This window comes from Phyllobates terribilis, unplaced genomic scaffold (genome assembly GCF_046119375.1).
Source record: "Phyllobates terribilis strain yellow unplaced genomic scaffold, ASM4611937v1 Scaffold_11__3_contigs__length_659146591, whole genome shotgun sequence".
Classification (NCBI taxonomy): domain Eukaryota; kingdom Metazoa; phylum Chordata; class Amphibia; order Anura; family Dendrobatidae; genus Phyllobates; species Phyllobates terribilis.
In genome coordinates, this window is record NW_027362771.1 from 596701437 (window position 1) to 596845615 (window position 144179).

General features: G+C 39.2%; 2 protein-coding genes across 4 annotated transcripts; both read right to left on the bottom strand.

The window, feature by feature from the left end:
- Nucleotides 1-46819: 46819 nt before the first annotated feature.
- LOC141167083 (uncharacterized) lies at nucleotides 46820-97724 on the bottom strand. Of its 2 annotated transcripts, none has more exons than XM_073654425.1 (4): nucleotides 97541-97724; nucleotides 96745-97086; nucleotides 50982-51093; nucleotides 46820-47740 (listed from the first exon to the last, which is right to left on the bottom strand). In XM_073654425.1, exons 1-4 carry the CDS (start codon nucleotides 97590-97592, stop codon nucleotides 47062-47064), a joined length of 1185 nt encoding a protein of 394 aa, XP_073510526.1. In that variant the 5' UTR covers nucleotides 97593-97724; the 3' UTR covers nucleotides 46820-47061. The 2 variants fall into 2 exon arrangements, with proteins under 2 accessions (XP_073510526.1, XP_073510525.1); XM_073654424.1 differs by having other exon boundaries at nucleotides 46820-47743.
- A 24-nt stretch (nucleotides 97725-97748) lies between these two features.
- On the bottom strand, nucleotides 97749-114686 carry LOC141167082 (calpain-5-like). 2 transcript variants are annotated; one of them, XM_073654422.1, is made up of 13 exons: nucleotides 114501-114686; nucleotides 112831-113216; nucleotides 112354-112488; nucleotides 101779-101993; nucleotides 101497-101686; nucleotides 100538-100731; nucleotides 100374-100451; nucleotides 99565-99760; nucleotides 99305-99427; nucleotides 99022-99218; nucleotides 98790-98911; nucleotides 98585-98718; nucleotides 97749-97919 (listed from the first exon to the last, which is right to left on the bottom strand). In XM_073654422.1, the coding sequence occupies exons 2-13, from the start codon at nucleotides 112984-112986 to the stop codon at nucleotides 97749-97751; spliced, it is 1911 nt and encodes a 636-aa protein (XP_073510523.1). In that variant the 5' UTR covers nucleotides 112987-113216; nucleotides 114501-114686. The 2 variants fall into 2 exon arrangements, with proteins under 2 accessions (XP_073510523.1, XP_073510524.1); XM_073654423.1 differs by lacking the exon at nucleotides 114501-114686 and adding an exon at nucleotides 114223-114304.
- Nucleotides 114687-144179: the final 29493 nt, after the last annotated feature.

Consider the following 144179-nt stretch of genomic DNA (forward strand, 5'->3'; position numbering starts at 1 on the left):
CATTGACATTTGAATTAAATGAAATGCTATGGTAGAAGACCCAGGAGGACCACACTGTTGACACAGAGACATAAAAAAGCTAGACTGCAGTTTGCCAAAATGTATGTGAGTAAGCCAAAACCCCCTGTGATAAAGCGTCTTGTGCACAGATGAGACCAAGATAGAGCTTTCCGGTAAAGCACATCATTCTATTGTTTACTGAAAACAGAATGAGGACTACAAAGATAAGAACACAGTACCTACAGTCAAACATGGTGGAGGTCAAAGATGTTTTGGGGTTGTTTTTCTGCCTCTGGCACTAGGTGTCTTGACTGTGTGCAAGGCATCATGATATCTGAAGATTACCAAAGGATTTTGGGTCGCAATTTATTGCCCAGTGTCAGAAAGCTGGGTTTGTGTCCTAGGTTATGAGTCTTCCAGCAGGACAATGACCCCAAACATGCGTACTAAAGAAGCCCCCAGAAATGGATGGAAACAAAGCACTGGAAAGTTCTGAAGTGTCAGCAATGAGTCTGGATCTAAATCCCATTGATCCCCTGCGGAGTATTTATTCTAAAAGGTGTGCAACCAAATATTAAGTTGAGGGGAGCAACAATTTTGTCCGGCACATTTTTGGGGGTTTTGTGTGGAATTATGTCCGATTTGCCTTTTTTTCTCAGTTTTTTTTGTGTTGTTCCAATACACACAGAGGAAATAATCATGTCACGTGGATAACAAAACATGTGTAACTGCAATAATTGGGAGAAATGCTTCATTTTCTGGAACAATTTCAGGGGTGCCAACACTTTCGGCCATGAATATATATATATATATATATATATATATATATATATATATATATACACACCATATCGGCAGTGTTTTGCAGACCCGTTCGGTGCAGGCAGCGCACTGCGTGCACAGCGGGGTCGGCGAGCGATGTGCGGTGCTTTCTGGGTCAGGTGTTTTGTTGAGCTGCGGTTCGTGGTGCGATCGAACATCGTCATCATTCGCAGGATGCAGCGTCTGCACAGGATGTCTGAGGCCACCGCTCCTACAGGATGACTGCTATGCACACATGCACCACTAGGTGGCAGACAATCCTCTTAAAGTTTCCATTAACCCTTAGTTGTGTAGATTTGTTTTACCAGGGATCTTGTGGCGCAAACATAAAATGAAGGTCGTCTGACGGGGCGGGGGAGGGGGTGAATTTTAGCAACTATTTATTTTCTTAAAAGGTGAAATGTCTCATGCAGCGGAATAACATCAGGAATAACAATGCAGTGTTACATGTCTATGGCGGTACATTACTCCTACCCTTGTATTGCAGTATAGTTAGAGCACTGTATGGCGGTATAGTTAGAGCGCTGTATGGCGGTACAGTTAAAGCACCACTGTATGGCGGTATAGTTAGAGCGCTGTATGGCGGTACAGTTAGAGCACTGTATGGCGGTATAGTTAGACCTCTGTATGGCGGTACAGTTAGAGCACCACTGTATGGCGGTATAGTTAGAGCGCTGTATGGCAGTATAGTTAGAACGCTGTATGGCGGTACAGTTAGAGCGCTGTATGTCAGTACACTTACAACGTTGTATGGCGGTATAGTTAGAGAGCTGCATGGCGGTACAGTTAGCGCACTGTATGATGGTACAGTTACAGCGCTGTATGGTGGTACAGTTAGAGCGTTGTATGGCGCTACAGTTAGAGCGCTGTATGGCGCTACAGTTAGAGAGTTGTATGGCGGTACAGTTAGAGAGTTGTATGGTGGTACAGTTGGAGCACTGTATGGCGGTACAGTTAGAGCTCTGTATGGCGGTATAGTTAGAGCGCTGTATGGCGGTACAGTTAGAGCACTGTATGGCGGTATAGTTAGACCTCTGTATGGCGGTACAGTTAGAGCACCACTGTATGGCGGTATAGTTAGAGCGCTGTATGGCGGTACAGTTAGAGCGCTGTATGGCGGTACAGTTAAAGCACCACTGTATGGCGGTATAGTTAGAGCGCTGTATGGCGCTACAGTTAGAGCGCTGTATGGCGCTACAGTTAGAGAGTTGTATGGCGGTACAGTTAGAGAGTTGTATGGCGGTATAGTTAGAGCGCTGTATGGTGGTACAGTTAGAACGTTGTATGGCGGTATAGTTAGAGCGCTGTATGGCGGTACAGTTAGAGCACTGTATGGCGGTATAGTTAGACCTCTGTATGGCGGTACAGTTAGAGCACCACTGTATGGCGGTATAGTTAGAGCGCTGTATGGCGGTACAGTTAGAGCGCTGTATGGCGGTACAGTTAAAGCACCACTGTATGGCGGTATAGTTAGAGCGCTGTATGGCGCTACAGTTAGAGAGTTGTATGGCGCTACAGTTAGAGAGTTGTATGGCGGTACAGTTAGAGAGTTGTATGGCGGTATAGTTAGAGCACCACTGTATGGCGGTATAGTTAGAGCGCTGTATGGTGGTATAGTTAGAGAGCTGCATGGCGGTACAGTTAGCGCACTGTATGATGGTACAGTTACAGCGCTGTATGGTGGTACAGTTAGAGCGTTGTATGGCGCTACAGTTAGAGCGCTGTATGGCGCTACAGTTAGAGAGTTGTATGGCGGTACAGTTAGAGAGTTGTATGGCGGTATAGTTAGAGCGCTGTATGGTGGTACAGTTAGAACGTTGTATGGCGGTATAGTTAGAGCGCTGTATGGCGGTACAGTTAGAGCACTGTATGGCGGTATAGTTAGACCTCAGTATGGCGGTACAGTTAGAGCACCACTGTATGGCGGTATAGTTAGAGCGCTGTATGGCGGTACAGTTAGAGCGCTGTATGGCGGTACAGTTAAAGCACCACTGTATGGCGGTATAGTTAGAGCGCTGTATGGCGCTACAGTTAGAGCGCTGTATGGCGCTACAGTTAGAGAGTTGTATGGCGGTACAGTTAGAGAGTTGTATGGCGGTATAGTTAGAGCGCTGTATGGTGGTACAGTTAGAACGTTGTATGGCGGTATAGTTAGAGCGCTGTATGGCGGTACAGTTAGAGCACTGTATGGCGGTATAGTTAGACCTCTGTATGGCGGTACAGTTAGAGCACCACTGTATGGCGGTATAGTTAGAGCGCTGTATGGCGGTACAGTTAGAGCGCTGTATGGCGGTACAGTTAAAGCACCACTGTATGGCGGTATAGTTAGAGCGCTGTATGGCGCTACAGTTAGAGAGTTGTATGGCGGTACAGTTAGAGAGTTGTATGGCGGTATAGTTAGAGCGCTGTATGGTGGTACAGTTAGAACGTTGTATGGCGGTATAGTTAGAGCGCTGTATGGCCGTAAAGTTAGAGCGCTGTATGGCGGTACAGTTAGACATCTGTATGGCGGTACAGTTAGAGCACCACTGTATGGCGGTATAGTTAGAGCGCTGTATGGCGGTACAGTTAGAGCGCTGTATGGCGGTATAGTTACAACGCTGTATGTCGGTACAGTTAGAGCACAGAATGGTATTACAATGAGAGCGCTGTATGGCGGTACAGTTAGAGCGCTGTATGGTGGTACAGTTAGAGCGCTGTATGTCGGTACAGTTAGAGCGTTGTATGGCGCTACAATTAGAGAGTTGTATGGCGGTATAGTTAGAGCGCTGTACGGCGGTACAGTTAGAGCGCTGTATGGCGGTACAGTTAGAGCGCTGTATGGTGGTACAGTTAGAGCGCTGTATGGCGGTACAGTTAGAGCGCTCTATGGCGGTACAGTTAGAGAGTTGTATGGCGGTACAGTTAGAGAGTTGTAGGGCGGTACAGTTAGAGCGCTGTATGGTGGTACAGTTAGAGCGCTGTATGGTGGTACAGTTAGAGCGCTGTATGGCGGTACAGTTAGAGCACTGTATGGCGGTACAGTTAGCGCACTGTATGATGGTACAGTTACAGCGCTGTAGGGCGGTACAGTTAGAGCGCTGTATGGCGGTACAGTTAGAGCGCTGTATGGTGGTACAGTTAGAACGTTGTATGGCGGTATAGTTAGATCGCTGTATGGCGGTACAATTAGAGCGCTGTATGGCGGTACAGTTAGAGCGCTGTATGTTGGTACAGTTAGAGCGCTGTATGGCCGCACAGTTAGAGCACTGTATGGCGGTACAGTTAGAGTGCTGTATGGCGGTACAGTTAGAGCGCTGTAGGGTGGTACAGTTAGAGCGCTGTATGGTGGTACAGTTAGAGCGCTGTATTGCGGTACAGTTAGAGCTGTGTATGACGGTACAGTTAGAGCGTTGTATGGCGGTACAGTTAGAGCGTTGTATGGCGGTACAGTTAGAGCGCTGTATGGCGGTGCACTTACTGCTCTCTAACTATACTGCCATACAGCGCTCTAACTGGACCACCATACAGCGCTCTAACTGGACCACCATACAGCGCTCTAACTGTACCACCATACAGCGCTCTAACTGTACTGCCATACAGTGGTCTAACTGTACCGCCATACAGAGCTCTAACTGTACCGCCATACAGCGCTCTAAGTGTACCGCCATACAACGCTGTAAGTGTACCGCCGTACAGCTCTCTAACTGTACCACCATACAACGCTCTAACTGTACCACCATACAACGCTCTAACTATACCGCCATACAATGCTGTATGGCGGTACAGTTAGAGCACAGAATGGCGTTTTAATTAGAGCGCTGTATGGCGGTACAGTTAGCGTACTGTATGGCGGTACACTTAGAGCGCTGTATGGCGGTACAGTTAGAGCGCTGTATGGCGGTACACTTACAGCGTTGTATGGCGGTATAGTTAGAGCGCTGTATGGCGGTACACTTAGAGCGCTGTATGGCGGTACAGTTAGAGCGTTGTATGGTGGTACACTTAGAGCGCTGTATGGCGGTACAGTTAGAGCACTGTATGGCGGTACAGTTAGAGCGTTGTATGGCGGTACAGTTAGAGCGTTGTATGGCGGTATAGTTAGAGCGCTGTATGGCGGTACACTTAGAGCGCTGTATGGCGGTACAGTTAGAGCGTTGTATGGCGGTACAGTTAGAGCACTGTATGGCGGTACAGTTAGAGCGTTGTATGGTGGTACAGTTAGAGCGCTGTGTGGCGGTACGGTTAGAGATCTCTAAGACGGTACAGTTAGAGCGCTGTAGGTCGGTACAGTTAGAGCGCTGTATGGCGGTACAGTTAGAGAGTTGTATGGCGGTATAGTTAGAGAGTTGTACGGCGGTACAGTTGGAGCACTGTATGGCGGTACAGTTAGAGTGCTGAATGGCAGTACAGTTAGAGCGCTATATGGTGGTATAGTTAGAGCGCTGTATGGCAGTACAGTTAGAGCACTGTATGGCGGTATAGTTAGAGCGCTGTATGGTGGTACAGTTAGAGCGCTGTATGGTGGTACAATTAGAGCGCTGTATGGTGGTACAGTTAGAGCGCTGTATGGTGGTACAGTTAAGAGCGTTGTATGGCGGTACAATTAGAGCGCTGTATGGTGGTACAGTTAGAGTGCTGAATGGCAGTACAGTTAGAGCGCTGTATGGCGGGACAGTTAGAGTGCTGAATGGCAGTACAGTTAGAGCGCTATATGGTGGTATAGTTAGAGCGCTGTATGGCAGTACAGTTAGAGCACTGTATGGCGGTATAGTTAGAGCGCTGTATGGCGGTACAGTTAGAGCACTGTATGGTGGTACAGTTAGAGCACTGTATGGTGGTACAGTTAGAGCGCTGTATGGCGGTACAGTTAGAGCGCTCTATGGCGGTACAGTTAGAGAGTTGTATGGCGGTACAGTTAGAGAGTTGTATGGCGGTATAGTTAGAGAGTTGTACGGCGGTACAGTTAGAGCGCTGTATGGTGGTACAGTTAGAGCGCTGTATGGCGGTACAGTTAGAGCACTGTATGGCGGTACAGTTAGCGCACTGTATGATGGTACAGTTACAGCGCTGTAGGGCGGTACAGTTAGAGCGCTGTATGGCGGTACAGTTAGAACGTTGTATGGCGGTATAGTTAGATCGCTGTATGGCGGTACAATTAGAGCGCTGTATGGCGGTACAGTTAGAGCGCTGTATGTTGGTACAGTTAGAGCGCTGTAGGGTGGTACAGTTAGAGCGCTGTATGGTGGTACAGTTAGAGCGCTGTATTGCGGTACAGTTAGAGCGTTGTATGGCGGTACAGTTAGAGCGTTGTATGGCGGTGCAGTTAGAGCGCTGTATGGCGGTGCACTTACTGCTCTCTAACTATACTGCCATACAGCGCTCTAACTGGACCACCATACAGCGCTCTAACTGTACCACCATACAGCGCTCTAACTGTACTGCCATACAGCGTTCTAAGTGTACCACCATACAGAGTTGTAACTGTACCGCCAAACAGAGCAATAACTGTACCACCATACAGCGCTCTAACTGTACCGCCATACAGTGGTCTAACTGTACCGCCATACAGAGCTCTAACTGTACCGCCATACAGCGCTCTAAGTGTACCGCCATACAACGCTGTAAGTGTACCGCCGTACAGCTCTCTAACTGTACCACCATACAACGCTCTAACTGTACCACCATACAACGCTCTAACTATACCGCCATACAATGCTGTATGGCGGTACAGTTAGAGCACAGAATGGCGTTTTAATTAGAGCGCTGTATGGCGGTACAGTTAGCGCACTGTATGGCGGTACACTTAGAGCGCTGTATGGCGGTACAGTTAGAGCGCTGTATGGCGGTACAGTTAGAGCGTTGTATGGCGGTACAGTTAGAGCACTGTATGGCGGTACAGTTAGAACGTTGTATGGTGGTACAGTTAAGGCACTGTATGGCGGTACAGTTAGAGCACTGTATGGCGGTATAGTTAGAGCGCTGTATGGCGGTACAGTTAGAGTGCTGTATGGTGGTACAGTTAGAGCGCTGTATGGTGGTACAGTTAGAGCGCTGTATGGTGGTACAGTTAGAGCGCTGTATTGCGGTACAGTTAGAGCTGTGTATGATGGTACAGTTAGAGCGTTGTATGGCGGTGCACTTACTGCTCTCTAACTATACTGCCATACAGCGCTCTAACTGGACCACCATACAGCGCTCTAACTGTACCACCATACAGCGCTCTAACTGTACCACCATACAGCGCTCTAACTGTACCACCATACAGCACTCTAACTATACTGCCATGCAGCGCTCTAACTGTACCGCCAAACAGAGCACTAACTGTACCGCCATACAGTGCTCTAACTATACCGCCATACAGTGCTCTAACTGTACCGCCATACAGAGCTCTAACTGTACCGCCATACAGCGCTCTAACTATACCGCCATACAACACTGTAAGTGTACCGCCGTACAGCTCTCTAACTGTACCACCATACAACGCTCTAACTGTACCACCATGCAACGCTCTAACTATACCACCATACAATGCTGTATGGCGGTACAGTTAGAGCACAGAATGGCGTTTTAATTAGAGCGCTGTATGGCGGTACAGTTAGCGCACTGTATGGCGGTACACTTACAGCGTTGTATGGCGGTATAGTTAGAGCACTGTATGGCGGTACACTTACAGCGTTGTATGGCGGTATAGTTAGAGCGCTGTATGTCGGTACACTTAGAGCGCTGTATGGCGGTACAGTTAGAGCATTGTATGGTGGTACACTTAGAGCGCTGTATGGCGGTACAGTTAGAGCACTGTATGGCGGTACAGTTAGAGCGTTGTATGGTGGTACAGTTAGAGCACTGTATTGCGGTATAGTTAGAGCGCTGTATGGCGGTACACTTAGAGCGCTGTATGGCGGTACAGTTAGAGCGTTGTATGGCGGTACAGTTAGAGCACTGTATGGCGGTACAGTTAGAACGTTGTATGGTGGTACAGTTAGAGCGCTGTATGGCGGTACGGTTGGAGATCTCTAAGGCGGTACAGTTAGAGCGCTGTAGGTCGGTACAGTTAGAGCGCTGTATGGCGGTACAGTTAGAGAGTTGTACGGCGGTACAGTTGGAGCACTGTATGGCGGTACAGTTAGAGTGCTGAATGGCGGTACAGTTAGAGCGCTGTATAACTGTACAGCCAGAGCGTTGTATGGTGGTATAGTTAGAGCGTTGTATGGCAGTACAGTTAGAGCACTGTATGGCGGTATAGTTAGAGCGCTGTATGGTGGTACAGTTAGAGCGCTGTATGGTGGTACAGTTAGAGCGCTGTATGTTGGTACAGTTAGAGCACTGTATGGTGGTACAGTTAGAGCACTGTATGTTGGTACAGTTAGAGCGCTGTATGGTGGTACAGTTAAGAGCGTTGTATGGCGGTACAATTAGAGCGCTGTATGGTGGTACAGTTAGAGCGCTGTATGGTGGTACAGTTAGAGCGCGGTATGGTGGTACAGTTAGAGCACTGTATGGTGGTACAGTTAGAGCACTGTGTGGTGGTACAATTAGAGCGCTGTATGGTGGTACAATTAGAGCGCTGTATGGCGGTACAATTAGAGCGCTGTATGGCGGTATAGTTAGAGCGCTGTATGGCGGTACAGTTAGAGCGCTGTATGGCGGTATAGTTAGATCGCTGTATGGCGGTACAATTAGAGCGCTGTATGGCGGTACAGTTAGAGCGCTGTATGTTGGTACAGTTAGAGCGCTGTATGGCCGCACAGTTAGAGCGCTGTATGGCCGTACAGTTAGAGCGCTGTATGGCGGTACAGTTAGAGCGCTGTATGGCGGAATAGTTAGAGCGCTGTATGGCGGTACAGTTAGAGCGCTGTATGGTGGTATAGTTAGAGCGCTGTATGGCAGTACAGTTAGAGCACTGTATGGCGGTACAGTTAGAGCACTGTATGGCGGTATAGTTAGAGCGCTGTATGGCGGTACAGTTAGAGCGCTGTATGGTGGTACAGTTAGAGCGCTGTAGGGTGGTACAGTTAGAGCGCTGTATGGTGGTACAGTTAGAGCGCTGTATTGCGGTACAGTTAGAGCTGTGTATGACGGTACAGTTAGAGCGTTGTATGGCGGTACAGTTAGAGCGCTGTATGGCGGTGCACTTACTGCTCTCTAACTATACTGCCATACAGCGCTCTAACTGGACCACCATACAGCGCTCTAACTGGACCACCATACAGCGCTCTAACTGTACCACCATACAGCGCTCTAACTGTACCACCATACAGCGCTCTAACTGTACTGCCATACAGCGTTCTAAGTGTACCGCCATACAGAGTTGTAACTGTACCGCCAAACAGAGCACTAACTGTACCGCCATACAGCGCTCTAACTGTACCGCCATACAGTGCTCTAACTATACCGCCATACAGCGGTCTAACTGTACCGCCATACAGCGCTCTAACTGTACCGCCATACAGCGCTCTAACTGTACCGCCATACAGCGCTCTAAGTGTACCACCATACAGCGCTCTAACTATACCACCATACAACGCTGTAAGTGTACCGCCATACAGCGCTCTAACTATACCGCCATACAACGCTGTAAGTGTACCGCCGTACAGCTCTTTAACTGTACCACCATACAACGCTCTAACTGTACCACCATACAACGCTCTAACTATACCGCCATACAATGCTGTATGGCGGTACAGTTAAAGCACAGAATGGCGTTTTAATTAGAGCGCTGTATGGCGGTACAGTTAGCGCACTGTATGGCGGTACACTTAGAGCGCTGTGTGTCGGTAAAGTTAGAGCGCTGTATGGCGGTACACTTACAGCGTTGTATGGCGGTATAGTTAGAGCGCTGTATGGTGGTACACTTAGAGCGCTGTATGGCGGTACAGTTAGAGCGCTGTATGGCGGTACAGTTAGAGCGTTGTATGGTGGTACAGTTAGAGCTCTGTATGGCGGTACAGTTAGACCACTGTATGGCGGTAGAGTTAGAGCGTTGTATGGCGGTACAGTTAGAGCGCTGTATGGCGGTACAGTTACAGCTCTGTATGGCGGTACAGTTAGACCACTGTATGGCGGTATAGTTAGAGCACTGTATGGTGGTACAGTTAGAGCACTGTATGGCGGTATATTTAGAGCGCTGTATGGCGGTACACTTAGAGCGCTGTATGGCGGTACAGTTAGAGCGTTGTATGGCGGTACAGTTAGAACACTGTATGGCGGTACAGTTAGAGCATTGTATGGTGGTACAGTTAGAGCGCTGTATGGCGGTACGGTTGGAGATCTCTAAGGCGGTACAGTTAGAGCGCTGTAGGTCGGTACAGTTAGAGCGCTGTATGGCGGTACAGTTAGAGAGTTGTATGGCGGTATAGTTAGAGAGTTGTACGGCGGTACAGTTGGAGCACTGTATGGTGGTACAGTTAGAGCGCTGTATAACTGTACAGCCAGAGCGTTGTATGGTGGTATAGTTAGAGCACTGTATGGCGGTATAGTTAGAGCGCTGTATGGTGGTACAGTTAGAACGCTGTATGGTGGTACAGTTAGAGCGCTGTATGGTGGTACAATTAGAGCGCTGTATGGTGGTACAGTTAGAGCGCTGTATGTTGGTACAGTTAGAGCGCTGTATGGTGGTACAGTTAAGAGCGTTGTATGGCGGTACAATTAGAGTTCTGTATGGTGGTACAGTTAGAGCGCTGTATGGTGGTACAGTTAGAGCACTGTATGGTGGTACAGTTAGAGCGCTGTATGTTGGTACAGTTAAGAGCGTTGTATGGCGATACAATTAGAGCACTGTATGGCGGTACAGTTAGAGCACTGTATGGCGGTACAGTTAGAGCGCTGTATGGCGGTACAGTTAGAGCACTGTATGGCGGTACAGTTAGAGCGCTGTATGGCGGTACAGTTAGAGCACTGTATGGCGGTACAGTTAGAGCGCTGTATGGCGGTACAGTTAGAGCGCTGTATGGTGGTACACTTACTGCTCTCTAACTATACCGCCATACAGCACTCTAACTGTACTGCCCTACAGCGCTCTAACTGTACCGCCCTACAGCGCTCTAACTGTACCGACTTAGAGATCTCCAACCGTACCGCCATACAGCGCTCTAACTGTACCGCCACACAACGCTCTAACTGTACCGCCATACAGTGCTCTAACTATACCGCCATACAGTGCTCTAACTATACCGCCATACAGTGCTCTAACTGTACCGCCATACAGCGCTCTAACTGTACCGCCATACAGTGCTCTAACTGTACCGCCATACAGCGCTCTAACTGTACCGCCATACAGTGCTCTAACTGTACCGCCATACAGTGCTCTAATTGTATCGCCATACAACGCTCTTAACTGTACCAACATACAGCGCTCTAACTGTACCACCATACAATGCTGTATGGCGGTACAGTTAGAGCACAGAATGGCGTTTTAATTAGAGCGCTGTATGGCGGTACAGTTATAGCTCTGTATGGCGGTACAGTTAGAGCACTGTATGGCGGTATAGTTACAACTCTGTATGGCAGTACAGTTAGAGCGTTGTATGGTGGTACAGTTAGAGCACTGTATGGTGGTATAGTTACAACTCTGTATGGCAGTACAGTTAGAGCGCTGTATGGTGGTACAGTTAAGAGCGTTGTATGGCGGTACAATTAGAGCGCTGTATGGTGGTACAGTTAGAGCGCTGTATGGTGGTACAGTTAGAGCTCTGTATGGTGGTACAGTTAGAGCGCTGTATGGTGGTACAGTTAGAGCGCTGTATGGTGGTACAGTTAGAGCGCTGTATGTTGGTACAGTTAGAGCGCTGTATGGTGGTACACTTAAGAGCGTTGTATGGCGGTACAATTAGAGCGCTGTATGGTGGTACAGTTAGAGCGCTGTATGGTGGTACAGTTAGAGCACTGTATGGTGGTACAGTTAGAGCGCTGTATGGTGGTACAGTTAGAGCACTGTATGGCGGTACAGTTAGAGCGCTGTATGGCGGTACAGTTAGAGCGCTGTATGGCGGTACAGTTAGAGCACTGTATGGCGGTACAGTTAGAGCACTGTATGGCGGTATAGTTAGAGCGCTGTATGGCGGTACAGTTAGAGCGCTGTATGGCAGTACAGTTAGAGCGCTGTATGGTGGTACAGTTAGAACGCTGTATGGCGGTACAGTTAGAGCGCTGTATGGCGGTACAGTTAGAGCGCTGTATGGCGGTACAGTTAGAGCGCTGTATGGTGGTACACTTACTGCTCTCTAACTATACCGCCATACAGCACTCTAACTGTACTGCCCTACAGCGCTCTAACTGTACTGCCCTACAGCGCTCTAACTGTACCGCCCTACAGCGCTCTAACTGTACCGCCTTAGAGATCTCCAACCGTACCGCCATACAGCGCTCTAACTGTACCGCCATACAACGCTCTAACTGTACCGCCATACAGTGCTTTAACTATACCGCCATACAGTGCTCTAACTATACCGCCATACAGTGCTCTAACTATACCGCCATACAGCGCTAAGTGTACCGCCATACAGCGCTCTAACTGTACCACCATTCAGCGCTCTAACTGTACCGTCATACAGAGCTCTAATTGTACCACCATACAACGCTCTAACTGAACCACCATACAATGCTCTAACTATACCGCCATACAATGCTGTATGGCGGTACAGTTAGAGCACAGAATGGCGTTTTAATTAGAGCGCTGTATGGCGGTACAGTTAGCGCACTGTATGGCGGTACAGTTATAGCTCTGTATGGCGGTACACTTAGAGCGCTGTATGGCGGTACAGTTAGAGCACTGTATGGCGGTATAGTTACAATTCTGTATGGCAGTACAGTTAGAGCGTTGTATGGTGGTACAGTTAGAGCACTGTATGGCAGTACAGTTAGAGCGTTGTATGGTGGTACAGTTAGAGCGTTGTATGGTGGTACAGTTAGAGCGCTGTATGGTGGTACAGTTAGAGCACTGTATGGTGGTACAGTTAGAGCACTGTATGGCGGTACAGTTAGAGCACTGTATGGCGGTACAGTTAGAGCACTGTATGGCGGTACAGTTAGAGCGCTGTATGGTGGTACAGTTAGAGCGCTGTATGGCGGTACAATTAGAACGCTGTATGGCAGTACAGTTAGAGCGCTGTATGGTGGTACAGTTAGAGCGCTGTATGGTGGTACAGTTAGAGCGCTGTATGGTGGTACAGTTAGAGCGCTGTATGATGGTACAGTTAGAGCACTGTATGGTGGTACAGTTAGAGCGCTTTATGGCGGTACAATTAGAACGCTGTATGGCGGTACAGTTAGAGCACTGTATGGCGGTACAGTTAGAGCGCTGTATGGCGGTACAGTTAGAGCGTTGTATGGTGGTACAGTTAGAACGTTGTATGGTGGTACAGTTAGAGCACTGTATGGCGGTACAATTAGAGCGCTGTATGGCGGTACAGTTGGAGCGCTGTATGGCGGTACAGTTGGAGCGCTGTATGGCGGTACAGTTGGAGCGCTGTATGGCGGTACAGTTAGAGCGCTGTATAACTGTACAGCCAGAGCGTTGTATGGCGGTATAGTTAGAGCGCTGTATGGCAGTACAGTTAGAGCGCTGTATGGCGGTACAGTTAGAGCACTATATGTTGGTACAGTTAGAGCGCTGTACGGTGGTACAGTTAGAGCACTGTATCTCGGTACAATTAGAGCGCTGTATGGTGGTACAGTTAGAGCGCTGTATGGTGGTACAGTTAGAGCACTGTATGGCGGTACAATTAGAGCGCTGTATGGTGGTACAGTTAGAGCGCTGTATGGTGGTACAATTAGAGCGCTGTATGTCGGTACAGTTAGAACGCTGCATGGTGGTACAGTTAGAGCACTGTATGGTGGTACAGTTAGAGCACTGTATGGCGGTACAATTAGAGCGCTGTATGGTGGTACAGTTAGAGCACTGTATGGCGGTACAATTAGAGCGCTGTATGGTGGTACAGTTAGAGCGCTGTATGGTGGTACAGTTAGAGCACAGAATGGCGTTTTAATTAGAGCGCTGTATGGCGGTACAGTTAGCGCACTGTATGGCGGTACACTTAGAGCGCTGTATGTCGGTACAGTTAGAGCGCTGTATGTTGGTACAGTTAGAGCGCTGTATGGCGGTATAGTTAGAGCGCTGTATGGCGGTACAGTTAGAGCGCTGTATGGCGGTACAGTTAGAGCGCTGTATGGCGGTACACTTACTCCTCTCTAACTATACCGCCATACAGCACTCTAACTGTACTGCCCTACAGCGCTCCAACTGTACCGCCTTAGAGATCTCCAACCGTACCGCCATACAGCGCTCTAACTGTACCGCCATACAACGCTCTAACTGTACCGCCATACAGTGCTCTAACTATACCGCCATACAATGCTCTAACTATACCGCCATACAATGCTCTAACTATACCGGCATACAGCGCTCTAACTGTACCGTCATACAACGCTCTAACTGTACCACCATACAACGCTCTAACTATACCGCCATACAATGCTGTATGGCGGTACAGTTAGAGCACAGAATGGCGTTTTAATTAGAGCGCTGTATGGCGGTATAGTTAGAGCGCTGTATGGCGGTACAGTTAGAGCGCTGTATGGCGGTACAGTTAGAGCACTGTATGGCGTTTTAATTAGAGCGCTGTATGGCGGTACAGTTAGCGCACTGTATGGCGGTACAGTTAGAGCGCTGTATGGCGGTACAGTTAGAGCGCTGTATGGCGGTACAATTAGAGCACTGTATGGCGGTACAGTTAGCGCACTGTATGGCGGTACAGTTAGAGCTCTGTATGGCGGTACAGTTAGAGCTCTGTATGGCGGTACAGTTAGAGCGCTGTATGGCGGTACAGTTAGAGCGCTGTATGGCGGTACAGTTAGAGCGTTGTATGGCGTTTTAATTAGAGCGCTGTATGGCGGTACAGTTAGCGCACTGTATGGCGGTACAGTTAGAGCTCTGTATGGCGGTACAGTTAGAGCGCTGTATGGCGGTATAGTTACAACTCTGTATGGCAGTACAGTTAGAGCGTTGTATGGCGGTACACTTACAGCGTTGTATGGCGGTATAGTTAGAGCGCTGTATGGCGGTACAGTTAGAGCGCTGTATGGCGGTACAGTTAGAGCGCTGTATGGTGGTACACTTACTGCTCTCTAACTATACCGCCATACAGCACTCTAACTGTACCGCCCTACAGCGCTCTAACTGTACCGCCTTAGAGATCTCCAACCGTACCGCCATACAGCGCTCTAACTGTACCGCCATACAACGCTCTAACTGTACCGCCATACAGTGCTCTAACTATACCACCATACAGTGCTCTAACTATACCGCCATACAGCGCTAAGTGTACCGCCATACAGCGCTCTAACTGTACCGCCATTCAGCGCTCTAACTATACCGTCATACAGAGCTCTAACTGTACCACCATACAACGCTCTAACTGTAGCACCATACAACGCTCTAACTGTACCAACATACAATGCTCTAACTATACCGCCATACAATGCTGTATGGCGGTACAGTTAGAGCACAGAATGGCGTTTTAATTAGAGCGCTGTATGGCGGTACAGTTAGCGCACTGTATGGCGGTACAGTTATAGCTCTGTATGGCGGTACACTTAGAGCGCTGTATGGCGGTACAGTTAGAGCGCTGTATGGCGGTACAGTTAGAGCGCTGTATGGTGGTACACTTACTGCTCTCTAACTATACCGCCATACTGCACTCTAACTGTACTGCCCTACAGCGCTCTAACTGTACTGCCCTACAGCGCTCTAACTGTACCGCCCTACAGCGCTCTAACTGTACCGCCTTAGAGATCTCCAACCGTACCGCCATACAGCGCTCTAACTGTACCGCCATACAACGCTCTAACTGTACCGCCATACAGTGCTTTAACTATACCGCCATACAGTGCTCTAACTATACCGCCATACAGTGCTCTAACTATACCGCCATACAGCGCTAAGTGTACCGCCATACAGCGCTCTAACTGTACCACCATTCAGCGCTCTAACTGTACCGTCATACAGAGCTCTAATTGTACCACCATACAACGCTCTAACTGAACCACCATACAATGCTCTAACTATACCGCCATACAATGCTGTATGGCGGTACAGTTAGAGCACAGAATGGCGTTTTAATTAGAGCGCTGTATGGCGGTACAGTTAGCGCACTGTATGGCGGTACAGTTATAGCTCTGTATTGCGGTACACTTAGAGCGCTGTATGGCGGTACAGTTAGAGCACTGTATGGCGGTATAGTTACAATTCTCTATGGCAGTACAGTTAGAGCGTTGTATGGTGGTACAGTTAGAGCACTGTATGGCAGTACAGTTAGAGCGTTGTATGGTGGTACAGTTAGAGCGTTGTATGGTGGTACAGTTAGAGCACTGTATGGTGGTACAGTTAGAGCACTGTATGGCGGTACAGTTAGAGCACTGTATGGCGGTACAGTTATAGCGCTGTATGGTGGTACAGTTAGAGCGCTGTATGGCGGTACAATTAGAACGCTGTATGGCAGTACAGTTAGAGCGCTGTATGGTGGTACAGTTAGAGCGCTGTATGGTGGTACAGTTAGAGCGCTGTATGGTGGTACAGTTAGAGCGCTGTATGATGGTACAGTTAGAGCACTGTATGGTGGTACAGTTAGAGCGCTGTATGGCGGTACAATTAGAACGCTGTATGGCGGTACAGTTAGAGCACTGTATGGCGGTATAGTTAGAGCGCTGTATGGCGGTACAGTTAGAGCGCTGTATGGCGGTACAGTTAGAGCGTTGTATGGTGGTACAGTTAGAACGTTGTATGGTGGTACAGTTAGAGCACTGTATGGCGGTACAATTAGAGCGCTGTATGGCGGTACAGTTGGAGCGCTGTATGGCGGTACAGTTGGAGCGCTGTATGGCGGTACAGTTGGAGCGCTGTATGGCGGTACAGTTAGAGCGCTGTATAACTGTACAGCCAGATCGTTGTATGGCGGTATAGTTAGAGCGCTGTATGGCAGTACAGTTAGAGCGCTGTATGGCGGTACAGTTAGAGCACTATATGTTGGTACAGTTAGAGCGCTGTACGGTGGTACAGTTAGAGCGCTGTATGGTGGTACAGTTAGAGCGCTGTATGGTGGTACAGTTAGAGCACTGTATGGCGGTACAATTAGAGCGCTGTATGGTGGTACAGTTAGAGCGCTGTATGGTGGTACAATTAGAGCGCTGTATGTCGGTACAGTTAGAACGCTGCATGGTGGTACAGTTAGAGCACTGTATGGTGGTACAGTTAGAGCACTGTATGGCGGTACAATTAGAGCGCTGTATGGTGGTACAGTTAGAGCACTGTATGGCGGTACAATTAGAGCGCTGTATGGTGGTACAGTTAGAGCGCTGTATGGTGGTACAGTTAGAGCACAGAATGGCGTTTTAATTAGAGCGCTGTATGGCGGTACAGTTAGCGCACTGTATGGCGGTACACTTAGAGCGCTGTATGTCGGTACAGTTAGAGCGCTGTATGTTGGTACAGTTAGAGCGCTGTATGGCGGTATAGTTAGAGCGCTGTATGGCGGTACAGTTAGAGCGCTGTATGGCGGTACAGTTAGAGCGCTGTATGGCGGTACACTTACTCCTCTCTAACTATACCGCCATACAGCACTCTAACTGTACTGCCCTACAGCGCTCCAACTGTACCGCCTTAGAGATCTCCAACCGTACCGCCATACAGCGCTCTAACTGTACCGCCATACAACGCTCTAACTGTACCGCCATACAGTGCTCTAACTATACCGCCATACAATGCTCTAACTATACCGCCATACAATGCTCTAACTATACCGGCATACAGCGCTCTAACTGTACCGTCATACAACGCTCTAACTGTACCACCATACAACGCTCTAACTATACCGCCATACAATGCTGTATGGCGGTACAGTTAGAGCACAGAATGGCGTTTTAATTAGAGCGCTGTATGGCGGTATAGTTAGAGCGCTGTATGGCGGTACAGTTAGAGCGCTGTATGGCGGTACAGTTAGAGCACTGTATGGCGTTTTAATTAGAGCGCTGTATGGCGGTACAGTTAGCGCACTGTATGGCGGTACAGTTAGAGCGCTGTATGGCGGTACAGTTAGAGCGCTGTATGGCGGTACAATTAGAGCACTGTATGGCGGTACAGTTAGCGCACTGTATGGCGGTACAGTTAGAGCTCTGTATGGCGGTACAGTCAGAGCGCTGTATGGCGGTACAGTTAGAGCGCTGTATGGCGGTACAGTTAGAGCGTTGTATGGCGTTTTAATTAGAGCGCTGTATGGCGGTACAGTTAGCGCACTGTATGGCGGTACAGTTAGAGCTCTGTATGGCGGTACAGTTAGAGCGCTGTATGGCGGTATAGTTACAACTCTGTATGGCAGTACAGTTAGAGCGTTGTATGGCGGTACACTTACAGCGTTGTATGGCGGTATAGTTAGAGCGCTGTATGGCGGTACAGTTAGAGCGCTGTATGGCGGTACAGTTAGAGCGCTGTATGGTGGTACACTTACTGCTCTCTAACTATACCGCCATACAGCACTCTAACTGTACCGCCCTACAGCGCTCTAACTGTACCGCCTTAGAGATCTCCAACCGTACCGCCATACAGCGCTCTAACTGTACCGCCATACAACGCTCTAACTGTACCGCCATACAGTGCTCTAACTATACCGCCATACAGTGCTCTAACTATACCGCCATACAGCGCTAAGTGTACCGCCATACAGCGCTCTAACTGTACCGCCATTCAGCGCTCTAACTATACCGTCATACAGAGCTCTAACTGTACCACCATACAACGCTCTAACTGTAGCACCATACAACGCTCTAACTGTACCAACATACAATGCTCTAACTATACCGCCATACAATGCTGTATGGCGGTACAGTTAGAGCACAGAATGGCGTTTTAATTAGAGCGCTGTATGGCGGTACAGTTAGCGCACTGTATGGCGGTACAGTTATAGCTCTGTATGGCGGTACACTTAGAGCGCTGTATGGCGGTACAGTTAGAGCACTGTATGGCAGTATAGTTACAACTCTGTATGGCAGTACAGTTAGAGCGCTGTATGGTGGTACAGTTAAGAGCGTTGTATGGCGGTACAATTAGAGCGCTGTATGGTGGTACAGTTAGAGCGCTGTATGGTGGTACAGTTAGAGCTCTGTATGGCGGTACAGTTAGAGCTCTGTATGGTGGTACAGTTAGAGCTCTGTATGGTGGTACAGTTAAGAGCGTTGTATGGCGGTACAATTAGAGCGCTGTATGGTGGTACACTTAGAGCGCTGTATGGTGGTACAGTTAAGAGCGTTGTATGGCGGTACAATTAGAGCGCTGTATGGTGGTACACTTAGAGCGCTGTATGGCGGTACAGTTAGAGCACTGTATGGTGGTATAGTTACAACTCTGTTTGGCAGTACAGTTAGAGCGTTGTATGGTGGTACAGTTAGAGCACTGTATGGCGGTATAGTTACAACTCTGTATGGCAGTACAGTTAGAGCGCTGTATGGTGGTACAGTTAAGAGCGTTGTATGGCGGTACAATTAGAGCGCTGTATGGTGGTACAGTTAGAGCACTGTATGGTGGTACAGTTAGAGCTCTGTATGGTGGTACAGTTAGAGCGCTGTATGTTGGTACAGTTAGAGCGCTGTATGGTGGTACAGTTAAGAGCGTTGTATGGCGGTACAATTAGAGCGCTGTATGGTGGTACACTTAGAGCGCTGTATGGTGGTACAGTTAGAGCACTGTATGGTGGTACAGTTAGAGCGCTGTATGGTGGTACAGTTAGAGCACTGTATGGCGGTACAGTTAGAGCACTGTATGGTGGTACAGTTAGAGCGCTGTATGGTGGTACAGTTAGAGCACTGTATGGCGGTACAATTAGAGCGCTGTATGGCGGTACAGTTAGAGCGCTGTATGGTGGTACAGTTAGAGCGCTGTATGGCGGTACAGTTAGAGCGTTGTATGGCGGTACAGTTAGAGCACTGTATGGTGGTACAGTTAGAGCGCTGTATGGTGGTACAGTTAGAGCACTGTATGGTGGTACAGTTAGAGCGCTGTATGGTGGTACAGTTAGAGCACTGTATGGTGGTACAGTTAGAGCGCTGTATGGTGGTACAGTTAGAGCACTGTATGGTGGTACAGTTAGAGCACTGTATGGTGGTACAGTTAGAGCGCTGTATGGTGGTACAGTTAGAGCGCTGTATGGTGGTATAGTTAGAACGTTGTATGGCGGTACAGTTGGTGGTACACTTACTGCTCTCTAACTATACCGCCATACAGCACTCTAACTGTACTGCCCTACAGCGCTCTAACTGTACCGCTTTAGAGATCTCCAACCGTACCGCCATACAGTGCTCTAACTGTACCGCCATACAGTGCTCTAACTATACCGCCATACAGTGCTCTAACTATACCGCCATACAGTGCTCTAACTATACCGCCATACAGTGCTCTAACTATAACGCCATACAGCGCTAAGTGTACCGCCATACAGTGCTCTAACTGTACCAACATACAGTGCTCTAACTGTACCGCCATTCAGCGCTCTAACTGTACCGTCATACAGAGCTCTAACTGTACCACCATACAACGCTCTAACTGTACCACCATACAATGCTCTAACTATACCGCCATACAATGCTGTATGGCGGTACAGTTAGAGCACAGAATGGCGTTTTAATTAGAGCGCTGTATGGCGGTACAGTTAGCGCACTGTATGGCGGTACAGTTATAGCTCTGTATGGCGGTACAGTTAGCGCACTGTATGGCGGTACAGTTATAGCTCTGTATGGTGGTACAGTTAGAGCACTGTATGGCGGTATAGTTACAACTCTGTATGGCAGTACAGTTAGAGCGTTGTATGGTGGTACAGTTAGAGCACTGTATGGTGGTACAGTTAGAGCACTGTATGGCAGTATAGTTAGAGCACTGTATGGCGGTACAGTTAGAGCACTGTATGGCGGTACAGTTAGAGCGCTGTATGGTGGTACAGTTAGAGCGCTGTATGGCGGTACAATTAGAACGCTGTATGGCAGTACAGTTAGAGCACTGTATGGCAGTACAGTTAGAGCACTGTATGGTGGTACAGTTAGAGCACTGTATGGCAGTACAGTTAGAGCACTGTATGGCAGTACAGTTAGAGCGCTGTATGGTGGTACAGTTAGAGCACTGTATGGTGGTACAGTTAGAGCGCTGTATGGCGGTACAATTAGAACGCTGTATGGCGGTACAGTTAGAGCACTGTATGGCGGTATAGTTAGAACGTTGTATGGCGGTACAGTTGGAGCGCTGTATGGCGGTACAGTTGGAGCGCTGTATGGCGGTACAGTTAGAGCGCTGTATGGCGGTACAGTTAGAGCGCTTTATAACTGTACAGCCAGAGCGTTGTATGGCGGTATAGTTAGAGCGCTGTATGGCAGTACAGTTAGAACGCTGTATGGCGGTACAGTTAGAGCACTGTATGTTGGTACAGTTAGAGCGTTGTATGGTGGTACAGTTAGAACGTTGTATGGCGGTACAATTAGAGCGCTGTATGGCGGAACAGTTGGAGCGCTGTATGGCGGTACAGTTGGAGCGCTGTATGGCGGTACAGTTAGAGCGCTGTATGGCGGTACAGTTAGAGCGTTGTATAACTGTACAGCCAGAGCGTTGTATGGCGGTATAGTTAGAGCGCTGTATGGCAGTACAGTTAGAGCGCTGTATGGCGGTACAGTTAGAGCACTGTATGTTGGTACAGTTAGAGCGCTGTATGGTGGTACAGTTAGAGCACTGTATGGCGGTACAGTTAGAGCGCTGTATGGTGGTACAGTTAGAGCACTGTATGTCGGTACAATTAGAGCGCTGTATGGTGGTACAGTTAGAGCGCTGTATGGTGGTACAATTAGAGCGCTGTATGTCGGTACAGTTAGAACGCTGCATGGTGGTACAGTTAGAGCACTGTATGGCGGTACAATTAGAACGCTGTATGGTGGTACAGTTAGAGCACTGTATGGCGGTACAATTAGAGCACTGTATGGTGGTACAGTTAGAGCGCTGTATGTTGGTACAGTTAGCGCACTGTATGGCGGTACACTTAGAGCGCTGTATGTCGGTACAGTTAGAGCGCTGTATGTTGGTACAGTTAGAGCGCTGTATGGCGGTATAGTTAGAGCGCTGTATGGCGGTACAGTTAGAGCGCTGTATGGCGGTACAGTTAGAGCGCTGTATGGCGGTACACTTACTGCTCTCTAACTATACCGCCATACAGCACTCTAACTGTACCGCCATACAGCGCTCTAACTGTACCGCCATACAGCGCTCTAACTGTACCGCCATACAACGCTCTAACTGTACCGCCATACATTGCTCTAACTATACCGCCATACAATGCTCTAACTATACCGCCATACAATGCTCTAACTATACCGCCATACAGCGCTCTAACTGTACCTCCATTCAGCGCTCTAACTGTACCGTCATACAACGCTCTAACTGTACCACCATACAACGCTCTAACTATACCGCCATACAATGCTGTATGGCGGTACAGTTAGAGCACAGAATGGCGTTTTAATTAGAGCGCTGTATGGCGGTATAGTTAGAGAGCTGTATGGCGGTACAGTTAGAGCGCTGTATGGCGGTACAGTTAGAGCGCTGTATGGCGGTACAGTTAGAGCACTGTATGGCGTTTTAATTAGATCGCTGTATGGCGGTACAGTTAGCGCACTGTATGGCGGTACAGTTAGAGCGCTGTATGGCGGTACAGTTAGAGCACTGTATGGCGTTTTAATTAGAGCGCTGTATGGCGGTACAGTTAGCGCACTGTATGGCGGTACAGTTAGAGCTCTGTATGGCGGTACAGTTAGAGCGCTGTATGGCGGTATAGTTACAACTCTGCATGGCAGTACAGTTAGAACGTTGTATGGCGGTACACTTACAGCGTTGTATGGCGGTATAGTTAGAGCGCTGTATGGCGGTACAGTTAGAGAGCTGTATGGCGGTACAGTTAGAGCGCTGTATGGTGGTACAGTTAGAACGCTGTATGGCGGTACAGTTAGAACGCTGTATGGCGGTACAGTTAGAACGCTGTATGGCGGTACAATTAGAGCGCTGTATGGTGGTACAGTTAGAGCGCTGTATGGCGGTATAGTTAGAGCGCTGTATGGTGGTACAGTTAGAGCGCTGTAGGGCGGTATAGTTAGAGCGCTGTATGGCGGTACAGTTAGAGCGCTGTATGACGGTACACTTACCGCTCTCTAACTATATCGCCATACAGCACTCTAACTGTACCGCCCTACAGCGCTCTAACTGTACCGCCCTACAGCGTTCTAACTGTACCGCCCTACAGCGTTCTAACTGTACCGCCATACAGCGTTCTAACTGTACCGCCCTACAGCGCTCTAACTGTACCGCCCTACAGCGTTCTAACTGTACCGCCCTACAGCGCTCTAACTGTACCGCCATACAGCGTTCTAACTGTACCGCCCTACAGCGCTCTAACTGTACCGCCCTACAGCGTTCTAACTGTACCGCCCTACAGCGTTCTAACTGTATCGCCCTACAGCGCTCTAACTGTACCGCCATACAACGCTCTAACTGTACCGCCATACAACGCTCTAACTGTACCGCCATACAATGCTCTAACTATACCGCCATACAGCGCTCTAACTATACCGCCATACAGCGCTCTAACTGTACCGCCATACAACGCTCTAACTGTACGCCATACAACGCTCTAACTGTACCGCCATACAACGCTCTAACTGTACCGCCATACAATGCTCTAACTATACCGCCATACAGCGCTCTAACTATACCGCCATACAACGCTGTAAGTGTACCGCCATACAGCTCTCTAACTGTACCGCCATACAGCTCTCTAACTGTACCGCCATTCAGCGCTCTAACTGTACCGTCATACAACGTTCTAACTGTACCACCATACAACGCTCTAACTATACCGCCATACAATGCTGTATGGCGGTACAGTTAGAGCACAGAATGGCGTTTTAATTAGAGCGCTGTATGGCGGTATAGTTAGAGCGCTGTATGGCGGTACAGTTAGAGCGCTGTATGGCGGTACAGTTAGAGCGTTGTATGGCGTTTTAATTAGAGCGCTGTATGGCGGTACAGTTAGCGCACTGTATGGCGGTACAGTTAGAGCGCTGTATGGCGGTACAGTTAGAGCACTGTATGGCGGTATAGTTACAACTCTATGGCAGTACAGTTAGAGCGTTGTATGGCAGTACAGTTAGAGCGCTGTATGGCGGTACACTTACAGCGTTGTATGGCAGTATAGTTAGAGCGCTGTATGGCGGTACACTTAGAGCACTGTATGGCGGTACAGTTAGAGCGCTGTATGGCGGTACAGTTAGAGCACTGTATGGCGGTACAGTTAGAGCGCTGTATGGCGGTACAGTTGGAGATCTCTAAGGCGGTACAGTTAGAGCGCTGTAGGTCGGTACAGTTAGAGCGCTGTAGGGCGGTACAGTTAGAGCGCTGTAGGGCAGTACAGTTAGAGCGCTGTATGGCGGTACAGTTAGAGAGTTGTATGGCGGTATAGTTAGAGAGTTGTACATCGGTACAGTTAGAGCGTTGTATGGTGGTACAGTTAGAACGTTGTATGGCGGTACAATTAGAGCGCTGTATGGCGGTACAATTAGAGCGCTGTATGGTGGTACAGTTGGAGCACTGTATGGCGGTATAGTTAGAGCACTGTATGGCGGTACAGATAGAGCACTGTATGGCGGTACAGTTAGAGCGCTGTATGGTGGTACAGTTAGAGCGCTGTATGGCGGTACAATTAGAACGCTGTATGGCAGTACAGTTAGAGCACTGTATGACAGTACAGTTAGAGTACTGTATGGCGGTACAGTTAGAGCGCTGTATGGTGGTACAGTTAGAGCACTGTATGGTGGTACAGTTAGAGCGCTGTATGGCGGTACAATTAGAACGCTGTATGGCGGTACAGTTAGAGCACTGTATGGCGGTATAGTTAGAGCGCTGTATGGCGGTACAGTTAGAGCGCTGTATGGTGGTACAGTTAGAACGTTGTATGGCGGTATAGTTAGAGCGCTGTATGGCAGTACAGTTAGAGCACTGTATGTTGGTACAGTTAGAGCGTTGTATGGTGGTACAGTTAGAACGTTGTATGGCGGTACAATTAGAGCGCTGTATGGCGGTACAGTTGGAGCGCTGTATGGCGGTACAGTTGGAGCGCTGTATGGCGGTACAGTTAGAGCGCTGTATGGCGGTGCAGTTAGAGCGCTGTATAACTGTACAGCCAGAGCGTTGTATGGCGGTATAGTTAGAGCGCTGTATGGCAGTACAGTTAGAGCGCTGTATGGCGGTACAGTTAGAGCACTGTATGTTGGTACAGTTAGAGCGCTGTATGGTGGTACAGTTAGAGCACTGTATGGCGGTACAGTTAGAGCGCTGTATGGTGGTACAGTTAGAGCACTGTATGGCGGTACAATTAGAGCGCTGTATGGTGGTACAGTTAGAGCGCTGTATGGTGGTACAATTAGAGCGCTGTATGTCGGTACAGTTAGAACTCTGCATGGTGGTACAGTTAGAGCACTGTATGGTGGTACAGTTAGAGCACTGTATGGCGGTACAATTAGAGCGCTGTATGGTGGTACAGTTAGAGCACTGTATGGCAGTACAATTAGAGCGCTGTATGGTGGTACAGTTAGAGCACAGAATGGCGTTTTAATTAGAGCGCTGTATGGAGGTACAGTTAGCGCTCTGTATGGCGGTACACTTAGAGCGCTGTATGTCGGTACAGTTAGAGCGCTGTATGTTGGTACAGTTAGAGCGCTGTATGGCGGTATAGTTAGAGCGCTGTATGGCGGTACAGTTAGAGCGCTGTATGGCGGTACACTTACTGCTCTCTAACTATACCGCCATACAGCACTCTAACTGTACCGCCATACAGCGCTCTAACTGTACCGCCATACAGCGCTCTAACTGTACCGCCATACAACGCTCTAACTGTACCGCCATACAGTGCTCTAACTATACCGCCATACAATGCTCTAACTATACCGCCATACAATGCTCTAACTATACCGCCATACAGCGCTCTAACTGTACCTCCATTCAGCGCTCTAACTGTACCGTCATACAACGCTCTAACTGTACCACCATACAACGCTCTAACTATACCGCCATACAATGCTGTATGGCGGTACAGTTAGAGCACAGAATGGCGTTTTAATTAGAGCGCTGTATGGCGGTACAGTTAGAGCGCTGTATCGCGGTACAGTTAGAGCGCTGTATGGCGGTACAGTTAGAGCACTGTATGGCGTTTTAATTAGAGCGCTGTATGGCGGTACAGTTAGCGCACTGTATGGCGGTACAGTTAGAGCGCTGTATGGCGGTACAGTTAGAGCACTGTATGGCGTTTTAATTAGAGCGCTGTATGGCGGTACAGTTAGCGCACTGTATGGCGGTACAGTTAGAGCGCTGTATGGCGGTACAGTTAGAGCACTGTATGGCGGTATAGTTACAACTCTGCATGGCAGTACAGTTAGAGCGTTGTATGGCGGTACACTTACAGCGTTGTATGGCGGTATAGTTAGAGCGCTGTATGGCGGTACACTTACAGCGTTGTATGGCGGTATAGTTAGAGCACTGTATGGTGGTACAGTTAGAGCGCTGTATGGCGGTACAGTTAGAGCGCTGTATGTTGGTACAGTTAGAGCGCTGTATGGCGGTATAGTTAGAGCGCTGTATGGCGGTACAGTTAGAGCGCTGTATGGCGGTACACTTACTGCTCTCTAACTATACCGCCATACAGCACTCTAACTGTACCGCCATACAGCGCTCTAACTGAACCGCCATACAGCGCTCTAACTGTACCGCCATACAACGCTCTAACTGTACCGCCATACAGTGCTCTAACTATACCGCCATACAATGCTCTAACTATACCGCCATACAATGCTCTAACTATACCGCCATACAGCGCTCTAACTGTACCTCCATTCAGCGCTCTAACTGTACCGTCATACAACGCTCTAACTGTACCACCATACAACGCTCTAACTATACCGCCATACAATGCTGTATGGCGGTACAGTTAGAGCACAGAATGGCGTTTTAATTAGAGCGCTGTATGGCGGTACAGTTAGAGCGCTGTATCGCGGTACAGTTAGAGCGCTGTATGGCGGTACAGTTAGAGCACTGTATGGCGTTTTAATTAGAGCGCTGTATGGCGGTACAGTTAGCGCACTGTATGGCGGTACAGTTAGAGCGCTGTATGGCGGTACAGTTAGAGCACTGTATGGCGTTTTAATTAGAGCGCTGTATGGCGGTACAGTTAGCGCACTGTATGGCGGTACAGTTAGAGCGCTGTATGGCGGTACAGTTAGAGCACTGTATGGCGTTTTAATTAGAGCGCTGTATGGCGGTACAGTTAGCGCACTGTATGGCGGTATAGTTACAACTCTGCATGGCAGTACAGTTAGAGCGTTGTATGGCGGTACACTTACAGCGTTGTATGGCGGTATAGTTAGAGCGCTGTATGGCGGTACACTTACAGCGTTGTATGGCGGTATAGTTAGAGCACTGTATGGTGGTACAGTTAGAGCGCTGTATGGCGGTACAGTTAGAGAGCTGTATGGCGGTACAGTTAGAGAGCTGTATGGCGGTACAGTTAGAGCGCTGTATGGTGGTACAGTTAGAACGCTGTATGGCGGTACAGTTAGAACGCTGTATGGCGGTATAGTTAGAACGCTGTATGACGGTACAATTAGAGCGCTGTATGGTGGTACAGTTAGAGCGCTGTATGGTGGTACAGTTAGAGCGCTGTATGGTGGTACAGTTAGAGCGCTGTATGGCGGTATAGTTAGAGCGCTGTATGGTGGTACAGTTAGAGCGCTGTAGGGCGGTACAGTTAGAGCGCTGTAGGGCGGTACAGTTAGAGCGCTGTATGGCGGTACAGTTAGAGCGCTGTATGACGGTACACTTACTGCTCTCTAACTATACCGCCATACAGCACTCTAACTGTACTGCCCTACAGCGCTCTAACTGTACCGCCCTACAGCGCTCTAACTGTACCGCCCTACAGCGTTCTAACTGTACCGCCATACAGCGCTCTAACTGTACCGCCATACAACGCTCTAACTGTACCGCCATACAATGCTCTAACTATACCGCCATACAGCGCTCTAACTATACCGCCATACAACGCTGTAAGTGTACCGCCATACAGCTCTCTAACTGTACCGCCATTCAGCGCTCTAACTGTACCGTCATACAACGTTCTAACTGTACCACCATACAGTGCTCTAACTATACCGCCATACAATGCTGTATGGCGGTACAGTTAGAGCACAGAATGGCGTTTTAATTAGAGCGCTGTATGGCGGTATAGTTAGAGCGCTGTATGGCGGTACAGTTAGAGCGCTGTATGGCGGTACAGTTAGAGCGTTGTATGGCGTTTTAATTAGAGCGCTGTATGGCGGTACAGTTAGCGCACTGTATGGCGGTACAGTTAGAGCGCTGTATGGCGGTACAGTTAGAGCACTGTATGGCGGTATAGTTACAACTCTATGGCAGTACAGTTAGAGCGTTGTATGGCAGTACAGTTAGAGCGCTGTATGGCGGTACACTTACAGCGTTGTATGGCGGTACAGTTAGAGCGCTGTATGGCAGTACAGTTAGAGCGTTGTATGGCAGTACAGTTAGAGCGCTGTATGGCGGTACACTTAGAGCACTGTATGGCGGTACAGTTAGAGCGCTGTATGGCGGTACAGTTAGAGCGCTGTATGGCGGTACAGTTAGAGCGCTGTATGGCGGTACAGTTGGAGATCTCTAAGGCGGTACAGTTAGAGCGCTGTAGGTCGGTACAGTTAGAGCGCTGTAGGGCGGTACAGTTAGAGCGCTGTAGGGCAGTACAGTTAGAGCGCTGTATGGCGGTACAGTTAGAGAGTTGTATGGCGGTATAGTTAGAGAGTTGTACATCGGTACAGTTAGAGCGTTGTATGGTGGTACAGTTAGAACGTTGTATGGCGGTACAATTAGAGCGCTGTATGGCGGTACAATTAGAGCGCTGTATGGTGGTACAGTTGGAGCACTGTATGGCGGTACAGTTAGAGCGCTGTATGGCGGTACAGTTAGAGCGCTGTATAACTGTACAGCCAGAGCGTTGAATGGCGGTATAGTTAGAGCGCTGTATGGCAGTACAGTTAGAGCGCTGTATGGCGGTACAGTTAGAGCGCTGTATGGCGGTACAGTTAGAGCACTGTATGTTGGTACAGTTAGAGCGCTGTATGGTGGTACAGTTAGAGCACTGTATGGCAGTACAATTAGAGCGCTGTATGGTGGTACAGTTAGAGCGCTGTATGGTGGTACAGTTAGAGCACTGTATGGCAGTACAATTAGAGCGCTGTATGGTGGTACAGTTAGAGCGCTGTATGGTGATACAATTAGAGCGCTGTATGTCGGTACAGTTAGAACGCTGTATGTCGGTACAGTTAGAGCACTGTATGGTGGTACAGTTAGAGCACTGTATGGCGGTACAATTAGAGCGCTGTATTGCGGTACAGTTAGAGCGCTGTATGGCGGTACAGTTAGAGCGCTGTATGGCGGTACAGTTAGAGCGCTGTATGGCGGTACAGTTAGAGCGCTGTATGGTGGTACAGTTAGAGCGCTGTATGGTGGTACAGTTAGAGCACTGCATGGCGGTACAATTAGAGCGCTGTATGGTGGTACCGTTAGAGCGCTGTATGGTGGTACAGTTAGAGCACAGAATGGCGTTTTAATTAGAGCGCTGTATGGCGGTACAGTTAGCGCACTGTATGGCGGTACACTTAGAGCGCTGTATGTCTGTACAGTTAGAGCGCTGTATGGTGGTACAGTTAGAGCACTGTATGGCGGTACAATTAGAGCGCTGTATGGTGGTACAGTTAGAGCGCTGTATGGTGATACAATTAGAGCGCTGTATGTCGGTACAGTTAGAACGCTGTATGTCGGTACAGTTAGAGCACTGTATGGCGGTATAGTTAGAGCGCTGTATGGCGGTACACTTAGAGCGCTGTATGGTGGTACACTTAGAGCTCTGTATGGCGGTACAGTTAGAGCGCTGTATGGCGGTATAGTTAGAGAGTTGTATGGCGGTATAGTTAGAGCGCTGTATGGCGGTACAGTTAGAGCGCTGTACGGCGGTACAGTTAGAGCGTTGTACGGTGGTACAGTTAGAGCGCTGTATGGCGGTACAGTTAGAGCGCTGTATGGCGGTACAATTAGAGCGCTGTATGGCGGTACAGTTAGAGCGCTGTAGGGTGGTACAGTTAGAGCGCTGTATGGCGGTACAGTTAGAGCGCTGTATGGCGGTACAGTTAGAGCGCTGTACGGAGGTACAGTTAGAGCACTGTATGGCGGTATAGTTAGAGCGCTGTATGGCGGTACAGTTAGAGCGCTGTATGGTGGTACAGTTAGAGCACTGTATGGCGGTAGAGTTAGAGCGCTGTAGGTCGGTACAGTTAGAGCGCTGTAGGGCGATACAGTTAGAGCGCTGTATTGCGGTACAATTAGAGCGCTGTATTGCGGTACAGTTAGAACGCTGTATGTCGGTACAGTTAGAGCGCTGTATGGCGGTACAGTTAGAGCGCTGTATGGCGGTACAGTTAGAGCGCTGTATGGTGGTACAGTTAGAGCGCTGTATGTTGGTACAGTTAGAGCGCTGTATGTTGGTACAGTTAGAGCGCTGTATGGTGGTACAGTTAGAGCACTGTATGGCGGTACCGTTAGAGCGCTGTATGGTGGTACCGTTAGAGCGCTGTATGGTGGTACAGTTAGAGCACAGAATGGCGTTTTAATTAGAGCGCTGTATGGCGGTACAGTTAGCGCACTGTATGGCGGTACAATTAGAGCTCTGTATGGCGGTACACTTACTGCTCTCTAACTATACCGCCATACAGCACTTTAACTGTACTGCCCTACAGCGCTCCAACTGTACCGCCTTAGAGATCTCCAACCGTACCGCCATACAGCGCTCTAACTGTACCGCCATACAACGCTCTAACTGTACCGCCATACAGTGCTCTAACTATACCGCCATACAATGCTCTAACTATACCGCCATACAATGCTCTAACTATACCGCCATACAATGCTCTAACTATACCGCCATACAGCGCTCTAACTATACCGCCATACAATGCTCTAACTATACCGCCATACAGCTCTCTAACTGTACCTCCATTCAGCGCTCTAACTGTACCGTCATACAACGCTCTAACTGTACCACCATACAACGCTCTAACTATACCGCCATACAATGCTGTATGGCGGTACAGTTAGAGCACAGAATGGCGTTTTAATTAGAGCGCTGTATGGCGGTACAGTTAGAGCACTGTATGGCGTTTTAATTAGAGCGCTGTATGGCGGTACAGTTAGCGCACTGTATGGCGGTACAGTTAGAGCGCTGTATGGCGGTACAGTTAGAGCACTGTATGGCGTTTTAATTAGAGCGCTGTATGGCGGTACAGTTAGCGCACTGTATGGCGGTATAGTTACAACTCTGTATGGCAGTACAGTTAGAGCGTTGTATGGCGGTATAGTTAGAGCGCTGTATGGCGGTACACTTAGAGCCCTGTATGGCGGTACAGTTAGAGCGCTGTATGGCGGTACAGTTAGAGCGCTGTATGGTGGTACAGTTAGAGCGCTGTATGGCGGTACAGTTAGAACTCTGTATGGCGGTACAGTTAGAACGCTGTATGGCGGTACAATTAGAGCGCTGTATGGTGATACAGTTAGAGCGCTGTATGGTGGTACAGTTAGAGCGCTGTATGGTGGTACAGTTAGAGCGCTGTATGGTGGTACAGTTAGAGCGCTGTATGTTGGTACAGTTAGAGCACTGTATGGCGGTATAGTTAGAGCGCTGTATGGCGGTACAGTTAGAGCGCTGTATGGCGGTACAGTTAAAGCGCTGTATGGCGGTACACTTACTGCTCTCTAACTATACCGCCATACAGCACTCTAACTGTACTGCCCTACAGCGCTCCAACTGTACCGCCCTACAGCGCTCTAACTGTACCGCCCTACAGCGCTCTAACTGTACCGCCCTACAGCGCTCTAACTGTACCGCCCTACAGCGCTCTAACTGTACCGCCCTACAGCGCTCTAACTGTACCGCCATACAGCGCTCTAACTGTACCGCCATACAACGCTCTAACTGTACCGCCATACAGTGCTCTAACTGTACCGCCATACAGTGCTCTAACTATACCGCCATACAGCGCTCTAACTATACCGCCATACAGCACTGTAAGTGTACCGCCATACAGCTCTCTAACTGTGCCGCCATTCAGCGCTCTAACTGTACCATCATACAACGCTCTAACTGTACCACCATACAACGCTCTAACTATACCGCCATACAATGCTGTATGGCGGTACAGTTAGAGCACAGAATGGCGTTTTAATTAGAGCGCTGTATGGCGGTATAGTTAGAGCGCTGTATGGCGGTACAGTTAGAGCGCTGTATGGCGGTACAGTTAGAGCGTTGTATGGCGTTTTAATTAGAGCGCTGTATGGCGGTACAGTTAGCGCACTGTATGGCGGTATAGTTACAACTCTGTATGGCAGTACAGTTAGAGCGCTGTATGGCAGTACAGTTAGAGCGCTGTATGGCGGTACAGTTGGAGATCTCTAAGGCGGTACAGTTAGAGCGCTGTAGGTCGGTACAGTTAGAGCGCTGTAGGTCGGTACAGTTAGAGCGCTGTAGGGCGGTACAGTTAGAGCGCTGTAGGGCAGTACAGTTAGAGCGCTGTATGGCGGTACAGTTAGAACGCTGTATGGCGGTACAATTAGAGCGCTGTATGGTGATACAGTTAGAGCTCTGTATGGCGGTACAGTTAGAGCGCTGTATGGCGGTACAGTTAGAGCGCTGTATGGCGGTACACTTACTGCTCTCTAACTATACCGCCATACAGCACTCTAACTGTACCGCCCTACAGCGCTCTAACTGTACAGCCCTACAGCGCTCTAACTGTACCGCCCTACAGCGCTCTAACTGTACCGCCCTACAGCGCTCTAACTGTACCGCCATACAACGCTCTAACTGTACCGCCATACAGCACTCTAACTGTACCGCCCTACAGCGCTCTAACTGTACCGCCCTACAGCGCTCTAACTGTACCGCCCTACAGCGCTCTAACTGTACCGTCATACAACGCTCTAACTGTACCACCATACAACGCTCTAACTATACCGCCATACAATGCTGTATGGCGGTACAGTTAGAGCACAGAATGGCGTTTTAATTAGAGCGCTGTATGGCGGTATAGTTACAGCGCTGTATGGCTGTACAGTTAGAGCGCTGTATGGCGGTACAGTTAGAGCTTTGTATGGCGTTTTAATTAGAGCGCTGTATGGCGGTACAGTTAGAGCGCTGTATGGCGGTACAGTTAGAGCACTGTATGGCAGTACAGTTAGAGCGCTGTATAGCGGTAAACTTACAGCGTTGTATGGCGGTATAGTTAGAGCGCTGTATGGCGGTACAGTTAGAGCGCTGTATGGCGGTACAGTTAGAGCGCTGTATGGCAGTACAGTTAGAGCGCTGTATGGCAGTACAGTTAGAGCGCTGTATGGCGGTAAACTTACAGCGTTGTATGGCGGTATAGTTAGAGCGCTGTATGGCGGTACAGTTAGAGCGCTGTATGGCGGTACAGTTAGAGCGCTGTATGGCGGTACAGTTGGAGATCTCTAAGGCGGTACAGTTGGAGATCTCTAAGGCGGTACAGTTAGAGCGCTGTAGGGCGGTACAGTTAGAGCGCTGTAGGGCGGTACAGTTAGAGCGCTGTAGGGCAGTACAGTTAGAGCGCTGTATGGCGGTACAGTTAGAGAGTTGTATGGCGGTATAGTTAGAGAGTTGTACATCGGTACAGTTAGAGCGTTGTATGGCGGTACAATTAGAGCGCTGTATGGCGGTACAATTAGAGCGCTGTATGGTGGTACAGTTGGAGCGCTGTATGGCGGTACAGTTAGAGCGCTGTATAACTGTACAGCCAGAGCGCTGTATGGCAGTACACTTAGAGCGCTGTATGGTGGTACAGTTAGAGCGCTGTATGGTGGTACAGTTAGAGCACTGTATGTTGGTACAGTTAGAGCGCTGTATGGTGGTACAGTTAGAGCACTGTATGGCAGTACAATTAGAGCGCTGTATGGTGGTACAGTTAGAGCGCTGTATGGTGGTACAGTTAGAGCGCTGTATGGCGGTACAGTTAGAGCGTTGTACGGTGGTACAGTTAGAGCGCTGTATGGCGGTACAGTTAGAGCGCTGTATGGCGGTACAATTAGAGCGCTGTATGTCGGTACAGTTAGAACGCTGCATGATGGTACAGTTAGAGCACTGTATGGTGGTACAGTTAGAGCACTGTATGGCGGTACAATTAGAGCGCTGTATGGCGGTACAGTTAGAGCGCTGTATGGCGGTACAGTTAGAGCGCTGTATGGCGGTACAGTTAGAGCGCTGTATGGTTGTACAGTTAGAGCGCTGTATGGCGGTACAATTAGAGCGCTGTATGGTGGTACAGTTAGAGCACTGTATGGCAGTATAGTTAGAGCGCTGTATGGCGGTACAGTTAGAGCGCTGTATGGCGGTACAGTTAGAGCGCTGTATGGTGGTACAGTTAGAGCACTGTATGGCGGTAGAGTTAGAGCGCTGTAGGTCGGTACAGTTAGAACGCTGTAGGGCGATACAGTTAGAGCGCTGTAGGGCAGTACAGTTAGAGCGCTGTATGGCGGTACAGTTAGAGAGTTGTACGGCGGTATAGTTAGAGAGTTGTACGGCGGTATAGTTAGAGCGCTGTATGGCGGTACAGTTAGAGCACTGTATGGCGGTATAGTTAGAGCGCTGTATGGCGGTACACTTAGAGCGCTGTATGGTGGTACACTTAGAGCTCTGTATGGCGGTACAGTTAGAGCGCTGTATGGCGGTATAGTTAGAGAGTTGTATGGCGGTATAGTTAGAGCGCTGTATGGCGGTACAGTTAGAGCGCTGTACGGCGGTACAGTTAGAGCGTTGTACGGTGGTACAGTTAGAGCGCTGTATGGCGGTACAGTTAGAGCGCTGTATGGCGGTACAATTAGAGCGCTGTATGGCGGTACAGTTAGAGCGCTGTAGGGTGGTACAGTTAGAGCGCTGTATGGCGGTACAGTTAGAGCGCTGTATGGCGGTACAGTTAGAGCGCTGTACGGAGGTACAGTTAGAGCACTGTATGGCGGTATAGTTAGAGCGCTGTATGGCGGTACAGTTAGAGCGCTGTATGGTGGTACAGTTAGAGCACTGTATGGCGGTAGAGTTAGAGCGCTGTAGGTCGGTACAGTTAGAGCGCTGTAGGGCGATACAGTTAGAGCGCTGTAGGGCAGTACAGTTAGAGCGCTGTATGGCGGTACAGTTAGAGAGTTGTACGGCGGTATAGTTAGAGAGTTGTACGGCGGTATAGTTAGAGCGCTGTATGGCGGTACAGTTAGAGCACTGTATGGCGGTATAGTTAGAGCGCTGTATGGCGGTACACTTAGAGCGCTGTATGGTGGTACACTTAGAGCTCTGTATGGCGGTACAGTTAGAGCGCTGTATGGCGGTATAGTTAGAGAGTTGTATGGCGGTATAGTTAGAGCGCTGTATGGCGGTACAGTTAGAGCGCTGTACGGCGGTACAGTTAGAGCGTTGTACGGTGGTACAGTTAGAGCGCTGTATGGCGGTACAGTTAGAGCGCTGTATGGCGGTACAGTTAGAGCGCTGTAGGGTGGTACAGTTAGAGCGCTGTATGGCGGTACAGTTAGAGCGCTGTATGGCGGTACAGTTAGAGAGTTGTACGGCGGTATAGTTAGAGCGCTGTACGGTGGTACAGTTAGAGCGCTGTATGGCGGTACAGTTAGAGCGTTGTATGGCGGTACAGTTAGAGCGCTGTATGGCGGTACAGTTAGAGCGCTGTATGGCGGTACAGTTAGAGCGCTGTATAACTGTACAGCCAGAGCGTTGTATGGCGGTACAGTTAGAGCGCTGTATGGCAGTACAGTTAGAGCGCTGTATGGCGGTATAGTTAGAGCGCTGTATGGCGGTACAGTTAGAGCGCTGTATAACTGTACAGCCAGAGCGTTGTATGGCGGTATAGTTAGAGCGCTGTATGGCAGTACAGTTAGAGCGCTGTATGGCGGTATAGTTAGAGCGCTGTATGGCGGTACAGTTAGAGCGCTGTATGGTGGTACAGTTAGACCGCTGTATGGTGGTACAGTTAGAGCGTTGTATGGTGGTACAGTTAGAGCGCTGTATGGCGGTACAATTAGAGCGCTGTATGGCGGTACAGTTAGAGCGCTGTATGGTGGTACAGTTAGAGCGCTGTATGGCGGTACAGTTAGAGCGCTGTATGGCGGTACAGTTAGAGCGCTGTATGGCGGTAAAGTTAGAGCACTGTATGGCGTTACAGTTAGAGCACTGTATGGTGGTACAGTTAGAGCGCTGTATGTTGGTACAGTTAGAGCGCTGTATGGCGGTACAGTTAGAGCGCTGTATGTTGGTACAGTTAGAGCGCTGTATGGCGGTACAGTTAGAGCGCTGTATGGCGGTACAGTTAGAGCACTGTATGGCGTTACAGTTAGAGCACTGTATGGTGGTACAGTTAGAGCGCTGTATGTTGGTACAGTTAGAGCGCTGTATGGCGGTACAGTTAGAGCGCTGTATGGTGGTACAGTTAGAGCACTGTATGGTGGTACAGTTAGAGCGCTGTATGTTGGTACAGTTAGAGCGCTGTATGGCGGTACAGTTAGAGCGCTGTATGGCGGTACAATTAGAGCGCTGTATGGCGGTACATTTAGAGCACTCTATGGTGGTATAGTTAGAGCGCTGTATGGCGGTACACTTACTGCTCTCTAACAATACCGCCATACAGCACTCTAACTGTACTGCCCTACAGTGCTCTAACTGTACCACCATACAGTGCTCTAACTATACCGCCATACAGTGCTCTAACTATACCGCCATACAGCGCTCTAAATGTACCGCCATACAGCTCTCTAACTGTACCACCATACAACGCTCTAATTATACCGCCATACAATGCTGTATGGCGGTACAGTTAGAGCCCAGAATGGCGTTTTAATTAGAGCGCTGTATGGCGGTACAGTTAGCGCACTGTATGGCGGTACACTTAGAGCGCTGTATGGCGGTACACTTAGAGCGCTGTATGGCGGTACACTTAGAGCGCTGTATGGCGGTACAGTTAGAGCACTGTATGGCGGTATAGTTACAACTCTGTATGGCAGTACAGTTAGAGCGTTGTATGGCGGTACAGTTAGAGCGCTGTATGGCGGTACACTTACAGCGTTGTATGGCGGTATAGTTAGAGCGCTGTATGGCGGTACAGTTAGAGCACTGTATGGCGGTATAGTTACAACTCTGTATGGCAGTACAGTTAGAGCGTTGTATGGCGGTACAGTTAGAGCGCTGTATGGCGGTACACTTACAGCGCTGTATGGCGGTACAGTTAGAGCACTGTATGGCGGTATACTTAGAGCGCTGTATGGCGGTACATTTAGAGCGCTGTATGGTGGTACAGTTAGAGCGCCGTATGGCAGTACAGTTAGAGGGCTGTTTGGTGGTATAGTTAGAGCGCTGTATGGCGGTACGGTTGGAGATCTCTAAGGCGGTACAGTTAGAGCGCCGTATGGCAGTACAGTTAGAGGGCTGTATGGCGGTATAGTTAGAGCGCTGTATGGCGGTACAGTTAGAGCGCCGTATGGCGGTATAGTTAGAGCGCCGTATGGCAGTACAGTTAGAGCGCTGTATGGTGGTACAGTTAGAGCGCCGTATGGCAGTACAGTTAGAGCGCTGTATGGCGGTATAGTTAGAGCGCTGTAGGACGGTACAGTTAGAGCGTTGTAGGGCAGTACAGTTAGAGCGCTGTATGGCGTTACAGTTAGAGAGTTGTATGGCGGTACAATTAGAGCGCTGTATGGCGGTACAGTTAGAGCACTGTATGGTGGTACAGTTAGAACGTTGTATGGCGGTACAGTTGGAGCACTGTATGGTGGTACAGTTAGAGCGCTGTATGGTGGTACAGTTAGAGCGCTATATGGTGGTACAGTTAGAGCAGTGTATGGCGGTACAATTAGAGCGCTGTATGGTGGTACAGTTAGAACGTTGTATGGCGGTACAATTAGAGCGCTGTATGGCGGTACAGTTAGAGCACTGTATGCTGGTACAGTTAGAGCGCTGTATGGTGGTACAGTTAGAGCAGTGTATGGCGGTACAATTAGAGCGCTGTATGGTGGTACAGTTAGAGCGCTGTATGGTGGTACAGTTAGAGCGCTATATGGTGGTACAGTTAGAGCGCTGTATGGCGGTACAATTAGAGCGCTGTATTGCGGTACAGTTAGAGCGCTGTATCGCGGTACAGTTAGAGCGCTGTATGGCGGTACAATTAGAGCGCTGTATGGTGGTACAGTTAGAGCGCTGTATGGTGGTACAATTAGAGCGCTGTATGGTGGTACAGTTAGAGCGCTGTATGGTGGTACAGTTAGAGCGCTGTATGGTGGTACAGTTAGAGCGCTGTATGGCGGTACAATTAGAGCGCTGTATTGCGGTACAGTTAGAGCGCTGTATCGCGGTACAGTTAGAGCACTGTATGGCGGTACAGTTAGAGCGCTGTATGGTGGTACAGTTAGAGCGCTGTATGGTGGTACAATTAGAGCGCTGTATGGTGGTACAGTTAGAGCGCTGTATGGTGGTACAGTTAGAGCACTGTATGGTGGTACAGTTAGAGCGCTGTATGGCGGTACAATTAGAGCGCTGTATGGCGGTACAATTAGAGCGCTGTATTGCGGTACAGTTAGAGCGCTGTATTGCGGTACAGTTAGAGCGCTGTATGGCGGTACAATTAGAGCGCTGTATGGCGGTACAATTAGAGCGCTGTATGGTGGTACAGTTAGAGCGCTGTATGGTGGTACAATTAGAGCGCTGTATGGTGGTACAGTTAGAGCGCTGTATGGTGGTACAGTTAGAGCGCTGTATGGCGGTACAATTAGAGCGCTGTATGGTGGTAAAATTAGAGCGCTGTATGGTGGTACAGTTAGAGCACTGTATGGCGGTACAATTAGAGCGCTGTATGGTGGTACAGTTAGAGCGCTATATGGTGGTACAGTTAGAGCGCTGCATGGTGGTACAGTTAGAGCACTGTATGGCGGTACAATTAGAGCGCTGTATTGCGGTACAATTAGAGCGCTGTATTGCGGTATAGTTAGAGCGCTGTATGGTGGTACAGTTAGAGCGTTGTATGGCGGTACAGTTAGAGCGCTGTATGGCGGTACACTTACTGCTCTCTAACTATACCGCTATACAGCGCTCTAACCGTACCGCCATACAGCGCTCTAACTGTACCGCCCCACAGCGCTCTAACTATACCACCATACAGCGCTCTAACTGTACCGCCATACAGTGCTCTAACTATACCGCCATACAGCGCTCTAAGTGTGCCGCCATACAGCGCTCTAACTATACCGCCATACAGTGCTCTAACTATACCGCCATACAGCTCTATAAGTGTACCGCCATACAGCGCTCTAACTATACCGCCATACAGCTCTCTAAATGTACTGCCATACAGCGCTCTAACTGTACCGTCATACAGAGCTCTAACTGTACCACCATACAACGCTCTAACTATACCGCCATACAATGCTGTATGACGGTACAGTTAGAGCACAGAATGGCATTTTAATTAGAGCGCTGTATGGCGGTACAGTTAGAGCGCTGTATGGCGGTACAGTTTGCGCACTGTATGGCGGTACAGTTAGAGCTCTGTATGGCGGAATAGTTTGAGCGCTGTATGTCGGTACAGTTAGAGCGCTGTATGGCGGTACAGTTAGAACGCTGTATGTTGTTACAGTTACAGCGCTGTAGGGCGGTACAATTAGAGCGCTGTATGGCGGTACAGTTAGAGCGCTGTATGGTGGTACAGTTAGAGCGCTGTATGGTGGTACAGTTAGAGCTCGGTATGGCGGTACAGTTAGAGCGCTGCATGGTGGTACAGTTAGAGCGCTGCATGGTGGTACAGTTAGAGCGCTGCATGGCGGTACAGTTAGAGCGCTGCATGGCGGTACAGTTAGAGCGCTGTAGGGCGGTACAGCTAGAGCGCTGTAGGGCGGTACAGTTAGAGCGCTGTAGGGCGGTACAGTTAGAGCGCTGTATGGTGGTACAGTTAGAGCGCTGTATGGCGGTACAGTTAGAGCGCTGTATGGCGGTACAGTTAGAGCGCTGTATGGCGGTACACTTAGAGCGCTGTATGGCGGTATAGTTAGAGCGCTGTATGGCGGTACACTTACTGCTCTCTAACTATACCGCCATACAGCGCTCTAACTGTACCGCCCTACAGCGCTCTGACTGTACCGCCTTAGAGATCTCCAACCGTACTGCCATACAACGCTCTAACTATACCGCCATACAGTGCTCTAACTATACCGCCATACAGCGCTCTAAGTGTACCGCCATACAGCGCTCTAACTATACCGCCATACAACGCTGTATGTGTACCGCCATACAGCTCTCTAACTGTACTGCCATACAGCGCTCTAACTGTACCGTCATACAGAGCTCTAACTGTACCACCATACAACGTTCTAACTATACCGCCATACAATGCTGTATGGCGGTACAGTTAGAGCACAGAATGGCGTTTTAATTAGAGCGCTGTATGGCGGTACAGTTAGCGTACTGTATGGCGGTACAGTTAGAGCTCTGTATGGCGGTACAGTTAGAGCGCTGTATGTCGGTACAGTTAGTGCTCTGTATGGCAGTACAGTTACAACTCTGTATGGCGGTACAGTTAGAGCGCTGTATGGCGGAATAGTTTGAGCGCTGTATGGCGGTACGGTTGGAGATCTCTAAGGCGGTACAGTTAGAGCACAGAATGGCGTTACAATTAGAGCGCAGTATGGCGGTACAGTTAGCGCACTGTATGATGGTACAGTTAGAGAGTTGTACAGCGGTACAGTTAGAGCGTTGTATGGCGGTATAGTTAGAGCGCTGTATGGTGGAACAGTTAGAGAGTTGTATGGCGGTATAGTTAGAGAGTTGTATGGCGGTATAGTTAGAGAGTTGTATGGCGGTATAGGTAGAGCGCTGTACGGCGGTACAGTTAGAGCTCTGTACGACGGTACAGTTAGAGCGCTGTATGGCAGTACAGTTAGAGAGCTGTATGGCGGTACACTTACAGCGTTGTATGGCGGTATAGTTAGAGCGCTGTATGGCGGTACAATTAGAGAGCTGTATGGCAGAATAGTCAGAGGGCTGTATGGCGGTACAGTTAGAGCTCTGTATGGCGATACAGTTAGAGCGCTGTATGGAAGAATAGTTAGAGCGCTGTATGGCCGTATAGTTAGAGCGCTGTATGGCCGTATAGTTAGAGCGCTGTATGGCGGTACAGTTAGAGCGCTGTATGGCGGTACAGTTAGAGCTCTATAAGGCGGTACAGTTACAACGTTGTATGGCGGTACAGTTACAACGCTGTATGTTGGTACAGTTAGAGCGCTGTATGGTGGTACAGTTAGAGCTCTGTACGGCGGTACAGTTAGAGCTCTGTATGGCAGTACTGTTAGAGCGCTGTATGGCGGTACAGTTAAAGCGTTGTATGATGGTACAGTTAGAGCGCTGTATGGCGGTAGTGTTAAAGCGCTGTATAGTTAGAGCGCTGTATGGTGGTACAGTTAGAGCTCTGTATGGCGGTACAGTTAGAGCTCTGTATGGCGGTACAGTTAGAGCACTGTATGGCGGTACAGTTAGAGCTCTGTATGGCGGTACAGTTAGAGCTCTGTGTGGCGGTATAGTTAGAGCGCTGTATGGCGGTACAGTTAAAGCGTTGTATGGTGGTACAGTTAGAGCGCTGTATGGCGGTAGTGTTAAAGCGCTGTATAGTTAGAGCGCTGTATGGTGGTACAGTTAGAGCTCTGTATGGCGGTACAGTTAGAGCTCTGTATGGCGGTACAGTTAGAGCACTGTATGGCGGTACAGTTAGAGCTCTGTATGGCGGTACAGTTAGAGCTCTGTGTGGCGGTATAGTTAGAGCGCTGTATGGCAGTACTGTTAGAGCGCTGTATGGCGGTACAGTTAAAGCGTTGTATGGTGGTACAGTTAGAGCGCTGTATGGCGGTAGTGTTAAAGCGCTGTATAGTTAGAGCGCTGTATGGTGGTACAGTTAGAGCTCTGTGTGGCGGTACACTTAAAGCGCTGTATGGTGGTATAGTTAGAGCGCTGTATGGCGGTACAGTTAGAGTGTTGTATGGCCGTACAGTTAGAGCGTTGTATGGCGGTATAGTTAGAGCGCTGTATGGTGGTACAGTTACAACGCTGTATGGCGGTAGAGTTAGAGCGTTGTATGGCCGTATAGTTAGAGAGCTGTATGGCGTTACAGTTAGCACGCTATATGTTGGTATAGTTAGAGCTCTGTGTGGCGGTACACTTAAAGCGCTGTATGGTGGTACAGTTAGAGCGCTGTATGACGGTATATTTAGAGCTCTGTATGGCGGTACAGTTAGAGCGCTGTATGGTGGTATAGTTAGAGCGCTGTATGGTGGTATAGTTAAAGCTCTGTATAGCGGAATAGTTAGTGCGCTGTATGGCGGTGTTTACGTAGCATTGTATGGCAGTTCTTCTTCGTAGTATATTATGTGTCTGGTGATGGCAGGAATGTAGAGGCCGCGGTGTTAAAGTACTGCCAGGCACCTTATAATTTGGCACAGTATGGTTATTTGTGCTCGATATGGCGCTATTACAGAAGTGCAGCACAGGGCACCATCCACTACAGTGACATTACAGACTAGTACTGCAGTAGGACAAATGCACAGTGTCAGGTGACGAGACGTCATTACTGCTTGTACCTAGTATTGTGTCGACACTATCATGTGTGCACCGTATGGTCCTGCTAGAATCACCTCACTGAGGATCTGGGGCCGTGCACTTGGTCGGGTTCTCCGAATCTACAGGAGGCTCCACTTCAAACTGTATGGTCATCAACAGGACCCCGATACAGTTGGATCCTATGGACCACAAGCTGCTCTCCGTCCTGTGGGGTGCAGGCCGCTCTCCGTCCTGTAGGGTGCAGGCCGCTCTCCGTCCTGTAGGGTGCAGGCCGCTCTCCGTCCTGTAGTCCGGGGGCCGCCTTCCGTCCTGTAGTCCGCGGGCCGCCCTCCGTTCTGTAGTGCGCGGGCCGCCCTCCGTCCTGTAGTGCGCGGGCCGCTCTCCGTCCTGTAGTGCGCGGGCCGCTCTCCGTCCTGTAGTCCGCAGGCCCCTCTCCGTCCTGTAGTCCGCGGGCCGCTCTCCATCCTGTAGTCCGTGGGCCGCTCTCCGTCCTGTAGGGTGCAGGCCGCTCTCCGTCCTGTAGGGTGCAGGCCGCTCTCCGTCCTGTAGTCCGCGGGCCGCCCTCCGTCCTGTAGTCCGCGGGCCGCCCTCCGTCCTGTAGTCCGCAGGCCGCCCTCCGTCCTGTAGTCCGCAGGCCACTCTCCGTCCTGTAGTCCGCAGGCCACTCTCCGTCCTGTAGTCCGCAGGCCACTCTCCGTCCTGTAGTCCGCAGGCCGCTCTCCGTCCTGTAGTCCGCAGGCCGCTCTCCGTCCTGTAGTCCGCAGGCCGCTCTCCGTCCTGTAGTCCGCAGGCCACTCTCCGTCCTGTAGTCCGCAGGCCACTCTCCGTCCTGTAGTCCGCGGGCCGCCCTCCGTCCTGTAGTCCGCAGGCCGCCCTCCGTCCTGTAGTCCGCAGGCCACTCTCCGTCCTGTAGTCCGCAGGCCACTCTCCGTCCTGTAGTCCGCAGGCCACTCTCCGTCCTGTAGTCCGCAGGCCACTCTCCGTCCTGTAGTCCGCAGGCCACTCTCCGTCCTGTAGTCCGCAGGCCGCTCTCCGTCCTGTAGTCCGCAGGCCACTCTCCGTCCTGTAGTCCACAGGCCACTCTCCGTCCTGTAGTCCGCAGGCTGCTTTCTGTTCGGTGGGTGGCAGACTTCTGTAGGTCTACGGACTACAAGACATCAGCATTACGGCCAAAGTGGCACAATTATGTCGCTTACTTGCACTGTGCTGGGCCACTTTTTGTGCAGGCGAGTAGAGAACGTGATTGCTCAGGTGACGCGAGTATTAATCTTTTAGCAGGGGGTGACACAAAGTGGCCCTCAGTTGGTCTCAATAGGTTTTAAATGGGCACTAAGTGAGCATAAAATGTTTTAAAAGGGGCACTTATTGGTCATTATTTAACTTATGGTGACAAACAGGAGAGCATTATTTCTTTGTTAGAGAGCACAATACTTGCCTTGCACCGAGCGCTGGCAACCTACACAGTGCCACTGGTACTACGGTATAGGCGTGACGATGGTACGGTTATGGGATCCCTCTTGCAATGTAAAGACATCGATCTATTATGATTCAACCTTTCCCACTTTCTCCACGTTTTTCCCCCAATATAAGACCTGTCCCTTTCCAAGCTTTAACATCCACGTATTCTGGTAGAGACCCCCAAAATATTTCAGATTTTGGTTACATTTTTCTTATGATTTTATTAGAAGAATGAGAATAGAAGTGAAGGTAATGAGGGTCTGTAAATTTATATATGCAAGTGGTGCCACAATCCGCCATGATCAGACCTGAGCTGAGAAAACCAAAAAGCTCTCAGTTGGTCGAACCCACATATCCTCGACCCCTGCACCATCCATAACACTTATTGAATACTTCATGTTCAATCATTAGGTGGCATCTCATCTCCCTGGTATCAGGGCCAAAGGGTGACGATAGTGGTCTGCATCGATACTGGTCACCAGTCCTTCCATTAAATGGTAATGATGCTACTGGATCTACACTGGCACATGGAGTTCTACTGGTGTCACCCATCCAACATGCCATATGTCACACACCACAATGGAATTGCTTTCAATTGAGGATCTTCTCTTTGTTGAGCACTCTCAGTTGATGATCTTCTCTTAGGTGAGCACTCTCAATTGAGGTTCTTCTCCTAGTTGAGCAGTCTCAGTTGATGATCTTCTCTTGGTTGAGCACTCTCAGTGGAGGATCTTCTCTTGGTTGAGCACCCTCAGTGGAGGATCTTCTCTTGGTTGAGCACCCTCAGTGGAGGATCTTCTCTTGGTTGAGCACCCTCAGTGGAGGATCTTCTCTTGGTTGAGCACCCTCAGTAGAGGATCTTCTCTTGGTTGAGCACCCTCAGTAGAGGATCTTCTCTTGGTTGAGCACCCTCAGTAGAGGATCTTCTCTTGGTTGAGCACCCTCAGTAGAGGATCTTCTCTTGGTTGAGCACCCTCAGTGCTGGATCTTCTATTGGTTGAGAACTCTCAATGGAGGATCTTTTATTAGTTGAACACTCTCAGTTGAGGATCTTCTCTTGGTTAAGCACTCTCAGTGCAGGATCTTCTATTGGTTGAGAACTCTCAATGGAGGATCTTTTATTAGTTGAACACTCTCAGTTGAGGATCTTCTCTTGGTTAAGCACTCTCAGTGCAGGATCTTCTATTGGTTGAGAACTCTCAATGGAGGATCTTTTATTAGTTGAACACTCTCAGTTGAGAATCTTTTCTTGGTTGAGCACTCTCAGTGGAGGATCTTCTCTTTGTTGAGCACACTCAGCTGAGGAATTTCTCTTGATTGAGCAGTCTTGAGGATCTTCTCTGTGTTGAGCGCTTTCAGTTGAGACTCTTTTCTTGGTTGAGCACTCTCAGTGGAGGATCTTCTTTTGGTTGAACATTCTCAGTGGAAGATATGCTTTTGGTTGAGTCCTCTCGATGCTAGATCTTCTCTTAGTTGAGCACTATCAATGCAGGATGTTCTCTTAGTTGAGCATGCTCATTGTGAAGACCTGGGGTCTTCCGTTGGGGTAACGCTACTCAGACAACACAGGGTGAGGGTGAAAAAGCGTGGCAATACTTTATTGAACCACAAAGCGGACAATAAACACACAGAACAGTCCCAGCAAATGCCCAAGATGGTACAACATTACACAGTCTCACCCTTCCGCTGGCCCGCCTGGGATAGAACAGCTGCAACTTTGGAGACTTCCAGGGCCGACTACCTCAACCAGAGGCCCCCCGCTTCTGGCGGGCCCCCACAGAGAGAAGGTAGCGGCAAGCTTAGGAAGCTAGCAATCCATCAAGGTACAGGGCCAGGAGACCTGAGGGTCCAAATCTGGCCTCTCCGAGTTTCCATGGGGCCAGACGACCAGTGGGTCCCTCCTGACAACTCCAAATGTCTCCAAGGGTTTTAGGCAACCTATAGGTTCCTCCTAGCAACCCCAAAATAACATATACATGAGGCCAGGTGATTTCTTCACCCTCTCCTGGACTCCCCAAAATGTATCACTGTTTCTCTAATAGTTAATGGAGCAGATCTGAATCTTTGCAGTCAGGGCCGGTACCCTTAGGCTAGAATAATATAGAATTCAAATCTGTGTCTTTTTGGTACTGCCATGCAATCCATCTGCTGTCCAGGAGGATTTGTGTCATTCTCCTTCCAAAGTCTGTCTGATTCTCTGTCCCAAGACTGAATCTGTCTCAAAAGCACATCTCCTTTCTGCTTCTCTGGGCTCAAGTCTGACTCTTACAAAAAAAAAAAACATGTTCCTTCTGCTTCTCTGGGCTCAGCCCCCTGAATGGCAGAACTGCTCTCACCCTCCTCCCCCCAAAGCTAAGTGTGCATATCACATGTCAGAGGTAAAGGTGCAGGGCTCACCTATCATTGTTTGAGATAATCTATTTACATAGTTGCTATCACAGGGGCTCTTGTAAATACACATCATTGTTTCAGAATCAAAGAGCAGATAACATTCAGGGTTATAAAAATAGTAGTCTGTGTTAATCAACTAAAGAAGAACAGAGATTAAAAAGTCAACATAAAACTAAAGGAATGCTGCTCTTGCCATCAGAAAGTATGTCTGGTATAATTAAGATTTTACTCTGTATCATCACACTCATTAATGACATTGACCAAAATCTGTCCCTGACCAGTGCATGAGTCCTTAAAAGTAGTCCAATGCTCAGGTGTGCAGAGTAACAGTAGCATAGAGGTAAGGTGATCATTTCCAAACAGTACTCGATAAGGTTTGCACATACAAGTCCCTCGTTGTTGGTCAAAATGAATTATAAGACCCAGAAGGTCCTAATTCATATGGGGTGAGTCATAAATAGAATATAATTGTTCCCAAATGGTATCTATCATTGAGGCTTTAACCTTGGTCCTTTGGCACCAGATGACCTTTCAAAGTCAATGTCATGGGGTATGTACAAAATTCCTATAAAATGATCGTTTTTCAAAAGTTTATGGAAGCTTCATACTTTGGAGGGGGATTATTGGGATGTGAAGCCCAACCCGCTCCACTATGGTACATGGGATTGATGGTCGAGAAGGGAGATTCCGGTGTCCTTGGATTGTTTAGTCTGGAAGGATGTAGAGTAGTATCTTCCGTGGAAAAAGATGTACCCTTGAATAACCAGGGGCATGATTTTGCATGGTAATGCGGTATGGATGATGGAGGGTCTGTACCTTCATACGAGAACACCTCAGGGTGATGTTGGTTTATGGTTGGTTCAATCTGCAAGCTTTTGACATGGCGTACTTTCGGGTATTGCTTGTTGCGAAGGTGAATATTACTATAGATTTGGTGTGGGTTGGGTAAGGCTTCATGTATGGCATGGTTCCTCAGAGGTGTAACATTACGAAATGAAGGATTTATTGGAGAAAGGTCTTCAGAAGCCCAATGACTGTTCAGAGTAGGATTTCGCGGTGGCAGATCCTCAGGTTGTAGCACGATTGGTTGATGTGAATGCTGGAGACGAGCCCTGGTGCGTGGTGGAGTGTCATCATGTAGATCGGTATCGTGAGGAGGCTCATGTGCGAGATTTATGGAGGGTGACGTTCTTCTGTAGGGCACTCGGGATCTCCGACTTCTAGCCAACATTTGATGTCTTGTAGTTCGTAAATTGAAGTTTCTACTATGGAAATATAGCATAGGTTAACCAAAGTACCCACATAGTAACAGTATAGAGGCATTATACAAAGCCAGGAACTTCCACATGTAGTAGACCCTAACTCTATACCGTTAGTTACTCTAACCATTAGAATAAGGTGATAAATGAAGTCAGCATTGAATCATGTGGCCTGCACAAGATGCAATATTATCTTCATTAACTCATTTTATCTTTTTACATTTTTCTAATCATAGCTAGCGTTAGGGGCAAGTGCTAGCGTTAGGGGCAAGTGCTAGCGTTAGGGGCAAGTGCTAGCGTTAGGGGCAAGTGCTAGCGTTAGGGGCAAGTGCTAGCGTTAGGGCAAGTGCTAGCGTTAGGGCAAGTGCTAGCGTTAGGGCAAGTGATAGCGTTAGGGCAAGTGATAGCGTTAGGGCAAGAGATAGCGTTAGGGCAAGAGATAGCGTTAGGGCAAGAGATAGCGTTAGGGCAAGAGATAGCGTTAGGGCAAGAGATAGCGTTAGGGCAAGAGATAGCGTTAGGGCAAGAGATAGCGTTAGAGCAAGAGATAGAGTTAGAGCAAGAGATAGAGTTAGAGCAAGAGATAGAGTTAGAGCAAGTGCTTGGGTGAGGGTGAGTTCTAAAGTTAGGGCAAGTGCTAGAGTTATAACAAGTGCTAGGAGTGCTATGGTTAGGGCGAATGCTGAGGTTAGGAAAAATGCTAAGGTTATGTCAAGTGCTGGGAGTAGGGCAAGTTCAAGAGTTAGGGTAAGTGCAAGGATTAGTGCACGTACTAATGTTAAGGCAAGTGCTAGGGTTAGGGCGAGTGCTAGGGTTAGGGCAAGTGTTATTGATAGAGCAAGAGATAGGGTTAGGGCAAGTGCTAGTGTTAGGGAAAGTGTTATTGATACAGCAAGAGATAGGGTTAAGGCAAGAGATAGGGTTAGAGCAAGTGCTAGGGTGAGTTCTAAGGTTAGCGCAGGTACAAGTGTTAAGGCAAGTGCTAGTGTTAGGGCAAGTCCTCGGGTTAGGGCGAGTCTTAGGGCAAGTGCTAGGGTTAAGGCGAGTGCTAGGGTTAGGGCAATTGCTAGGGTTAGGGAAAGTGGTGTTAAGGATAGAAGAAGAGATAGGGTTAGGGCAAATCCTCTGGTTAGGGCGAGTGCTAGGGTTTGGGCAAGTGCTAGGGTTAGGGTTCGGGCGAGTTCTAAGGTTATGGCAAGTGCTAGGTATAGGACAAGTGTAAGCGATAAAACAAGAGATAGGGTTAGAGCAAGTGCTAGGGATAGAGCAAGAGATAGGGTTAGGGCAAGTGCTAGGGTAAGTGTGAGTTCTAAGGTTAAAGCTAGTATAGTAAAATGTTTAAAGAAAATAATAAGTAAAACATATCACAATGTATAAAATTTTTGTTTCAGATTTTTTGCAAAGAGCAAAAAATAACCAGATTCAAGAGCAAAATACATCAGCACTGTCTAGGCATTAAGATACCTGCAAACATTAAATGTGTGAAATATAAACTGCATTACTGCCATATAAATATAATTCTCAACATTGCAATTACCACACCAAGTAGAAAAAGTAATGGAAATCACAGGAGGGAGACGTTACTGATCGCCAAAAATAAAGAAACTACATTTTCTGAGCCTCTGGATTTCTTCAGTCTGGAGTCTGAGCCACGTGCGGAAATCCCGGCACCTCCAGCCTCGGCTGCTATCACTGAGGTTATTAATGGTCGTCTGAGGAAGGTTCTGCCGCTGAATGCACTTGGGAAAATCATCAAGATCCACTGCTGGCAGCTCCTGTGTAATCACTGGCCAAATGTATTCGATGAGAGACAAGTCTGGAGACGCTGCAGCCATGGGAGAAGGTTTAGTCTACGCAGGCGGCTCTCAGTACCACCAGCAACTTGTGGCCTGAGGTTGTCGTGTTAAAATACAGCTCCTGGGACACCGGAGACTGGTTCCATGACTGATAAGTTCTGTACTACAAGTGAAATTGGATGTCAAATACGAAGTCTAAGGCGTCAAAAGGCAGAAGGTGTTTGCACAACATTGCTTTACCAACTGGACGTTAGGCCACAGGTGTCCATTGACTTCACGCCACTGATCTCACAGGCCATCATGGTGGAGAACAAAAGGGTGATGGAGGCTAAAGTGGAGGTCCGTCCTCTTCAGTGATGAGTCCTGCTTTTGTCTTAGATGCAATGGTCTGAAGACCATGTGGACAAGACGAGGCCTCCACAAGGGAACATCACGGGTTCTACCCCCGGGAATTGTTGCTTGGGGTGGTATAATGTTCAGTAGCCGGACCTCTAAAACTAACAGCTCGGCATAATATTGAGTTAATCATAGAATCATAGAATGGTAGAGTTGGAAGGGACCTCCTGGGTCATCTGGTCCAACCCCCTGCTCAAAGCAGGATTCACTAGATCATCTCAGACAGATGTCTGTCCAGCCTCTGTTTGAAGACGTCCATTGAAGGGGAACTCACCACCTCTCGTGGCAGCCTGTTCCACTCATTGATCACCCTAACTGTCAAAAAGTTTTTTCTAATATCTAATGTGTATCTTCTCCCAATGGTGGATTCAGTGGTGCGGACATTTCTCCACAGTGTCCCAGGAGCCATTTTTCAACATGACAACCCCAGGCATCATGCTCCTCTTATGACTGTGAGCAGCCTGTGTGGCCTACACCTGCTCCATTGGCTGCAGGGTCTCCAGACTTGTCTCCCATCGAGCACATCGGGGAGGAAGGTTATGGATCGGCAAATCGAGATGTTCTGAAAACGTTGTTTCCATTTTTCCATCATTTTTAAGTCAGCAACGTCCCCATCTTGTGATTTCCACGACTTTTCCTTCTTGGTGTTGTAATTTCAATGTATATACATAAGGTCCATCCCCCAACCCACAAGTTGCTAAAATTCTATTCAGCTATTTCCTGATAAAAACTATAAAATACACATATATCTTCGCTCACAGCCTTACACAAAAAAATATTCTTATATCTAGAAAAAGAACAAAAATGCAAAAAAAAAAAATTCTCCCGTTTTTTTACGTCAAGGAGCATAAACAGAGAAAGACCACCAGATATTGCCCCTGGGTATATTGATGGGGCGATGGCTCAAAAATGCTTTCTCCTAGTTGTAGGTTATGATTGAGGTCAGATAATATACAAGTATGTCTAGATTTACTGCAAGCTCAAAACACTTCAATGATAAAAAATAATAATAAAAGTCATAATAATCCGTGAGAAGCATCACAAGAACTTACCGGGAAAGCTTCCTTATCCAGCAGATATGACATACGAGGACGACAGAGCCGAGGGCAAAGAATCCTCCGACCAGTAACGTCCCCAGTACGGCAGACCGGAACTTATACACAACTAGGGAAGGGTAAAAAATAACTTAGATCAATAATACAATATTTCAATAGTTAAATATTTATATCTTGAAAGTTATTTGTACATAGGGGCAGTATTATAGTAGTTATATTCTTGTACATAGGAGCAGTATTATAGTAGTTATATTCTTGTACATAGGGGGCAGTATTATAGTAGTTATATTCTTGTACATAGGGGGCAGTATTATAGTAGTTATATTCTTGTACATAGGGGCAGTATTATAGTAGTTATATTCTTGTACATAGGGGACAGTATTATAGTAGTTATATTCCTGTACATAGAGGGCAGTATTATAGTAGTTATATTCTTGTACATAGGGGGCAGTATTATAGTAGTTATATTCTTGTACATAGGGGCAGTATTATAGTAGTTATATTCTTGTACATAGGGGACAGTATTATAGTAGTTATATTCCTGTACATAGAGGGCAGTATTATAGTAGTTATATTCTTGTACATAGGGGCAGTATTATAGTAGTTATATTCTTGTACATAGGGGCAGTATTATAGTAGTTATATTCTTGTACATAGGGGGCAGTATTATAGTAGTTATATTCTTGTACATTGGAGCAGTATTATAGTAGTTATATTCTTGTACATAGGGGGCAGTATTATAGTAGTTATATTCTTGTACATTGGAGCAGTATTATAGTAGTTATATTCTTGTACATAGGGGCAGTATTATAGTAGTTATATTCTTGTACATAGGGGACAGTATTATAGTAGTTATATTCCTGTACATAGAGGGCAGTATTATAGTAGTTATATTCTTGTACATAGGGGCAGTATTATAGTAGTTATATTCTTGTACATAGGGGCAGTATTATAGTAGTTATATTCTTGTACATAGGGGGCAGTATTATAGTAGTTATATTCTTGTACATAGGGGCAGTATTATAGTAGTTATATTCTTGTACATAGGGGGCAGTATTATAGCAGTTATATTCTTGTACATAGGGGGCAGTATTATAGTAGTTATATTCTTGTACATAGGGGCAGTATTATAGTAGTTATATTCTTGTACATAGGGGACAGTATTATAGTAGTTATATTCCTGTACATAGAGGGCAGTATTATAGTAGTTATATTCTTGTACATAGGGGCAGTATTATAGTAGTTATATTCCTGTACATAGAGGGCAGTATTATAGTAGTTATATTCTTGTACATAGGGGGCAGTATTATAGTAGTTATATTCTTGTACATAGGGGCAGTATTATAGTAGTTATATTCTTGTACATAGGGGGCAGTATTATAGCAGTTATATTCTTGTACATAGGGGGCAGTATTATAGTAGTTATATTCTTGTACATAGGGGGCAGTATTATAGTAGTTATATTCTTGTACATTGGAGCAGTATTATAGTAGTTATATTCTTGTACATAGGGGCAGTATTATAGTAGTTATATTCTTGTACATAGGGGACAGTATTATAGTAGTTATATTCCTGTACATAGAGGGCAGTATTATAGTAGTTATATTCTTGTACATAGGGGCAGTATTATAGTAGTTATATTCTTGTACATAGGGGGCAGTATTATAGTAGTTATATTACTGTACATAGGAGCAGTATTATAGTAGTTATATTCTTGTACATAGGGGCAGTATTATAGTAGTTATATTCTTGTACATAGGGGGCAGTATTATAGTAGTTATATTCTTGTACATAGGGGCAGTATTATAGTAGTTATATTCTTGTACATAGGGGGCAGTATTATAGTAGTTATATTCCTGTACATAGGAGCAGTATTATAGTAGTTATATTCTTGTACATAGGGGCAGTATTATAGTAGTTATATTCTTGTACATAGGGGACAGTATTATAGTAGTTATATTCTTGTACATAGGGGCAGTATTATAGTAGTTATATTCCTGTACATAGGAGCAGTATTATAGTAGTTATATTCCTGTACATAGGAGCAGTATTATAGTAGTTATATTCTTGTACATAGGGGCAGTATTATAGTAGTTATATTCTTGTACATAGGGGACAGTATTATAGTAGTTATATTCTAGTACATAGGAGCAGTATTATAGTAGATATATTCTTGTACATAGGTGGCAGTATTATAGTAGTTATATTCTTGTACATAGGAGCAGTATTATAGTAGTTATATTTTTGTACATAGAAGCTGTATTATAGTAGTTATATTCTTGTACATAGGGACAGTATTATAGTAGTTATATTCTTGTACATAGGGGCAGTATTATAGTAGTTATATTCTTGTACATAGGGGCAGTATTATAGCAGTTATATTCTTGTACATAGGGGCAGTATTATAGCAGTTATATTCTTGTACATAGGGGCAGTATTATAGTAGTTATATTCTTGTACATAGGGGGCAGTATTATAGCAGTTATATTCTTGTACATAGGGGGCAGTATTATAGTAGTTATATTCTTGTACATAGGGGCAGTATTATAGTAGTTATATTCTTGTACATAGGGGCAGTATTATAGTAGTTATATTCTTGTACATAGGGGGCAGTATTATAGCAGTTATATTCTTGTACATAGGGGGCAGTATTATAGTAGTTATATTCTTGTACATAGGGACAGTATTATAGTAGTTATATTCTTGTACATAGGGGCAGTATTATAGTAGTTATATTCTTGTACATAGGGGCAGTATTATAGCAGTTATATTCTTGTACATAGGGGCAGTATTATAGTAGTTATATTCTTGTACATAGGGGGCAGTATTATAGCAGTTATATTCTTGTACATAGGGGGCAGTATTATAGTAGTTATATTCTTGTACATAGGGGCAGTATTATAGCAGTTATATTCTTGTACATAGGGGCAGTATTATAGTAGTTATATTCTTGTACATAGGGGGCAGTATTATAGCAGTTATATTCTTGTACATAGGGGGCAGTATTATAGTAGTTATATTCTTGTACATAGGGGCAGTATTATAGTAGTTATATAATTGTACATAGGGGCAGTATTATAGTAGTTATATTCTTGTACATAGGGGGCAGTATTATAGTAGTTATATTATTGTACATAGGGGCAGTATTATAGTAGTTATATTATTGTACATAGTAGCAGTATTATAGTAGTTATATTCTTGTACATAGGGAGCAGTATTATAGTAGTTATATTCTTGTGCATAGGAGCAGTATTATAGTAGTTATATTCTTGTACATAGGGGCAGTATTATAGTAGTTATATTCTTGTACATAGGGGCAGTATTATAGTAGTTATATTCTTGTACATAGGGGGCAGTATTATAGCAGTTATATTCTTGTACATAGGGGGCAGTATTATAGTAGTTATATTCTTGTACATAGGGACAGTATTATAGTAGTTATATTCTTGTACATAGGGGCAGTATTATAGTAGTTATATTCTTGTACATAGGGGCAGTATTATAGCAGTTATATTCTTGTACATAGGGGCAGTATTATAGTAGTTATATTCTTGTACATAGGGGGCAGTATTATAGCAGTTATATTCTTGTACATAGGGGGCAGTATTATAGTAGTTATATTCTTGTACATAGGGGCAGTATTATAGCAGTTATATTCTTGTACATAGGGGCAGTATTATAGTAGTTATATTCTTGTACATAGGGGGCAGTATTATAGCAGTTATATTCTTGTACATAGGGGGCAGTATTATAGTAGTTATATTCTTGTACATAGGGGCAGTATTATAGTAGTTATATACTTGTACATAGGGGCAGTATTATAGTAGTTATATTCTTGTACATAGGGGGCAGTATTATAGTAGTTATATTATTGTACATAGGGGCAGTATTATAGTAGTTATATTATTGTACATAGTAGCAGTATTATAGTAGTTATATTCTTGTACATAGGGAGCAGTATTATAGTAGTTATATTCTTGTGCATAGGAGCAGTATTATAGTAGTTATATTCTTGTACATAGGAGCAGTATTATAGTGAATATATTCTTGTACATAGGTGGCAGTATTATAGTAGTTATATTCCTGTACATAGGAGCAGTATTATAGTAGTTATATTCTTGTACATAGGGGCAGTATTATAGTAGTTATATTCTTGTACATAGGGGACAGTATTATAGTAGTTATATTCTAGTACATAGGAGCAGTATTATAGTAGATATATTCTTGTACATAGGTGGCAGTATTATAGTAGTTATATTCTTGTACATAGGAGCAGTATTATAGTAGTTATATTTTTGTACATAGAAGCTGTATTATAGTAGTTATATTCTTGTACATAGGGGGCAGTATTATAGTAGTTATAGTCTTGTACATAGGGGCAGTATTATAGTAGTTATATTCTTGTACATAGTAGCAGTATTATAGTAGTTATATTCTTGTACATAGGGAGCAGTATTATAGTAGTTATATTCTGGTACATAGGAGCAGTATTATAGTAGATATATTCTTGTACATAGGTGGCAGTATTATAGTAGTTATATTCTTGTACATAGGAGCAGTATTATAGTAGTTATATTCTTGTACATAGGAGGCAGTATTATAGTAGTTATATTCTGGTACATAGGGGGCTGTATTATAGTAGTTATATTCTTGTACATAAGGGGCAGTATTATAGTAGTTATATTCTTGTACATAGGGGCAGTATTATAGTAGTTATATTCTTGTACATAGGGGGCAGTATTATAGTAATTATATTCCTGTACATAGGAGCAGTATTATAGTAGTTATATTCTTGTACATAGGGGCAGTATTATAGTAGTTATATTCTTGTACATAGGGGCAGTATTATAGTAGCTGTATTCTTGTACATAGGGGCAGTATTATAGTAGTTATATTCTTGTACATAGGGGGCAGTATTATAGTAGTTATATTCTTGTACATAGAAGCTGTATTATAGTAGTTATATTCTTGTACATAGGGGGCAGTATTATAGTAGTTATATTCTTGTACATAGGGGCAGTATTATAGTAGATATATTCTTGTACATAGGAGCAGTATTATAGTAGTTATATTCTTGTACATAGAAGCTGTATTATAGTAGTTATATTCTTGTACATAGGGGGCAGTATTATAGTAGTTATATTCTTATACATTGGAGCAGTATTATAGTAGTTATATTCTTGTACATAGGGGGCAGTATTATAGTAGATATATTCTTGTACATAGGTGGCAGTATTATAGTAGTTATATTCTTGTACATAGAAGCTGTATAATAGTAGTTATATTCTTGTACATAGGGGGCAGTATTATAGTAGTTATATTCTTGTACATAGGGGCAGTATTATAGTAGTTATATTCTTGTACATAGGGGCAGTATTATAGTAGTTATATTCTTGTACATAGGGAGCAGTATTATAGTAGTTATATTCTTGTACATAGGGGCAGTATTATAGTAGTTATATTCTTGTACACAGGAGCAGTATTATAGTAGATATATTCTTGTACATAGGTGGCAGTATTATAGTAGTTATATTCTTGTACATAGGAGCAGTATTATAGTAGTTATATTCTTGTACATAGAAGCTGTATTATAGTAGTTATATTCTTGTACATAGGGGGCAGTATTATAGTAGTTATATTCTTGTACATAGGGGCAGTATTATAGTAGATATATTCTTGTACATAGGAGCAGTATTATAGTAGTTATATTCTTGTACATAGGGAGCAGTATTATAGTAGTTATATTCTTGTACATAGGGAGCAGTATTATAGTAGTTATATTCTTGTACATAGGAGCAGTATTATAGTAGATATATTCTTGTACATACGTGGCAGTATTATAGTAGTTATATTCTTGTACATAGGAGCAGTATTATAGTAGTTATATTCTTGTACATAGAAGCTGTATTATAGTAGTTATATTCTTGTACATAGGGGGCAGTATTATAGTAGTTATATTCTTGTACATAGGGGCAGTATTATAGTAGATATATTCTTGTACATAGGAGCAGTATTATAGTAGTTATATTCTTGTACATAGAAGCTGTATTATAGTAGTTATATTCTTGTACATAGGGGGCAGTATTATAGTAGTTATATTCTTATACATTGGAGCAGTATTATAGTAGTTATATTCTTGTACATAGGGGGCAGTATTATAGTAGTTATATTCTTATACATTGGAGCAGTATTATAGTAGTTATATTCTTGTACATAGTAGCAGTATTATAGTAGTTATATTCTTGTACATAGGAGCAGTATTATAGTAGATATATTCTTGTACATAGGAGCAGTATTATAGTAGTTATATTCTTGTACATAGGAGCAGTATTATAGTAGATATATTCTTGTACATAGGTGGCAGTTTTATAGTAGTTATATTCTAGTACATAGGAGCAGTATTATAGTAGATATATTCTTGTACATAGGTGGCAGTATTATAGTAGTTATATTCTTGTACATAGGAGCAGTATTATAGTAGATATATTCTTGTACATAGGTGGCAGTATTATAGTAGTTATATTCTTGTACATAGGAGCAGTATTATAGTAGTTATATTCTTGTACATAGAAGCTGTATTATAGTAGTTATATTCTTGTACATAGGGGGCAGTATTATAGTAGTTATATTCTTGTACATAGGGGCAGTATTATAGTAGTTATATCCTTGTACATAGGGAGCAGTATTATAGTAGTTATATTCTTGTACATAGTAGCAGTATTATAGTAGTTATATTGTTGTACATAAGGAGCAGTATTATAGTAGTTATATTCTTGTACATAGGAGCAGTATTATAGTAGATATATTCTTGTACATAGGTGGCAGTATTATAGTAGTTATATTCTTGTACATAGGAGCAGTATTATAGAAGTTATATTCTTGTACATAGAAGCTGTATTATAGTAGTTATATTCTTGTACATAGGGGGCAGTATTATAGTAGTTATAGTCTTGTACATAGGGGCAGTATTATAGTAGTTATATTCTTGTACATAGTAGCAGTATTATAGTAGTTATATTCTTGTACATAGGGAGCAGTATTATAGTAGTTATATTCTGGTACATAGGAGCAGTATTATAGTAGATATATTCTTGTACATAGGTGGCAGTATTATAGTAGTTATATTCTTGTACATAGGAGCAGTATTATAGTAGTTATATTCTTGTACATAGAAGCTGTATTATAGTAGTTATATTCTTGTACATAGGGGGCAGTATTATAGTAGTTATATTCTTGTACATAGGGGCAGTATTATAGTAGATATATTCTTCTACATAGGAGCAGTATTATAGTAGTTATATTCTTGTACATAGAAGCTGTATTATAGTAGTTATATTCTTGTACATAGGGGGCAGTATTATAGTAGTTATATTCTTATACATTGGAGCAGTATTATAGTAGTTATATTCTTGTACATAGGGGGCAGTATTATAGTAGTTATATTCTTATACATTGGAGCAGTATTATAGTAGTTATATTCTTATACATAGGGGGCAGTATTATAGTAGTTATATTCTTGTACACAGGAGCAGTATTATAGTAGTTATATTCTTGTACATAAGAGCAGTATTATAGTAGTTATATTCTTGTACATAGGAGCAGTATTATAGTAGATATATTATTCTACATAGCAGCAGTATTATAGTAGTTATATTCTTGTACAAAGGAGCAGTATTATAGTAGTTATATTATTCTACATAGCAGCAGTATTATAGTAGTTATATTCTTGTACATAGGAGCAGCATTATAGTAGTTATATTCTTGTACATAGGAGCAGTATTATAGTAGTTATATTCTTGTACATAGGGGGCAGTATTATAGTAGTTATATGCTTGTACATAGGAGCAGTGTTATAGTAGTTATATTCTTGTACATAGGAGCAGTATTATAGTAGTTATATTCTTGTACATAGGAGCAGTATTATAGTAGATATATTATTCTACATAGCAGCAGTATTATAATAGTTATATTCTTGTACATAGGGGGTAGTATTATAGCAGTTATATTCTTGTACATAGGAGCAGTATTATAGTAGTTATATTATTTTACATAGCAGCAGTATTATAGTAGTTATATTCTTGTACATAGGGGGTAGTATTATAGTAGTTATATTCTTGTACATAGGGAGCAGTATTATAGTAGTTATATTCCTGTACATAGGAGCAGTATTATAGTAGTAATATTCTTGTACATAGGGGGCAGTATTATAGTAGTTATATTCTTGTACATAGGGGCAGTATTATAGTAGTTATATTCTTGTACATAGGGGCAGTATTATAGTAGTTATATTCTTGTACATAGGGGGCAGTATTATAGTAGTTATATTCTTGTACATAGGAGCAGTATTATAGTAGTTATATTCTTGTACATAGGAGCAGTATTATAGTAGTTATATTCTTGTACACAGGAGTAGTATTATAGTAGTTATATTCTTGTACATAGGGGCAGTATTACAGTAGTTATATTCTTGTATATAGCTGCAGTATTATAGTAGTTATATTCTTGTACATAGGGTCAGTATTATAGTAGTTTTATTATTCTACATAGGGCGCAGTATTATAGTAGTTATATTCTTGTACATAGGAGCAGTATTATAGTAGTTATATTATTGTACATAGGAGCAGTATTATAGTAGTTATATTATTCTACATAGGGCGCAGTATTATAGTAGTTATATTCTTATACATAGGAGCAATATTATAGTAGTTATATTCTTGTACATAGGAGGCAGTATTATAGTAGTTATATTCTTGTACATAGGAGCAATATTATAGTAGTTATATTCTTATACATAGGAGCATTATTATAGTAGTTATATTCTTGTACATAGGAGCAGTATTATAGTAGTTATATTCTTGTACACAGGAGTAGTATTATAGTAGTTATATTCTTGTATATAGCTGCAGTATTATAGTAGTTATATTCTTGTACATAGGGGCAGTATTATAGTAGTTATATTCTTGTACATAGGAGCAGTATTATAGTAGTTATATTCTTATACATAGGAGCAGTATTATAGTAGTTATATTCTTGTACATAGGAGGCAGTATTATAGTAGTTATATTCTTGTACATAGGAGTAGTATTATAGTAGTTATATTCTTGAACATAGGAGCAGTATTATAGTAGTTATATTCTTGTACATAGGAGCAATATTATAGTAGTTATATTTTTATACATAGGAGCAGTATTATAGTAGATATATTATTCTACATAGCAGCAGTATTATAGTAGTTATATTCTTGTACATAGGGGCAGTATTATAGTAGTTATATTCTTGTACATAGGAGCAGTATTATAGTAGTTATATTCTTGTACACAGGAGTAGTATTATAGTAGTTATATTCTTGTACATAGGGGGCAGTATTATAGTAGTTATATGCTTGTACATAGGAGCAGTATTATAGTAGTTATATTCTTGTACATAGGAGCAGTATTATAGTAGTTATATTCTTGTACATAGGAGCAGTATTATAGTAGATATATTATTCTACATAGCAGCAGTATTATAGTAGTTATATTCTTGTACATAGGAGCAGTATTATAGTAGATATATTATTCTACATAGCAGTATTATAGTAGTTATATTCTTGTACATAGGGGGTAGTATTATAGTAGTTATATTCTTGTACATAGGGAGCAGTATTATAGTAGTTATATTCCTGTACATAGGAGCATTATTATAGTAGTAATATTCTTGTACATAGGGGGCAGTATTATAGTAGTTATATTCTTGTACATAGGGGCAGTATTATAGTAGTTATATTCTTGTACATAGGGGGTAGTATTATAGTAGTTATATTCTTGTACATAGGAGCAGTATTATAGTAGTTATATTATTCTACATAGCAGCAGTATTATAGTAGTTATATTCTTGTACAAAGGGGGTAGTATTATAGTAGTTATATTCTTGTACATAGGAGCAGTATTATAGTAGTTATATTATTTTACATAGCAGCAGTATTATAGTAGTTATATTCTTGTACATAGGGGGTAGTATTATAGTAGTTATATTCTTGTACATAGGGAGCAGTATTATAGTAGTTATATTCCTGTACATAGGAGCAGTATTATAGTAGTAATATTCTTGTACATAGGGGGCAGTATTATAGTAGTTATATTCTTGTACATAGGGGCAGTATTATAGTAGTTATATTCTTGTACATAGGGGGCAGTATTATAGTAGTTATATTCTTGTACATAGGAGCAGTATTATAGGAGTTATATTCTTGTACATAGGAGCAGTATTATAGTAGTTATATTCTTGTATATAGCTGCAGTATTATAGTAGTTATATTCTTGTACATAGGGTCAGTATTATAGTAGTTTTATTATTCTACATAGGGCGCAGTATTATAGTAGTTATATTCTTGTACATAGGAGCAGTATTATAGTAGTTATATTCTTGTACATAGGAGCAGTATTATAGTAGTTATATTATTGGACATAGGAGCAGTATTATAGTAGTTATATTATTCTACATAGGGCGCAGTATTATAGTAGTTATATTCTTGTACATAGGAGCAATATTATAGTAGTTATATTCTTGTACATAGGAGGCAGTATTATAGTAGTTATAATCTTGTACATAGGAGCAATATTATAGTAGTTATATTCTTATACATAGGAGCAGTATTATAGTAGTTATATTCTTGTACATAGGAGCAGTATTATAGTAGTTATATTCTTGTACATAGGAGCAGTATTATAGTAGTTATATTCTTGTACATAGGAGCAGTATTATAGTAGTTATATTCTTGTACACAGGAGTAGTATTATAGTAGTTATATTCTTGTATATAGCTGCAGTATTATAGTAGTTATATTCTTGTACATAGGAGCAGTATTATAGTAGTTATATTCTTATACATAGGAGCAGTATTATAGTAGTTATATTCTTGTACATAGGAGGCAATATTATAGTAGTTATATTCTTATACATAGGAGCAGTATTATAGTAGATATATTATTCTACATAGCAGCAGTATTATAGTAGTTATATTCTTGTACATAGGAGCAGTATTATAGTAGTTATATTCTTGTACACAGGAGTAGTATTATAGTAGTTATATTCTTGTACATAGGGGCAGTATTACAGTAGTTATATTCTTGTATATAGCTGCAGTATTATAGTAGTTATATTCTTGTACATAGGGGCAGTATTACAGTAGTTATATTCTTGTATATAGCTGCAGTATTATAGTAGTTATATTCTTGTACATAGGGGCAGTATTATAGTAGTTATATTATTCTACATAGGGCGCAGTATTATAGTAGTTATATTCTTGTACATAGGAGCAGTATTATAGTAGATATATTATTGTACATAGGAGCAGTATTATAGTAGTTATATTATTCTACATAGGGCGCAGTATTATAGTAGTTATATTCTTATACATAGGAGCAATATTATAGTAGTTATATTCTTGTACATAGGAGGCAGTATTATAGTAGTTATATTCTTGTACATAGGAGCAATATTATAGTAGTTATATTCTTATACATAGGAGCAGTATTATAGTAGTTATATTCTTGTACATAGGAGCAGTATTATAGTAGTTATATTCTTGTACACAGGAGTAGTACTATAGTAGTTATATTCTTGTATATAGCTGCAGTATTATAGTAGTTATATTCTTGTACATAGGGGCAGTATTATAGTAGTTATATTCTTGTACACAGGAATAGTATTATAGTAGTTATATTCTTGTACATAGGGGCAGTATTACAGTAGTTATATTCTTGCATATAGCTGCAGTATTATAGTAGTTATATTCTTGTACATAGGGGCAGTATTATAGTAGTTATATTATTCTACATAGGGCGCAGTATTATAGTAGTTATATTCTTGTACATAGGAGCAGTATTATAGTAGTTATATTCTTGTACATAGGAGCAGTATTATAGTAGTTATATTATTGTACATAGGAGCAGTATTAGAGTAGTTATATTCTTGTACATAGGAGCAGTATTATAGTAGATATATTATTCTACATAGCAGCAGTATTATAGTAGTTATATTCTTGTACATAGGGGGTAGTATTATAGTAGTTATATTCTTGTACATAGGGAGCAGTATTATAGTAGTTATATTCTTGTACATAGGAGCAGTATTATAGTAGTTATATTCCTGTACATAGGAGCAGTATTATAGTAGTAATATTCTTGTACATAGGGGGCAGTATTATAGTAGTTATATTCTTGTACATAGGAGCAATATTATAGTAGTTATATTCTTATACATAGGAGCAGTATAATAATAGTTATATTCTTGTACCTAGGGGGTAGTATTATAGTAGTTATATTCTTGTACATACGAGGCAGTATTATAGTAGTTATATTCTTGTACACAGGAGTAGTATTATAGTAGTTATATTCTTGTATATAGCTGCAGTATTATAGTAGTTATATTCTTGTACATAGGGGCAGTATTATAGTAGTTATATTATTCTACATAGGGCGCAGTATTATAGTAGTTATATTCTTGTACATAGGAGAAGTATTATGGTAGTTATATTCTTGTACATAGGAGCAGTATTATGGTAGTTATATTCTTGTACATAGGAGCAGTATTATAGTAGTTATATTATTCTACATAGGGCGCAGTATTATAGTAGTTATATTCTTGTACATAGGAGCAGTATTATGGTAGTTATATTCTTGTACATAGGGGGCAGTATTATAGTAGTTATATTCTTGTACATAGGGGGCAGTATTATAGTAGTTATATTCTTGTACATAGGGGGCAGTATAATAGTAGTTATATTCTTGTACATAGGGGCAGTATTATAGTAGTTATATTCTTGTACATAGGAGCAGTATTATAATAGTTATATTCTTGTACATAGGAGAAGTATTATAGTAGTTATATTCTTGTACATAGGAGGAAGTATTATAGTAGTTATATTCTTGTACATAGAGGGCAGTATTATAGTAGTTATATTCTTGTACATAGGAGCAGTATTATAGTAGTTATATTCTTGTACATAGGAGCAGTATTATAGTAGTTATATTCTTGTACATAGGAGCAGTATTATAGTAGTTATATTCTTGTACATAGGAGGAAGTATTATAGTAGTTATATTCTTGTACATAGGAGGAAGTATTATAGTAGTTATATTCTTGTACATAGGGGGCAGTATTATAGTAGTTATATTCTTGTACATAGGAGCAGTATTATAGTAGTTATATTCTTGTACATAGGAGCAGTATTATAGTAGTTATATTCTTGTACATATGACCAGTATTATAGTAGTTATATTTTTGTACATAGGGAGCAGTATTATAGTAGTTATATTCTTGTACATAGGAGCAGTATTATAGTAGTTATATTCTTGTACATAGAGGCAGTATTATAGTAGTTATATTCTTGTACATAGGTGCAGTATTATAGTAGTTATAATCTTGTGCATAGGAGCAGTATTATAGTAGTTATATTCTTGTACATAGGGGGCAGTATTATAGTAGTTATATTCTTGTACATAGGGGCCATTATTATAGTAGTTATATTCTTGTACATAGGGGCAGTATTATAGTAGTTATATTCTTGTACATATGAGCAGTATTATAGTAGTTATATTCTTGTACATAGGGAGCAGTATTATAGTAGTTATATTCTTGTACATAGGAGCAGTATTATAGTAGTTATATTCTTGTACATAGGGGGCAGTATTATAGTAGTTATATTCTTGTACATAGGAGCAGTATTATAGTAGTTATATTCTTGTACATAGGAGCAGTATTATAGTAGTTATATTCTTGTACATAGGGGGCAGTATTATAGTAGTTATATTCTTGTACATAGGGGCAGTATTATAGTAGTTATATTCTTGTACATAGGGGCAGTATTATAGTAGTTACATTCTTGTACATAGGGGACAGTATTATAGTAGTTATATTCTTGTACATAGGGGGCAGTATTATAGTAGTTATATTCTTGTACATAGGGGACAGTATTATAGAAGTTATATTCCTGTACATAGGGAGCAGTATTATAGTAGTTATATTCTTGTACATAGGGGCAGTATTATAGTAGTTATATTCTTGTACATAGGGGGCAGTATTATAGTAGTTATATTCTTGTACATAGGGGGCAGTATTATAGTAGTTATATTCCTGTACATAGGGAGCAGTATTATAGTAGTTATATTCTTGTACATAGGGAGCAGTATTATAGTAGTTATATTCTTGTACATAGGGGCAGTATTATAGTAGTTATATTCTTGTACATAGGGGGCAGTATTATAGTAGTTATATTCTTGTACATAGGGGGCAGTATTATAGTAGTTATATTCTTGTACATAGGGGCAGTATTATAGTAGTTATATTCTTGCACATAGGGGGCAGTATTATAGTAGTTATATTCTTGTACATATGAGCAGTATTATAGTAGTTATATTCTTGTACATAGGAGCAGTATTATAGTAGTTATATTCTTGAACATAGGAGCAGTATTATAGTAGTTATATTCTTGTACATAGGAGCAGTATTATAGTAGTTATATTCTTGTACATAGGAGCAGTATTATAGTAGTTATATTCTTGTACATACGAGCAGTATTATAGTAGTTATATTCTTGTAGATACGAGCAGTATTATAGTAGTTATAGTCTTGTACATAGGGAGCAGTATTATAGTAGTTATATTCTTGTACATGGGGGCAGTAGTATAGTAGTTATATTCTTGTACATAGGGGCAGTATTATAGTAGTTATATTCTTGTACATAGGAGCAGTATTAGAGTAGTTATATTCTTGTACATAGGAGCAGTATTATAGTAGTTATATTCTTGTACATAGGGAGCAGTATTATAGTAGTTATATTCTTGTACATAGGAGCAGTATTATAGTAGTTATATTCTTGTATATAGGAGCAGTATTATAGTAGTTATATTCTTGTACATAGGGGCAGTATTATAGTAGTTATATTCTTGTACATAGGAGCAGTATTATAGTAGTTATATTCTTGTACACAGGAGTAGTATTATAGTAGTTATATTCTTGTATATAGGAGCAGTATTATAGTAGTTATATTCTTGTACATAGGGGGCAGTATTATAGTAGTTATATTCTTGTACATAGGAGCAGAATTATAGCAGTTATATTCTTGTACATAGGGGGCAGTATTATAGTAGTTATATTCTTGTACATAGGAGCAGTATTATAGTAGTTATATTCTTGTACATAGGAGCAGTATTATAGTAGTTATATTCTTGCACATAGGGGGCAGTATTATAGTAGTTATATTCTTGTACATAGGGGGCAGTATTATAGTAGTTATATTCTTGTACATAGGGGGCAGTATTATAGTAGTTATATTCTTGTAGATTGGGAGCAGTATTATAGTAGCTATATTCTTGTACATAGGGGGCAGTATTACAGTAGTTATATTCTTGTACATAGGGGGCAGTATTACAGTAGTTATATTCTTGTACATAGGGAGCAGTATTATAGTAGTTATATTCTTGTACATAGGAGCAGTATTATAGTAGTTATATTCTTGTACATAGGGGGCAGTATTATAGTAGTTATATTCTTGCACATAGGAGCAGTATTATAGTAGTTATATTCTTGTACATAGGAGCAGTATTATAGTAGTTATATTCTTGTATATAGTGGACAGTATTATAGTAGTTATATTCTTGTACATAGGGAGCAGTATTATAGTAGTTATATTCTTGTACATAGGAGAAGTATTATAGTAGCTATATTCTTGTATATAGTGGCACTATTATAGTAGTTATAGTCTTGTACATGGGGGCAGTATTATAGTAGTTATATTCTTGTACATAGGGGCAGTATTATAGTTATATTCTTGTACATAGGGCGCAGTATAATAGTAGTTATATTCTTGTACATAGTAGCAGTATTATAGTACTTATATTCTTGTATATAGGGGCAGTATTATAGTACTTATATTCTTGCACATAGGAGCAGTATTATAGTAGTTATATTCTTGTACATAGGAGCAGTATTATAGTAGTTATATTCTTGTACATAGGAGCAGTATTATAGTAGTTATATTGTATATAGTGGACAGTATTATAGTAGTTATATTCTTGTATATAGGGGCAGTATTATAGTAGTTATATTCTTGCACATAGGAGCAGTATTATAGTAGTTATATTCTTGTATATAGTGGACAGTATTATAGTAGTTATATTCTTGTACATAGGGGGCAGTATTATAATTGTTATATTCTTGCACATAGGAGCAGTATTATAGTAGTTATATTCTTGTACATAGGAGCAGTATTATAGTAGTTATATTCTTGTACATAGGAGCAGTATTATAGTAGTTATATTCTTGTCCATAGGAGCAGTATTATTGTAGTTATGTTCTTGTATATAGGGGTAGTATTATAGTAGTTATATTCTTGCACATAGGAGCAGTATTATAGTAGTTATATTCTTGTATATAGGGGCAGTAGTATAGTAGTTATATTCTTGTATATAGGGGCAGTATTATAGTAGTTATATTCTTGTACATAGGAGCAGTATTATAGTAGTTATATTATTGTATATAGGGGCAGTATTATAGTAGTTATATTCTTGTATATAGGGGCAGTATTATAGTAGTTATATTCTTGCACATAGGAGCAGTATTATAGTAGTTATATTCTTGTATATAGTGGACAGTATTATAGTAGTTATATTCTTGTACATAGGGAGCAGTATTATAGTAATTATATTCTTGTACATAGGAGAAGTATTATAGTAGTTATACTCTTGTACATAGGAGCAGTATTATAGTAGTTATATTCTTGTACATAGGGACAGTATTATAGTAGTTATATTCTTGTACATAGGGGCAGTATTATAGTAGTTATATTCTTGTACATAGGGACAGTATTATAGTAGTTATATTCTTGTACATAGGGGCAGTATTATAGTAGTTATATTCTTTTACATAGGGGGCAGTATTATAGTAGTTATATTCTTGTACATAGGGGGCAGTATTATAGTAGTTATATTCTTGTACATAGGGGGCAGTATTATAGTAGTTATATTCTTGTACATAGGGAGCAGTATTATAGTAGTTATATTCTTGTACATAGGGGGCAGTATTATAGTAGTTATATTCTTGTACATTGGGGAATTATTATAGTAGTTATATTCTTGTACATAGGAGCAGTATTATAGTAGTTATATTCTTGTACATAGGGGCATTATTATAGTAGTTATATTCTTGTACATAGGAGCAGCATTATAGTAGTTATATTCTTGTACATAGGGGGCAGTATTATAGTAGTTATATTCTTGTACATAGGGAGCAGTATTATAGTAGTTATATTCTTGTACACAGGAGCAGCATTATAGCAGTTATATTCTTGTACATAGGGAGCAGTATTATAGTAGTTATATTCTTGTACATAGGAGCAGTATTATAGTAGTTATATTCTTGTACATAGGAGCAGTATTATGGTAGTCATATTCTTGTACATGGAGGCAGTATTATAGTAGTTATATTCTTGTATATAGGAGGCAGCATTATAGTAGTTATATTCTTGTACATAGGAGCAGTATTATAGTAGTTATATTCTTGTACATAGGGGCAGTATTATGCTAGTTATATTCTTGTACATAGGAGCAGTATTATAGTAGTTATATTCTTGTACATAGAAGCAGTATTATAGTAGTTATATTCTTGTACATAGGAGCAGTATTATAGTAGTTATATTCTTGTACATACGAGCAGTATTATAGTAGTTATATTCTTGTACATAGGGGGAAGTATTATGGTAGTTATATTCTTGTACATAGGAGCAGTATTATAGCAGTTATATTCTTGTACATAGAAGCAATATTATAGCAGTTATATTCTTGTACATAGGGGGCAGTATTATATTAGTTATATTCTTGTACATAGGGGGCAGTATTATAGCAGTTATATTCTTTTACATAGGGGGCAGTATTATAGTAGTTATATTCTTGTACATAGGAGCAGCATTATAGTAGTTATATTCTTGTACATAGGAGCAGTATTATACTAGTTATATTCTTGTACATAGGAGCAGTACTATAGCAGTTATAATCTTGTACATAGGAGCAGTATTATAGCAGTTATATTCTTGTACATAGAGGGCAGTATTATAGTAGTTATATTCTTGTACATAGGGGCAGTACTATAGCAGTTATAATCTTGTACATAGGAGCAGTATTATAGCAGTTATATTCTTGTACATAGAGGGCAGTATTATAGTAGTTATATTCTTGTACATAGAGGGCAGTATTATAGTAGTTATATTCATGTACATAGGAGCAGTATTATAGTAGTTATATTCTTGTACATAGGGACAGTATTATAGTAGTTATATTCTTGTACATAGGGGGCAGTATTATAGTAGTTATATTCTTGCACATAGGGGGCAGTTTTATAGTAGTTATATTCTTGTACATAGGGGGCAGTATTATAGTAGTTATATTCTTGTACATAGGAGCAGTATTATAGTAGTTATATTCTTGTACATAGGGACAGTATTATAGTAGTTATATTCTTGTACATAGGGACAGTATTATAGTAGTTATATTCTTGTACATAGGGGGCAGTATTATAGTAGTTATATTCTTGCACATAGGGGGCAGTATTATAGTAGTTATATTCTTGTACATAGGGGGCAGTATTATAGTAGTTATATTCTTGTACATAGGAGCAGTATTATAGTAGTTATATTCTTGTACATAGGGGGCAGTATTAGAGTAGTTATATTCTTGTACATAGGGGCAGTATTATAGTAGTTTTCTTCTTGTACATAGGGGGCAATATTATAGTAGTTATAGTCTTGTACATAGGAGCAGTATTATAGTAGTTATATTCTTGTACATAGGGGGCAGTATTATAGTAGTTATATTTTTGTACATAGGGGGCAGTATTATAGTAGTTATATTCTTGTACATAGGAGCAGTATTATAGTTGTTATATTCTTGTACATAGGAGCAGTATTATAGTAGTTATATTCTTGTACATAGGAGCAGTATTATAGTAGTTATATTCTTGTACATAGGGGGCAGTATTATAGTAGTTATATTCTTGTACATAGGAGCAGTATTATAGTAGTTATATTCTTGTATAAAGGAGCAGTATTATAGTAGTTATATTCTTGTACATAGGAGCAGTATTATAGCAGTTATATTCTTGTACATAGGGGGCAGTATTATAGTAGTTATATTCTTGTACATAGGGGGCAGTATTATAGTAGTTATAGTCTTGTACATAGGAGCAGAATTATAGTAGTTATATTCTTGTACATAGGGAGCAGTATTATAGTAGTTATATTCTTGTACATAGGGACAGTATTATAGTAGTTATATTCTTGTACATAGGGGCAGTATTATAGTAGTTATATTTTTGTACATAGGAGCAGTATTATAGTAGTTATATTCTTGTACATAAGAGCAGTATTATAGTAGTTATATTCTTGTACATAGGAGCAGTATTATAGTAGTTATATTCTTGTACATAGGGGGCAGTATTATAGTAGTTATATTCTTGTACATAGGAGCAGTATTATAGTAGCTATATTCTTGTACATAGGTGGCAGTATTATAGTAGTTATATTCTTGTACATAGGAGCAGTATTATAGTAGTTATAATCTTGTACATAGGGGCAGTATTATAGTAGTTATATTCTTGTACATAGGGGGCAGTATTACAGTAGTTATATTCTTGTACATAGGGGCAGTATTATAGTAGTTATATTCTTGTACATAGGAGCAGTATTATAGTAGTTATATTCTTGTACATAGGGGGCAGTATTATAGTAGTTCTATTCTTGTACATAGGAGCAGTATTATAGTAGTTATATTCTTGTATATAGGAGCAGTATTATAGTAGTTATATTCTTGTACATAGGAGCAGTATTATAGCAGTTATATTCTTGTAAATAGGGTGCAGTATTATAGCAGTTATATTCTTGTACATAGGGGGCAGTATTATAGTAGTTATATTCTTGTACACAGGAGCAGTATTATAGTAGTTATATTCTTGTACATAGGGGGCAGTGTTATAGTAGTTATATTCTTGTACATGGGGGCAGTAGTATAGTAGTTATATTCTTGTACATAGGAGCAGTATTATAGTAGTTATATTCTTGTACATAGGAGCAGTATTATAGTAGTTATATTCTTGTACATAGGGGCAGTATTATGGTAGTTATATTCTTGTACATAGGAGCAGTATTATAGTAGTTATATTCTTTTACATAGGGGGCAGTATTATAGTAGTTATATTCTTATATATAGGGGCAGTATTATAGCAGTTATATTCTTGTACATAGGGAGCAGTATTATAGTAGTTATATTCTTGTACATAGGGGGCAGTATTATAGTAGTTATAGTCTTGTACATAGGAGCAGTATTATTGTAGTTATATTCTTGTATATAAGAGCAGTATTATAGTAGTTATATTCTTGCACATAGGGACAGTATTATAGTAGTTATATTCTTGTACATAGGAGCAGTATTATAGTAGTTATATTCCTGTACATAGGGGACAGTATTATAGTAGTTATATTCTTGTACATAGGGACAGTATTATAGTAGTTATATTCTTGTACATAGGGGGCAGTATTATAGTAGTTATATTCTTGTACATAGGAGCAGTATTATAGTAGTTATATACTTGTACATAGGGACAGTATTATAGTAGTTATATTCTTGTACATAGGGACAGTATTATAGTAGTTATATTCTTGTACATAGGGGGCAGTATTATAGTAGTTATATTCTTGTACATAGGAGCAGTATTATAGTAGTTATATACTTGTACATAGGGACAGTATTATAGTAGTTATATTCTTGTACATAGGGACAGTATTATAGTAGTTATATTCTTGTACATAGGGGGCAGTATTATAGTAGTTATATTCTTGCACATAGGGGGCAGTATTATAGTAGTTATATTCTTGTACATAGGGGGCAGTATTATAGTAGTTATATTCTTGTACATAGGAGCAGTATTATAGTAGTTATATTCTTGTACATAGGGACAGTATTATAGTAGTTATATACTTGTACATAGGGACAGTATTATAGTAGTTATATTCTTGTACATAGGGGCAGTATTATAGTAGTTATATTCTTGTACATAGGGACAGTATTATAGTAGTTATATTCTTGTACATAGGGGCAGTATTATAGTAGTTATATTCTTTTACATAGGGGGCAGTATTATAGTAGTTATATTCTTGTACATAGGGGGCAGTATTATAGTAGTTATATTCTTGTACATAGGGGGCAGTATTATAGTAGTTATATTCTTGTACATAGGGAGCAGTATTATAGTAGTTATATTCTTGTACATAGGGGGCAGTATTATAGTAGTTATATTCTTGTACATTGGGGAATTATTATAGTAGTTATATTCTTGTACATAGGAGCAGTATTATAGTAGTTATATTCTTGTACATAGGGGCATTATTATAGTAGTTATATTCTTGTACATAGGAGCAGCATTATAGTAGTTATATTCTTGTACATAGGAGCAGTATTATAGTAGTTATATTCTTGTACATAGGGAGCAGTATTATAGTAGTTATATTCTTGTACACAGGAGCAGCATTATAGCAGTTATATTCTTGTACATAGGGAGCAGTATTATAGTAGTTATATTCTTGTACATAGGAGCAGTATTATAGTAGTTATATTTTGTACATAGGAGCAGTATTATGGTAGTCATATTCTTGTACATGGAGGCAGTATTATAGTAGTTATATTCTTGTATATAGGAGGCAGCATTATAGTAGTCATATTCTTGTACATAGGAGCAGTATTATAGTAGTTATATTCTTGTACATAGGGGCAGTATTATGCTAGTTATATTCTTGTACATAGGAGCAGTATTATAGTAGTTATATTCTTGTACATAGGAGCAGTATTATAGTAGTTATATTCTTGTACATAGGAGCAGTATTATAGTAGTTATATTCTTGTACATACGAGCAGTATTATAGTAGTTATATTCTTGTACATAGGGGGAAGTATTATGGTAGTTATATTCTTGTACATAGGAGCAGTATTATAGCAGTTATATTCTTGTACATAGAAGCAATATTATAGCAGTTATATTCTTGTACATAGGGGGCAGTATTATATTAGTTATATTCTTGTACATAGGGGGCAGTATTATAGCAGTTATATTCTTTTACATAGGGGGCAGTATTATAGTAGTTATATTCTTGTACATAGGAGCAGCATTATAGTAGTTATATTCTTGTACATAGGAGCAGTATTATACTAGTTATATTCTTGTACATAGGAGCAGTACTATAGCAGTTATAATCTTGTACATAGGAGCAGTATTATAGCAGTTATATTCTTGTACATAGAGGGCAGTATTATAGTAGTTATATTCTTGTACATAGGGGCAGTACTATAGCAGTTATAATCTTGTACATAGGAGCAGTATTATAGCAGTTATATTCTTGTACATAGAGGGCAGTATTATAGTAGTTATATTCTTGTACATAGAGGGCAGTATTATAGTAGTTATATTCATGTACATAGGAGCAGTATTATAGTAGTTATATTCTTGTACATAGGGACAGTATTATAGTAGTTATATTCTTGTACATAGGGGGCAGTATTATAGTAGTTATATTCTTGCACATAGGGGGCAGTTTTATAGTAGTTATATTCTTGTACATAGGGGGCAGTATTATAGTAGTTATATTCTTGTACATAGGAGCAGTATTATAGTAGTTATATTCTTGTACATAGGGACAGTATTATAGTAGTTATATTCTTGTACATAGGGACAGTATTATAGTAGTTATATTCTTGTACATAGGGGGCAGTATTATAGTAGTTATATTCTTGCACATAGGGGGCAGTATTATAGTAGTTATATTCTTGTACATAGGGGGCAGTATTATAGTAGTTATATTCTTGTACATAGGAGCAGTATTATAGTAGTTATATTCTTGTACATAGGGGGCAGTATTAGAGTAGTTATATTCTTGTACATAGGGGCAGTATTATAGTAGTTTTATTCTTGTACATAGGGGGCAATATTATAGTAGTTATAGTCTTGTACATAGGAGCAGTATTATAGTAGTTATATTCTTGTACATAGGGGGCAGTATTATAGTAGTTATATTTTTGTACATAGGGGGCAGTATTATAGTAGTTATATTCTTGTACATAGGAGCAGTATTATAGTAGTTATATTCTTGTACATAGGAGCAGTATTATAGTAGTTATATTCTTGTACATAGGAGCAGTATTATAGTAGTTATATTCTTGTACATAGGGGGCAGTATTATAGTAATTATATTCTTGTACATAGGAGCAGTATTATAGTAGTTATATTCTTGTATAAAGGAGCAGTATTATAGTAGTTATATTCTTGTACATAGGAGCAGTATTATAGCAGTTATATTCTTGTACATAGGGGGCAGTATTATAGTAGTTATATTCTTGTACATAGGGGGCAGTATTATAGTAGTTATAGTCTTGTACATAGGAGCAGAATTATAGTAGTTATATTCTTGTACATAGGGAGCAGTATTATAGTAGTTATATTCTTGTACATAGGGACAGTATTATAGTAGTTATATTCTTGTACATAGGGGCAGTATTATAGTAGTTATATTTTTGTACATAGGAGCAGTATTATAGTAGTTATATTCTTGTACATAAGAGCAGTATTATAGTAGTTATATTCTTGTACATAGGAGCAGTATTATAGTAGTTATATTCTTGTACATAGGGGGCAGTATTATAGTAGTTATATTCTTGTACATAGGAGCAGTATTATAGTAGCTATATTCTTGTACATAGGGGGCAGTATTATAGTAGTTATATTCTTGTACATAGCAGTATTATAGTAGTTATAATCTTGTACATAGGGGGCAGTATTATAGTAGTTATATTCTTGTACATAGGGGGCAGTATTACAGTAGTTATATTCTTGTACATAGGGGCAGTATTATAGTAGTTATATTCTTGTACATAGGAGCAGTATTATAGTAGTTATATTCTTGTACATAGGGGGCAGTATTATAGTAGTTCTATTCTTGTACATAGGAGCAGTATTATAGTAGTTATATTCTTGTATATAGGAGCAGTATTATAGTAGTTATATTCTTGTACATAGGAGCAGTATTATAGCAGTTATATTCTTGTAAATAGGGTGCAGTATTATAGTAGTTATATTCTTGTACATAGGGGGCAGTATTATAGTAGTTATATTCTTGTACACAGGAGCAGTATTATAGTAGTTATATTCTTGTACATAGGGGGCAGTGTTATAGTAGTTATATTCTTGTACATGGGGGCAGTAGTATAGTAGTTATATTCTTGTACATAGGAGCAGTATTATAGTAGTTATATTCTTGTACATAGGAGCAGTATTATAGTAGTTATATTCTTGTACATAGGGGCAGTATTATGGTAGTTATATTCTTGTACATAGGAGCAGTATTATAGTAGTTATATTCTTTTACATAGGGGGCAGTATTATAGTAGTTATATTCTTATATATAGGGGCAGTATTATAGCAGTTATATTCTTGTACATAGGGAGCAATATTATAGTAGTTATATTCTTGTACATAGGGGGCAGTATTATAGTAGTTATAGTCTTGTACATAGGAGCAGTATTATTGTAGTTATATTCTTGTATATAAGAGCAGTATTATAGTAGTTATATTCTTGCACATAGGGACAGTATTATAGTAGTTATATTCTTGTACATAGGAGCAGTATTATAGTAGTTATATTCCTGTACATAGGGGACAGTATTATAGTAGTTATATTCTTGTACATAGGGACAGTATTATAGTAGTTATATTCTTGTACATAGGGGGCAGTATTATAGTAGTTATATTCTTGTACATAGGAGCAGTATTATAGTAGTTATATACTTGTACATAGGGACAGTATTATAGTAGTTATATTCTTGTACATAGGGACAGTATTATAGTAGTTATATTCTTGTACATAGGGGGCAGTATTATAGTAGTTATATTCTTGTACATAGGAGCAGTATTATAGTAGTTATATACTTGTACATAGGGACAGTATTATAGTAGTTATATTCTTGTACATAGGGACAGTATTATAGTAGTTATATTCTTGTACATAGGGGGCAGTATTATAGTAGTTATATTCTTGCACATAGGGGGCAGTATTATAGTAGTTATATTCTTGTACATAGGGGGCAGTATTATAGTAGTTATATTCTTGTACATAGGAGCAGTATTATAGTAGTTATATTCTTGTACATAGGGACAGTATTATAGTAGTTATATTCTTGTACATAGGGACAGTATTATAGTAGTTATATTCTTGTACATAGGGGGCAGTATTATAGTAGTTATATTCTTGCACATAGGGGGCAGTATTATAGTAGTTATATTCTTGTACATAGGGGGCAGTATTATAGTAGTTATATTCTTGTACATAGGAGCAGTATTATAGTAGTTATATTCTTGTACATAGGGGGCAGTATTAGAGTAGTTATATTCTTGTACATAGGGGCAGTATTATAGTAGTTTTATTCTTGTACATAGGGGGCAGTATTATAGAAGTTATAGTCTTGTACATAGGAGCAGTATTATAGTAGTTATATTCTTGTACATAGGGGGCAGTATTATATTAGTTATATTTTTGTACATAGGGGGCAGTATTATAGTAGTTATATTCTTGTACATAGGAGCAGTATTATAGTAGTTATATTCTTGTACATAGGAGCAGTATTATAGTAGTTATATTCTTGTAAATAGGGGGCAGTATTATAGTAGTTATATTCTTGTACATAGGAGCAGTATTATAGTAGTTATATTCTTGTATAAAGGAGCAGTATTATAGTAGTTATATTCTTGTACATAGGGGGCAGTATTATAGTAGTTATATTCTTGTACATAGGGGGCAGTATTATAGTAGTTATAGTCTTGTACATAGGAGCAGAATTATAGTAGTTATATTCTTGTACATAAGAGCAGTATTATAGTAGTTATATTCTTGTACATAGGAGCAGTATTATAGTAGTTATATTCTTGTACATAGGGGGCAGTATTATAGTAGTTATATTCTTGTACATAGGAGCAGTATTATAGTAGCTATATTCTTGTACATAGGGGGCAGTATTATAGTAGTTATATTCTTGTACATAGGAGCAGTATTATAATAGTTATAATCTTGTACATAGGGGGCAGTATTATAGTAGTTATATTCTTGTACATAGGGGGCAGTATTACAGTAGTTATATTCTTGTACATAGGGGCAGTATTATAGTAGTTATATTCTTGTACATAGGAGCAGTATTATAGTAGTTATATTCTTGTACATAGGGGGCAGTATTATAGTTGTTCTATTCTTGTACATAGGAGCAGTATTATAGTAGTTATATTCTTGTATATAGGAGGAGTATTATAGTAGTTATATTCTTGTACATAGGAGCAGTATTATAGCAGTTATATTCTTGTAAATAGGGGGCAGTATTATAGTAGTTATATTCTTGTACATAGGGGGCAGTATTATAGTAGTTATATTCTTGTACACAGGAGCAGTATTATAGTAGTTATATTCTTGTACATAGGGGGCAGTGTTATAGTAGTTATATTCTTGTACATAGGGGCAGTATTATGGTAGTTATATTCTTGTACATAGGAGCAGTATTATAGTAGTTATATTCTTGTACATAGGGGGCAGTATTATAGTAGTTATATTCCTATATATAGGGGCAGTATTATAGCAGTTATATTCTTGTACATAGGGAGCAGTATTATAGTAGTTATATTCTTGTACATAGGGGGCAGTATTATAGTAGTTATAGTCTTGTACATAGGAGCAGTATTATTGTAGTTATATTCTTGTATATAAGAGCAGTATTATAGTAGTTATATTCTTGCACATAGGGACAGTATTATAGTAGTTATATTCTTGTACATAGGAGCAGTATTATAGTAGTTATATTCCTGTACATAGGGGACAGTATTATAGTAGTTATATTCTTGTACATAGGGACAGTATTATAGTAGTTATATTCTTGTACATAGGGGGCAGTATTATAGTAGTTATATTCTTGTACATAGGAGCAGTATTATAGTAGTTATATACTTGTACATAGGGACAGTATTATAGTAGTTATATTCTTGTACATAGGGACAGTATTATAGTAGTTATATTCTTGTACATAGGGGGCAGTATTATAGTAGTTATATTCTTGCACATAGGGGGCAGTATTATAGTAGTTATATTCTTGTACATAGGGGGCAGTATTATAGTAGTTATATTCTTGTACATAGGAGCAGTATTATAGTAGTTATATACTTGTACATAGGGACAGTATTATAGTAGTTATATTCTTGTACATAGGGACAGTATTATAGTAGTTATATTCTTGTACATAGGGGCAGTATTATAGTAGTTATATTCTTGCACATAGGGGGCAGTATTATAGTAGTATTATTCTTGGACATAGGGGGCAGTATTATAGTAGTTATAGTCTTGTACATAGGAGCAGTATTATAGTAGTTATATTCTTGTACATAGGGGCCAGTATTATAGTAGTTATATTCTTGTACATAGGGACAGTATTATAGTAGTTATATTCTTGTACATAGGGGCAGTATTATAGTAGTTATATTCCTGTACATAGGGGGCAGTATTATAGTAGTTATATTCTTGTACACAGGAGCAGTATTATAGTAGTTATATTCTTGTACATAGGGGGCAGTGTTATAGTAGTTATATTCTTTTACATGGGGGCAGTAGTATAGTAGTTATATTCTTGTACATAGGAGCAGTATTATAGTAGTTATATTCTTGTGCATAGGAGCAATATTATAGTAGTTATATTCTTGTACATAGGAGCAGTATTATAGTAGTTATATTCTTGTACATAGGGGCAGTATTATGGTAGTTATATTCTTGTACATAGGAGCAGTATTATAGTAGTTATATTCTTGTACATAGGGGGCAGTATTATAGTAGTTATATTCTTATATATAGGGGCAGTATTATAGCAGTTATATTCTTGTACATAGGGAGCAGTATTATAGTAGTTATATTCTTGTACATAGGGGGCAGTATTATAGTAGTTATAGTCTTGTACATAGGAGCAGTATTATTGTAGTTATATTCTTGTATATAAGAGCAGTATTATAGTAGTTATATTCTTGCACATAGGGACAGTATTATAGTAGTTATATTCTTGTACATAGGAGCAGTATTATAGTAGTTATATTCCTGTACATAGGGGACAGTATTATAGTAGTTATATTCTTGTACATAGGGACAGTATTATAGTAGTTATATTCTTGTACATAGGGGGCAGTATTATAGTAGTTATATTCTTGTACATAGGAGCAGTATTATAGTAGTTATATACTTGTACATAGGGACAGTATTATAGTAGTTATATTCTTGTACATAGGGACAGTATTATAGTAGTTATATTCTTGTACATAGGGGGCAGTATTATAGTAGTTATATTCTTGCACATAGGGGGCAGTATTATAGTAGTTATATTCTTGTACATAGGGGGCAGTATTATAGTAGTTATATTCTTGTACATAGGAGCAGTATTATAGTAGTTATATACTTGTACATAGGGACAGTATTATAGTAGTTATATTCTTGTACATAGGGACAGTATTATAGTAGTTATATTCTTGTACATAGGGGGCAGTATTATAGTAGTTATATTCTTGTACATAGGGGGCAGTATTATAGTAGTATTATTCTTGTACATAGGGGGCAGTATTATAGTAGTTATAGTCTTGTACATAGGAGCAGTATTATAGTAGTTATATTCTTGTACATAGGGGGCAGTATTATAGTAGTTATATTCTTGTACATAGGGGGCAGTATTACAGTAGTTATATTCTTGTACATAGGGGCAGTATTATAGTAGTTATATTCTTGTACATAGGAGCAGTATTATAGTAGTTATATTCTTGTACATAAGAGCAGTATTATAGTAGTTATATTCTTGTACATAGGAGCAGTATTATAGTAGTTATATTCTTGTACATAGGGGCCAGTATTATAGTAGTTATATTCTTGTACATAGGGACAGTATTATAGTAGTTATATTCTTGTACATAGGGGCAGTATTATAGTAGTTATATTCCTGTACATAGGGGGCAGTATTATAGTAGTTATATTCTTGTACACAGGAGCAGTATTATAGTAGTTATATTCTTGTACATAGGGGGCAGTGTTATAGTAGTTATATTCTTGTACATGGGGGCAGTAGTATACTAGTTATATTCTTGTACATAGGAGCAGTATTATAGTAGTTATATTCTTGTGCATAGGAGCAGTATTATAGTAGTTATATTCTTGTACATAGGAGCAGTATTATAGTAGTTATATTCTTGTACATAGGGGCAGTATTATGGTAGTTATATTCTTGTACATAGGAGCAGTATTATAGTAGTTATATTCTTGTACATAGGGGGCAGTATTATAGTAGTTATATTCTTATATATAGGGGCAGTATTATAGCAGTTATATTCTTGTACATAGGGAGCAGTATTATAGTAGTTATATTCTTGTACCTAGGGGGCAGTATTATAGTAGTTATAGTCTTGTACATAGGAGCAGTAATATTGTAGTTATATTCTCGTATATAAGAGCAGTATTATAGTAGTTATATTCTTGCACATAGGGACAGTATTATAGTAGTTATATTCTTGTACATAGGAGCAGTATTATAGTAGTTATATTCCTGTACATAGGGGACAGTATTATAGTAGTTATATTCTTGTACATAGGGACAGTATTATAGTAGTTATATTCTTGTACATAGGGGGCAGTATTATAGTAGTTATATTCTTGTACATAGGAGCAGTATTATAGTAGTTATATACTTGTACATAGGGACAGTATTATAGTAGTTATATTCTTGTACATAGGGGACAGTATTATAGTAGTTATATTCTTGTACATAGGGGGCAGTATTATAGTAGTTATATTCTTGTACATAGGAGCAGTATTATAGTAGTTATATACTTGTACATAGGGACAGTATTATAGTAGTTATATTCTTGTACATAGGGACAGTATTATAGTAGTTATATTCTTGTACATAGGGGGCAGTATTATAGTAGTTATATTCTTGCACATAGGGGGCAGTATTATAGTAGTTATATTCTTGTACATAGGGGGCAGTATTATAGTAGTTATATTCTTGTACATAGGAGCAGTATTATAGTAGTTATATTCTTGTACATAGGGACAGTATTATAGTAGTTATATTCTTGTACATAGGGACAGTATTATAGTAGTTATATTCTTGTACATAGGGGGCAGTATTATAGTAGTTATATTCTTGCACATAGGGGGCAGTATTATAGTAGTTATATTCTTGTACATAGGGGGCAGTATTATAGTAGTTATATTCTTGTACATAGGAGCAGTATTATAGTAGTTATATTCTTGTACATAGGGGGCAGTATTAGAGTAGTTATATTCTTGTACATAGGGGCAGTATTATAGTAGTTTTATTCTTGTACATAGGGGGCAGTATTATAGTAGTTATAGTCTTGTACATAGGAGCAGTATTATAGTAGTTATATTCTTGTACATAGGCGGCAGTATTATAGTAGTTATATTTTTGTACATAGGGGGCAGTATTATAGTAGTTATATTCTTGTACATAGGAGCAGTATTATAGTAGTTATATTCTTGTACATAGGAGCAGTATTATAGTAGTTATATTCTTGTACATAGGGGGCAGTATTATAGTAGTTATATTCTTGTACATAGGAGCAGTATTATAGTAGTTATATTCTTGTATAAAGGAGCAGTATTATAGTAGTTATATTCTTGTACATAGGAGCAGTATTATAGCAGTTATATTCTTGTACATAGGGGGCAGTATTATAGTAGTTATATTCTTGTACATAGGGGGCAGTATTATAGTAGTTATAGTCTTGTACATAGCAGCAGAATTATAGTAGTTATATTCTTGTACATAGGGAGCAGTATTATAGTAGTTATATTCTTGTACATAGGGACAGTATTATAGTAGTTATATTCTTGTACATAGGGGCAGTATTATAGTAGTTATATTTTTGTACATAGGAGCAGTATTATAGTAGTTATATTCTTGTACATAAGAGCAGTATTATAGTAGTTATATTCTTGTACATAGGAGCAGTATTATAGTAGTTATATTCTTGTACATAGGGGGCAGTATTACAGTAGTTATATTCTTGTACATAGGAGCAGTATTATAGTAGCTATATTCTTGTACATAGGGGGCAGTATTATAGTAGTTATATTCTTGTACATAGGAGCAGTATTATAGTAGTTATAATCTTGTACATAGGGGGCAGTATTATAGTAGTTATATTCTTGTACATAGGGGGCAGTATTACAGTAGTTATATTCTTGTACATAGGGGAAGTATTATAGTAGTTATATTCTTGTACATAGGAGCAGTATTATAGTAGTTATATTCTTGTACATAGGGGGCAGTATTATAGTTGTTCTATTCTTGTACATAGGAGCAGTATTATAGTAGTTATATTCTTGTATATAGGAGCAGTATTATAGTAGTTATATTCTTGTACATAGGAGCAGTATTATAGCAGTTATATTCTTGTAAATAGGGGGCAGTATTATAGTAGTTATATTCTTGTACATAGGGGGCAGTATTATAGTAGTTATAGTCTTGTACACAGGAGCAGTATTATAGTAGTTATATTCTTGTACATAGGGGGCAGTGTTATAGTAGTTATATTCTTGTACATAGGGGCAGTATTATGGTAGTTATATTCTTGTACATAGGAGCAGTATTATAGTAGTTATATTCTTGTACATAGGGGGCAGTATTATAGTAGTTATATTCTTATATATAGGGGCAGTATTATAGCAGCTATATTCTTGTACATAGGGAGCAGTATTATAGTAGTTATATTCTTGTACATAGGGGGCAGTATTATAGTAGTTATAGTCTTGTACATAGGAGCAGTATTATTGTAGTTATATTCTTGTATATAAGAGCAGTATTATAGTAGTTATATTCTTGCACATAGGGACAGTATTATAGTAGTTATATTCTTGTACATAGGAGCAGTATTATAGTAGTTATATTCCTGTACATAGGGGACAGTATTATAGTAGTTATATTCTTGTACATAGGGACAGTATTATAGTAGTTATATTCTTGTACATAGGAGCAGTATTATAGTAGTTATATTCTTGTACATAAGAGCAGTATTATAGTAGTTATATTCTTGTACATAGGAGCAGTATTATAGTAGTTATATTCTTGTACATAGGGGGCAGTATTACAGTAGTTATATTCTTGTACATAGGAGCAGTATTATAGTAGCTATATTCTTGTACATAGGGGGCAGTATTATAGTAGTTATATTCTTGTACATAGGAGCAGTATTATAGTAGTTATAATCTTGTACATAGGGGGCAGTATTATAGTAGTTATATTCTTGTACATAGGGGGCAGTATTACAGTAGTTATATTCTTGTACATAGGGGAAGTATTATAGTAGTTATATTCTTGTACATAGGAGCAGTATTATAGTAGTTATATTCTTGTACATAGGGGGCAGTATTATAGTTGTTCTATTCTTGTACATAGGAGCAGTATTATAGTAGTTATATTCTTGTATATAGGAGCAGTATTATAGTAGTTATATTCTTGTACATAGGAGCAGTATTATAGCAGTTATATTCTTGTAAATAGGGGGCAGTATTATAGTAGTTATATTCTTGTACATAGGGGGCAGTATTATAGTAGTTATAGTCTTGTACACAGGAGCAGTATTATAGTAGTTATATTCTTGTACATAGGGGGCAGTGTTATAGTAGTTATATTCTTGTACATAGGGGCAGTATTATGGTAGTTATATTCTTGTACATAGGAGCAGTATTATAGTAGTTATATTCTTGTACATAGGGGGCAGTATTATAGTAGTTATATTCTTATATATAGGGGCAGTATTATAGCAGCTATATTCTTGTACATAGGGAGCAGTATTATAGTAGTTATATTCTTGTACATAGGGGGCAGTATTATAGTAGTTATAGTCTTGTACATAGGAGCAGTATTATTGTAGTTATATTCTTGTATATAAGAGCAGTATTATAGTAGTTATATTCTTGCACATAGGGACAGTATTATAGTAGTTATATTCTTGTACATAGGAGCAGTATTATAGTAGTTATATTCCTGTACATAGGGGACAGTATTATAGTAGTTATATTCTTGTACATAGGGACAGTATTATAGTAGTTATATTCTTGTACATAGGGGGCAGTATTATAGTAGTTATATTCTTGTACATAGGAGCAGTATTATAGTAGTTATATTCTTGTACATAGGGACAGTATTATAGTAGTTATATTCTTGTACATAGGGGGCAGTATTATAGTAGTTATATTCTTGCACATAGGGGGCAGTATTATAGTAGTTATATTCTTGTACATAGGGGGCAGTATTATAGTAGTTATATTCTTGTACATAGGAGCAGTATTATAGTAGTTATATACTTGTACATAGGGACAGTATTATAGTAGTTATATTCTTGTACATAGGGACAGTATTATAGTAGTTATATTCTTGTACATAGGGGGCAGTATTATAGTAGTTATATTCTTGCACATAGGGGGCAGTATTATAGTAGTATTATTCTTGTACATAGGGGGCAGTATTATAGTAGTTATAGTCTTGTACATAGGAGCAGTATTATAGTAGTTATATTCTTGTACATAGGGGGCAGTATTATAGTAGTTATATTCTTGTACATAGGGGGCAGTATTACAGTAGTTATATTCTTGTACATAGGGGCAGTATTATAGTAGTTATATTCTTGTACATAGGAGCAGTATTATAGTAGTTATATTCTTGTACATAAGAGCAGTATTATAGTAGTTATATTCTTGTACATAGGAGCAGTATTATAGTAGTTATATTCTTGTACATAGGGGCCAGTTTTATAGTAGTTATATTCTTGTACATAGGGACAGTATTATAGTAGTTATATTCTTGTACATAGGGGCAGTATTATAGTAGTTATATTCCTGTACATAGGGGGCAGTATTATAGTAGTTATATTCTCGTACATAGGGGCAGAATTATAGTAGTTATATTCTTGTACATAGGGGGCAGTATTATAGTAGTTATAGTCTTGTACATAGGGCAGTATTATAGTAGTTATATTCTTGTACATAGGGGGCAGTATTATAGTAGTTATATTTTTGTACATAGGGGGCAGTATTATAGTAGTTATATTCTTGTACATAGGAGCAGTATTATAGTAGTTATATTCTTGTACATAGGGGGCAGTATTATAGTAGTTATATTCTTGTACATAGGAGCAGTATTATAGTAGTTATATTCTTGTATATAGGAGCAGTATTATAGTAGTTATATTCTTGTACATAGGAGCAGTATTATAGCAGTTATATTCTTGTACATAGGGGGCAGTATTATAGTAGTTATATTCTTGTACATAGGGGGCAGTATTATAGTAGTTATAGTCTTGTACATAGGAGCAGAATTATAGTAGTTATATTCTTGTACATAGGGGGCAGTATTATAGTAGTTATATTCTTGTACATAGGGACAGTATTATAGTGGTTATATTCTTGTACATAGGGGCAGTATTATAGTAGTTATATTCCTGTACATAGGAGCAGTATTATAGTAGTTATATTCTTGTACATAGGAGCAGTATTATAGTAGTTATAATCTTGTACATAGGGGCCAGTATTATAGTAGTTATATTCTTGTACATAGGAGCAGTATTATAGTAGTTATATTCTTGTACATAGGGAGCAGTATTATAGTAGTTATATTCTTGTACATAGGAGCAGTATTATAGTAGTTATATTCTTGTATATAGGAGCAGTATTATAGTAGTTATATTCTTGTACATAGGAGCAGTATTATAGCAGTTATATTCTTGTACATAGGTGGCAGTATTATAGTAGTTATATTCTTGTACATAGGAGCAGTATTATAGTAGTTATAATCTTGTACATAGGGGGCAGTATTATAGTAGTTATATTCTTGTACATAGGGGGCAGTATTACAGTAGTTATATTCTTGTACATAGGGGCAGTATTATAGTAGTTATATTCTTGTACATAGGAGCAGTATTATAGTAGTTATATTCTTGTACATAGGGGGCAGTATTATAGTAGTTATATTCTTGTACATAGGAGCAGTATTATAGCAGTTATATTCTTGTACATAGGGGGCAGTATTACAGTAGTTATATTCTTGTACATAGGAGCAGTATTATAGTAGTTATATTCTTGTACATAGGGGGCAGTATTATAGTAGTTATATTCTTGTACATAGGAGCAGTATTATAGTAGTTATATTCTTGTACATAGGAGCAGTATTATAGTAGTTATATTCTTGTATATAGGAGCAGTATTATAGTAGTTATATTCTTGTACATAGGAGCAGTATTATAGCAGTTATATTCTTGTAAATAGGGGGCAGTATTATAGCAGTTATATTCTTGTAAATAGGGGGCAGTATTATAGTAGTTATATTCTTGTACACAGGAGCAGTATTATAGTAGTTATATTCTTGTACATAGGGGGCAGTGTTATAGTAGTTATATTCTTGTACATGGGGGCAGTAGTATAGTAGTTATATTCTTGTACATAGGAGCAGTATTATAGTAGTTATATTCTTGTACATAGGGGCAGTATTATGGTAGTTATATTCTTGTGCATAGGAGCAGTATTATAGTAGTTATATTCTTGTACATAGGAGCAGTATTATAGTAGTTATATTCTTGTACATAGGAGCAGTATTATAGTAGTTATATTCTTGTACATAGGGGCAGTATTATGGTAGTTATATTCTTGTACATAGGAGCAGTATTATAGTAGTTATATTCTTGTACATAGGGGGCAGTATTATAGTAGTTATATTCTTGTACATAGGAGCAGTATTATAGTAGTTATATTCTTGTATATAGGAGCAGTATTATAGTAGTTATATTCTTGTACATAGGAGCAGTATTATAGCAGTTATATTTTTGTACATAGGTGGCAGTATTATAGTAGTTATATTCTTGTACATAGGAGCAGTATTATAGTAGTTATAATCTTGTACATAGGGGGCAGTATTATAGTAGTTATATTCTTGTACATAGGGGGCAGTATTACAGTAGTTATATTCTTGTACATAGGGGGCCGTATTATAGTAGTTATATTCTTGTACACAGGAGCAGTATTATAGTAGTTATATTCTTGTACATAGGGGGCAGTGTTATAGTAGTTATATTCTTGTACATGGGGGCAGTAGTATAGTAGTTATATTCTTGTACATAGGAGCAGTATTATAGTAGTTATATTCTTGTGCATAGGAACAGTATTATAGTAGTTATATTCTTGTACATAGGAGCAGTATTATAGTAGTTATATTCTTGTACATAGGAGCAGTATTATAGTAGTTATATTCTTGTACATAGGGGCAGTATTATGGTAGTTATATTCTTGTACATAGGAGCAGTATTATAGTAGTTATATTCTTGTACATAGGGGGCAGTATTATAGTAGTTATATTCTTATATATAGGGGCAGTATTATAGTAGTTATATTCTTATACATAGGGGCAGTATTATAGTAGTTATATTCTTGTACATAGGAGCAGTATTATAGTAGTTATATTCTTATACATAGGGGCAGTATTATAGTAGTTATATTCTTGTACATAGGAGCAGTATTATAGTAGTTATATTCTTATATATAGGGGCAGTATTATAGTAGTTATATTCTTATATATAGGGGCAGTATTATAGTAGTTATATTCTTATACATAGGGGCAGTATTATAGTAGTTATATTCTTGTACATAGGAGCAGTATTATAGTAGTTATATTCTTATACATAGGGGCAGTATTATAGTAGTTATATTCTTGTACATAGGAGCAGTATTATAGTAGTTATATTCTTGTACATAGGGGCAGTATTATGGTAGTTATATTCTTGTACATAGGAGCAGCATTATAGTAGTTATATTCTTGTACATAGGGGGCAGTATTATAGTAGTTATATTCTTATATACAGGGGCAGTATTATAGTAGTTATATTCTTATACATAGGGGCAGTATTATAGTAGTTATATTCTTGTACATAGGAGCAGTATTATAGTAGTTATATTCTTATACATAGGGGCAGTATTATAGTAGTTATATTCTTGTACATAGGAGCAGTATTATAGTAGTTATATTCTTGTACATAGGAGCAGTATTATAGTAACTTTATTCTTGTACATTGGAGCAGTATTAAAGTAGTTATATTCCTGTACATAGGGGGCAGTATTATAGTAGTTATATTCTTGTACATAGGAGCAGTATTATAGCAGTTATATTCTTGTACATAGGAGCAGTATTATAGTAGTTATATTCTTGTATATAGGAGCAGTATTATAGTAGTTATATTCTTGTACATAGGAGCAGTATTATAGCAGTTATATTCTTGTACATAGGTGGCAGTATTATAGTAGTTATATTCTTGTACATAGGAGCAGTATTATAGTAGTTATAATCTTGTACATAGGGGGCAGTATTATAGTAGTTATATTCTTGTACATAGGGGGCAGTATTACAGTAGTTATATTCTTGTACATAGGGGCAGTATTATAGTAGTTATATTCTTGTACATAGGAGCAGTATTATAGTAGTTATATTCTTGTACATAGGGGGCAGTATTATAGTAGTTATATTCTTGTACATAGGAGCAGTATTATAGCAGTTATATTCTTGTACATAGGGGGCAGTATTACAGTAGTTATATTCTTGTACATAGGAGCAGTATTATAGTAGTTATATTCTTGTACATAGGGGGCAGTATTATAGTAGTTATATTCTTGTACATAGGAGCAGTATTATAGTAGTTATATTCTTGTACATAGGGGGCAGTATTATAGTAGTTATATTCTTGTACATAGGAGCAGTATTATAGTAGTTATATTCTTGTACACAGGAGCAGTATTATAGTAGTTATATTCTTGTACATAGGGGGCAGTGTTATAGTAGTTATATTCTTGTACATGGGGGCAGTAGTATAGTAGCTATATTCTTGTACATAGGAGCAGTATTATAGTAGTTATATTCTTGTGCATAGGAGCAGTATTATAGTAGTTATATTCTTGTACATAGGAGCAGTATTATAGTAGTTATATTCTTGTACATAGGGGCAGTATTATGGTAGTTATATTCTTGTACATAGGAGCAGTATTATAGTAGTTATATTCTTGTACATAGGGGGCAGTATTATAGTAGTTATATTCTTATATATAGGGGCAGTATTATAGCCGTTATGTTCTTGTACATAGGGAGCAGTATTATAGTAGTTATATTCTTGTACATAGGGCGCAGTATTATAGTAGTTATAGTCTTGTACATAGGAGCAGTATTATTGTAGTTATATTCTTGTATATAAGAGCAGTATTATAGTAGTTATATTCATGTACATAGGAGCAGTATTATAGTAGTTATATTCTTGTACATAGGGGACAGTATTATAGTAGTTATATTCTTGTACATAGGGTCAGTATTATAGTAGTTATATTCTTGTACATAGGGGGCAGTATTATAGTAGTTATATTCTTGCACATAGGGGGCAGTATTATAGTAGTTATATTCTTGTACATAGGGGGCAGTATTATAGTAGTTATATTCTTGTACATAGGAGCAGTATTATAGTAGTTATATTCTTGTACATAGGGACAGTATTATAGTAGTTATATTCTTGTACATAGGAGCAGTATTATAGTAGTTATATTCTTGTACATAGGGACAGTATTATAGTAGTTATATTCTTGTACATAGGGGCAGTATTATAGTAGTTATATTCCTGTACATAGGGGGCAGTATTATAGTAGTTATATTCTTGTACATAGGGGCAGTATTATAGTAGTTTTATTCTTGTACATAGGGGGCAGTATTATAGTAGTTATAGTCTTGTACATAGGAGCAGTATTATAGTAGTTATATTCTTGTACATATGGGGCAGTATTATAGTAGTTATATTCTTGTACATAGGGACAGTATTATAGTAGTTATATTCTTGTACATAGGAGCAGTATTATAGTAGTTATATTCTTATACATAGGAGCAGTATTATAGTAGTTATATTCTTGTACATAGGGGGCAGTATTATAGTAGTTATATTCTTATATATAGGGGCAGTATTAAAGTAGTTATATTCTTGTACATAGGAGCAGTATTATAGTAGTTATATTCTTATACATAGGGGCAGTATTATAGTAGTTATATTCTTGTACATAGGAGCAGTATTATAGTAGTTATATTCTTGTACATAGGGGGCAGTATTATAGTAATTATATTCTTGTACATTGGAGCAGTATTATAGTAGTTATATTCCTGTACATAGGGGGCAGTATTATAGTAGTTATATTCTTGTACATAGGGGCAGTATTATGGTAGTTATATTCTTGTACATAGGAGCAGTATTATAGTAGTTATATACTTGTACATAGGGGGCAGTATTATAGTGGTTATATTCTTATATATAGTGGCAGTATTATAGTAGTTATATTCTTATACATAGGGGCAGTATTATAGTAGTTATATTCTTGTACATAGGAGCAGTATTATAGTAGTTATATTCTTATACATAGGGGCAGTATTATAGTAGTTATATTCTTGTACATAGGAGCAGTATTATAGTAGTTATATTCTTGTACATAGGAGCAGTATTATAGTAACTTTATTCTTGTACATTGGAGCAGTATTAAAGTAGTTATATTCCTGTACATAGGGGGCAGTATTATAGTAGTTATATTCTTGTACATAGGAGCAGTATTATAGTCGTTATATTCCTGTACATAGGGGGCAGTATTATAGTAGTTATATTCTTGTACATAGGGGGCAGTATTATAGTAGTTATATTCTTGTACATAGGAGCAGTATTATAGTAGTTATATTCTTGTACATAGGAGCAGTATTATAGCAGTTATATTCTTCTACATAGGAGCAGTATTATAGTAGTTATATTCTTGTATATAGGAGCAGTATTATAGTAGTTATATTCTTGTACATAGGAGCAGTATTATAGCAGTTATATTCTTGTACATAGGTGGCAGTATTATAGTAGTTATATTCTTGTACATAGGAGCAGTATTATAGTAGTTATAATCTTGTACATAGGGGGCAGTATTATAGTAGTTATATTTTTGTACATAGGGGGCAGTATTACAGTAGTTATATTCTTGTACATAGGGGCAGTATTATAGTAGTTATATTCTTGTACATAGGAGCAGTATTATAGTAGTTATATTCTTGTACATAGGGGGCAGTATTATAGTAGTTATATTCTTGTACATAGGAGCAGTATTATAGCAGTTATATTCTTGTACATAGGGGGCAGTATTACAGTAGTTATATTCTTGTACATAGGAGCAGTATTATAGTAGTTATATTCTTGTACATAGGGGGCAGTATTATAGTAGTTATATTCTTGTACATAGGAGCAGTATTATAGTAGTTATATTCTTGTACATAGGAGCAGTATTATAGCAGTTATATTCTTGTACACAGGAGCAGTATTATAGTAGTTATATTCTTGTACATAGGGGGCAGTGTTATAGTAGTTATATTCTTGTACATGGGGGCAGTAGTATAGTAGCTATATTCTTGTACATAGGAGCAGTATTATAGTAGTTATATTCTTGTGCATAGGAGCAGTATTATAGTAGTTATATTCTTGTACATAGGAGCAGTATTATAGTAGTTATATTCTTGTACATAGGGGCAGTATTATGGTAGTTATATTCTTGTACATAGGAGCAGTATTATAGTAGTTATATTCTTGTACATAGGGGGCAGTATTATAGTAGTTATATTCTTATATATAGGGGCAGTATTATAGCCGTTATATTCTTGTACATAGGGAGCAGTATTATAGTAGTTATATTCTTGTACATAGGGGGCAGTATTATAGTAGTTATAGTCTTGTACATAGGAGCAGTATTATTGTAGTTATATTCTTGTATATAAGAGCAGTATTATAGTAGTTATATTCATGTACATAGGAGCAGTATTATAGTAGTTATATTCTTGTACATAGAGGGCAGTATTATAGTAGTTATAGTCTTGTACATAGGAGCAGTATTATAGTAGTTATATTCTTGTACATAGGGGGCAGTATTATAGTAGTTATATTCTTGTACATAGGGACAGTATTATAGTAGTTATATTCTTGTACATAGGAGCAGTATTATAGTAGTTATATTCTTATACATAGGAGCAGTATTATAGTAGTTATATTCTTGTACATAGGGGGCAGTATTATAGTAGTTATATTCTTATATATAGGGGCAGTATTATAGTAGTTATATTCTTGTACATAGGAGCAGTATTATAGTAGTTATATTCTTATACATAGGGGCAGTATTATAGTAGTTATATTCTTGTACATAGGAGCAGTATTATAGTAGTTATATTCTTGTACATAGGGGGCAGTATTATAGTAATTATATTCTTGTACATTGGAGCAGTATTATAGTAGTTATATTCCTGTACATAGGGGGCAGTATTATAGTAGTTATATTCTTGTACATAGGGGCAGTATTATGGTCGTTATATTCTTGTACATAGGAGCAGTATTATAGTAGTTATATACTTGTACATAGGAGCAGTATTATAGCAGTTATATTCTTATACATAGGAGCAGTATTATAGTAGTTATATTCTTGTACATAGGGGGCAGTATTATAGTAGTTATATTCTTGTACATAGGAGCAGTATTATAGTAGTTATATTCTTATATATAGTGGCAGTATTATAGTAGTTATATTCTTATACATAGGGGCAGTATTATAGTAGTTATATTCTTGTACATAGGAGCAGTATTATAGTAGTTATATTCTTATACATAGGGGCAGTATTATAGTAGTTATATTCCTGTACATAGGGGGCAGTATTATAGTAGTTATATTCTTGTACATAGGAGCAGTATTATAGTCGTTATATTCCTGTACATAGGGGGCAGTATTATAGTAGTTATATTCTTGTACATAGGGGGCAGTATTATAGTAGTTATATTCTTGTACATAGGAGCAGTATTATAGTAGTTATATTCTTGTACATAGGAGCAGTATTATAGCAGTTATATTCTTGTACATAGGAGCAGTATTATAGTAGTTATATTCTTGTATATAGGAGCAGTATTATAGTAGTTATATTCTTGTACATAGGAGCAGTATTATAGCAGTTATATTCTTGTACATAGGTGGCAGTATTATAGTTGTTATATTCTTGTACATAGGAGCAGTATTATAGTAGTTATAATCTTGTACATAGGGGGCAGTATTATAGTAGTTATATTTTTGTACATAGGGGGCAGTATTACAGTAGTTATATTCTTGTACATAGGGGCAGTATTATAGCAGTTATATTCTTGTACATAGGAGCAGTATTATAGTAGTTATATTCTTGTACATAGGGGGCAGTATTATAGTAGTTATATTCTTGTACATAGGAGCAGTATTATAGCAGTTATATTCTTGTACATAGGGGGCAGTATTACAGTAGTTATATTCTTGTACATAGGAGCAGTATTATAGTAGTTATATTCTTGTACATAGGGGGCAGTATTATAGTAGTTATATTCTTGTACATAGGAGCAGTATTATAGTAGTTATATTCTTGTACATAGGAGCAGTATTATAGCAGTTATATTCTTGTACACAGGAGCAGTATTATAGTAGTTATATTCTTGTACATAGGGGGCAGTGTTATAGTAGTTATATTCTTGTACATGGGGGCAGTAGTATAGTAGCTATATTCTTGTACATAGGAGCAGTATTATAGTAGTTATATTCTTGTGCATAGGAGCAGTATTATAGTAGTTATATTCTTGTACATAGGAGCAGTATTATAGTAGTTATATTCTTGTACATAGGGGCAGTATTATGGTAGTTATATTCTTGTACATAGGAGCAGTATTATAGTAGTTATATTCTTGTACATAGGGGGCAGTATTATAGTAGTTATATTCTTATATATAGGGGCAGTATTATAGCCGTTATATTCTTGTACATAGGGAGCAGTATTATAGTAGTTATATTCTTGTACATAGGGGGCAGTATTATAGTAGTTATAGTCTTGTACATAGGAGCAGTATTATTGTAGTTATATTCTTGTATATAAGAGCAGTATTATAGTAGTTATATTCATGTACATAGGAGCAGTATTATAGTAGTTATATTCTTGTACATAGGGGACAGTATTATAGTAGTTATATTCTTGTACATAGGGTCAGTATTATAGTAGTTATATTCTTGTACATAGGGGCAGTATTATAGTAGTTATATTCTTGCACATAGGGGGCAGTATTATAGTAGTTATATTCTTGTACATAGGGGGCAGTATTATAGTAGTTATATTCTTGTACATAGGAGCAGTATTATAGTAGTTATATTCTTGTACATAGGGACAGTATTATAGTAGTTATATTCTTGTACATAGGAGCAGTATTATAGTAGTTATATTCTTGTACATAGGGACAGTATTATAGTAGTTATATTCTTGTACATAGGGGCAGTATTATAGTAGTTATATTCCTGTACATAGGGGGCAGTATTATAGTAGTTATATTCTTGTACATAGGGGCAGTATTATAGTAGTTTTATTCTTGTACATAGGGGGCAGTATTATAGTAGTTATAGTCTTGTACATAGGAGCAGTATTATAGTAGTTATATTCTTGTACATAGGGGGCAGTATTATAGTAGTTATATTCTTGTACATAGGGACAGTATTATAGTAGTTATATTCTTGTACATAGGAGCAGTATTATAGTAGTTATATTCTTATACATAGGAGCAGTATTATAGTAGTTATATTCTTGTACATAGGGGGCAGTATTATAGTAGTTATATTCTTGTACATAGGAGCAGTATTATAGTAGTTATATTCTTATACATAGGGGCAGTATTATAGTAGTTATATTCTTGTACATAGGGGCAGTATTATAGTAATTATATTCTTGTACATTGGAGCAGTATTATAGTAGTTATATTCTTGCACATAGGGGGCAGTATTATGGTAGTTATATTATTGTACATAGGAGCAGTATTTCTATAATTTCCTTTGGACATACAGTACAGACCAAAAGTTTGGACACACCTTCTCTTTTAAAGATTTTTCTGTATTTTCATGACTTTGAAAATTGTACATTCACACTGAAGGCATCAAAACTATGAATTAACACATGTGGAATTATATACTTAACAAAAAAGTGTGAAACAACTGAAAATATGTCTTATATTCTAGGTTCTTCAAAGTAGCCCCCTTTTGCTTTGATGACTGCTTTGCACACTCTTGGCATTCTCTTGATGAGCTTCAAGAGGTAGTCACCGGAAATGGTCTTCCAACAATCTTGAAGGAGTTCCCAGAGATGCTTAGCACTTGTTGGCCCTTTTGCCTTCACTCTGCGGTCCAGCTCACCCCAAACCATCTCGATTGGGTTCAGGTCTGGTGGCTGTGGAGGCCAGGTCATCTGGCGTAGCCCCCCATCACTCTCCTTCTTGGTCAAATAGCCCTTATACAACCTGGAGGAGTTTAGGGTCATTGTCCTGTTGAAAAATAAATGATGGTGCAACTAAACGCAAACCGGATGGAATAGCATGCCGCTGCAAGATGCTGTGGTAGCCATGCTGGTTCAGTATGCCTTCAATTTTGAATAAATCCCCAACAGTGTCACCAGCAAAGCACCCCCACACCATCACACCTCCTCCTCCATGCTTCACGGTGGGAACCAGGCATGTAGAGTCCATCCGTTCACCTTTTCTGCATCACTCAAAGACACGGTGGTTGGAACCAAAGATCTCAAATTTGGACTCATCAGACCAAACCACAGATTTCCACTGGTCTAATGTCCAGTCCTTGTGTTCTTTAGCCCAAACAAGTCTCTTCTGCTTGTTGCCTGTCCTTAGCAGTGGTTTCCTAGCAGCTATTTTACCATGAAGGCCTGCTGCACAAAGTCTCCTCTTAACAGTTGTTGAAGAGATGTGTCTGCTGCTAGAACTCTGTGTGGCATTGACCTGGTCTCTAATCTGAGCTGCTGTTAACCTGCCATTTCTGAGGCTGATGACTCGGATAAACTTATCCTCAGAAGCAGAGGTGACTCTTGGTCTTCCTTTCCTGGGGCGGTCCTCATGTGAGCCAGTTTCTTTGTAGCACTTGATGGTTTTTGTAACTGCACTTGGGGACACTTTCAAAGTTTTCCCAATTTTTTTGCACTGACTGACCTTCATTTCTTAAAGTAATGATGGCCACTCGTTTTTCTTTACTGAGCTGCTTTTTTCTTGCCATAATACAAATTCTAACAGTCTATTCAGTAGGACTATCAGCTGTGTATCCACCAGACTTCTGCACAACACAACTGATGGTCCCAACCCCATTTATAAGGCAAGAAATCCCACTTATTAAACCTGACAGGGCTCACCTGTGAAGTGAAAACCATTTCCGGTGACTACCTCTTGAAGCTCATCAAGAGAATGCCAAGAGTGTGCAAAGAAGTCATCAAAGCAAAAGGTGGCTACTTTGAAGAACCTAGAATATAAGACATATTTGCAGTTGTTTCACACTTTTTTGTTAAGTATATAATTCCACATGTGTTAATTCATAGTTTTGATGCCTTCAGTGTGAATGTACAATTTTCAAAGTCATGAAAATACAGAAAAATCTTTGAATGAGAAGGTGTGTCCAAACTTTTGGTCTGTACTGTATGTGTTACAATATTAGCTTACTATTATTATATCCGTCTCTTACTTGTAAGGATAACAATATTTTACCTGAGTCTCCCTCCATGGTTATGCAGCTTTTGTGAATACTCCCGGATGGGAATGTTACCACCTCACAGCAGACGCGCATCTCCAGGGCTTTTATCTCCATCTCGTAGGCTTTGCTATCCTTTTTCTCTAGTTTCACCACCTCTTGATAAGGAGATTTGGTGTCGTTCCCCCAGTGAGGGTTTAGCACGGCGATGACGCTATATGTCCCGTTGGCGTGATCTTCTTTCCAATGCACCTGGGTCACCCATTCTTCTGAAGGGATCTGAAGGGTGCAGATGACCAGGTAGGAATCAGATGATCTTTGGGTGAAATGTACATCCAGAAGAGGAGATGATTCTTGTACTGGTCAATAAATAAAGAAGACAATATCATTTTACTCCACCATCTCTAGCTGTCTGCTCTCCGGGGTGGGTCATATGCTCTTCTCTATGGGCTGACCTCATTCTGTTGACACTTTGGGGTTATAAGTGTAATCCTACATTACATGAAGCTTCTTGTTTGTTGTGTGAAAATTGTATTAGGCCCCAACCTTCATGGGGTCATCGTTAATACTGTTGTCCTCATAGAACAGCAAGATACTCTCATAATCCCCCTTTAGCTATTGGACTGGTGACTACTCATTTAATGGTTGGACCTAGTAGAGCATAAAGTGGTCCTGGAACAACCACATGTCTTCCAGTATGGCCCAACACTACATGTCTCCAAGTATGGCCACCTTCTCAGCAAAGACATGACTAGTTATGGTTTTTGATCTTCTACCACCAAAGGACATAAAAACAAAAAAAAGATCTATTACCTGACCCTGCTCCACCTAGAAAGTAGAAGACTACCAGGAGCAGTCTCTTCATCTTCAGACTCGATAGACGAGAGATACTGACAATTAGAAAGGAAGTGCTGAGTGACAATACTGCCGAACAGGAAAGAGGGGGAGAGAACGAGAAAGCTACAACCAGAACGTAGGTGGTAAAATAAAGTGTTGAGATAAAGACAAGGAGTGGAAAGAGTCAGAGAGCAGTCAGGTCCGAGCTGCTCGACGTCTCCACCATGATGTATCCGGCAGATGTCAGATCTTTCCTCTGCAGTCTCAGGACTGAGGACTGGTTGGATTCTCCAGCGGCACAAGGAACGGATACACTTCCCAGTAGAGTGTCCCTGGTCCAACGAGACAGCCAGACCTGAAATCAAGAAATCAAAAGGTTTTTGGTTTATTAGAACCATAGAGACAGCGACTTTTTATACTACGAGGCCCTAGAAGAGGAAGGAGAAGAATCTAGAGGGTAAACAAGAGATAATTTTTTTCCCCCCCGAGTTTGATAATGTCCCAGTATGTACTTAATCTTCTTCTCCATTGTGGACTGCGAAAATGGGGCTCTCGATAATGATACGCTTGCCACTATCATCCTACCCTATAGGGATATCTGGAACGTGAAATATAGAACCAAGTGAGAGAATGGAACAGAAAATAATATATAGAGGAAGCCAAACCCAACCGATTGACCTAGGTCTGCAATTTTTCAAGTTGACCTAATTTTCTTCTTTCATACAGTGGAAAATATTGAATTTTAGGTTGAGGAGAGGTCATGGTCTAGTTAATGTGACTACTATATGCTACTGAGCCTCAATGATCACCCTTTTCCCATAGCTTCACCTGAGGTCTTTTTTTTTTTAAAACAAATAGCCCACAAGGCTAACTTGACATTCATGAACTATCAAGCTCTTCTAAAGTAGCTTCTACTTGCACATTTGGAAATCTGGATATGTCCCGGAGAATATTCAGAGGACCATTCAGAGGCAGTGTCCAAAAAAATACAAAAAACCATGACATATACATTATACTGACCTGAACAATAAGAGTTTTTTTCTCACGCTTACGGTAGAACACCGCTTTCAGGTCAAACTCCGGACTCTGACCCTTGACTGTCCTCGAGGTCACTTTTTTGCCCTCGCAATGAACTGTAGCATAGAAAGCAGGGTCTAGTGGAAAGAATATTAGTCAGAACTTATGAAAAAGTCTTAAAAAGGTCAATATAGCAGTATTACTGTACCTCTGCTACCTCCTGGCACTGATAGTCCCGATGCTGCATGCACTGTGATAGAGGTGACCACTCGCGGAGTACCCACCAAGAAGGACATACAGGAAGGCTGTGGAGCATCTTGTGTCAGTTCCCTGTGAGCAGGAATTCCGTTTTTACATGTGTAACATCCATGCAATCATCCAGTGCAAGGTATCAAGAGAGGCACAACTTCTGAAATATAATTATCTGCCTAATTTTGTACCTTAGGTGGCTGGCACGATCTGTATACAGTCGCAGAAGGAAGGAGCCTTTCTGTCCTGGTTGGAAAGTGGTCGGTAGGATGACATAGCGCCCCTTTGGTAGCTCAGTATGAACCAAGACACTGCGAGAGTTTATGTAAGTTGAAGAAGTAACTCTAGCCGGAGTGCAGTGTAAACGGTATTTACGATTCATCTCCACCTGACCAAAGAAGGGAATAGTGAAGGATCAAGAACAGTAGACTAAGACAGAGAACAATAATGATCTTGAATTTCACTGTTTGGCACCTTGAAGACAAAAAATCCAATGGGCAAATTTTCGCCACCCCCTGCCGTTCGTTGAGTTCTTCGGTCCTCCTGTTCCAAGGAGATGAGAACATTGTCCTGGTCTAACGTGACATCAAAGGAGAACTGCAACATAACAGTCTTATTTACAATCATCAGCCTGCTTCTTGTTGAGGCTTTACCAGAGGCTTTCTGGCACTGAGACTTTGTATGGTGGTGAATCTGATATGATCATCAAAGGTCTAGCTTTTTCTCTTATATACCTGTGGATTGTGTAGGTAGGTGGCCTTGTTATTAGGGCAGCCTCCACTCCTGTCCTTCAATGGATCCTGATGCTGCTTCCAAGCTGAGAAAACTGACTCTTCTTTCCACGTCTTTTGAGTGCTCAGAAGGTGAGTGTTGACTCTTCGGCAAAGAGTGATATCGGTGAAGTGAGAGCAGAAATCATCCCAACACATCCTAGAAATAAGTAAGAAGTATGACCTATTTAAGCACTAGTGGCATTGTCATTCCTCACCTGTGCAGAAGATACCAGGTCATGAGTCAGAACCACCACAAAATCCTAGAACTATGGAATAGTTGCATTTATTCCTTTACATAGGACCAGATTAGGGGTGATGGAGGCCTCGGAGAAAAACATTTGGTAGGAACATTTTCTGTAGCCACCCCATAGAGAAGAGGTGGGCTCAAATCCTGACAGCCCTCTTAATGGGTCTACAGAATTTATAGGGACAGCCAAACAAATGACTTAAGACTTCACCTCTTCTCATGTGGATGGGATTTCTAAATTATTTATTAGCTGACTTCTGACTTTCTGAGGTGGTGGTCAAAGAGGTGAACTGTGTATACACAAGTCATACAAATAGTGACTGGCAGGTCTACAAGGAAAATGGTGGCGTCGGCATGTGAAGATTCCTTTATATCCTGCTAACAACCAGTTCTCCTTTAAAATTATTAACAGAAATCAGTGGTGGAGGTTTCCTTTATTCCCAAGGCAATGGTGGACATGTAGGAATGTGCCCTACGAACCTTCCCTATGCCTAGCTTATGGTCCAAAGTAAAACCTCTTTACCAAAATTCTCCATCATCGTCAACAGTGACCCCGAGCTTCTCTCGTTGTCTTCGACTCACTTTCTTCCATTCTTCTGACCTACGAAAACAGAGAGTATCTGTCCATGTAAAGTACCTTAAATGTACAGCTTCTAGCTTTCCTTAGTAGCTCACTTCATTCCTTACTTATCACTCCAGGCTCCAGTCCACTCTCCGCTACCCCATGGATTTCGTAGACGAATGAGTCGTAATTTGTGTGTCCGAAAAAGGGATAACAGTCCGGAGTGTAGGTTGATATTCCTAATGGCAGTAACGCTGTAGGCATGACCGGTGATGAGGCCGCTGGAAAGGACCTCTTCAATACCTTGACTTGGACTTGGCTGAATGGAAATACAGTAGAAGTGCATTTTTCAGCACGGAAACAATCATGTTGTGTGAAACTTCGAAGACTTCTAAACTTAGGAAGCATCAACACCGTACATGGGATGCCCACATATCTCCTTACTTCCCGGCATTTCCGGCTCCTCTTTTGATTAGCAGAGCTGGCGCAATGTCATCTGTGTTTTACACCGCAATGATGATGGTGAGCGATACCGGCTGTGCATAAGAAGAGCCAGGAATGCCAGGAAGTAAGGAGGCCCTCCTGTCCAATGGTCACAGATTACTGACTTGGCCAACGGACCGGAGACCTACAAATTAATTCTCCCATCTCTGCTGCAAAGTTCTTTCTTGGTGATCATCTTCTCCTGCCAGACCCAACTATCAGATTTGCTATCGCCACTTTCCCGAGCAGATTACCAACATTCAAGATTATCAAGACTACTCCTTATCTGACCCTCAATGGCCTAATCTCCAGTCCAACTATCCATTACTTTCCTTATAAATATTGGTTCTCTGTGAGATCATTGAAAGTCTTTAGTATCTTACCCTCAATCATTGAAAATGCTCAATATTTCCACCGAATATCTAAACATGGGCTGTGGTCCTCTACATAAACATCGTCTACCACCAGCTTAATGGTCACCTATTCTTCTCCCATCAACATGACCCAAATCAGGGAGTAGCACCAATTATCTCCCTTCAATATCGACCATTGGGCTTGATCATTGTATGAGGCAGTATCATTCATTGGATAAAGGCTTTACCCTAATAGCAGCAGAAATGAGAGATGCTCGGGAGTGGGCTTTCATCAACAACTTGAACAACTTCTTTTTTTCCTCATCCGACCCATAGTTCCCTTCATAAAGACTGATGGCCTCAGACACCCCTCCAGTGAAGTCAATAAGAGCTTCGGCCGTGCTGCCTCCATCCAAAGCTTCATAATTCCCAATGAGTCTGTGAAAAAAACATAATACAAGATGGAGGAATAGAAACAAGGATGGATCAAGAGCAGAAGCGCGAGACCACAGAAGTACAGGGAACCTTACTTTGCATAGGCCTTCTCAAGAAGGGAACACCAAAACACGTCAACCTTCTGACCAGGCCGACAGAATATCAACTCCCCTCCAGATGTGGGCAGGAGGTCATCAATCACAATCTCCACCCACCGGCCAAAGCGCCAAAAGCGGAACCTGAAGATGCCAGAGTGCGGGGAACCTGAAGAAGAGCGAGGCCAGTCCTGCTCTTCAGGAGAAGGTATAACCTGTGACAGAAGCCGTCATTGAGATGGGATCAAAATACTACATACAAGATGGAGAACTTACACCAACTGGAAATATAGCTCTATACCAGAGGATGCCCAGGTTATACCAGCTATACATATATCATTATATACAGGAGATTCCCAGGTTATACCAGCTATACATATAATTATATACAGAAGATTCCCAGGTTATACCAACTGTGCATATATAATTATATACAGAAGATTCTCAGGTTATACCAGCTGTACATATATAATTATATACAGAAGATTCTCAGGTTATACCAGTTGTACATATATAGTTAATTATTTACAGGAGATGCCCAGGTTATACCAGCTATACATATAATTATATACAGAAGATGCCCAGGTTATACCAGCTGTACATATATAATTATATACAGGAGATTCTCAGGTTATACCAGCTGTACATATATAATTATATACAGGAGATACCCTGGTTATACCACCTGTACATATATAATTATATACAGGAGATGTCCAGGTTATACCAGCTGTACATGTATAATTATATACAGGAGATGCCCAGGTTATACCAGCTGTACATATATAATTATACACAGGAGATACCCTGGTTATACCAGCTGTACATATATAATTATATACAGGAGATACCCTGGTTATACTAGCTGTACATATATAATTATATACAGGAGATTCTCAGGTTATACCAGCTGTACATAAATAATTATATACAGGAGATTCTCAGGTTATACCAGCTGTACATATATAATTATATACAGGAGATTCTCAGGTTATACCAGCTATATATATATATAATTATATACAGGAGATTCTCAGGTTATACCAGCTGTACATATATAATTATATACAGGAGATACCCAGGTTATACCAGCTGTACATATATAATTATATGCAGGAGACACCCAGTTTATACCAGCTGTACATATATAATTATATACAGGAGATACCCAGGTTATACCAGCTGTACATATATAATTATATACAGGAGATTCTCAGGTTATACCAGCTATATATATATATAATTATATACAGGAGATTCTCAGGTTATACCAGCTGTACATATATAATTATATACAGGAGATACCCAGGTTATACCAGCTATACATATATAATTATATACAGGAGATTCTCAGGTTATACCAGCTGTACATATATAATTATATACAGGAGATTCTCAGGTTATACCAGCTGTACATATATAATTATATACAGGACATACCCTGGTTATACTAGCTGTACATATATAATTATATACAGGAGATGCCCAGGTTATACCAGCTGTACATATATAATTATATACAGGAGATGCCCAGGTTATACCAGCTGTACATATATAATTATATACAGAAGATGCCCAGGTTATACCAGCTGTACATGTATAATTATATACAGGAGATTCTCAGGTTATACCAGCTGTACATATATAATTATATACAGGAGATACCCTGGTTATACCACCTGTACATATATAATTATATACAGGAGATGTCCAGGTTATACCAGCTGTACATGTATAATTATATACAGGAGATGTCCAGGTTATACCAGCTGTACATATATAATTATATACAGGAGATACCCTGGTTATACCAGCTGTACATATATAATTATATACAGGAGATGCCCAGGTTATACCAGCTGTACATATATAATTATATACAGGAGATTCTCAGGTTATACCAGCTGTACATATATAATTATATACAGGAGATACCCAGGTTATACCAGCTATACATATATAATTATATACAGGAGATTCTCAGGTTATACCAGCTGTACATATATAATTATATACAGGAGATTCTCAGATTATACCAGCTGTACATATATAATTATATAAGGGGAGATACCCTGGTTAAACTAGCTGTACATATATAATTATATACAGGAAATGCCCAGGTTATACCAGCTGTACATATATAATTATATACAGGAGATGCCCAGGTTATACCAGCTGTACATATATAATTATATACAGAAGATGCCCAGGTTATACCAGCTGTACATGTATAATTACATACAGGAGATTCTCAGGTTATACCAGCTGTACATATATAATTATATAAAGGAGATACCCTGGTTATACCAGCTGTACATATATAATTATATACAGGAGATGTCCAGGTTATACCAGCTGTACATGTATAATTATATACAGGAGATGCCCAGGTTATACCAGCTGTACATATATAATTATATACAGGAGATACCCAGGTTATACCAGCTGTACATATAGAATTATATACAGGAGATACCCAGGTTATACCAGCTGTACATATATAATTATATACAGGAGATTCTCAGGTTATACCAGCTGTACATATATAATTATATACAGGAGATGTCCAGGTTATACCAGCTGTATATATATAATTATATACAGGAGACGCCCAGGTTATACCAGCTGTACATATATAATTATATACAGGAGACGCCCAGGTTATACCAGCTGTACATATATAATTATATACAGGAGATGCCCAGGTTACACCAGCTGTACATATATAATTATATACAGGAGATGCCCAGGTTATACCAGCTGTACATATATAATTATATACAGAAGATGCCCAGGTTATACCAGCTGTACATGTATAATTATATACAGGAGATTCTCAGGTTATACCAGCTGTACATATATAATTATATACAGGAGATACCCTGGTTATACCAGCTGTACATATATTATTATATACAGGAGATGTCCAGGTTATACCAGCTGTACATATATAATTATATACAGGAGATACCCAGGTTATACCAGCTGTACATATATAATTATATACAGGAGATACCCTGGTTAAACTAGCTGTACATATATAATTATATACAGGAGATTCTCAGGTTATACCAGCTGTACATAAATAATTATATACAGGAGATTCTCAGGTTATACCAGCTGTACATATATAATTATATACAGGAGATTCTCAGGTTATACCAGCTGTACATATATAATTATATACAGGAGATTCTCAGGTTATACCAGCTGTACATATATAATTATATACAGGAGATACCCAGGTTATACCAGCTATACATATATAATTATATACAGGAGATTCTCAGGTTATACCAGCTGTACATATATAATTATATACAGGAGATTCTCAGATTATACCAGCTGTACATATATAATTATATAAGGGGAGATACCCTGGTTAAACTAGCTGTACATATATAATTATATACAGGAGATGCCCAGGTTATACCAGCTGTACATATATAATTATATACAGGAGATGCCCAGGTTATACCAGCTGTACATATATAATTATATACAGAAGATGCCCAGGTTATACCAGCTGTACATGTATAATTATATACAGGAGATTCTCAGGTTATACCAGCTGTACATATAGAATTATATACAGGAGATACCCAGGTTATACCAGCTGTACATATATAATTATATACAGGAGATTCTCAGGTTATACCAGCTGTACATATATAATTATATACAGGAGATGTCCAGGTTATACCAGCTGTATATATATAATTATATACAGGAGACGCCCAGGTTATACCAGCTGTACATATATAATTATATACAGGAGACGCCCAGGTTATACCAGCTGTACATATATAATTATATACAGGAGATGCCCAGGTTACACCAGCTGTACATATATAATTATATACAGGAGATGCCCAGGTTATACCAGCTGTACATATATAATTATATACAGAAGATGCCCAGGTTATACCAGCTGTACATGTATAATTATATACAGGAGATTCTCAGGTTATACCAGCTGTACATATATAATTATATACAGGAGACACCCTGGTTATACCAGCTGTACATATATTATTATATACAGGAGATGTCCAGGTTATACCAGCTGTACATGTATAATTATATACAGGAGATGCCCAGGTTATACCAGCTGTACATATATAATTATATACAGGAGATACCCAGGTTATACCAGCTGTACATATAGAATTATATACAGGAGATACCCAGGTTATACCAGCTGTACATAAAGAATTATATACAGGAGATTCTCAGGTTATACCAGCTGTACATATATAATTATATACAGGAGATGTCCAGGTTATACCAGCTGTACATATATAATTATATACAGGAGATACCCAGGTTATACCAGCTGTACATGTATAATTATATACAGGAGATGCCCAGGTTATACCAGCTGTACATATATAATTATATACAGGAGATACCCAGGTTATACCAGCTGTACATATAGAATTATATACAGGAGATTCTCAGGTTATACCAGCTGTACATATATAATTAAATACAGGAGATGTCCAGGTTATACCAGCTGTACATGTATAATTATATACAGGAGATGCCCAGGTTATACCAGCTGTACATATATAATTATATACAGGAGATACCCAGGTTATACCAGCTGTACATATATAATTATATACAGAAGATTCCCAGGTTATACCAGCTGTACCTATATAATTATATACAGGAGATTCTCAGGTTATACCAGCTGTATATATATAATTATATACAGGAGATTCTCAGGTTATACCAGCTGTACATATATAATTATATACAGGAGATTCTCAGGTTATACCAGCTGTACATATATAATTATATACAGGAGATTCTCAGGTTATACCAGCTGTACATATATAATTATATACAGGAGATACCCAGGTTATACCAGCTATACATATATAATTATATACAGGAGATTCTCAGGTTATACCAGCTGTACATATATAATTATATACAGGAGATACCCTGGTTATACTAGCTGTACATATATAATTATATACAGAAGATGCCCAGGTTATACCAGCTGTACATATATAATTATATACAGGAGATGCACAGGTTATACCAGCTGTACATATATAATTATATACAGGAGATTCCCAGGTTATACCAGCTGTACATATATAATTATATACAGGAGATGCCCAGGTTATACCAGCTGTACATATATAATTATATACAGGAGATGCCCAGGTTATACCAGCTGTACATATAGAATTATATACAGAAGATGCCCAGGTTATACCAGCTGTACATGTATAATTATATACAGGAGATTCTCAGGTTATACCACCTGTACATATATAATTATATACAGGAGATACCCTGGTTATACCACCTGTACATATATAATTATATACAGGAGATGTCCAGGTTATACCAGCTGTACATGTATAATTATATACAGGAGATGGCCAGGTTATACCAGCTGTACATATATAATTATATACAGGAGATTCTCAGGTTATACCAGCTGTACATATATAATTATATACAGGAGATGTCCAGGTTATACCAGCTGTACATATATAATTATATACAGGAGATACCCAGGTTATACCAGCTATACATATATAATTATATACAGGAGATGTCCAGGTTATACCAGCTGTACATGTATAATTATATACAGGAGATACCCAGGTTATACCACCTGTACATATATAATTATATACAGGAGATACCCTGGTTATACCAGCTGTACATATATAATAATATACAGGAGATACCCAGGTTATACCAGCTATACATATATCATTATATACAGGAGATACCCAGGTTATACCAGCTGTACATGTATAATTATATACAGGAGATGCCCAGGTTATACCAGCTGTACATATATAATTATATACAGGAGATACCCAGGCTATACCAGCTGTACATATATAATTATATACAGGAGATACCCAGGCTATACCAGCTGTACATATAGAATTATATACAGAAGATGCCCAGGTTATACCAGCTGTACATGTATAATTATATACAGGAGATTCTCAGGTTATACCACCTGTACATATATAATTATATACAGGAGATACCCTGGTTATACCACCTGTACATATATAATTATATACAGGAGATGTCCAGGTTATACCAGCTGTACATGTATAATTATATACAGGAGATGCCCAGGTTATACCAGCTGTACATATATAATTATATACAGGAGATACCCAGGTTATACCAGCTGTACATATAGAATTATATACAGGAGATTCTCAGGTTATACCAGCTGTACATATATAATTATATACAGGAGATGTCCAGGTTATACCAGCTGTACATATATAATTATATACAGGAGATACCCAGGTTATACCAGCTATACATATATAATTATATACAGGAGATGTCCAGGTTATACCAGCTGTACATATATAATAATATACAGGAGATACCCAGGTTATACCAGCTATACATATATCATTATATACAGGAGATACCCAGGTTATACCAGCTGTACATGTATAATTATATACAGGAGATGCCCAGGTTATACCAGCTGTACATATATAATTATATACAGGAGATACTCAGGTTATACCAGCTGTACATGTATAATTATATACAGGAGATACTCAGGTTATACCAGCTGTACATGTATAATTATATACAGGAGATACCCAGGTTATACCACCTGTACATATATAATTATATACAGGAGATGCCCAGGTTATACCAGCTGTAGATATATAATTATATACAGGAGATACCCAGGTTATACCAGCTGTACATGTATAATTATATACAGGAGATGCCCAGGTTATACCAGCTGTACATATATAATTATATACAGGAGATACTCAGGTTATACCAGCTGTACATGTATAATTATATACAGGAGATACCCAGGTTATACCACCTGTACATATATAATTATATACAGGAGATGCCCAGGTTATACCAGCTGTACATATATAATAATATACAGGAGATACCCAGGTTATACCAGCTATACATATATCATTATATACAGGAGATACCCAGGTTATACCAGCTGTACATGTATAATTATATACAGGAGATGCCCAGGTTATACCAGCTGTACATATATAATTATATACAGGAGATACCCAGGCTATACCAGCTGTACATATATAATTATATACAGGAGATGCCCAGGTTATACCAGCTGTACATATATAATTATATACAGGAGATGCCCAGGTTATACCAGCTGTACATATGTAATTATATACAGGAGATACCCAGGTTATACCAGCTGTACATATATAATTATATACAGGAGATACCCAGGTTATACCAGCTGTACATATAGAATTATATACAGGAGATTCTCAGGTTATACCAGCTATACATATATAATTATATACAGGAGATGCCCAGGTTATACCAGCTGTACATATATAATTATATACAGGAGATGTCCAGGTTATACCAGCTGTACATATATAATTATATACAGGAGATACCCAGGTTATACCAGCTGTACATATAGAATTATATACAGGAGATTCTCAGGTTATACCAGCTATACATATATAATTATATACAGAAGATACCCAGGTTATACCAGCTGTACATATATAATTATATACAGGAGATACCCAGGTTATACCAGCTGTACATATAGAATTATATACAGGAGATTCTCAGGTTATACCAGCTGTACATATATAATTATACACAAGAGCTGCCCAGGTTATACCAGCTGTACATATATAATTATATACAGGAGATGCCCAGGTTATACCAGCTGTACATATGTAATTATATACAGGAGATACCCAGGTTATACCAGCTGTACATATATAATTATATACAGGAGATACCCAGGTTATACCAGCTGTACATATATAATTATATACAGGAGATACCCAGGTTATACCAGCTGTACATATATAATTATATGCAGGTGATACCCAGGTTATACCAGCTGTACATATATAATTATATACAGGAGATACCCAGGTTATACCAGCTGTACATATATAATTATATGCAGGAGATACCCAGGTTATACCAGCTGTACATATATAATTATATACAGGAGATACCCAGGTTATACCAGCTGTACATATATAATTATATGCAGGAGATACCCAGGTTATACCAGCTGTACATATGTAATTATATACAGGAGATACCCAGGTTATACCAGCTGTACATATAGAATTATATACAGGAGATACCCAGGTTATACCAGCTGTACATATAGAATTATATACAGGAGATTCTCAGGTTATACCAGCTATACATATATAATTATATACAGGAGATGCCCAGGTTATACCAGCTGTACATATATAATTATATACAGGAGATGTCCAGGTTATACCAGCTGTACATATATAATTATATACAGGAGATACCCAGGTTATACCAGCTGTACATATAGAATTATATACAGGAGATTCTCAGGTTATACCAGCTATACATATATAATTATATACAGAAGATACCCAGGTTATACCAGCTGTACATATATAATTATATACAGGAGATTCTCAGGTTATACCAGCTATACATATATAATTATATACAGAAGATACCCAGGTTATACCAGCTGTACATATATAATTATATACAGGAGATGCTCAGGTTATACCAGCTGTACATATATAATTATATACAGGAGATACCCAGGTTATACCAGCTGTACATATAGAATTATATACAGGAGATTCTCAGGTTATACCAGCTATACATATATAATTATATACAGAAGATACCCAGGTTATACCAGCTGTACATATAGAATTATATACAGGAGATTCTCAGGTTATACCAGCTATACATATATAATTATATACAGAAGATACCCAGGTTATACCAGCTGTACATATATAATTATATACAGGAGATGCTCAGGTTATACCAGCTGTACATATATAATTATATACAGGAGATACCCAGGTTATACCAGCTGTACATATAGAATTATATACAGGAGATTCTCAGGTTATACCAGCTATACATATATAATTATATACAGAAGATACCCAGGTTATACCAGCTGTACATATATAATTATACACAAGAGCTGCCCAGGTTATACCAGCTGTACATATATAATTATATACAGGAGATACCCAGGTTATACCAGCTGTACATATATAATTATATACAGGAGATACCCAGGTTATACCAGCTGTACATATATAATTATATACAGGAGATACCCAGGTTATACCAGCTGTACATATATAATTATATACAGGAGATTCTCAGGTTATACCAGCTGTACATATATAATTATATGCAGGAGATACCCAGGTTATACCAGCTGTACATATAGAATTATATACAGGAGATTCTCAGGTTATACCAGCTGTACATGTATAATTATATACAGGAGATTCTCAGGTTATACCAGCTGTACATATAAAATTATATACAGGAGATTCTCAGGTTATACCAGCTGTACATATAGAATTATATACAGGAGATTCTCAGGTTATACCAGCTGTACATGTATAATTATATACAGGAGATTCTCAGGTTATACCAGCATGCTCCACAATAATAATAATAATAATTGTTATTTATATAGCATCAACATATTCCGCAGCACTTTACAATTAAGTAGGGACATATACAGACAATATAAACAATACAATGTATCACATTTCAACAGTTACATGAGGAGTGAGGGTCCTGCTCTATATGGAAATGGGGGGGGGGCACAATAGGAAGAAGGTGGTCATCAGCCAGTATCCGTCTTATTACTATATAGAAGCGTTTTCCTGGTTAATTCCTAACCTGTGACCTGTAGTAAATGAAGCCTTGATCAGAAATTCCTGGAAGGAGTCAGGATAGAATTTCTATGAAAGAATCCCACCCAACCAGAGAACAACCCCTGAGTCAGCGTGTGCAACAGAACCAGGAAAGCCAGTTTCTCGAGATGTTTGTGGTTTCTACACATCATGTTGTGATGTTTTATTGCTGCCCATGGGGGGTTGGTTCAATCTGCCTATATGGCTCTTGGACCAAAAATGGTTGTGCACTCCTAATCGAAAGTCAATGTGTGTGCCAGTGGTCCTGGGTAGAAACCTAGCCAACGGCAGTCACATCAAGGTCCTGGTACTTGGACACTGCCATGGCAGACATACAATACAATGGTACATAATAATTGGCAGGCCTCGTTAGATATTTTGACATTGGATCCTGGAGATTTCTCTTGGGTCTTGAGTTCTCAGTGCAATAGTAGTTGCACTGGACCAGAGCCTTGCGAACCTCCTCCAATTATGTAATTTGCCCTGGTCTACCATTCAGAAGAAGCGCTGGTGATACCAGAAGTTAGGAGGAGGCAACCATGGCGGCCTTGGAGTATTGATGTCACCTCTGGATCAGGCTCCTGCAAATCTTTTTGCTGTCCAAGTTCCAGTATATTCTTGTTCTGAAGCTCCAGCCTTATATTTGGTTAAAATCCAAAAACATCCACGTGCCATTAAGCTGACCCCATAAAGAAGTCAACATGGTTAAGAAATATTAGAAAAACATGGCTACCCTACTTATCCTCAATAATAGACACAACCAATGGGCCGGAGTGCCACTGTTCCTAAACACCAAGCAGCCGCGTTATTGGAAAGGCCAACATCAAGAATGGTGGTAACTTACCTTCTTCCAAATTGATGGATCCCCAGCCAGACAAGAAACAGCAGCTACAAACCAGCAATTGCCCAGACTGCCCTGCTGCAGGTCCCGCGGACTGATGCCACCATCGGAAAACAGACGAGGTGACCGCACAAGATCCTATGAAGAAGACAGGCAACATGATTCTCCGAGGTACATTTCCTGGATCTGTTGTGTGGGAACATTCCCTTAGAGAGCACAAAGTACTTGGGCTCCTCTAACAACTTTGGGTGGGAGTGGAAGGAGGCACCTTGGCAGCTGTGGCCTTGGGCACCACAGTTGTGCCATACTGCTAGAGATCAAGTAGCAAGAGAAAATGTTTAACCAAATATTCAAAAGAGACCCATAGAAAAATTTCCCCACAACTTGCTTAAAGCATCTCCCAATGACAACCCCCTTGAGTGAAGACCCCTCCAATGAGAGTGCCATAAAGGAGTACCGTTAACACAGTGTCATAATTACCTGGGGACGCTTCCACTCTACAACTCTGGGAGGACTTCTGCTATAGTAAAGGGACTGGTTACTTGCTGGGAAGTTGGGGTCCTCAAAGAGACGTGTTCGCTGACGACACTGATTTTTGAGACGGTCATAATGTTGGTCCTGGAAGTGAACCACCATTGTGTGGACTCTCCAAAAAACATACAGTGAAGGAAGTGTTGTACCAGGTCAATAGAGGAGAAGTCCTGAGATGACTTTTATTAAAGGTAAATTCCTTGTGTTGTATTTATGCAAGCAACACATTGCATTAGCCATAACCAAATTTGCTGAAGGTTATTCAGACCATGCTAGTCCGAGGGTTCAAAGTTTCTCCATTTTTGTATCAAAGATCTTGATGCATTTTCCCAGTCCTGGAATTATCAGAGGGTGTGATGGTAAATATAACCTGCCAAGCTAGTTTTTATCAGCAACACCCAAAGATAGAGAGACAGGCAGGTAGGAGTCCACCCAAAGACAAAGAGAAACACGGAAGAGTAGTTGGCTCAAAATAGACAAAGACAGAAGAGAAGTCCACCCAAAGACAAACAAAAGAATAAAAGAGTAGTCCACTCCAAAACAGAACAGAAAAGTAGTCCACCCAAAGAAAGACAAAAGAATAGTCCACCCAAAAACAGACAAAGGACAGAAGTGTAGTCCACCCAAAGACAGACGAGTAGTCCACCCAAAGACAGAAGAACAGAAAAGTAGTCCACCCAAAGAGAGAATTACAGAAGAGTAGTCCACCCAAAGACAGACGAGTAGTCCATCCAAAGACAGAAGAGTAGTCAACCAAAAGAGAGATAAGAGTAGACCACCCAAAGACAGAAGAGTAGTCAGCCCAAAGAGAGAAAGATAGAAGAGTAGTCGAGTCAAAGACAGACGATAGGTAAAAAGAGTAGTCCACCTAAAAACAGACAGATAAGAATAGTCCACCCAAAGAGAGAAGAGTAGTCAGCCCAAAGACAAACAAAAAGACAGAAGAATAGTCCACCCAAAGACAGACAGTAGGCAACAAGAGTAGCCAACCAAAGATAGATAGAAAGACAAAAGGGTAGTACACCTAAAGAAAGTCAGAAAGAAAGAAAGAAGTCAGCACAAAGAAAGACAGTAGGAAAGAAGAGCAGTCCACCTAAAGACAGTCAGATAAGAGTAGGCTATCTAACAATAGATCAAAAGACAGAAAAGTAATCCACCCAAAGATAAAAAGATAAAAGTATAGTCCACCTAAAGAAAGACAAGTGAGTAGTACCCCCAACAACAGAAAGAAGAGTAGTCAACCAAAATAGCAACAGAAAGACAGAATAGTAGTCCACCCAAAGACAGAATAAGAGGAGTCATCCCCGGAAACATAGACAGAAATACAGAAAAGTATTTTACCCAAAGGCAGACAATATGACAAATTAGTACTCGGGGAAGGCGAAGAGAGAACCCTTTAGTCCAGAGAAGTCCGAGTATTATGGAGATAACAATTAGGTGACAGAGTTACTATTTGTGGTTTTGGGGGGAGGGTGAATTTAGACACCAGGACAAAGGTTAAAACACAGCTGGACAGGTATAAACAGAGAAAGACATATACTCATGAGACGAGAGAGAGAAGACAACACGATAAAGACAAGACGTGGACAGTGATACATCAAAGAGAGACAGAGACTTACCCCAACGTCATATGAGCTACAGGTAGAGATTTCTCATGAGACGACACAAGATGGTGCAGACACAAGCGGAGGTCATCTGGTAGACAGTAACAATAAGTGCACACAAATCAATGAAGAACAAACCATCATGGAGGAAAGAGACAGAAGAAAAGCCGTCAGGTGTAAGCAGGTCCGGGCAGTGTCCACACCCACCTGTGATTCACCAGCACTAAGGACGCGTGTACAAGACACATGCAATATACAATACTATCCACCATCATTAGCACTATATATTACTACACTTACCCCTATGTACAAGTATATAACTACTATAATACTGCCCCCTATGTACAAGAATATAACTACTATAATACTGCCCCTATGTACAAGAATATAACTACTATAATACTGCCCCTATGTACAAGAATATAACTACTATAATACTGCCCCCTATGTACAAGAATATAACTACTATAATACTGCCCCTATGTACAAGAATATAACTACTATAATACTGCCCCTATGTACAAGAATATAACTACTATAATACTGCCCCCTATGTACAAGAATATAACTACTATAATACTGCTTCTATGTACAAGAATATAACTACTATAATACTGCCCCCTATGTACAAGAATATAACTACTATAATACTGCCCCCTATGTGCAAGAATATAACTACTATAACACTGCTCATATGTACAAGAATATAACTACTATAACACTGCCCCCTATGTACAATAATATAACAACTATAATACTGCCCCTATGTACAAGAGTATAACTACTATAATACTGCCCCTATGTACAAGAATATGACTACTATAATACTGCTCCTAGGTACAAGAATATAACTACTATAATACTGCCCCCTATGTACAATAATATAACTACTATAATATTGCTCCATGTACAAGAATATAACTACTGTAATACTGCCCCTATGTACAAGAATATAACTACTATAATACTGCTCCTATGTACAAGAATATAACTACTATAATACTGCCCCCTATGTACAAGAATATAACTACTATAATACTGCTACTATGTACAAGAATATAACTACTATAATACTGCCCCTATATACAAGAATATAACTACTATAATACTGCTCCTATGTACAAGAATATAACTGCTATAATACTGCCCCTATGTACAAGAATATAACTACTATAATACTGCTCCTATGTACAAGAATATAACTACTATAATACTGCCCCCTATGTACAAGAATATAACTACTATAATACTGCTCCCATGTGCAAGAATATAACTACTATAATACTGCCCCCTATGTACAGGAATATAACTACTATAATTCTGCCCCCGATGTACAAGAATATAACTACTATAATACTGCCCCTATGTACAAGAATATAACTACTATAATACTGCCCCTATGTACAAGAATATAACTACTATAATACTGCTCCCTATGTACAAGAATATAACTACTATAATACTGCTCCTATGTACAAGAATATAACTACTATAATACTGCTCCCTATGTACAAGAATATAACTACTATAATACTGCTCCCTATGTACAAGAATATAACTACTATAATACTGCTCCCTATGCACAAGAATATAACTACTATAATACTGCTCCCTATGTACAAGAATATAACCAATATAATACTGCCCCTATGTACAAGAATATAACTACTATAATACTGCCCCTATGTACAAGAATATAACTACTATAATACTGCCCAAATGTACAAGAATATAACTAGTATAATACTGCTCCCTATATACAGGAATATAACTACTATAATACTGCCCCTATGTACAAGAATATAACTACTATAATACTGCCCCTATGTACAAGAATATAACTACTATAATACTGCCCCTATGTACAAGAATATAACTAATATAATACTGCTCCCTATGTACAAGAATATAACTACTATAATACTGCCCCTATGTACAAGAATATAACTACTATAATACTGCTCCCTATGTACAAGAATATAACTACTATAATAATGCTCCTATGTACAAGAATATAACTACTATAATACTGCCCCCTATGTACAGGAATATAACTACTATAATACTGCCCCCTATGTACAGGAATAAAACTACTATAATACTGCCCCTATGTACAAGAATATAACTACTATAATACTGCTCCCTATGTACAAGAATATAACTACTATAATACTGCCCCTATGTACAAGAATATAACTACTATAATACTGCCCCTATGTACAATAATATAACTACTATAATACTGCTCATATGTACAAGAATATAACTACTATAATACTGCCCCCTATATACAAGAATATAACTACTATAATACTGCCTCTATGTACAAGAATATAACTACTATAATACTGCCCAAATGTACAAGAATATAACTAGTATAATACTGCTCCTATGTACAAGAATATAACTACTATAATACTGCCCAAATGTACAAGAATATAACTACTATAATACTGCTCCCTATGTACAAGAACATAACTACTATAATACTGCCCCTATGTACAAGAATATAACTACTATAATACTGCCCAAATGTACAAGAATATAACTAGTATAATACTGCTCCCTATATACAGGAATATAACTAGTATAATACTGCCCAAATGTACAAGAATATAACTAGTATAATACTGCTTCTATATACAAGAATATAACTACTATAATGCTGCTCCTGTGTACAAGAATATAACTACTATGATACTGTCCCCTATGTACAAGAATATAACTACTATAATACTGCTCCTATGTACAAGAATATAACTACTATAATACTGCTCCTATGTACAAGAATATAACTACTATAATACTGCTCCCATGTACAAGAATATCACTACTATAATACTGCTCCCTATGTACAAGAATATAACTACTATAATACTGCCCCTATGTACAAGAATATAACTACTATAATACTGCCCCCTATGTACAAGAATATACCTGCTATAATACTCCTCCTATATACAAGAATATAACTACTATAATACTGCCCCTATGTACAAGAATATAACTACTATAGTACTGCTCCTATGTACAAGAATATAACTACTATAATACTGCTCCCATGTGCAAGAATATAACTACTATAATACTGCCCCCTATGTACAGGAATATAACTACTATAATACTGCCCCCAATGTACAAGAATATAACTACTATAATACTGCTCCTATGTACAAGAATATAACTACTATAATACTGCCCCTATGTACAAGAATATAACTACTATAATACTGCCCCTATGTAGAACAATATAACTACTATAATACTGCTCCCTATGTACAAGAATATAACTACTATAATACTGCTCCTATGTACAAGAATATAAGTACTATAATACTGCCCCCTATGTACAGGAATATAACTACTATAATACTGCCCCTATGTACAAGAATATAACTACTATAATACTGCTCCCTATGTACAAGAATATAACTACTATAATACTGCTCCCTATGTACAAGAATATAACTACTATAATACTGCTCCCTATGTACAAGAATATAACTACTATAATACTGCCCCTATGTACAAGAATATAACTACTATAATACTGCCCCTATGTACAAGAATATAACTACTATAATACTGCTCCCTATGTACAAGAATATAACTACTATAATACTGCTCCTATGTACAAGTATATAACTACTATAATACTGCCCCCTATGTACAGGAATATAACTACTATAATACTTCCCCCTATGTACAGGAATATAACTACTATAATACTGCCCCTATGTACAAGAATATAACTACTATAATACTGCACCCTATGTACAAGAATATAACTACTATAATACTGCCCTAATGTACAAGAATATAACTACTATAATACTGCTCCCTATTAGAGATGAGCGTTGTTCTACTCGAACTGTTCGCCAATCTCAAATTCGAGCTGTTTTGGGCGGTGTTCGAGCCGTTCAGCGAACACGAACAATTTGAGAAAAATTCGGCTGTTCGAGGTTATGTTCGATAACTGTTCGTGCACCAAAATCATAACTGGATTTTTTCTCAGTAATGATGAAAATTAATGTTAATACGCAGTTTGAGTGTACAGCGGGGCGGGGGGAGGGGCAGGGGATGGATCTCTGCAGGAACAATGAAGATCTCCATTTTTTTTTCTCTTTCCCGCATTTGCAGTGGGGAGGTGCAATCTGTCAGCCTATCAGCAGCGCACACACGGAGCGAAGTGCTTTTCTTCACACAAGCAAGGGCATGTGTGATTGGCAGTGTATGTCACATGTCCTTGCCCTATAAGACCAAGCCATTTTCCCCGTCGCCACCATTTTCTCACTGCTGCAGCTGCGTGTTAGACGGCACCGCTGTTGCTGTGTGCGCTATACCTTGTTAATTTCAAGCCAATTTTCGCACAAATCTACAGATAGCTTGGGAGTAGGGAATAGTTGTGATTGCAGTCCTTTTAAGGACTAGGTTACAGCATTTCCTACGACTTTTATCAGGCAGGTCTGTGCTCTTAAATAGATAGATTGTGGGAGTAAAGACTAATTGTAATTGGAGTCCTTTTCAGGACTAGGTTACATCAGTTCCTATCAGTTTTTGCCAGGCAGGTCTGTGCCAGTGCTGTGCAAGTTTTTTTCACAGCATTTGGCTGAATCTAGCAAAGCTAATCCTTTTTGGCCTATTGCAGAGTGTGTTAGTCAGTGGAGTAGCCTATCTGTGTTGCAAGATATACCACCTGTGTATAGAATACCAATTTTTTTACTGCACCTAGTGAAGTAAAATCTTTTGGGCATAGCATCATTCTATTAGTCCATCTATACTGACCTCCATCAGGTTGCAAATTGAATATAATTTTTTTCTGCATCTAGCTCTGAAAAAATATTTGGGCTTCTAGCAGTGTGTGGGACTTGGTCTATTAGTCCATCTATACTGACCTCCATCAGGTTGCAAATTAAAAATAATTTTTTTCTTCATTTAGCTCTGAAAAAATAGTTGGGCTTCTAGCAGTGTGTGGGACTTGGTCTATTAGTCCATCTATACTGACCTCCAGCAGGTTGCAAATTGAATATAATTTTTTTCTTCATTTATCTCTGAAAAAATATTTGGGCTTCTAGCAGTGTGTGGGACTTGTTCTATTAGTCCATCTATACTGACCTCCATCAGGTTGCAAATTAAAAATAATTTTTTTCTGCATCTAGCTCTGAAAAAATATTTGGCCTTCTAGCAGTGTGTGGGACTTGTTCTATTAGTCCATCTATACTGACCTCCATCAGGTTGCAAATTGAATATAATTTTTTTCTGCATCTAGCTCTGAAAAAATATTTCGGCTTCTAGCAGTGTGTGGGACTTGGTCTATTAGTCCATCTATACTGACCTCCAGCAGGTTGCAAATTGAATATAATTTTTTTCTTCATTTATCTCTGAAAAAATATTTGGGCTTCTAGCAGTGTGTGGGACTTGTTCTATTAGTCCATCTATACTGACCTCCATCAGGTTGCAAATTAAAAATAATTTTTTTCTGCATCTAGCTCTGAAAAAATATTTGGGCTTCTAGCAGTGTGTGGGACTTGTTCTATTAGTCCATCTATACTGACCTCCATCAGGTTGCAAATTAAAAATAATTTTTTTCTGCATCTAGCTCTGAAAAAATATTTGGGCTTCTAGCGGTGTGTGGGACTTGGTCTATTAGTCCATCTATACTGACCTCCATCAGGTTGCAAATTGAATATAATTTTTTTCTGCATCTAACCCAGCCAATAGTTTTGGCCTAATACCACAGTTTGGCCACTCAGCTCTGCTCGGTTCCCATCCATTGTTTTTTTGTGCAAACAACTCCAGAGTTGTGAATTAGTTAACCACCAAAATGAGTGGAAAAAGGCCTGCTGCTGGTTGAAAGGGGAATAGGCGTGTTGGGAAGGGGAAAAAAGGTTGTGTCCGTGGGGTAGGTGCAGAAGAAAGACCATCTTCCAGCCAAACTAAAATGTCTACTTCTTTTAGCGGACAATGTGATAAGATCCCTTTCTTACGGCCACGCCAATCGCTACAAATTCCAGATGAGGCACAAAAACAGCAGGTGCTTCAACGGATATCAAGTGCTCCTTTAAGTGGGCTCTCCTCCACATCAACTTCAACATCATAAATACTCCAGTCCTCAAAGGTGTCACCCAAATCGCACTTGCTTCCTCACAGCTCCCAAATCTCCAGCTGCCCGTCTGAGTATGAGGTAGAACAGATGGTTGAGTCTGCAGAGCTGTTTACTCATACTATAGCCTGGGAATCAGAGGTCGACTCCAGCGCTTCTGTGAATCCAGACGAGGAAATGATCTGCACTGATGCCCAGAATCTTTATGAGTCGGATCCAGGACCAGACGCAGAAGGTTCTGACCATAATGTAGACCCTCATTCCCAAACTGTAACTCCTGTTGGTGGAGACAATGAGGAAGACGATGATAAGACTCAAATACCTGATTGGAGCGACAACTTTAGTTTTTTGTCAGGGCAGGAACAGGTTGGCTCTGAGGACGACGGGTGTGATAACGCACAGGGTGATGATGATGAGGTCGGAGATCCCACTTACTGTCAACCCACAGTCAGCCAAGAGATGAGGTCAGCAGAGGAGGTGGAGGAAGATGCTAGTGACGACGAGGTCAGGTTGCGCCTTCCTGGACAGAGACGTAGTACTGGAAGCACGTCAACAACTGCATCCTCAAACACAACTCTGCCTCTCACCACAAGTCGTGGTGGCTCTTCAGGTCGCATGGGTGCTAAGCCTTGCATAGCCTGGGCATTTTTTCAGATCGATAAAGATGACCCAACTCGTGTTATCTGTAACATTTGTCAGCAAAAGCTAAGTAGAGGCCAAAAAATACATAGTTTGAGTACTTCATGCATGAACCGGCACATGGACATGAAGCATAAGTTGCAGTGGGAAGCTCAGTGTGCTACAATGCGGTCTAGCCGGCCGGGCCAACCACCGTCTGCCATATCTTGTGCATCCGCGGCCTCTTCATCCTCTGTGACTGAGGGGACAGCAGTCACACCTGTTTTGGGGCGCAGACCTGCCACCTCTTTACCCGCAACAGCCAGCGTGATTGGCAGGTCATCATTTTCTTTGGAGGTGGTAACACCAGCTGGTCTTGAGCGCTGTCCGACATCGATAGCACCACCTTTGGATCAAGGCAACCTAACATGTCCGCCTGCATCTTCCTCACAGACTGGCAGTTTGCCGGGGACACCCTTATCAACCCCGTCTAAGCACAATAGCCAGCCCTCGGTCCCTCAGATGTGGACAAGTAAAAGACCATTTCCTCCTAGCCATGAGAAAGCTAAGAGGTTGAATTTCACCATCTGCAAGCTCTTGGCTACAGAAATGCTGCCTTTCCGCCTGGTGGACACAGAGGATTTTCGAGACCTTATGTCCGTCGCAGTGCCCCAGTACCAGATGCCCAGTCGGCACTACTTCTCAAAGAAAGGTGTGCCTGCGCTCCACCAGCATGTCGCACACAACATCACCGCTTCTTTGAGAAACTCTGTGTGTGACAGGGTGCATTTCACCACAGACACTTGGACGAGTAGGCATGGACAGGGGCGTTACATGTCGCTGACTGGGCACTGGGTAACTATGGTGACAGCAGGACAAGGGGCTGCTGTCCAAGTCTTGCCGTCCCCACGAGTTGTGCGTCAATCCTCTTTATGTCATTTTTCCTCCACTGCTTCTGCCTCCTCAACCTCCTCTCGGTCTTCCACCTGCACCCAAAGCCTGTCTGGTCATGCCACAAGCTTTCTAACTGCGCAGAAGGGATCCTGCACACCTCCTTACTATGCTGGCAGTAGGGCTCAACGTCATCAGGCGGTTTTTACATTGAAATGTCTGGGAAATGTGAGTCACACAGCTGAGGAGTTGTGGTCAGCTCTGGAGAACCAATTTCATGAATGGTTGTCTCCACTGGACCTGAAACCAGGGAAGGCCGTGTGCGACAATGCTGCAAACCTGGGTGCGGCCCTTCGCCGGGGCAATGTCACACACGTGCCTTGTATGGCTCACGTGTTGAACCTGGTTGTCCAGCAATTTTTAGCCCACTATCCTAGACTAGATGGCCTTCTGCAGAGGGCACGGTCGCTGTGTGCTCACTTCCGCCGTTCGCATACCGCAGCTCAGCGACTTACATCTCTACAGAAGTCGTTGGGCCTGCCACTTCACCGGCTAAAATGCGATGTGCCTACCCGGTGGAATTCAACTCTGCACATGTTGCAGCGACTGTGGCAGCACCGACAAGCCCTGGTGCAATACGTTCTGACGTATAGCCTGGGCCAACGAGATCCAGAGGTGGGGCAAATCACGCTGGAGGAGTGGTCTCAGATCAGGGACCTATGCACCCTTCTGCACAGTTTTGAAATGGCGACGAAGATGTTTAGTGCTGACGATGCCATTATCAGCATGACTATTCCGGTGATTTACATGCTGGAGCACATGTTAAACAGAATTCGGAGTCAGGTGGTGGCACAAGAGGAGGTGGAGGAAGTAGAGGAGGAGGAGTTGTATGCGGAAGGGCTAACATCTGCAAGGTCCAGACGGTCGGCAGCACCAAGGCGGCAGGCATGTGAGGGTGGGGGAGATGGTTTTACCAGGGCGCATGGTAGCAGCCAAACTAGTGAGGAAGGTGCAGGAGCCCAGGAAGAAGTGGAGGACGAACTGATGGAAGACTCATCAGATGAGGGAGACCTTGATCACATTTCTGTTGTGCGAGGTTGGGGGGAGAGGACAGAGGAAGGAAGCATGATTGCTACCTCGCCACCAACACAACAGGGACTTGGTGCTCCTGGATGCGCAACACACATGAGTGCCTTCTTGCTGCACTACCTGCAACATGACCCTCGAATTGTGAGAATTAGAAATAATCCTGACTACTTGGTTGCCACACTGTTAGATCCCCGGTACAAAAGTAAATTTGCAGAAATTATTCCTGCCATAGAAAGGGATGCACGCATGCAGGAGTATCAGCAGAGACTGTTGCAGAATCTTACATGTGCTTTTCCACAAAATACCAGTGGTGCACGTAGTGAATCTCACAGTTCCAACTTGCCAACCGTGGTCTGTATGGAATTGTTCAATAAAGGGCCCAAAATTAAGATAACATAGATGGGAGAGGTCTCTATGAATAGGAATTCCTAAGTATTTGATACCCTGTGAGGGCCAGGCAAAGGGAAAGTTGGACTGGATGGAATCCTATATGGATTTAGGGAGGGAGACATCGAGGGCCTCAGACTTCGCTGCATTGATTTTAAAATTTGACCATGTAACAAAGTGATCTATTTCAGCCATAACAGCATGGATGGATATATGTGATTGAGTGATATATACTAGGACATCATCAGCAAATAGAGAGCACTTGTACTCGGTGCCTCCCACCTCAATCCACCTAATATTGGGGTTATGGCGAATTGATGAGAGCAGGTGCTCCGTCACTAGGATGTATAAGAGAGGGGACAGAGGACATCCCTGCCTTGTCCCATTGGTGATTGTGAAAGGTGATGAAAATGTTCTGACGCACCCCCTGGGCCTTGGGACTCCCGGAGCCGGACCCTTTTTGGTGGATGCTGGTGGTTGTAGTCTTCGTGGCGGCGATCCAGTTCCGTGGCTCAGGGCGGTCAAACCAGTGGCGGAACTATTTATGTGGTTTTGATGTTTAAATGTCCGACTACGCCACCCGTGGATTGCGGTCAGAGTGAACCGCCGCTACAGGGCAGACCGCTAAGGCTGGTGTTGTGGGTGCAGCAGAGCGTAGCATAACTCCCCACGGGAGGAGTATAGCCTCAGGGCAGTGTATGCGGAGGATGGGGGTGATGGTGCAGGGCAGCAGCAGTAACGACACGGAGTCAGTGATGCAGTTCAGGGCCTTTACTCACAGTTCTTATTATCCAGACCACGTCTGCAGGTAACGGCTGCCCACGTCGTACTGTGCTCACCAGGTGAGGGGCTCAGACAACTCCCAGATAACTTTGGAGCGCTTCACAGGACCCCCTTTGTGTGTCCTTTGTCTGGCCTTTCTTACCAACACTTCTGTCCGGCTGCCTCGGGCCTCCTCTTGGTAAACTTGGCGCCAGTTTCCCTGACCCTATGTGGTGCCTTCCTAGCGGGTGTAGCAAGGGGCTGCGCCACATAAAATGTCAGAGCCTCCGGTTTCTAGCTGAGGGTCGTTTCCTGCCTCCACTAGTTCGGGGACCGGTCTCCCCCTTTGGCCTGACCCCTCCACGCAGGTGGATTCGGGCGTGCGGTGGCGACTCGCCCGTCCGCACCCCTGGGATCCCTTCATTCCTCGTTCCTGGAGCCTTCTCCGCTCCTCTTCCTTCCTTCTCCCTCTTGCAGGCCTGGGCCTCTGTTACTAGGCCCGCCTCCGGAGCAGAGCTCATGCAGAGCCCCTGCTCCCTGCCACTTCTGCTCAGACTTCTCTGCACTGAACTAAGATGGTGCCCACCTTTTATACTCCCTTCTCAATGCACCCAGGAACTGCTTCCTCCCTGCTCCTGCACTGCAGGGTTCCCCTTCCTCAGTGTTCCCTCCCCCCACTCCAGCCAGGGACAGGGACTGTCGTGCCCATCTCAGGGGCATATTGGTCGCCCTGCCCCACGGCAATGTGGTGTAATGCATGCAGGTGTCGGGTCCTGATCCACACTCCATCCTTATCTGAGAGTGAGATATCACACCTCTGGGTGAGGTGCAATACGTCTGTAGCAACCGAGCCCTCGGTGCTACAGTTCCATTTATCTTCAGCCTAGGTGACGTATTGTGATACAGGGCCGTGATTTTGGCTATAAAAGGGTCCCCTAGACCCCTACCCCAAGCTTTTTAAGAGAATCATATATGGCGTGCCAGGAGACTCTATGGAATGCTTTCTCAGCATCCAACGAGAGTATCTACTTACAAATTTTTAACTGCATCTAGCCCAGGAAATACTTTGTGCCTAGTAGCAGTGTCTGCTAGTCAGCGGATTATCCCGGCTGTTAAGCAAGCTACACCACCTGTAGTTTGGACACTTAATTTTTTCAAAGGAAATGCTTCGGGACCACGGGATACTTAGTGAAGAGCATCAGGAGGCACCCCAAGGCATAGGGGCTGGGACTGGCACTAGGATGCCTTGCGGTGGACAGCCGAGCTCGATCCTTATAAAAGCTTTTTAACTGCAGCAGCTTTAGTGGACGCTACTGGAGCTGGAATTACGCGGCTGCTGGCATGAGACTTGCCCTCCAATAGATCCTTGTAAATGGATTTAAAGTGTATTCATTCAAATTAGAGGGACAATTTAAATTAAAAAGCTTAGAGCTGCCTCCACCACAGGGGGGCTCTCTCGACCCACCAGCGGACAGGCACCAGTATTGGGAGAGGGGGGCTGGCCGTCAGGGTTCACCGCGGCTCTGGCACAAACCCGGCGACACGGAGGTGGCACGGGCAGGAGCGGACTGGAGGTCTCGGCTTCTCACTTTTTGGATTTTAGAAGGGCATGACATGCCTATATCTGTGTCTCCCCCTCCTTTTACTCCTCCACCTCTTTTCTTTTCGCATGACTATATGTACTTGTCACTTTTCCATGTGTTAGTTGTGTCTTCTGAGCAGTTTGTCAGCTTTTGGACACCTTTGAAGGTGTTTTCTATGTGTTTCTATGTGTTTTTGTTTGCCTGCCATTGGTTTTAACGGTGTTCGAAGGTGTTCGACAAACCGAACCGAACTCGAACACTACGGGGGTGGCTCAACACTACTCCCTATGTACAAGAATATAACTATTATAATACTGCTTCCTATGTACAAGAATATAACCAATATAATACTGCCCCTATGTACAAGAATATAACTACTATAATACTGACCCTATGCACAAGAATATAACTACTATAATACTGCCCAAATGTACAAGAATATAACTAGTATAATACTGCTCCCTATATACAGGAATATCAATACTATAATACTGCCCCTATGTACAAGAATATAACTGCTATAATACTGCCCCTATGTACAAGAATATAACTACTATAATACTGCTCCCTATGTACAAGAATATAACTACTATAATACTGCCCAAATGTACAAGAATATAACTAGTATAATACTGCTTCCTATATACAGGAATATAACTACTATAATACTGCCCAAATGTACAAGAACATAACTAGTATAATACTGCTCCTATATACAAGAATATAACTACTATAATGCTGCTCCAATGTACAAGAATATAACTACTATGATACTGTCCCCTATGTACAAGAATATAACTACTATAATACTGCTCCTATGTACAAGAATATAACTACTATAATACTGCCCCCTATGTACAAGAATATAACTGCTATAATACTTCTACTATATACAAGAATATAACTACTATAATACTGCCCCTATGTACAAGAATATAACTACTATAATACTGCTCCTATATACAAGAATATAACTACTATAATACTGCCCCTATGTACAAGAATATAACTACTATAATACTGCTCCCTATGTACAAGAACATAACTACTATAATACTGCTCCTATGTACAAGAATATAACTACTATAATACTGCTTCCTATGTACAAGAATATAACCACTATAATACTGCCTCCTATGTAAAAGAATATAACTACTATAATACTGCTCCTATGTACAAGAATATAACTACTATAATACTGCCCCTATGTACAAGAATATAACTACTATAATACTGCCCCTTTGTACAAGAATATAACTACTATAATACTGCCCCTTTGTACAAGAATATAACTACTATAATACTGCCCCCATGTACAAGAATATAACTACTATAATACTGCCCCTATGTATAAGAATATAACTACTATAATACTGCTCCTATGTACAATAATATAACTACTAAAATACTGCCCCCTATGTACAAGAATATAACTACTATAATACTGCTCCCTATGTACAAGAATATAACTACTATAATACTGCCCCCTATGTCCAAGAATATAACTACTATAAAACTTCCCCCTATGTACAGGAATATAACTACTATAATACTGCCCCTATGTACAAGAATATAACTACTATAATACTGCTCCTATATACAAGAATATAACTGCTATAATACTGCTCCCTATGTACAAGAATATAAGTACTATAATACTGCTCCCTATGTACAACAATATAACTACTATAATACTACTCCCTATGTACAAGAATATAACTACTATAATACTGCCCCTATGTACAAGAATATAACTACTATAATACTGCTCCTATGTACAAGAATATAACTACTATAATACTGCTCCCTATGTACAAGAATATAACTACTATAATACTGCTCCTATGTACAAGAATACAACTACTATAACACTGCCCCCTATGTACAGGAATATAACTACTATAATACTGCCCCCTATGTACAGAAATATAACTACTATAATACTGCCCCTATGTACAAGAATATAACTACTATAATACTGCTCCCTATGTACAAGAATATAACTACTATAATACTGCCCCTATGTACAAGAATATAACTACTATAATACTGCCCCTATGTACAAGAATATAACTACTATAATACTGCTCCCTATGTACAAGAATATAACTACTATAATACTGCCCCTATGTACAAGAATATAACTACTATAATACTGCTCCCTATGTACAAGAATATAACTACTATAATACTGCCCCTATGTACAAGAATATAACTACTATAATACTGCCCCTATGTACAAGAATATAACTACTATAATACTGCTCCTATGTACAAGAATATAACTACTATAATACTGCCCCCTATGTACAGGAATATAACTACTACAATACTGCCCCTATGTACAAGAATATAACTACTATAATACTTCTCCCTATGTACAAGAATATAACTACTATAATACTGCTCCCTATGTACAAGAATATAAGTACTATAATACTGCTCCTATGTACAAGAATATAACTACTATAATACTGCCCCTATATACAAGAATATAGCTACTTAAATACTGCCCCCTATGTACAAGAATATAACTACTATAATACTGCTCCCTATGTACAAGAATATAACTACTATAATACTGCCCAAATGTACAAGAATATAACTAGTATAATACTGCCCCTATGTACAAGAATATAACTAGTATAATACTGCCCCTATGTACAAGAATATAACTACTATAACACTGCCCCTATGTACAAGAATATAACTACTATAATACTGCCCCCTATGTACAAGAATATAACTGCTATAATACTGCTCCCTATGTACAAGAATATAACTACTATAATACTGCCCCTATGTACAGGAATATAACTACTATAATACTGCCCAAATGTACAAGAATATAACTAGTATAATACTGCTCCTATATACAATAATATAAACACTATAAAACTGCCCCTATGTACAAGAACATAACTGCTATAATACTGCCCCTATGTACAAGAATATAACTAGTATAATACTGCCCCTATGTACAAGAATATAACTAGTATAATACTGCCCCTATGTACAAGAATATAACTACTATAATACTGCCCCTATGTACAAGAATATAACTGCTATAATACTGCTCCTATGTAAAAGAATATAACTGCTATAATACTGCTCCTATGTACAAGAATATAACTACTATAATACTGCCCCTATGTACAAGAATATAACTACTATAATACTGCCCGTATGTACAAGAATATAACTACTGTAATACTGCTCCCTATGTACAAGAATATAACTACTATAATACTGCTCCCTATGTACAAGAATATAACTACTATAATACTGCTCCCTATGTACAAGAATATAACTACTATAATACTGCTCTCTATGTACAGGAATATAACTACTATGCACAAGAATATAACTACTATAATACTGCTCCCTATGTACAAGAATATATCTACTATAATACTGCTCCCTATGTACAAGAATATAACTACTATAATACTGCTCCCTATGTACAAGAATATAACTACTATAATACTGCTCCCTATGTACAAGAATATAACTACTATAATACTGCTCCCTATGTACAAGAATATAACTACTATAATACTGCTCCTATGTACAAGAATATAACTACTATAATACTGCTCCTATGTACAAGAATATAACTACTATAATACTGCCCCCTATGTACAGGAATATAACTACTATAATACTGCCCCTATGTACAAGAATATAACTACTATAATACTGCTCCCTATGTACAAGAATATAACTACTATAATACTGCTCCCTATGTACAAGAATATAAGTACTATAATACTGCTCCCTATGTACAAGAATATAACTACTATAATACTGCCCCTATGTACAAGAATATAACTACTATAATACTGCACCCTATGTACAAGAATATAACTACTATAATACTGCTCCCTATGTACAAGAATATAACTACTATAATACTGCCCAAATGTACAAGAATATAACTAGTATAATACTGCCCCTATGTACAAGAATATAACTAGTATAACACTGCCCCTATGTACAAGAATATAACTACTATAACACTGCCCCTATGTACAAGAATATAACTACTATAATACTGCTCCCTATGTACAAGAATATAACTACTATAATACTGCCCCTATGTACAAGAATATAACTACTATAATACTGCCCTAATGTACAAGAATATAACTAGTATAATACTGCTCCCTATGTACAGGAATATAACTACTATAATACTGCTCCCTATGTACAAGAATATAACTACTATAATACTGCCCACTATGTACAAGAATATAACTACTATAATATTGCCCCCTATGTATAAGAATATAACTACTATAATACTGCTCCCTATGTACAAGAATATAACTACTATAATACTGCTCTTATGTACAAGAATATAACTACTATAATACTGCTCCTATGTACAAGAATATAACTACTATAATACTGCTCCTATGTACAAGAATATAACTACTATAATACTGCCCCTATGTACAAGAATATAACTACTATAATACTGCCCCTATGTACAAGAATATAACTACTATAATACTGCTCCCTATGTACAAGAATAAAACTACTATAATACTGCCCCTATGTACAAGAATATAACTACTATAATACTGCCCCTATGTACAAGAATATAACTACTATAATACTGCTCATATGTACAAGAATATAACTACTATAATACTGCCCCCTATATACAAGAATATAACTACTATAATACTGCCCCTATGTACAAGAATATAACTACTATAATACTGCTCCCTATGTACAAGAATATAACTACTATAATACTGCTCCCTATATACAGGAATATAAGTACTATAATACTGCTCCCTATGTACAAGAATATAACTACTATAATACTGCCCCTATGTACAAGAATATAACTACTATAATACTGCTCCTATGTACAAGAATATAACTACTATAATACTGCCTCTTTGTACAAGAATATAACTACTATAATACTGCCCAAATGTACAAGAATATAACTAGTATAATACTGCTCCCTATATACAGGAATATAACTACTATAATACTGCCCAAATGTACAAGAATATAACTACTATAATACTGCTCCCTATGTACAAGAACATAACTACTATAATACTGCCCCTATGTACAAGAATATAACTACTATAATACTGCCCAAATGTACAAGAATATAACTACTATAATACTGCCCAAATGTACAAGAATATAACTAGTATAATACTGCTCCCTATATACAGGAATATAACTAGTATAATACTGCCCAAATGTACAAGAATATAACTAGTATAATACTGCTCCTATATACAAGAATATAACTACTATAATGCTGCTCCTATGTACAAGAATATAACTACTATGATACTGTCCCCTATGTACAAGAATATAACTACTATAATACTGCTCCTATGTACAAGAATATAACTACTATAATACTGCCCCTATGTACAATAATATAACTGCTATAATACTGCTCCTATGTACAAGAATATAACTACTATAATACTGCTCCCATGTACAAGAATATCACTACTATAATACTGCTCCCTATGTACAAGAATATAACTACTATAATATTGCCCCTATGTACAAGAATATAACTACTATAATACTGCCCCCTATGTACAAGAATATACCTGCTATAATACTCCTCCTATATACAAGAATATAACTACTATAATACTGCCCCTATGTACAAGAATATAACTACTATAATACTGCTCCTATGTACAAGAATATAACTACTATAATACTGCTCCCATGTGCAAGAATATAACTACTATAATACTGCCCCCTATGTACAGGAATATAACTACTATAATACTGCCCCCGATGTACAAGAATATAACTACTATAATACTGCCCCTATGTACAAGAATATAACTACTATAATACTGCCCCTATGTACAAGAATATAACTACTATAATACTGCTCCTATGTACAAGAATATAACTACTATAATACTGCCCCCTATGTACAGGAGTATAACTACTATAATACTTCGCCCTATGTACAGGAATATAACTACTATAATACTGCCCCTATGTACAAGAATATAACTACTATAATACTGCTCCCTATGTACAAGAATATAACTACTATAATACTGCTCCCTATGTACAAGAATATAACTACTATAATACTGCTCCCTATGTACAAGAATATAACTACTATAATACTGCTCCCTATGTACAAGAATATAACTACTATAATACTGCCCCTATGTACAAGAATATAACTACTATAATACTGCCCCTATGTACAAGAATATAACTACTATAATACTGCCCCTATGTACAAGAATATAACTACTATAATACTGCTCCCTATGTACAAGAATATAACTACTATAATACTGCTCCTATGTACAAGTATATAACTACTATAATACTGCCCCCTATGTACAGGAATATAACTACTATAATACTTCCCCCTATGTACAGGAATATAACTACTATAATACTGCCCCTATGTACAAGAATATAACTACTATAATACTGCACCCTATGTACAAGAATATAACTACTATAATACTGCTCCCTATGTACAAGAATATAACTACTATAATACTGCTCCCTATGTACAAGAATATAACTACTATAATACTGCTCCATATGTACAAGTATATAACTACTATAATACTGCTCCCTATGTACAAGAATATAACTACTATAATACTGCCCCTATGTACAAGAATATAACTACTATAATACTGCCCAAATGTACAAGAATATAACTAGTATAATACTGCTCCCTATATACAGGAATATCACTACTATAATACTGCCCCTATGTACAAGAATATAACTACTATAATACTGCCCCTATGTACAAGAATATAACTACTATAATACTGCTCCCTATGTACAAGAATATAACTACTATAATACTGCCCAAATGTACAAGAATATAACTAGTATAATACTGCTCCCTATATACAGGAACATAACTACTATAATACTGCCCAAATGTACAAGAATATAACTAGTATAATACTGCTCCTATATACAAGAATATAACTACTATAATGCTGCTCCAATGTACAAGAATATAACTACTATGATACTGTCCCCTATGTACAAGAATATAACTACTATAATACTGCTCCTATGTACAAGAATATAACTACTATAATACTGCCCCCTATGTACAAGAATATAACTGCTATAATACTTCTCCTATATACAAGAATATAACTACTATAATACTGCCCCTATGTACAAGAATATAACTACTATAATACTGCTCCTATATACAAGAATATAACTACTATAATACTGCCCCTATGTACAAGAAAATAACTACTATAATACTGCTCCCTATGTACAAGAACATAACTACTATAATACTGCTCCTATGTACAAGAATATAACTACTATAATACTGCTTCCTATGTACAAGAATATAACCACTATAATACTGCCCCTTTGTACAAGAATATAACTACTATAATACTGCCCCTTTGTACAAGAATATAACTACTATAATACTGCCCCCATGTACAAGAATATAACTACTATAATACTGCCCCTATGTATAAGAATATAACTACTATAATACTGCTCCTATGTACAATAATATAACTACTAAAATACTGCCCCCTATGTACAAGAATATAACTACTATAATACTGCTCCCTATGTACAAGAATATAACTACTATAATACTGCCCCCTATGTACAGGAATATAACTACTATAATACTGCTCCTATGTACAAGAATATAACTACTATAAAACTTCCCCTATGTACAGGAATATAACTACTATAATACTGCCCCTATGTACAAGAATATAACTACTATAATACTGCTCCTATATACAAGAATATAACTGCTATAATACTGCTCCCTATGTACAAGAATATAAGTACTATAATACTGCTCCCTATGTACAACAATATAACTACTATAATACAGCTCCCATGTGCAAGAATACAAATACTATAATACTGCCCGCTATGTACAGGAATATAACTACTATAATACTGCCCCCGATGTACAAGAATATAACTACTATAATACTGCCCCTATGTACAAGAATATAACTACTATAATACTGCTCCTATGTACAAGAATATAACTACTATAATACTGCTCCCTATGTACAAGAATATAACTACTATAATACTGCTCCTATGTACAAGAATACAACTACTATAACACTGCCCCCTATGTACAGGAATATAACTACTATAATACTGCCCCCTATGTACAGGAATATAACTACTATAATACTGCCCCTATGTACAAGAATATAACTACTATAATACTGCTCCCTATGTACAAGAATATAACTACTATAATACTGCCCCTATGTACAAGAATATAACTACTATAATACTGCCCCTATGTACAAGAATATAACTACTATAATACTGCCCCTATGTACAAGAATATAACTACTATAATACTGCCCCTATGTACAAGAATATAACTACTATAATACTGCTCCCTATGTACAAGAATATAACTACTATAATACTGCCCCTATGTACAAGAATATAACTACTATAATACTGCCCCTATGTACAAGAATATAACTACTATAATACTGCTCATATGTACAAGAATATAACTACTATAATACTGCACCCTATATACAAGAATATAACTACTATAATACTGCCCCTATGTACAAGAATATAACTACTATAATACTGCTCCCTATGTACAAGAATATAACTACTATAATACTGCTCCCTATATACAGGAATATAAGTACTATAATACTGCTCCCTATGTACAAGAATATAACTACTATAATACTGCCCCTATGTACAAGAATATAACTACTATAATACTGCTCCTATGTACAAGAATATAACTACTATAATACTGCCTCTTTGTACAAGAATATAACTACTATAATACTGCCCAAATGTACAAGAATATAACTAGTATAATACTGCTCACTATATACAGGAATATAACTAGTATAATACTGCCCAAATGTACAAGAATATAACTAGTATAATACTGCTCCTATATACAAGAATATAACTACTATAATACTGCTCCTATGTACAAGAATATAACTACTATGATACTGTCCCCTATGTACAAGAATATAACTACTATAATACTGCTCCTATGTACAAGAATATAACTACTATAATACTGCCCCTATGTACAATAATATAACTGCTATAATACTGCTCCTATGTACAAGAATATAACTATTATAATACTGCTCCTATGTACAAGAATATAACTACTATAATACTGCTCCCATGTACAAGAATATCACTACTATAATACTGCTCCCTATGTACAAGAATATAACTACTATAATATTGCCCCTATGTACAAGAATATAACTACTATAATACTGCCCCCTATGTACAAGAATATACCTGCTATAATACTCCTCCTATATACAAGAATATAACTACTATAATACTGCCCCTATGTACAAGAATATAACTACTATAATACTGCTCCTATGTACAAGAATATAACTACTATAATACTGCTCCCATGTGCAAGAATATAACTACTATAATACTGCCCCCTATGTACAGGAATATAACTACTATAATACTGCCCCCGATGTACAAGAATATAACTACTATAATACTGCCCCTATGTACAAGAATATAACTACTATAATACTGCCCCTATGTACAACAATATAACTACTATAATACTGCTCCTATGTACAAGAATATAACTACTATAATACTGCCCCCTATGTACAGGAGTATAACTACTATAATACTTCGCCCTATGTACAGGAATATAACTACTATAATACTGCCCCTATGTACAAGAATATAACTACTATAATACTGCTCCCTATGTACAAGAATATAACTACTATAATACAGCTCCCTATGTACAAGAATATAACTACTATAATACTGCTCCCTATGTACAAGAATATAACTACTATAATACTGCTCCCTATGTACAAGAATATAACTACTATAATACTGCCCCTATGTACAAGAATATAACTACTATAATACTGCCCCTATGTACAAGAATATAACTACTATAATACTGCTCCCTATGTACAAGAATATAATTACTATAATACTGCTCCTATGTACAAGTATATAACTACTATAATACTGCCCCCTATGTACAGGAATATAACTACTATAATACTTCCCCCTATGTACAGGAATATAACTACTATAATACTGCCCCTATGTACAAGAATATAACTACTATAATACTGCACCCTATGTACAAGAATATAACTACTATAATACTGCTCCCTATGTACAAGAATATAACTACTATAATACTGCTCCCTATGTACAAGAATATAACTACTATAATACTGCTCCATATGTACAAGTATATAACTACTATAATACTGCTCCCTATGTACAAGAATATAACTACTATAATACTGCCCCTATGTACAAGAATATAACTACTATAATACTGCCCAAATGTACAAGAATATAACTAGTATAATACTGCTCCCTATATACAGGAATATCACTACTATAATACTGCCCCTATGTACAAGAATATAACTACTATAATACTGCCCCTATGTACAAGAATATAACTACTATAATACTGCTCCCTATGTACAAGAATATAACTACTATAATACTGCCCAAATGTACAAGAATATAACTAGTATAATACTGCTCCCTATATACAGGAATATAACTACTATAATACTGCCCAAATGTACAAGAATATAACTAGTATAATACTGCTCCTATATACAAGAATATAACTACTATAATGCTGCTCCAATGTACAAGAATATAACTACTATGATACTGTCCCCTATGTACAAGAATATAACTACTATAATACTGCTCCTATGTACAAGAATATAACTACTATAATACTGCCCCCTATGTACAAGAATATAACTGCTATAATACTTCTCCTATATACAAGAATATAACTACTATAATACTGCCCCTATGTACAAGAATATAACTACTATAATACTGCTCCTATATACAAGAATATAACTACTATAATACTGCCCCTACGTACAAGAAAATAACAACTATAATACTGCTCCCTATGTACAAGAACATAACTACTATAATACTGCTCCTATGTACAAGAATATAACTACTATAATACTTCTTCCTATGTACAAGAATATAACCACTATAATACTGCCCATTTGTACAAGAATATAACTACTATAATACTGCCCCTTTGTACAAGAATATAACTACTATAATACTGCCCCCATGTACAAGAATATAACTACTATAATACTGCCCCCATGTATAAGAATATAACTACTATAATACTGCTCCTATGTACAATAATATAACTACTAAAATACTGCCCCCTATGTACAAGAATATAACTACTATAATACTGCTCCCTATGTACAAGAATATAACTACTATAATACTGCCCCCTATGTCCAAGAATATAACTACTATAATACTGCTCCTATGTACAAGAATATAACTACTATAAAACTTCCCCCTATGTACAGGAATATAACTACTATAATACTCCCCCTATGTACAAGAATATAACTACTATAATACTGCTCCTATATACAAGAATATAACTGCTATAATACTGCTCCCTATGTACAAGAATATGAGTACTATAATACTGCTCCCTATGTACAACAATATAACTACTATAATACAGCTCCCATGTGCAAGAATATAACTACTATAATACTGCCCCCTATGTACAGGAATATAACTACTATAATACTGCCCCCGATGTACAAGAATATAACTACTATAATACTGCCCCTATGTACAAGAATATAACTACTATAATACTGCTCCCTATGTACAAGAATATAACTACTATAATACTGCTCCCTATGTACAAGAATATAACTACTATAATACTGCTCCTATGTACAAGAATACAACTACTATAACACTGCCCCCTATGTACAGGAATATAACTACTATAATACTGCCCCCTATGTACAGGAATATAACTACTATAATACTGCCCCTATGTACAAGAATATAACTACTATAATACTGCTCCCTATGTACAAGAATATAACTACTATAATACTGCCCCTATGTACAAGAATATAACTACTATAATACTGCCCCTATGTACAAGAATATAACTACTATAATACTGCTCCCTATGTACAAGAATATAACTACTATAATACTGCCCCTATGTACAAGAATATAACTACTATAATACTGTTCCCTATGTACAAGAATATAACTACTATAATACTGCCCCTATGTACAAGAATATAACTACTATAATACTGCCCCTATGTACAAGAATATAACTACTATAATACTGCCCCTATGTACAAGAATATAACTACTATAATACTGCTCCTATGTACAAGAATATAACTACTATAATACTGCCCCTATGTACAAGAATATAACTACTATAATACTTCTCCCTATGTACAAGAATATAACTACTATAATACTGCTCCCTATGTACAAGAATATAAGTACTATAATACTGCTCCTATGTACAAGAATATAACTACTATAATACTGCCCCTATGTACAAGAATATAGCTACTTAAATACTGCCCCCTATGTACAAGAATATAACTACTATAATACTGCTCCCTATGTACAAGAATATAACTACTATAATACTGCCCAAATGTACAAGAATATAAATAGTTTAATACTGCCCCTATGTACAAGAATATAACTAGTATAATACTGCCCCTATGTACAAGAATATAACTACTATAACACTGCCCCTATGTACAAGAATATAACTACTATAATACTGCCCCCTATGTACAAGAATATAAGTACTATAATACTGCTCCCTATGTACAAGAATATAACTACTATAATACTGCCCCTATGTACAAGAATATAACTACTATAATACTGCCCTAATGTATAAGAATATAACGAGTATAATACTGCTCCCTATGTACAAGAATATAACTACTATAATACTGCCCAAATGTACAAGAATATAACTAGTATAATACTGCTCCTATATACAATAATATAAACACTATAAAACTGCCCCTATGTACAAGAACATAACTACTATAATACTGCTCCTATGTACAAGAATATAACTACTATAATACTGCTCCTATGTACAAGAATATAACTACTATAATACTGCCCCTATGTACAAGAATATAACTAATATAATACTGCCCCTATGTACAAGAATATAACTACTATAATACTGCTCTTATGTACAAGAATATAACTACTATAATACTGCTCTTATGTACAAGAATATAACTACTATAATACTGCTCCTATGTACAAGAATATAACTACTATAATACTGCTCCTATGTACAAGAATATAACTACTATAATACTGCCCCTATGTACAAGAATATAACTACTATAATACTGCCCCTATGTACAAGAATATAACTACTATAATACTGCTCCCTATGTACAAGAATATAACTACTATAATACTGCTCCCTATGTCCAAGAATATAACTACTATAACACTTCCCCCTATGTCCAAGAATATAATTACTATAATACTGCTCCTATGTACAAGAATATACCTACTATAATACTGCCTCTATGTACAAGAATATAACTACTATAATACTGCTCCTATGTACAAGAATATAACTACTATAATACTGCTCCCTATGTACAAGAATATAACTACTATAATACTGCTCCCTATGTACAAGAATATAACTACTATAATATTGCCCCCTATGTATAAGAATATAACTACTATAATACTGCTCCCTATGTACAAGAATATAACTACTATAATACTGCTCCTATGTACAAGAATATAACTACTATAATACTGCTCCTATGTACAGGAATATAACTACTATAATACTGCTCCTATGTACAGGAATATAACTACTATAATACTGCTCCTATGTACAGGAATATAACTACTATAATACTGCTCCTATGTACAAGAATATAACTAGTATAATACTGCTCCTATGTACAAGAATATAACTACTATAATACTGCACCCTATGTACAAGAATATAACTACTATAATACTGCTCCTATATACAAGAATATAACTAATATAATACTGCCCCTATGTACAAGAATATAACTACTATAATACTGCCCCTATGTACAAGAATATAACTACTATAATACTGCCCCCTATGTACAAGAATATAACTACTATAATACTGCTCCTATGTACAAGAATATAACTACTATAATACTGCTCCTATGTACAAGAATATAGCTACTATAATACTGTCCCCTATGTACAAGAGTATAACTACTATAATACTGCTCCTATGTACAAGAATATAACTACTATAATACTGCCCCCTATGTACAATAATATCACTACTATAATATTGCTCCATGTACAAGAATATAACTACTGTAATACTGCCCCTATGTACAAGAATATAACTACTATAATACTGCTCCTATGTACAAGAATATAACTACTATAATACTGCCCCCTATGTACAAGAATATAACTACTATTATACTGCTCCTATGTACAAGAATATTACTACTATAATACTGCCCCCTATATACAAGAATATAACTACTATAATACTGCTCCTATGTACAAGAATATAACTACTATAATACTGCTCCCTATGTACAAGAATATAACTACTAAAATACTGCCCCTATGTACAAGAATATAACTGCTATAATACTGCCCCTATGTACAAGAATATAACTACTATAATACTGCTCCTATGTACAAGAATATAACTACTATAATACTGCCCCCTATGTACAAGAATATAACTACTATAATACTGCTCCCATGTGCAAGAATATAACTACTATAATACTGCCCCCTATGTACAGGAATATAACTACTATAATACTGCCCCCGATGTACAAGAATATAACTACTATAATACTGCCCCTATGTACAAGAATATAACTACTATAATACTGCCCCTATGTACAAGAATATAACTACTATAATACTGCTCCCTATGTACAAGAATATAACTACTATAATACTGCAACTATGTACAAGAATATAACTACTATAATACTGCTCCCTATGTACAAGAATATAACTACTATAATACTGCTCCCTATGTACAAGAATATAACTACTATAATACTGCTCCCTATGTACAAGAATATAACTACTATAATACTGCTCCCTATGTACAAGACTATAACTACTATAATACTGCTCCCTATGTACAAGAATATAACGAATATAATACTGCCCCTATGTACAAGAATATAACTACTATAATACTGCACCTATGTACAAGAATATAACTACTATAATACTGCCCAAATGTACAAGAATATAACTAGTATAATACTGCTCCCTATATACAGGAATATAACTACTATAATACTGCCCCTATGTACAAGAATATAACTACTATAATACTGCCCCTATGTACAAGAATATAACTACTATAATACTGCCCCTATGTACAAGAATATAACTAATATAATACTGCTCCCTATGTACAAGAATATAACTACTATAATACTGCCCCTATGTACAAGAATATAACTACTATAATACTGCTCCCTATGTACAAGAATATAACTACTATAATACTGCTCCTATGTACAAGAATATAACTACTATAATACTGCCCCCTATGTACAGGAATATAACTACTATAATACTGCCCCCTATGTACAGGAATAAAACTACTATAATACTGCCCCTATGTACAAGAATATAACTACTATAATACTGCTCCCTATGTACAAGAATATAACTACTATAATACTGCCCCTATGTACAAGAATATAACTACTATAATACTGCCCCTATGTACAAGAATATAACTACTATAATACTGCTCCCTATGTTCAAGAATATAACTACTATAATACTGCCCCTATGTACAAGAATATAACTACTATAATACTGCCCAAATGTACAAGAATATAACTAGTATAATACTGCCCAAATGTACAAGAATATAACTAGTATAATACTGCTCCCTATATACAGGAATATAACTAGTATAATACTGCCCAAATGTACAAGAATATAACTAGTATAATACTGCTCCTATATACAAGAATATAACTACTATAATGCTGCTCCTATGTACAAGAATATAACTACTATGATACTGTCCCCTATGTACAAGAATATAACTACTATAATACTGCTCCTTTGTACAAGAATATAACTACTATAATACTGCCCCTATGTACAATAATATAACTGCTATAATACTGCTCCCTATGTACAAGAATATAACTACTATAATACTGCTCCTATGTACAAGAATATAACTACTATAATACTGCTCCCATGTACAAGAATATCACTACTATAATACTGCTCCCTATGTACAAGAATATAACTACTATAATACTGCCCTTATGTACAAGAATATAACTACTATAATACTGCCCCCTATGTACAAGAATATAACTGCTATAATACTCCTCCTATATACAAGAATATAACTACTATAATACTGCCCCTATGTACAAGAATATAACTACTATAATACTGCTCCCATGTACAAGAATATAACTACTATAATACTGCTCCCATGTGCAAGAATATAACTACTATAATACTGCCCCCTATGTACAGGAATATAGCTACTATAATACTGCCCCCGATGTACAAGAATATAACTACTATAATACTGCCCCTATGTACAAGAATATAACTACTATAATACTGTCCCTATGTACAAGAATATAACTACTATAATACTGCCCCTATGTACAAGAATATAACTACTATAATACTGCTCCCTATGTACAAGAATATAACTACTATAATACTGCTCCTATGTACAAGAATATAACTACTATAATACTGCCCCCTATGTACAGGAGTATAACTACTATAATACTTCCCCCTATGTACAGGAATATAACTACTATAATACTGCCCCTATGTACAAGAATATAACTACTATAATACTGCTCCCTATGTACAAGAATATAACTACTATAATACTGCCGCTATGTACAAGAATATAACTACTATAATACTGCTCCCTATGTACAATAATATAACTACTATAATACTGCTCCCTATGTACAAGAATATAACTACTATAATACTGCTCCCTATGTACAAGAATATAACTACTATAATACTGCTCCATATGTACAAGAATATAACTACTATAATACTGCTCCCTATGTACAAGAATATAACCAATATAATACTGCCCCTATGTACAAGAATATAACTACTATAATACTGCCCCTATGTACAAGAATATAACTACTATAATACTGCCCAATTGTACAAGAATATAACTAGTATAATACTGCTCCCTATATACAGGAATATCACTACTATAATACTGCCCCTATGTACAAGAATATAACTACTATAATACTGCCCCTATGTACAAGAATATAACTACTATAATACTGCTCCCTATGTACAGGAATATAACTACTATAATACTGCCCAAATGTACAAGAATATAACTAGTATAATACCGCTCCCTATATACAGGAATATAACTACTATAATACTGCCCAAATGTACAAGAATATAACTAGTATAATACTGCTCCTATATACAAGAATATAACTACTATAATGCTGCTCCTATGTACAAGAATATAACTACTATGATACTGTCCCCTATGTACAAGAATATCACTGCTATAATACTTCTCCTATATACAAGAATATAACTACTATAATACTGCCCCTATGTACAAGAATATAACTGCTATAATACTTCTCCTATATACAAGAATATAACTACTATAATACTGCCCCAATGTACAAGAATATAACTACTATAATACTGCTCCTATATACAAGAATATAACTACTATAATACTGCCCCTATGTACAAGAATATAACTACTATAATACTGTTCCTATATAAAAGAATATAACTAATATAATACTGCCCCTATGTACATGAATATAACTACTATAATACTGCTCCTATATACAAGAATATAACTACTATAATACTGCCCCTATGTACATGAATATAACTACTAGAATACTGCTCCTATATACAAGAATATAACTACTATAATACTGCCCCTATGTACAAAAATATAACTATATAATACTGCTCCCTATGTACAAGAACATAACTACTATAATACTGCTCCTATGTACAAGAATATAACTACTATAATACTGCTTCCTATGTACAAGAATATAACCACTATAATACTGCCTCCTATGTAAAAGAATATAACCACTATAATACTGCTCCTATGTACAAGAATATAACTACTATAATATTGCCCCTATGTACAAGAATATAACTACTATAATACTGCCCCTTTGTACAAGAATATAACTACTATAAAACTTCCCCCTATGTACAGGAATATAACTACTATAATACTGCCCCTATGTACAAGAATATAACTACTATAATACTGCTCCTATATACAAGAATATAACTGCTATAAAACTGCTCCCTATGTAC

What these genes read in the sequence shown, in the direction of transcription:
- LOC141167082 (XM_073654422.1), bottom strand. Translation starts at nt 112,986, where the DNA reads ATGGTGGTTCACTTCCAGGACCAACATTATGACCGTCTCAAAAATCAG. An exon ending in TCATTTCTGCTGCTATTAGG is followed by an intron (nt 100,732 to 101,496) that starts GTAAAGCCTTTA and finishes ATTTCCATTCAG; the next exon opens with CCAAGTCCAAGTCAAGGTAT. An exon ending in GATCGTGCCAGCCACCTAAG is followed by an intron (nt 98,912 to 99,021) that starts GTACAAAATTAG and finishes TCCTGCTCACAG; the next exon opens with GGAACTGACACAAGATGCTC.
- LOC141167083 (XM_073654424.1), bottom strand. Translation starts at nt 97,592, where the DNA reads ATGAAGAGACTGCTCCTGGTAGTCTTCTACTTTCTAGGTGGAGCAGGG. An exon ending in TCTAGGTGGAGCAGGGTCAG is followed by an intron (nt 97,087 to 97,540) that starts GTAATAGATCTT and finishes TTTATTGACCAG; the next exon opens with TACAAGAATCATCTCCTCTT. An exon ending in TGGATAAGGAAGCTTTCCCG is followed by an intron (nt 47,744 to 50,981) that starts GTAAGTTCTTGT and finishes ATATTTCCATAG; the next exon opens with TAGAAACTTCAATTTACGAA.